At 43.0% G+C, this 136,097-nt stretch overlaps 1 protein-coding gene across 1 annotated transcript; it reads left to right on the top strand.

The window, feature by feature from the left end:
- The first annotated feature begins 40,452 nt into the window (after positions 1 to 40,452).
- On the top strand, positions 40,453 to 135,746 carry LOC126235018 (galactoside alpha-(1,2)-fucosyltransferase 2-like). The gene is made up of 6 exons (XM_049943753.1): positions 40,453 to 40,674; positions 61,139 to 61,408; positions 71,437 to 71,528; positions 86,264 to 86,417; positions 105,126 to 105,371; positions 135,489 to 135,746. The coding sequence occupies exons 1-6, from the start codon at positions 40,453 to 40,455 to the stop codon at positions 135,744 to 135,746; spliced, it is 1,242 nt and encodes a 413-aa protein (XP_049799710.1).
- Positions 135,747 to 136,097: the final 351 nt, after the last annotated feature.

Here is a 136,097-nt window from a genome sequence, read left to right as displayed (position 1 = left end):
GTATTACCACTCTTACAGCCTAAATTGCTGGATGTATTAACTCTCCTTTGGTCAGACCTCTTCTTACTTGAAGAAAAGGATGCACCATCCAGCTCCGTGATAAAGAATGCAGTATTTTACAAGCAATGTCACCTTGTTTTCCGAGGTTTGCAAGCTACGGTGTATCCAGATATAATTCTGGATAAAGCAATTTAGAAATGAAAGAAACTGCCTCCCTTTTCAGAGGATATATTGGAAAAACTTTTACACAAACTATATATATATATATATATATATATATATATATATATATATATATATATATATATATATATATATTCTTGTCTGACATACACACAATACATCCACCCAGAATCACGGACGGAAAGATACCAACAGTTGAAGAGTGAAAAATTTGATATCGGCTTAAGGTAACATCAGGATATCCGTATATATATCTCATTTTGGGGGCAGATTCATATTGCGTCTTTGCCCCTTGCAGTGATCCGATACTCATTAAATGACATATACTTTATCGCTAAATGAAAATGAGATCTATCACGACTGTCCCCCCCCCCCCCCCCCCCAACTGTACATCGGTGCTTTCCATCCTTACTGGACGAGAGTATACAGCAGTGGTGCATTTTACAAAGATACATACCGTAAATAATCAAATTTCATATGGAAGTATTACTTAAACTACTTTTTGCAGTTCGGCCAAGTTTGTTTCTTATTTATCCCCTGCATGTATCAGCTTTATTTAACTTGCATGAAATTTACGAAACTTTAAAAGTTCAGTTTCTGAGAGATCATCACTCGACAAAGGATATGTCTGGATTACAGCCTTTTACTCCATTATTGAGCTGTAACTGACAACCATAGTTTGCGCGGCCACATCTCCACAACGTTCAGCGGTGTTAGCTGCATACCATCGCTGCAACTACGGAGAGCAGTTCAGCCTCGCGTCTATATCTTTATAGACGACTACGAATTGCAGGTCGTTATAGCGTCCATAGGGTAGCTCCGTAAGATAAGTGCATGCTGATGTGTGTTTGGTTAAAAAGTTCGATACCGCGACGGAGAAGCCATAAAGTTCCGACCAAGTTTATCGACATTATGTCGAGAACTCATCATATTCCGGGTAAGCCCTTAAGTTACTTGCTTTAACTCCTCCTTCATTGTAAGGTTCGACGTCCAACGCCGCTACAAAGGATACTTGGAACGTTTTCGTCGTTGTAGACAGACGCAAGTTTGATCACTACTTCACACGAGTGTGTATTCCTCGTTCAACAAACACTAAACATATCGTATGTCAACAGTTTTTCTTGCAGACTCTTTTCATTTCACATATGGTAAAACCCTTTTCATATATAGTTTACTTACATGTCTTAGTAAAAGTGCGTAAAATTTTCAGTGACTGACATACAGAAATAAAAACGTGTAAATTTGCTCCTTATAACTACGCATAAATGTCATTTCAATATTGGCTGACACGCGAGGTCTAATACATTTTACTTATCTTAATTATACACAAGTCTATACATGTATCTGCCACAACAGTTTCGATGTTTGCATAGCAATATTTAAATGCATGTGAATACCATTTAAGATGTCGTTTTCACCTTCAACACTGGTAAGGCAACATTTACGTTTACAACTTTTTACGATGTGCTAGTACTACCTTTCACTTCTAAACTCGCGACGTAATCTTTGTTTACATGAATAATTTTTGCAAAACATGTTACATGTCGGGACTGGAAAATCAATATACATATACGCAATCTGTTTGCATGAATACCTGGCATTGTCTCATTTCATTCAAGCGCCCGTAATTCCAGATTACTAACGAGAGGAATAGAGAACTTCACGCTCGCGTTTTCAACACAAGCAAGCATAACTACACTTAACTACGCGTTTCTAAAATATACCAGGTTATTGTCTACTCTAATCTACAGGGAGGTATGATGAGTAATGGAAAGAATCATTTATCATCTGCTGAAATCCATCGCTTACGCATCACACAATAATTGAGCAAATTCTCTGTGAATGCTTCCTAGTGTTTTGGGACAAACTATTTACTCAGCGAATGCAGCACTACAGACAAAATTCTAACATCATTGTGTCACATAAGTTTATTAATGTCATTTGCTTAAAAGTTCCTGTAATGATTGTACTTCAGTGGCCTTAATCAATACTTTTCATTGCGGTATACAGCTCCTGTGTACTATAATATGTATGTATGTAAATAGTATGCTACGAAGTATGTATCAAAAGAAATGTTTATAGGACACACAGGTAAGTCATCACAATGTATAATTGTGTCTTGAACATTTGTATTCGACTTTCACATCTGTTATTTGCATTCTTCAACGTACGATCCGACCCCCTCTTTTTTTCCTTTAGTAGTACAGGATCTCGACTGCATTTCGCATCATTATACATACTACAAGTTATTTATATTCACACATAGCATTCACACTATCTATCTATCGTTTGCGCCTTTGTCCCACACTGTGCGCAGTGTTGGCGTTGTTAATTCGGAATTGGCATGTTAAAGTGAAGGGGTGGCCGGATGCCCTTCCTGCCGCAACCCCATACCCCCGGGACGGAATCAGTGTACCCCATCTGTCTGCGTCTATTGTAAATCAAGGAAAAGTGCGGATGTGTTGCAAATGTCTGTGAGTCGTGTAACTGAGGGGGGACGTGGGGACCAGCCCGGTATTCACGTAGAGGGATGTGGAAAAGCGCCTAAAAACCACATCCAGGATGGCCGGCCACCGGCACTCGTCGTTACTCCGGCGGGCGGATTCGACCCGGGCCCGGCGCGCCTATCTGAGTCCAGGAAGCAGCGCATTATCACATTCATACACATGTTGTTGTTGCGGTCTGCAATCCAGAGACTGGTCTGAAGCAGCTCTCCATGCTACTCTATCCTGTGCAAGCTTCTTCATCTCCCAGTACCTACTGCAACCTACATCGTTCTGAATCTCTTTAGTGTATTCATCTCTTGGTCTCCCTCTACGATTTTTACCCACCACACTGCCCTCCAATACTAAACTGGTGATTCCTTGATGCCTCAGAATACGTCCTACCAACCGATCCGTTCTTCTAGTCAAGTTGTGCCACAAATTTCTCTTATCCCCAATTCTATTCAATACCACCTCTTCTGGAAACCTCCTCATTAGTTATGTGATCTACCAATTTAACCATCAGCATTGTTCTGTAGCGCCAAATTTCGAAAGCTTCTATTCTCTTCTTGTCTAAACTATTTATCGTCCACGTTTCACTTCCACACATGGCTACACTCCATACAAATACTTTCAGCAACGACTTTCTGACAAATCTATAGTCGATGTTAACAAATTTCTCGTCTTCAGAAACACTTTCCTTGCCATTGACAGTCTACATTTTATATCCTCTCCACTTCGACCAGCATCAGTTATTTTGCTCCCCAAATAACAAAACTCTTTTACTACTTTAAGTGTCTCATTTCCTAATCTAATTCCCTCAGCATCACCCGACTTAATTCGACTACATTCCATTATCCTCGTTTTTTTTCTGTTGATGTTCATCTTATATCCTCCTTTCAAGACACTATCCATTCCGTTCAACTGCTCTTCCAAGTCTTCTGCTGTTTCACACAAAATTACAATGTCATCGGCAAACCTCAAAGTTTTTATTCTTCTCCATGGATTTTAATACCTACTCCGAATTTTTCTTTTGTTTCCTTCACTGCTTGCTCAATATAAAGATTGAATAACATCTGGGAGAGGCTACAACCCTGTCTCACTACCTTCCCAACCACTGCTTCCCTTTCATGCCCCCCGACTCTTATAACTGCCATCTGGTTTCTGTACAAATTGTAAATAGCCTTTCGTTCCCTGTGTTTTACCCCTGCCACCTTCAGAATTTGAAAGAGAGTATTCCAGTCAACATTTTCAACGGCTTTCTCTACGTCTACAAATTTTAAAAACGCAGGTTTGCCTTTCCTTAATTTATTTTCTAAGATAAATCGTAGGGTCAGTATTGCCTCACCTGTTCCAACATTTCTACGGAATCCAAACCGATCTTCCCCGAGGTCGGCTTCTACCAGTTTTTCCATTCGTCTGTGAAGAATTCGTGTTAGCATTTTGCAGCCGTGGCTAATTAAACTGATAGTTCGGTAATTTTCATATCTTTCAACACCTGCTTTCTTTGGGATTGGAATTATTATATTCTTCTTTAAGTCTGAGGGTATTTCGCCTGTCTCATACATCTTGCTCACCAGATGGTAGAGTTTTGTCAGGGCTGGTTCTCCCAAGGCTATCAGTAGTTCTAATGGAATGTTGTCTACTCCTGGGGCCTTGTTTCGACTTAGGTCTTCCAGTGCTCTGTCAAACTCTTCACGCAGTATCGTATCTCCCATTTCATCTTCATCTACATGCTCTTCCATTTCCATAACATTGTCCTCAAGAACCTCAGCCTTGTATAAACCCTTTATATACTCCTTCCACCTTACTGCTTTCCCTTATTTGTTTAGAACTGGGTTTCCATCTGAGCTCTTGATATTAAAGCAAGTGGTTCTCCTTTCTCCAAAGGTCTCTTTAATTTTCCTGTAGGCAGTATCTATCTTACCTCTAGTGATACACGCCTCTACATCCTTACATTTGTCCTCTAACAATCCCTGCTTAACCATTTTGCTCTTCCTGTCGATCTCATTTTTGAGACGTCTGTATTCCTTTCTGCCTGCTTCATTTACTGCATTTTTATATTTTTTCTTTTCATCAGTTAAATTGAATATATCTGCTGTTGCCCAAGGATTTCTATCCGCCCACGTCTTTTTACCTACTTGATCCTCTGCTGCCTTCAGTACTTCATCGGTCAAAGCTATCCATTCTTCTTCTACTGTGTTACTTTCCTCCATTCCCGTCAATTGTTCCCTAATGTTCTCTCTGAAACTCTCTACAACCTCTAATTCTGTCAGTTTATTCAGGTCCCATCTCCTTAAACTCCCACCTTTTTGCAGTTTCTTCAGTTTTAATCTACAGTTCATAACCAATAGATTGTGGTCAGAGTCCACAACTGCCCCTGGAAATGTCTTACAATTTAAAACCTGGTCCCTAAATCTCTGTCTTACCATTCTATAATCTAACTAAACTCTTCCACTATCTCCAGGCTTCTTCCATGTATACAACCTTCTTTCATGATTCCGTAACCAAGTGTTAGCTATGACTAAGTTATGCTCTGTGCAAAATTCTAACAGGGGCTTCCTCTTTCATTCCTTACTCCCATTCCATATTCACCTACTACGTTTCCTTCTCTTCCTTTTCCTGCTATCGAATTCCAGTCACCCATGACTATTAAATTTTCGTCTCCCTTCACTATCTGAATAATTTCTTTTATCTCATCATACATTTTATCAATCTCTTCGTCATCTGCGGAACTAGTAGGCATATAAACTTGTACTACTTTGGTAGGCGTGGACTTCGTATCTATCTTGGACACAATAATGCGTTCACTATGTTGTTTATAGTAGCTTACCCTCATTACTATTTTTTTATTATGAACCTACTCCTGCATTACTCCTATTTCATTTTGTATTTATAACCCTGGATACCCCTGACCATAAGTCCACTATATTTAACTTTAACCTATCAATTTCCCTTTTTTAATTTTCTAACCTACCTACCCGATTAAGGGATCTGACATTCCATGCTCCGACCCGTAGAACGCCAGTTTTCTTTTTCCTGATAACAACGTCCTCCTGAGTAGTCCCCGCCCATAGATACAAATGGGGGACTAATTTACCTCCGGAATATATTACCCGAGAGGACGACATCATCATTTAACCATACAGTAAAGCTGCGTGCCCTCGGGAATCATTACAGCTGTAGTTTCCCCTTGCTTTCAGCCGTTCGCAGTACCAGCACAGCAAGGCCTTCTTGGTTATGTTACAACGACAGGTCAGTCAATCATCCAGACTGTTGCCCCTGCGACTACTGAACTCTTCAGGAACCACACGTTTATCTGGCCTCTCAACGGATACCCCTCCGTTGTGGTTGCACCTACGGTACGGCTATCTGTGTCGCTGAGGCACGCTAGCCTCCCCACCAGTGGCAAGGTCCATGGTTCATGGGAGGTTCATACACATATTTATATATAAATAATTACACATATTGCAATGTGGCTCGTTTCTTTTGGTACCAGGTACCCAAATTCCCTTTCTTTTCATTACTGGGACGTGTCCTTGCATTGCTCCCCGTAAAAAATTTAACATTACTTGTAGACTAAGTACGTACTTGCTCCAAGGCCAACCAACGTATAAGCGACAAACGAAAAAACTACAAAAAACGAAACTCGTCTAGCTTGAAGGGGGAAACTAGATGGTGCTATGGTTGGCCCGCTAGATGGTGCTGCCATAGGTCAAACGGATATAACAGGTAGGTTTTTTAAATTAAAATACAGAACGTAGGTACGTTTGAACATTTTATTTCGGTTGTTCCAATGTGATACACGTACCTTTGTGAACTTAACATTTCTGAGAACGCATGCTGTTACAGCGTGATTACCTGTAAATACCACATTAATGCAATAAATGCTCAAAATGATGTCCGGCAACCTCAATGCATTTGGCAATACGTGTAACGACATTCCTCTCAACAGCGAGTAGTTCGCCTTTCGGAATGTTCGCACATGCATTGACAATGCGCTGACGCATGTTGTCAGGCGTTGTCGGTGGATCACGATAGCAAATATCCTCCACCTTTCTCCACAGAAAGAAATCCGGGGACATCAGATGCGGTGAACGTGCGGGCCATGGTATAGTGCTTCGATGACCAATCCACCTGTCATGAAATATGCTATTCAATACCGCTTCAATCGCACGCGAGCTATGTGCCGGACATCCATCATGTTGGAAGTACATCGCCATTCTGTCATGCAGTGAAACATCTGCTAGTAACATCGGTAGAACATTATGTAGTAAATCAGCATACATTGCACCATTTAGACTGCCATCGATAAAATGGGGGCCAATTATCCTTCCTCCCATAATGCCGCACCATACATTAACCCGCCAATGTCGCTAATGTTCCACTTGTCGCAGCCATCGTGGATTTTCCGTTGCCCAATAGTGCATATTATGCCGGTTTACGTTACTGCTCTTGGTGAATGACGCTTCGTCGCTAAATAGAACGGGTGCAAAAAAATCTGTCTTCGTCCCATAATTTCTCTTGTGCCCAGTGGCGGAACTGTACACGACGTTCAAAGTCGTCGCCATGCAATTCCTGGTGCATATAAATATGGTACGGGTGCAAACGATGTTGATGTAGCATTGTCAACACCGACGTTTTTGAGATTCCCGATTCTCTCGCTATTTGTCTGCTACTGGTGTGCGGATTAGCCGCGACAGCAGCTAAAACACCGACTTGAGCATCATCATTTGTTGCAGATCGTGGCTGACGTTTCATATGTGGCTGAACGCTTCCTGTTTCCTTAAATAACGTAACTATCCGGCGAACGGTCCAGACACTTGGATGATGTCGTCCAGGATACCGAGCAGCATACATAGCACACGCCCGTTGGGCATTTTGATCACAATAGCCATACATCAACATGATATCTACCTTTTCTGCAATTGGTAAACGGTCCATTTTAGCACGGGTAACGTATCACGAAGCAAATACTGTCCGCACTGGCGGAATGTTACGTGATACCACGTACTCATACGTTTGTGACTATTACAGCACCGTCTGTCACAAAGCGAAAAATGTGGTCCAACTAAAACACTCATATTTCTTTACGTACTACACGAATATGTTATAAAAAATGGGGGTTTCTATTTTAAAAATCGCAGTTGATATCCGTTTGGCCTATGACAGCGCCATCTAGCGGGCCAACCATAGCGCCATCAGGTTAGCCCCTGCAAGCTAGACGAGTTCCGTTCTTTGTAGTTTTTTCGTTTCATGCTTATTTCGTGAGATATTTGGCCCGGTCACTATCAATGGACCACCCTGTATATACAGGGTGATCAAAATGTCAGTATATATTTGAAAACTGAATAAATGACGGAATAATGTAGATAGAGAGGTACAAATTGACACACATGCTTGGAATGACATGGGGTTTTATTAGAACCCAAAAAAAATACAAAAGTTCAAAAAATGTCCGACAAACGGCGCTTCATCTGATCAGAATAGCAATAATTAGCATAACAAAGTAAGACAAAGCAAAGATGATGTCCTTTACAGGAAATGCTCAATATTTCCACCATCGTTCCTCAACGATAGCTGTAGTCGAGGAATAATGTTGTGAACAGGACTGTAAAGCATGTCCGGAGTTATGGTGACGCATTGGCGTCGGATGTTGTCTTTCAGCATCCCTAGAGATGTCGGTCGATCACGATACACTTGCGACTTCAGGTAACCCCAAAGCCAATAATCGCACGGACTGAGGTCTGGGGACCTGGGAGGCCAAGCATGACGAAAGTGGAGGCTGAGCACACGATCATCACCAAACGACGCGCGCAATAGATCTTTCACGCGTCTAGCAACATGGGGTGGTTCTAATAAAACCCCATGTCATTTCAAGCATGTGTGTCAATTTTTACCTCTCTGTCTACATTATTCCGTGGTTTACTAAGTTTTCAAATTTATAATGACTTTTTGATCACCCGGTACAATGAAGCCATAATGTAGATTCTTGTATATATGTTGTAAATAGTAACTTAGCGTGTAGATATCTTCTCATAATCAGTTCATTTTCTTTCCTTCCATGTAAATATGTCCTCATCTTTTCTTATATTAGTTTTATTCTTATAGTGTAAAGCACGGTATTTATTTTAGTAATCAATTTATATTCTTAATCTTCCGCGTATAGTTTACTTGCATTATACGTACTAATGTTAATTGAGCGTCTGGCTTGTTAATGAGAGTGTTGGACTCGTTTTGCTTTCACCCATACGCCGAGGTCAGTGCCCTGCGATGAAAATGTCTACTGCGCTTGTTATTTGCCTCTCGTTGGAATGCTACATCACTTATTTCTTCCCACCACATTTATCATTTCGCGGTTCGAAGTTGTTCGTATTTTTGTGGTGAATTTGCATCATGGAGATTAAATTCAGTTTACTTATTTCACAACATCCTTCTGTCAGTGAACAAAATCTTATATAACAAGTTACTCACATTATTTCTATTTACACATTTTTGCTAGGCGTAGAGCAATAACTCAATGTGGCATTGACTCAACAAGTTGTTCGAAGCTCCTTGCAGAAATACTGAGTCATGCTGCCTCTATTGCCGTTCATAAATCGGAAAGTGTTGCCAGAGTAGGATTTTGTGCATGAACTGACCTCTCGATGATGTCCCATAAATGTTCGATGAGATTCTTGTTGGGCCATCTGCGTGGCAAAATCATTCACTCGAACTGTCCTGAACGTTCTTCAAACCAATCGCGAAAAATTGTGGTCCAGTGACATGGCTCATTATCATCCACAAAAAGTCCACCGTTGTTTGGGAATATGAAGTCCATGAAAGGATGAAAATTGTCTCCAGGTAGCCGAATATAACTATTTCCAGTCAATGATCCATGCACACATAGCCCACTCCAATATGGAGCCACCACCAGCTTGCAAAGCGCCCTGTTGACGACTTGGGTCCATGCCTTCGTGGGGTCTGCGCCACACTCGAACCCCACATCAGCTCTCACCAACTGAAATTGGGTTCAATTGACCAAGTCACGGTTTTTCAACCGACTAGGGTCCCATCGATATGGTCACGAGCGCAGCAGAGGCGCTGCAGAGATGTCGTGCTGTAAGTAAAGGCATTCGCGTCGGTCATCTGCTGCCATAGCCCATTAACGCAAATTTAGCCGCACTGTCCTAACGGATACGTTCGTCGTTCGTCCCACATTGATTTCTGATGTTATTTCACGAAGTGTTTCTTGTCTGTTAGCACTGACAACCCTGTGCAAACGGCGCTGCTCTGGGTTATAAGTGAAGGCCGTCTACCAATGCGTTGTCCGCACTCTTGACACTGTGGATCTCGAAATATTGAATTCCCTAACGATTTCCGAAATGGAATGTCCCATGCCTCTAGCTCCAACTACCATTCCGCGTCCAAAGTCTGTTAATTCCCGTCCTGACCCTTAATCATGTCGGATATCTTTTCACATGGGTCACCTGAGTGCAAATGGCGGCTCCGCCAATCCACTGCCCCATTATACCTTGTGTACGCGACACTACCGCGACATGTATATATCCACATCACTATCTCATGACTTTTGTCAACTCAGTTTGCGTCTTGCGAAATTACCACAAAGAGAAAATTATAAATTTAAGTTAATATGGAAATTTTCTCACCATTCTCGAACTGAACAGAAGTACACTCCGTCACACAGTTTCGCATGGCTCGCAGAGTATAGATGTAGATGTAAATCCAGTGCCTTAGCACTAAGCCAACTCGCTCAGCTGCTGTCAGAAACAGCTAGCATCAAAGGATCGTACACAAACTACACTGGTGTGCAAAGATTAAGAACCAAAGTTATTTTCCCATATGTGTCAATGTCAAGTAACATGGCTCGTTGAAACTTGGAGCGTACATACAAAAAACTGCTACAGTGCAGTAGAGAAGGTAACTGAAAGAAATACACAATGAGACAAAGAGAAATGACACTTTTATTCATAAAAAATAATTGGACTGAAGTCACTGCAATTCATGAAGGTTCCCTGGACATCACAAATGGCGGGACATCGTTCTTAACAGCGTGTGCGCTTACGGACGGGTCTGACGGAGTGCAACTGCTCCCATGCTAGCGACGAGGCTAGCAAGGAGTTTCTGTGGTGGGGCGTACCATTTCTCGGCCAGCGAGGTTCACAATACTCGTATTGTTGTTGCTGCATGTCGGTGTGCTACAGTACATCTCTCCGACGCAACCTAGACGCGCTGGATGGGAAAGAGCAGGTCGGTGCAACTGCCGAATATCTTCTCTTTGTAAGGCCTACTTCACCTGCGCTGTTCGACGCGATCGCGCCTTGTCATCCATAAACTGAAACAGAGCCGAATTCACGCCTGAAAAGACGCACATATGGAAGGAGTACAGTGTCACAATATCGTTGACCAGTGACTGTACTGTGTTCGAAGATCTGGAGGTTGCAGAGTATCAATGTAGATGTAAATTTTATCATTTGCAATGATGTAACGTTCTGAGAATGTCTTAAATGTTCTGTACAATAGTTTTAATTACATATGATATTTTACATGTGACGTTTGGCAAGTTTTGTATACAAAGAGGAGGTTATACTGAAAGTATAGGTTTCGTATAATGTTCAGCTGATCATGTTTGATGTACGAGGGCTATTCGGAAAGTAGGTTCGAATCGGGCACGAAATGGAAACCACTGTGAAAATCCGGTGAAGCTTTGCACATATGTGTCGCCCGTCTTTCGCGTCACGTCGCTCTTTTCTGTTCTGAGCGCACAGTGAGAACGTAAAGATGCCTAGATAAAAAGTGTCCCCCACCAAGTACGAGAACCTGATGAGAGATTTCGCCCGGTGTCAGGCAGTCCATATAACATAACTACCATGCGTTTCATTCTTCATGACAATTTTCGGCCACATTCTGTAGGGGCAATGAAGGCTATACAGCAGCTTTTTCGATGGGAAGTGTTTGATCACCCACAATACAACTCCCCCTGAGTTTCATCTCTGTTCACATGAACCGCTGGCTATAAAGACAACATTTTGGCGCAGACAACGAGCTGTAGGCGTTCGACACAGTTCCGCAAGGTCGCCTGATAAACAAAGTAAGAGCCTACGGAATATCAGACCAGCTGTGTGGCTGGATTGAAGAATTTTTAGGAAACAGAACACAGCATGTTGTTATCAATGGAGAGACGTCTACAGACGTTAAAGTAACCTCCCCCACAGGGGAGTGTTATGGGACCATCGCTTTTCACAATATATATAAATGACCTAGTAGATAGTGTCGGAAGTTCCATGAGGCTTTTCGCGGATGATGCTGTAGTATACAGAGAAGTTGCAGCATTAGAAAATTGTAGCGAAATGCAGGAAGATCTGCAGCGGATAGGCACTTGGTGCAGGGAGTGGCAACTGACCCTTAACATAGACAAATGTAATGTATTGCGAATACATAGAAAGAAGGATCCTTTATTGTATGATTACATGATAGCGGAACAAACACTGGTAGCAGTTACTTCTGTAAAATATGTGGGAGTGTGCGTGCGGAACGATTTGAAGTGGAATGATCATATAAAATTAATTGCTGGTAAGGCGGGCACCAGGTTGAGATTCATTGGGAGAGTCCTTAGAAAATGTAGTCCATCAACAAAGGAGGTGGCTTACAAAACACTCGTTCGACCTATGCTTGAGTATTGCTCATCAGTGTGGGATCCGTACCAGATCGGGTTGACGGAAGAGATAGAAAGATCCAAAGAAGAGCGGCGCGTTTCGTCACAGGGCTATTTGGTAACCGTGATAGCGTTACGGAGATGTTTAGCAAACTCAAGTGGCAGACTCTACAAGAGAGGTGCTCTGCATCGCGGTGTAGCTTGCTCGCCAGGTTTCGAGAGGGTGTGTTTCTCGGTGAGGTATCGAATATATTGCTTCCCCCTACTTATACCTCCCGAGGAGATCACGAATGTAAAATTAGAGAGATTCGAGAGCGCACGGAGGCTTTCAGACAGTCGTTCTTCTCGCGAACCATACGCGACTGGAACAGGAAAGGGAGGTAATGACAGTGGCACGTAAAGTGCCCTCCGCCACACACCGTTGGGTGGCTTGCGGAGTATAAATGTAGATGTAGATGTAGACCAGCATAGGGAATTGGCGGAAGCCTTCTATGACGAGGATACTGGAACGTTGACACAGCGCTACGACAAATGTTTTAAGTCGGAGCGGCGACTTATGTAGAGAAGCAACTGGAAAGTTTAACTAACTGTTGTAAATAAAACATTTATGATTTTCACAGCGGTTTCCATTTCGCAACCGATCGGACCTTACTTGCTGAATAGCCCTCATAAGTATTGCTAGAATTTTTAGTAATGTAATTTTCTTTCTAATACAGATAGCCTGGAAATGGACCAATGTAGACAAAAGTAGTTTACGAAGTAATAATTAAAAAACAAGCTCGACCGTCGTACATACAATGAAATGACTCCTCAAACACATAAGAGTTGTCAACGACTGCTTACACTAATACCACTAATTTCATTCTGAAACAAACGAACTAGTTTTTAAAATATTTTATCAATAAATAAAAAATATAATCTAAGAAAGAGTCAGAAAATTCTTAGAGTAAAACTGAATCTGAATATACAAAAGAACAACGTCATCCATACATTTGAAGAGAACAGTAGAACGAGCAAAAAGCAGCTCACCTGTAAGGCTGAAGAATAACATTGTCATTAAGTGTAACGGTGCACATAGCACACGAAAACTGTTGGCTCCAAACAAACATCCCAGAGATTACTGCGTGTCAGAGGAGGTCCAGAGATTAGGACAGGCAACACAGCGTGCACGTGATAATCCTACACGATGAGCATGCTTAGACTGCGACGGTGATGATAACTTCTTATGCAAAGATACGTACGTATTCTGAGTGTAAACTGTGTGGCATTCACCAACTAATGTCTCCAACGCTGAAATTGAGAGAAAAAATGTACAATTAAAAGTTTCACGCATAAACTGAAACAGTTCATAACAATTATACAAACTTCCCACATGAAGACAATGGAGGGTAGAGTACATTACATAATCAAAAGCATCCAGACCCCTGTTTACAGGGTGACAGTTACTTGGTTCAAATGGCTCTGCGCACTATGCGACTTAACTTCTGAGGTCATCAGTCGCGTAGAACTTAGAACTAATTAAACCTAACCAACCGAAGGCCATCACACACATCCATGCCCGAGGCAGGATTCGAACCTGCGACCGCAGCGGTCGCTCGGCTCCAGACTGTAGCGCCCAGAACCGCACGGCCACTCCGGCCTGACAGTTACTGTAGTACAGGAAGTAAACGTAAATTGGCTACAAAATAAGGCGTGCACACACTTTAATCAACATGTAAACGTCACTACAGATATTCTGATTTAGGTTATGGCACGTTCGATATGCCTGCCATTCTTGGCGACGATGAGGCGCAGACGAATAGCGAAATTCTGCATGGCCTGCTGAAGTGTCGGAACATAGATTCTGTTGATGACGTCTTGAATGTCTGTTTCCAGTTCAGCAATGGTTTTGGGCTTATTGCTGTACGCTTTGTCTTTAATGTAGATCCACAAAAAGGAGTCGCATTTATTTAGATCCGGAGAATATGGTGGCCAATGGAAGCCCATGGCAGTGGCATATGGGTACCCAGAGCCAGAATGACGTCCAAAAAGTGCTCCTCCTGCTTCGATGGGGTCGAGCTCCGTCTTGCATGAACCACATCTTGTCAAAATCAGGGTCACTTTGGATAATGGAGATGAAATCATCTTCCAAGATGTTCATGCAGCCTTCGGTAGTCACCGTGCCATGGAGGAATATCGCACCGACCATTATGTGACTGTATATTGCACACCACACAGTCGGCTGTTGAGGGCGAAGAGGCATCTCAATCGCAAAATGCGGATTCTCAGTCCCCCAGATGTGCCAATTTTGCTTATTGACAGACCCATCCAAATGAAAGTGGGTTTCGTCGCTAACTCAAACCATATTCACATCAAAGTCCTGTTCGTCAATTCCCTGGACAGTAGTGTTGTCAAAACACAACCGCTGTTTCATGGCCCTGGGAATTAATGGTTTATGGGTTTGAATTTTGATGGGAAGAGATGCAGGTCTTCAACAAAAATTTGTTGCAGTGTCTCCGGGTCGATTACCACCTGTTTTGCAGCTCGTCTGATGGATTTCCTCGGACTGCTTTGAAACAGATCACGTGTCGTTTCGATGTTTTCAGGTGTTTTCAACCTTCTTGGACGATCGATATTGCCAACGCTGTCGTCACGAACACTGCCTGTTCTCTCAAATTGTTAGCACAGTTGGACCGATTGTCTTCAGCTTGAGCTCGGTCGGAAACTTCCTTTGAGCCGCAGTTCGGCAGTTCTTGCTCATACACGTAGTAGGCCTTCACAAGCGCTATACGCTCAGATACACTGCATCGTGACATTTTCATGTGCAAATGGCCGACAACAACATGGACGCGTCTGCATGCGCGTACTAATTCCCGGCCGTGCAGTTTGAACGTCCTAATTCAAACCGTTCAGAAGTTAAGACGACTTTACTTCATTGTCACCCTGTAACTGACAACTAAGTATCATGAGACCCTGACCCGCCAGTATAAAGGAAAATGTGAAGTATTGTCTTGTCAATAGAGATGCAGTATAGCAAATAAAAATTCATAGTTGTTTGACAAGTCTTCTCTATCGAAGTACCTTATTAATGGCCATATTGTGAATCTTTGGAACCACGTATATGAAGGTGTATTAATATCAACATTTACATCAATATTCCGCACGAGACCTGACGTTGTATAGCGTAGTGTGCTTCTTGTACCACTAAATGATCCTCCCTTCCATGTTCCAATTGCAAAAGGCGCATGGGAAAAATAGTTCCCAGTAAGCCTCTGTATTACCTCGAATTTCTCGGATTTTTTCATCGTGGTCATTTCGCGTGATGTAAGAAGTAAGAAGTAATATGTTGTTCGACTCTTCCCAGAAAGTGCTGTCTTGAAATCTGAATAGTAAACCTCTTTGTGTTGCGCAAGGGCTTTCTCGTAGCGCTTGCCACTGAAGTCTGTTCAGCATCTCTGTAACGCCGTCGCGCCGACTAAACGATCCCGTGAAGAAACGCGCAACTTTTCGTTGGATCTTCTCTATAGCCAGCGCAGGATACGGCAGCTGATGCGCAGTGACCAGTTTTCGTCCAAAACGCTGGGCGAGTTCATTCGTTTGTTCAGAAGGGGAGGCCGACAAGTGTTTTCTACCTTTCGGCCGGTTAAGATGACAGAATCGATGCCCACACCCTGCATTCTTTCTCAAACGATTTCACAGAAAACTGTTCGGTAAAAAATTTCACTTTTGCTTTACTTATAGCTTTATATTTCAGGTTCATGATGATGTGTCCATCATTTCGTTAATGGTCGTAGTTATTGTGATATTTACTTAGAATTAAGACTCTGCGCGAAATTCGGAAAAGTTTGCAATGAAACTCAGAGGTCGCTATGATTTTGCGTTTGGTGCATATTACATGATATATTGTTGCGTATGAAATCCAGCCAACATATTGAATTTTTCTTCAGTGTTGGGTAGAGGTATCTATCTGTCACCAAACTCGAGAAAACTGATCTGACGTAGCACACTCATTTGCGATCGCGTCGCGCCAGCGATAAAGCCAGAGTGAAATATCGACAAAATTCCTCATATTTCATAAACGGATTGAGATATCGAAATGAGATTTTGGCAAATGATAGCACGCAGAAAAGAGAGTATTTTTCCAGATCATTACTATGCAAAACTTTATTATCTACCGTTTTATTCCTCTGACTTCAAACTTTTTTGATAAAAGAACGTAATTTTTAAGGGCCATAGGTAGCTGGTGAAACAAGAAATGCTATGGGTTTTGGAACAACATAAGTGAAGACATTACACATTTTTTTGTACTGAGGATATGGTTTTTCATAAGCTACTGACCTGACATTTCATTAGTTCCCCACTTAATAAAGTTAGTAAACCACTGTTTCAGAATTATCTTACAATTATATCTGCGCCAGATGTTAGTGAGGCGAGACTGTGTTAACTCCGCTGTGTTTTGGACAAAAGAAGCAAATTTTAACACGGCAACCAGAGAAATATGTAGGTTTTACTCAAAATTCGCTAGTTATGATGCTCCTCGAAAAGTTACAGATGGTTAACAAGTCAGGCGAAAATAAATCGCGACATTTTAGGCGGAATTCTCTTCACATACTAACCAAAGCACAGGTGACAGTAGATCTTTTAGAATGGTCGACATGCAGATGTGGATGTGGAAGGGCCCCAATTAATATTTATGAAAAATGTGAGCGTTAGCTTCAGTTTAGTATGGCTCTTCGCCTCCAGCGCTCGGCATTCCCCCCACAATGCCTGCCCTTAACCCCCACCACTACCGCTCTCCCGCCACTACCGCTCTGCCATCTGTGCATGTACCGGCCACAGCATTCTGCGTGGACTGTATCTCTTCTGTCAGTCCCAGATTGATGAACAAGACTCAAGAATCGCTCAAATAAGAGCCTTGTAAGACACTTCTTTAGTGGATGAGTTAAATTTCCTTAAGGTCTTTCCTGTGAATCTCAGTCTGGCGTCTGAGGTCCCTACAATTTGTTTTATATGGTCATTCCACTTAAGGTCACTCTGAATAGTTACTCCTATGTATCTTATGGTAAATACTATTTCCAGTAATTTTTCATCAATAGTGTAGTTGTATGGTAGTGGAATTCTTTATCTGTGTATGTGCAGTGTGTTACATTTATTTACATTCAGCATCAACTGCAAGAGACTGCACCTTTCATCAGTCTTCTGCAGGTCATGTCTTCTGCTGTCTCAACCACGTCATCTGCAAACAGTATTAAAGAGCTTCCAACGCTTGTTGTTGTTGTTGTCTTCAGTCCTGAGACTGGTTTGATGCAGCTCTCCGTGCTACTCTATCCTGTGCAAGCTTCCTCATCTCCCAGTACTTACTGCAACCTACATCCTTCTGAATCTGCTTAGTGTATTCATCTCTTGGTCTCCCTCTACGATTTTTACCCTCCACGCTGCCCTCCAATGCTAAATTTGTGATCCCTTGATGCCTCAGAACATGTCCTACCAACCGGTCCCCTCTTCTTGCTTACACTAGATTATGTATATACATTCTAAACAGTAACGGTCCTATCACACTTCCTTGGGATACTCCGGAAACTACCTTTCCATTTGTAGATATTTTTCCGTTGAGAGCGACATGGTGAGTTCTGTCTCGAAGGAAGTCCTGAATTCAGTCGTAAATCTGGTCCAATACTCAGTGAGCTCGTATTTTATTTACTAGACGGCAGTGCGAAATGATGTCAGAAGTCATGGAAAACAGAATCAATCTGAGCGCCGTTGTCTACGGCGCTGTTTATGCATGTTCGAAGGAACATTGAATCGTACTTCCGGCCAACACAGGCACTGCAATTTCGTATTTATCCGCCGATAATGGGCAAGCAACTTTTGAGTAAAATGTCTCCCCTGTACAGGAATATACTTAATGGATGTACGAGTATGGGTTGTAGAGTCCTGGTTGACGACAAAAGGAAGTTTGGGTCTGACCGTGAGTTCTCCTGGGATAACCTAATTGGTAAGGCGACAGTGGGCGATGACCGGGAAATCCGGGTTCGACTCCCTGGCCGGCGCAAATTTTCACTGTCATCATTCAGTTATACAGCTGGTGATGTCCATAACAGCAATTGCGAATACATTTCATGTAAGAGGACTATTCAGAAAGTAAGTTCCGATCGGTCGCGAAATGGAAACCATTGTAAGAATCAAAACTGTTTTATTTGCAATGGTCAGCTACACATAACCGATATTTCTCTACATAGTCGCCGCTCCGACTTAGACATTTGTCGTAGCGTTGTACCAACTTTCCAATACCCTCGTCATAGAACGAACCGCCAGTGCTTTCCGCCAAGTCTCTATACTCGTCTATTGCTCGTTGTCTGTGCCAAAATTTTATGTTCATAGCCAGAGGTTCATGTGAGCAGAGATGAAACTCAGGACGACACAATTGTGGGCTTTGTTTTGGGTGATCAGATCATCAGGCGAAATCTCTCACCAGGCTGTCATACTTGGCGGTAGGCACAATTTTCTAGGCGTCTTTACGTTCTTGCTGGCCGCTGTGGCCGAGCGGTTCTAGGCCCTTCAGTCTGGAACCGCGCGACCGCTACGGTCGCAGGTTCGAGTCCTGCCTCGGGCATGGATGTGTGTGATGTCCGTAGGTTAGTTATGTTTAAGTAGTTCTAAGTTCTAGGGGACTGATGACGTCAGATGTTACCTCCCATAGTGCTCAGAACCTTTTGAACCATTTTTTTTCTTTTTTCTTACGTTCTCAGTGTGAGCTCAGAATTGAAGAGAGTGATGTGCCGCGATCGACGGGCATATCAGAGAATCTACCAAACACGTCTGTGCATCTTCATCGGATTTTCATAGTCGTTTCCATTTCACGACCAATCGGAACTTACTTTCCGAATAGCCCACGTATTTCATGACGGCTGTAGTCGCTGCAGTGTCTGTTCCTTTCGACATGTACACGTGTCGAAAGGAACATTACATCGCAATTCGGAGAAATGCAGGCACTCCAATATCATATTTATCCATCGACGCTCTGCAAGCGACTTTCAAGTAAAAGTTCTCCCCTGTATGGGAGTAAACATAATGGATGTATGAGTACTATTTGTAGACACATGGTTGACGACATATCAAGTTTGGATCTCACCCTGGGTAGTGCTCGGATAGCCTAATGGTAAGGCAAATACTCGCGATAAGTAGGAAATTCGGGTTCGAGGTCCGGTCTGGTACAGATTTTCATTGTCGTCATTCCATTTTACAGATGATAGTTGTCCATATTCGCGACTGATGACATACACTTAAGCACCAAAGAAATTGGTATAGGCATGTGAATTGAAATACAGAGATATGTAAACACGCAGAACACGGTGCTGCGGTTGGGAACGCCTATATAAGACAATTGTCTGGCGTAGTTTTTAGATCGGTTACCGTTGATACAATCGCAGGATATCAAGTTTTAAGTGAGTTTGAACGTGGTGTTATAGTCGGCGCACGAGCAATACGAGACGGCATCTCGGAGATAGCGATGAAATGGGGATTCTTCCGTACGACCATTTCACGAGTGTACCGTGAATATCAGGAATCCGGCAAAATATCAAATTGCCGACATCGCTGCGGCCGGAAATAGATCCTGCAAGAACGGGACCAACTACGACTGAAGAAATCGTTCAGTATGACAGAACTGCCACCCATCCGCAAATTGTGGGCCATAAACAAGTATCAGCGTGCGAACCATTCAACAAAACATAATCAATACGGGCTTTCGAAGCCGAAGGCCCACTCGTGTACCCTTGCTGACTACATGACACAAAGCCTTACGCCTCACCTGCGCCCATCAACACCGACATTGGACTGTTGATGTCACCTGGTCGGACGAGTTTGTTTCAAATTGTATCGAGCGGATGGACTTGTACGGGTATGGAGACGACCTCATGAATCCATGGACCTTACATTTCAGCAGTTGATGGTTCAAGCTGGTGGAGGCTATGCAGTGGTGTGGGGTGTGTGCAGTTGGAGTGATTTTGGACCTCTGACACGTCTAGATACGGATCTGACAGGTGACACGTAAGCATCCAGTCTGATCACCTGCATCCATTCATGTCCATTGTGCATTCCAACGGACTTAGGCAATTCCAGAAGGACAATGCGACACCCCATACGTCCAGAATTGCTACAGTGTGTCTCCAGGAAATCTCTTCTGAGTTTAAACACTTCCACTGGCCATCAAACTCTCCAGACATGAACGTTATTGAGCATATCTTGAATGCCTTGCAACGTGCTGTTCAGAAGAGACCTCCACCCCCTCGTACTGTTACGGAGTTATGGATATCCCTGCAGGATTCCTCCAGCACTACTTCAGACATTGGTCGAGTCCATGTCACATTGTGTTGCGGCACTTCTTCGTGCTCGCAGGGGTCCTACGCGATATTGGACAGGTGTACCAGTTTCTTTGGCTCTTCAGTGTATTGCATGTATACAAATTTTCACTGACGTCATTCCATTATACAGATGACGGCTATCCATATTCGCAACTGCAAGTATGTTTTATGTACTTCATTACAGTTTTAGTTGCCGCAGTGTCTGTTTCTTCAGACATGCATGCACTACCGAAGGAACATTCCGCCGTAATTATGAACATCAATCATATTTATCCGACCTTGTTCGGAACGTGGTTGTCTCAGACATCCTGAACAATGCTTTTGAATTTTTTCCATTTTTACACAGCATCTGCGTCCTCAGCACTGAATATTTGTTTTAGACTACTTAGATACTCTTCAGTCTGTATCCTGTCACTCTTGCTAAGCAAAAATATTTCCTACCTTTCTTAACATCCTTTGTAATGCCAGAAGTCGTTGCTACCACAATCTTATGCCCACCGAAACTTTCCTCTATGTTAACTGATTCGATATGTTCAAGTCTGTTTGTTGCTAGGAGGTCTAAGATGTTTCCTTCCCGAGTTGGTTCTGTAATTGTTTGCTTGAAGTAATAACGTAATATGAATACCTATACTAAATAATTATTTTAATAGCATAACAAAGAATATATATACATTATTTGAAATGACTGCAATATTCCTATGAAAGCCAATTTTCAAGCACTTTATTGTGCAAGTTGGAGATCCACAACGGGTTTTTCTTTTAGCGCTTGTTTCGATGACTTTGTAGTGCCGTTTGGCGGACAGAAAGAAAAGAGTTGCAGACAGGGTAGGTTTGAGTGTGGATGTGATCGCAATGATCATGTCTGGAGACGTGACTTTGTAAAGTGCCAAAAAAGTGCATTGAATGATACACTTTGTGGTGTGGCTACTGAGGAAGTACACAGAAGTCGTCTCTGAAATTACGAGTCTCAGATTACAAAATTTTCTGGTCATTGTAATGGTTGGAGTATTTGAGCCGTTGCTGCAGTATGAACAATGGCTCCTACAGTCTTTGTTAAACCGAATGGCGAGGGACGTGAAGAACTGGTATAAATTTATTTGCCACCACAGCAACACAGCAACTTTCGGGACAAGAACATTATCGTAATTAATTTTCTTAGAAGTTTGTTGTTGTTGCAGTTTAAGAACACAATGCTTACTATTTTAGAAGATTTATACTCTCATTAACGTAAAGACATTTCTTTATCCTACCTTCCTGGTCGTTATCTATTTAATGCTTTGTCTCAAATATACACGATTTCATATATCTTACCTGATTATTATGGCAATGTGTCACAATTGTAATAAATGTATAAAGTATTTGTTAACTCAAGAAGCTATTGGTATCTAAATACCAAAGGTTGTGGTTGTCTTTTTTTATTAATGGTAAATTCGATTTAATTTCATGTATACTTTTCTTAATAAATATTATTTATTCTTCATGTTTTCAAATATGATGCCCAAAGAGCTATATAAGAACTGAATAGCTTGTATCTCCTGTTTTCGAGTAAACACAACAGAAAAAATATTTGGTTTCAGACTTTCAAAGTAAATTTCAGAAGAATTAAATAAACTGTGGGCGAGTGGTTCTAGACGGTACAGTCTGGAACCGTGCGACCGCTCCGGTCGCAGGTTCGAATCCTGCCTCGGGCATGGATGTGTGTGATGTCCCTAGGTTAGTTAGGTTTAAGTAGTTTAAGTTCTAGGGGATTGATGAACTTAGAAGTTAAGTCCCATAGTGCTCAGAGCAGTTTGAACCATTTTTTTAAAAAGCTAACTCAAGTTGTCATTAATAAAGTATTTGTGTAAAATAAATTACTATAATAAAATGTGTGAAATAGAACAGATACAGTTTCGTAACCGACTTGTTGTGAGGCCAGTAATTTACGATAAGGTACATAGCCAAGGTTACGTACCGAAGCCGCACTTGGCAGCCCGATAGACTTTTTTTGGGGTGTAATGGACGGCAAGTTAGAACTGTTCACTGTCAAGAAACATATCGTCGTCATTGCAGCGGCTTCAAAGCAAGTTCCTGATTGATGTAACGTGACTTGATTTGGCTCCTGGCCCAGAAAGCCCATTCAGAGTGAACTGCTCGACGTGACGAGAGTGTCTGCATAAATAGTCACGTGACCCACAGGAAATAATAGGTCCATGGGGCCAGTATCCCTTTCGGCACCTGGCGCACCATCCGGTGGTCGCGCTGATGGTGGTCTAGTTGCTTCCTTCAGTGGGAAGACTGACCGCTATGAGTTCTGTAACCGCTTCCCTGGTTAGTCGAGCGGTCTAACGCACGGCTTTCCGGAGTGGGAAGGAGCGCCTGGTCCCAGGCACGAATCCGCCCGGCGGACTTTTGTCGATGTCCTGTGAGCCGGCCAGTCTGTGGATGGTTTTTAGGCGGTTTTCCACCTGCCTCGACAAATGCGGGCTGGTTTCCCTTATTCCGCCTCAGCTACACTATGTTGGCGATTGCTGCGCAAACAAGTTCTCCACGTACGCATACACCACCATTACCCTACCACGCAAACATAGGGGTTGTCTGGTGTGAGACGTTCTGGGGGAAGGAGAAGGAAATTCCTGCATGGATTGTACAAGCTTTAGTCTGTTCACACACCATCCTGGCCGAAAATACGCCATAAATACTGAACTTGCTTTAAAACAAAATGGAATTTCTCTAAACTCAGTGTTAACTGTGCCACTTGTAATCCACTAAATATGTTCTGTAATACATGCCTTTAGATGTCTTTAGAAAACACTATAATATTATTCAAGTATATCACACACTGCCTTTGTTTTAGCCCCCATACACTATGTGATGAAAAGTATCCGGACACCTGGCTGAAAATGATTTACAACTTCGTGGCGCCCTCCATTGGTAATGCCGGAATTCAGTACTGTGTTGGCCCACCCTTAACCTTGATGACACGTTCCTCTCTCTCACGCATACTTTCAATCAGGTGCTGGAAAGTTTCTTGGGAAATGGCAGCCAATTCTTCCAGAGTGCTGCCACACCCTGCAATCGGATCGCCACATTGTGTACCGTGATTCGTCACTCCACACAACGTTTTTCCACTGTTCAATCGTCCAGTGTTTGCGCTCCTTACACAAAGCGAGGCGGCGATTGGCATTTACCGGCGCGATGTTTGGCTTATGAGCAGCCGTTCGACCATGAAATCCAAGTTTTCTCACCTCCCGCCTAACTGTCATAGTACTTGCAGTGGATCGTGATTCAGTTTGGAATTGCTGTGTGATGGTCTGGATAGACGTCTGCCTATTACACATTATGACCCTCTCCAACTTCGGCGGTCTCTGTCAGTCAACAGACGAGGTCGACCTGTACGCTTTTGTGCTGTACGTGTCCTTTCACGTTTCGACTTCACTATCACATTGGAAACAAGGACCTAGGGATGTTTAGGAGTGTGGAAATCTTGCGTACAGATGTATGACACAAATGACACCCAATCACCTGACCACGTTCGAAGTCCGTTAGTTCCGCGGAGCGCCCCATTCTGCTCTCTCACGATGTCTAATGACTACTGAGGCAGCTGATATGGAGTACCTGACAGTAGGTGGCAGCACGATGCATGTTATACGAAAAATATATGTTTTTGAGGGTGTCCGGATACTTTTGATCACAGAGTGTATCCACCCTGCATCTGTGGAAACCAACGCTGACGTACCCGCTCCAAATACCCAGCTCGCTTACACTCCCCACATTTAGGTTTCTTGCATCTGTGCCCTTGTTGACCACTCTGATAACATGTGACTTCCATATTAAAAAACACTCTCCTTTCTCTAGGTCTGATCACTATATCTATTTCTATAAGATCCATTGCAGTTGCCACAGCCTCGTTTAATGACTTCTGAAACTCTGCTCATACCTTATTGGAAACTGCAGCTGGCATCCCCTGCAGGAATGCGTCCAGCGCCTTTTGCTCTGCCTGCTACAGAATGTTTTGTTGGCACTGTCGTTGTGTATAATTTCATAGATATTATTATTTATTTTTCTAACCCTGTCCACAAAATTTTTCTATGGATTCCGTTTGACTCTGCACTACATAGTTCAGCTGTTTGCGATAGTACCTATGAGTATTCTTCCTTCAATACAGTTACAATAATTTTCCTGCTAATCCTAGAAGGAACGAGAATCCCACACCTTTTCGCGGCACATAACATACGTCCTTGGGTTCTCTTTTAATCTCAATCGAGCAATACTCAATAACTGCTCATCATTCCATCCCCCAGTTTTGTGGCCATGTGTGGGCTATCAATGAAGATCATAACACCATCCCTTGACTTATCAAAAAAGGCGTAACTAATGGCGCAGTGCCAACATCAAGGACAGGTAGGAACATACTGGGTAGGGGGGAGCGGGGGGCTCTTCCTTTCCCTCCTACCATAAATTCCCTAGTCTCCTATGTCACTCTAAACTGTTTTTTCATACCAAATCTAGTTTTGTATTTAAGTCTTATTTGCCTACTCATATTTCAGCAACTTGATCAAATAAGTGCTGTATTGCCTCGTCAGCTGATACCTTCTTGCTCTCAGTACCTAATGCCATCTTGCACACAACCTGTCACTACCAGAAGAAAAAGAAAATATATATAAAGTATTATTCAGTTCAGAAAGGGAAAAGCCCATGCAGTGTTAGTAATTGGAACTTATTTGCATTTCTATGCTGAACAGTGAACTGCTGCTGCAGCTGGATTTGTCATTGTTGCTCTGAGCCGATATCCAACATTCAATATTGTCCCGCCAAATGTAGGAGCTTTGAATCCTCTAGTGGGTGAGCGACAGCAATCCAGTCGCATACAGCTCAGTTGTAATTGATTTATTTATTTATTCCAATCTCCAACAGAGGTCTTGTGGTGGTGGCAAAACACCGTTATGTAGACACCTGTGGCTGCCCTTCTCAACATGTCTCGGGAGTGTAACGATCTTCGGTGGTCGACATTTGAAATAGGTAGCAGTGCAGTTTCGGGTGTTGGAATGACAAGACGAATCACGAAAGTGGTGGCGTCTGAGGAGAGAATTCTGGTCTAGATGATAGATACAGCAGACGCCCAGTGGATCGGTGGATGAGGGTCTCAGTTCGACCCCCAGCCCATCATGCTGAGGCTGTACACCAAGGCACATAGTCCCATAGGATGGCGATCATTGATGGCTGCTCCAGTGGATGGTGGGTGAGCGGCGATGCCTCCATGGCCTCAAGACCGTGGCCTGCTCTGCAGTGGTCATCAATTCAGTGCTTCGTTGTGTCCAATATTTACATGAGCAGTCACATCAGTACACTGAGACACATGTGGTAGCGAAATGCTGTGCAGGGCTGATTAATGTAAGCAATGTGATACGACATCGGGTGCTTGCACTATCTAGCGGCACTACAGTATCTACAACTTCGAACCATGTCTGTTGTCATCGTTTCATAGTGGTCACAAAATTCCAAGAGCCTTTCGCCTCCACTATTTTCATTAGTGCCGGTCATGTTTAGTGTTGTTACCAGACCTGATGGAGTATATAAGCGGCGAGAAAAGCGTCAGACGTTCAGTGATCACGTGAAACACACGGTATTGCCGCATTCTCGTGTGATACAGCGTTATCAGCACCTGACAGAGTTTGAAGGGGCTGTGTAACCTCCCCACAAAATTTTGAAAGAGGACAATAATTATTAGAAATGGGCCCAGAGCCAAGTGTAAGCTCCCCACAGGAATATTAATGGCAAAGACAATTAAATGACAGCTCGCTATCTGACTCAAGTGCACGTTCCCATAAAATAATGAAAGAGAATCCCATGACAATGAAACTACAGTGATAATCAAAAAATCAATTTAACCGAAATGTCGGTCTTTGCCCTGTGCGAATTCAGAATAAATTTCTTACCTTATTAAAACTGCATGTCAAACTTCTGCTCTTATTGTTGGCTGCGGCTTGGAGGAAAAACATTGCAATTGCCTTTTTTTTTGAAAAATTTTGTGAAAGGGAAATGGAGGGAATTTGAATGATTGTTTGTAAAATTGTTTTTAAATCCAAATTATTATTGGGGGCGATTTTTGAAAGTTAAATTACAATGAGTGGACCTTACATTATCTGATAAGCGCAAAGCTGCATAAACATTTATTTAATAAAATTATACCTTGTCCTGAATCTTGACCATCGCTGTGCCGACGCCCGCTGACGCAACTGCTACAGACATACTACTCTCCGCGGCAGCTACCAACAGACTACTTTACGCGACTGCTCGCGACACACAACATTACGCGACTGCTCGCGAGATACAACTGTACTGCACTGCGCTTCGAGCGCAACTGCTCTGGTCAGAGATTCTACAATGCCTCAGCATCGCTGCCGCACAACATACGTGTTTCATAACCCTCCACTGGGGGGGCAAAAATTTGGCAGCGATGGTGAGTCATTTGGACTTGCCATCGTAACAAATTTTTCCTTTAATTAATTAACATTTACAAAATATTTGGATGTAATACATCAATTAAATGTTGTGCGCATGCACTGATTACAAAACATTACAGACAAGAGAAAATATAAGTACTGAGCATATCAGCAAATCCGAAAAATGTATATACAAATTATTTGACAGATAACAAAGTGCAAAGACGAAATATATATACAATGAGTAACAAATGACATAAATCATAAAATTGTACAGAAAAATACAAATCATGTTGAAAATGAGAAGAGTGCACAGGCACTGGAGTTCAGTTGAAAACATATTCACATAAGTGCACATGCACTGAAAACTTTTGAACATTTTTATAACAAATAAATGCAAGGGTAGAAAAATCATCAAATCACGAAAGTATATACAATATAGATGACAAGAGTGCACACATACTGCATTTCAGAACAAATCAAAAAATGTCTTTAGTATTTTCACAATAAATAAACATAATAGCAAAAAATCATGTCGACATGTGACATAAGTGTACTCGCACTGGAGTTCAACAATTCGAAAGAAAAATGTATAGTCCATGAACATAAATGATGTTAGTTAAAAATGATTTTCACTATTAGGATAGGAAAGGAAAGGATTGCATCATGGTTGTAGCACTTTAGTTTGCACACAGCTGCACTGAAAGTCCATATCTTTCCACAGAATCACAATACTAAGTGATACAATCTGCATGTCCGTTCCCAGAAGTATTTATCAGCGTATCAAGACACTGAAACGTCGTAGTAATATTCCATGCTATCATTTGGCATTATACCAGGTACACCAAACAGTGGGACCATAATAACGTCTTCATCGCTTACGGTGGTGGACAGCATGTCGTGTCAACACCACGCTCTCTTGATTAGTGATTATATAAGTAGTTTCATCGCTTACAGTGGTGGACAGCATGTCGTGTCAACACCACGCTTTTAAGAAGCGGCACACCAACGTAGAATTAGTGCAAAAACCAAATATAGTGCTCCATGATTAGGAGGATGTATAGGACAAATGGATATTACAGTAATTCAGGGTAGTTAGCTCAGAAGTTAAAGGACATTAACTAACAGACAAGCCTTAATAGGTGATTACATAAGTAGTATGCAGCATACATAGCTCAGTTATTGAACATTTCTGTACCATGAATGTAGTATTACAGAAAAATGTTCATTAATTAATTTACAGACAAGAGTGGCAATCAATGGCCATCAAGTATTGAGTATTACAAAACATTTTTCCTTATTCAAATGACATATTTACAAGTAACTATTAACACTCAGTGGCCTAGCAACTTTCGATTAGTACAAAATATTTATCATCATTCAGTATTAATATGGGAAGTCATCATTGAAAACACTAACAAAACGTTAAGTTACATTAATTATTGGCACTCAGTCGCCAGCAAGTATTGAATAGTATAAAACATTATTCATCATTCAGTATTCTTCATATCATTAAGAAATCATTATTAAAAATCAGTTAATTACAGTCATAGCCTTAATAATCATGGGCATAATAAGTAATTACATTAATTATGGGCACTCAGTGGCCAGCAAGTATTGAATAGTATAAAACATCATATAATTAAGAAATCATTATTAAAAATCTGTTAATTACAATCATAGCATTAATAAGCATGGGCATTATAAGTTACATTAATTATGGGCACTCAGTGGCCAGCAAGTATTGAATAGTACAAAACATTAGTAGCATTAATAAGCATGGGCATTATAAGTTACATTAATTATGGGCACTCAGTGGCCAGCAAGTATTGAATAGTACAAAACATTAGTAGCATTAATAAGCATGGGCATTATAAGTTACATTAATTATGGGCACTCAGTGGCCAGCAAGTATTGAATAGTACAAAACATTAGTAGCATTAATAAGCATGGGCATTATAAGTTACATTAATTATGGGCACTCAGTGGCCAGCAAGTATTGAATAGTACAAAACATTAGTAGCATTAATAAGCATGGGCATTATAAGTTACATTAATTATGGGCACTCAGTGGCCAGCAAGTATTGAATAGTACAAAACATTAGTAGCATTAATAAGCATGGGCATAATAAGTACTCTCATTACAATAGATAGTGGCAATTATGTTTTGGTATCATTAAGAAGTCATTATTCAAGTGACATACTATTCAGAGCTGATCAGTGTTATTCAGAATTATCATAAACTAGTGACATTATCTGGGACTGTTAATACATTTTGTTTTTTCTGCTAGCAATGCATTGCTTTGGGTAATTATAAGGGAAAGCAAGAAGAAATAAGAGAAAAAATTGCTTCTAGGTTGTTCCTATAAATGAAAAGATTGTGTAACGTCATTCGTCATGAGTCAGCTGTAGCAAGGTTATCACATTTATAAATGATAGACACAAGTGGGTAAGAAAAATGCAAGTACTAGAACAGGTATAATAAGTAACAAGTTTAGTAACTATCATAAAAAGCTTCTCCTGAAAGAAAAATACAAAATGGATTATTGAACTGAAAGAAGAAGCGCAGACTATGCTGAAAAGTAGTGAACTTCGAATTAACAGGTAGTGAAATGTGTATAAAAAATGTGTTCCATAGCTGTCCTTTCCAAAACCTTCAGTCATCCTACTACGCAATATAACACCTGCTGTCAAAGTAAACTGCAACAAATACTTAAATAACTACATAGCATAAATACATAACTTCAACATTATCCTCATCTGTAAAGAAAAACTTCATTATTCATATCATCATAACTCCATCATTATCATCACCTGTAAACAAAAACTTCATTATTCGTAGTACCATATTCTTCATCATTATTCATTATCAGCATTCATTATCATCTGCAAAAATCATTTCATTATTCATCACACAACTATTCCTAATCCCTAGCATATTTCATCACTTAAAACTAAAATGTGTAGTTCTGTCTGACAGCTTGCATCAATCGCTTTGTATTCTGAAAGAAAAAATTAGTTAAGACTGCTATTCTGCGATGTGTATAGTATATTCTTGTTAATGCTTGTTAATCCTAATCCATTTACTCTTCCTCATAAGGTTATTGCATCTTCTTTCGTTTATTCCGTAGGTGAAATTCCCATTTCTGTTCAATTTATTTCCTTTATGCATCATTTCTTTCTGAAATTGATGAACAAGGATTAATGTCTTGCATTTAAATCATATACCCATTAAATAATAACTGGTTAATGGTGACAAAATTAAGCATACAGCATAACATGACAGAAAACGTAATATGTCAAAAGCATAGACAGTGTTTAAAGGCAAAAAGTGTACAGAGAATATCATAATGCAGCAGCAAAAAAAGAAAAATGTAAAACAGTCACGATGTTGAGATATCATAGGGCAAAATGTCAAAGTCAACTGGTGTGTGTTATACCTTAACTCGTTCACAGTGCATACAAACAAAACTTGAAAACAATCGTACACACAAAAAAATGAAAAATGTCCACAGTCTGATGTGTAACGACAAGAAAAGCGACCTGTTAACCTTACCTTGCCGGGCACTTGCCAAAAAAAAATACGATAATCATCAGTAATTAGTCATGTGAATATAATTGCATAAGTGGTCATAATATGTGTAAATGGCCTCATAACATGTTACATCGTAAAGTGGTGTCATTCGATAAAGGGTTTAATGTTTGACACATGATGGTTGCCTTTCGATTTTCTGGTTCTCAGAGTTTCGACGTGTACAACATTGGGGTGAGGAATGCTGCGAATCCGATATGGGCCTGCGTACAGAAGTTCAAATTTACTGCACTTACCTTTTAATTTACTGGATAAATAGTGTGTACGTACTAGTATCTTCTGTCCAACGTGAAAGTCTCGGCGTCTACAAACCTGTTTTTGCTGTCTTCTCCGGCGCTCTGCGGCACGTTTGATGTTGTTCAGCGCAATGTCAATTATTTCGTGGTGTCGTAATCGACGAGATGTAGGAAATGTTACTAATTCTTTGATTTTGTTTGGTGGTTCAACGTTTTTCAGTATAACAGACGGAGGTAGCATAGTGGATTCATTTGGAATGGAATTAATTACATCTTGAAATGAGTGTATGTGTGTGTCCCAATTAACATGTCTTTTGTGGCAGTATATTCTACACAGTTTACCAATTTCTTTCATTAATCGTTCACAAGGGTTCGAAGAAGCGTGGTACTTGGATATATAAATCGGAGAAATGTTTCTAGCTCGTAACATGCGTGTCCATATGACAGAACGAAATTGTGATCCATTGTCAGAAATTACTTTCATCACATGCCCTACATGAGATAGAAAATGCTTTACAAATGCTTTCGAAACAGTTTTGGCAGTAGCTTTGCGTAACGGAGTGAAGGTAACAAATTTTGAAGCGAGTTCAACAGCGACAAAGATGTAGCAAAAACCTCTATTAGTTCTCGGAATTGGACCAAAAATGTCTACTGCGGCCATATGTCTTAATTTAACAGGTACAATGGGATATAATGGAGGAATGTGTGAAGTGGTGTCAGACTTAGCTTTCTGGCAAATTTTACATGACGCTAAAACTCGACGTATACGTTTTTCCATGTTTGCAAAATAACAGTTCTGTCTCAGTATCAGAAAACATTTTCTTGCTCCATAATGTGCGTAGCTTAAATGAGTGTACCAGATTAATTTGTTAACCAGTTCGTCAGGAATGCATAATAACCAATTGTTACTGTCTGGATGAGAGCGGCGAAACAGAATGTCATTGCGTACAGTGTAGTGGTTTCTAATCGTAACATTATTCTTATCTTGCCAAAGGTGTTTAATTTCTTTCCACACATTGTCTTTGCTTTGCTCTCGTGCTATGTCCTGTAATGACGATGAAATAAAATTTTCAAATGCAACTTGTTGAATGTACATGACGCTGAAATTTGCTTTGCAGAAGTTGGTTGCTACTTCTTGCTGATTGTTGCTGAGAGAACGAGAAAGTGCGTCTGCTATAACATTTTGTGTGCCGGGAATGTGAACAATCGTAAAATTAAATTCCTGTAAATACAGTTTCCATCTGCTTAATCTGTCGTGAGTAAATTTAGCTGAAAGTAAAAATTGTATAGCTCTGTGATCTGTGTAAACGGTGGTATGTCTGCCATAAAGAAAGTGCCGAAATCTCGTAAAAGCCCATACAACACATAACGTTTCCAATTCTGTGACGGAATAATTTCGTTCAGCAGGTGACAAAATACGGCTTGCAAATGCGATATTTTTAATTACTGTAGAGCTATCTTCTTCAATTTCCTGAAAAATGTGTACGCCTAAAGCTGTGTTGGAACTGTCGGTGGCAATGGAAAAATTTCGAGTAAGATCTGGGTGCGATAAAAGTGGAGCATTCAACAAAGCATGTTTTAAATAACATTCTCGTGAACAAAATTCTGCGTGTCAATAAGTATTGCTTACGTTACTGGAATAGGCTACCTGTACTGTGTCTGGTCAAATTCTGTCGTACGTGCTGTTATTTTCGGGAGGATGCTGTGGCATTTCGACTATTTGAACTGTACTATTATTTCTTCCTGACATCTTACGCTATGGATGACACCTATTGTCTGTTTCATTCGTTATAATATGTTGTTGCTGATGTTCTTGCTGCTGAAAGGATCGACTGTTATTAAATGTACGCTGAAAATTGAGCTCATTATTTTTACGTCTGTCATAATAGTCACTTCTATACGGCGCATTGCGATACGAGTCGAAATAGTGTGTTGTCTGTACGTAGTTATTTCTTTGCTGCTGTGTGTTACTATTTATTGTAGCTGGGACTATACGTGCACGCGGCGAAACATTAAAGCCTGGTTGACCTTGTAGACTGCATTGTTGGTTAGGTATGCTAAGCGACTGACTTTCATGCTGTTACGGTGAAAAACGTCTATTGTTACCAAAAATGTGGTTGCTGTTACTGCTAATTTTACACATACTGATGATTACTATTTTATCTGTTATTAAAATTACGTTGTTAGTTGTCATTACGGGAGTGCCTACTGAAAATTGTCACATTCGGTAAAATTGTCATATCCGGTGTTCAGTACATATTCTTAATTCTAGGTAGAGCAAAAGTTAAAGAGCTGTTTTGATAGATATAAAGGATAGTAGAAGAGAAGGCAGCAGTGCAGAAAACTAAAGATGAAACAGCACTACTACAGCTCGGGGCCCTATGCTCGCTACGGCACATATTCATTAAAGCGTAATGAATCCCCTGAGGTCAATTACGCACTGCAAATAAATTTTAGCTTTTGCGTTCCAGGCAATGTCGGTAAAATTCCAAAAACAAATTGTTGTATTCTTGCTAATTCTAGTTTTTGTAAAATAGGCAATGTTGATGAAAATACAAAAATAAATTGTCGTATCCAGTTCAAAGCCAGCTTCTGCATTACAGGCAATAGCGGTGAAAATACAAACATAAATTGTCTCATACAGTGCAAATCGTGTATCTGTGCTCTGTCATTATTAAATTCCTTAGATTTTCTTACAAATAAAAATTGCTCGTAATGTACGTTCTCGTCACTGAATTTGAGAACACGTTCAGGTTTGTGTGAGAATCTGTTTGTCTGTGTCATTTCGTACTTCAAGTTGCGTAGCTTTTCAGATTTTAAATCGCGTGGCTTTCCGGATTTTAATTCGCGTAGTCTCTGTAAACTCTTCAAATTATACGCACTGCGTGAGTCTGACAATTGTTCGAAAAGTGGCATCTGCTGTGATGTGTTATTAACCGAAATATTTTTTATCCCTGCTACCTCTTGCTGTAAACTTGACAGTTTTCGACGCAATGTGTTATTAGACGAATCGATCTCATTAATTGTCTGCTGTAAATTTTGAAATTCAGGTGTTTGATTAAATGCAACCGGTGAAGTATCGTCTGATTTACCGTCATTACTTTCAATCACGTCAATACGACTGGCCAGTTCATCATATTTTTCAGTCAGTATTTTTACCTGATCATCGGTTTTAGTGTCAGTGGCATTAATCTGGTTTTGCAATTTACGTGTAGTTTCGTTCAGTTTTCTAACGTCAGCTTTGACGACATCGGAATCCTGTGTTAGTTCTAATTGTTCGAGTCTATCGGTCACTGTTTGAAAATCTGTTATGTATGTGTCTGTTTTCGATTTCAGATCAGAAATTTCGTCACGTAATTCTGTGTTTGACTGTTCGATGGTATTAATTTTGTCCGAAACTGTGGCAATATTATTGTCTACATACGTTTTTGTCTTCGCAAACATTTTACGTTTGTCTTCTTGTCTCTGTGCAGTGATTGTTTCCATAACTTGACGTTTGACTTTATTTTGATCCTCAATAAATTTGCGGAAACGCGTATCACTGTTTTCTATGTGAAGACTAAGACGGTCGTTAATTTGTGTGTTCTGTTGTTCAAATTTCGCGTCAATCTTTTCATCCATTGTGCGCGAAAGTTCTGTTGTCATTGCTTTAAATTCGTCGCGTAATTGTGTAGCCTTTTCCGAGCATTGTTTAGCGACTGTACTGATTTCCGCTCTAAGTGTTTCTGTTGTGGCTGTTTGCATTTCTCTTAATTCATGAGCAACAGACCTAATTTCTTCGCTACTTTTTTTTGAACAAGCCTCAATTTCCACGCGTAACTGTACCTTAGTGTCATGGCACTGCGCGGCAACGGCTCTAATTTGTTCACTAAGCTGCCTGGAATTGTTGTCTAATTTCTCATTTAGCTGTCTGGAATTGTTGTCTAATTTCTCACTAAAGTGTTGTTTGAGATTTTCACTCTGTTGTTTGGACTCTTCCTTATTTTGTAGCAATATTGCCATAATTTGACCCAATGTAACATTATATACTCCATTCACTGTGCTGTTTAATGGTGGAACTGGAATTGTCGCATTTTGTGTGACCATTTGGTCATTCTGAGTTTCACAAAAAGGTTTGTCAGTCGGATGTACCCTGTCAGACATTATTTCGGAATTAAATAAATCCGGCGTACTTTGGGTACACTGCCCATTTACATTAGACAAATTTGTCTGTTCGTTACTTGAATTTTCCAAACCGGGTGTGTTAAGCTGCGCAGCGCTTATTCCAACAGAACGCCCCGCGTCATCAATTGTCGTCAAATTAACACAGGAGACAATTGAGTTCGTTTGTTCAACAGTAAGACAAAAATCATCATTAGAGGTGGCTGGAACGCACTGACTGTTAGTGAACGCGGCATTGTCATCACTCCTCTGCGCGTCACAATTGCTATCGGTCATGTTTAAGTCGGAAATTTCATTCAAAATACCTCGCGATACACTATTCACTGTCTTTCGCGGCATTTTCGCAATAGACACAAATATTCACAAAACAAATAAGCACAATGCAAAACCAACAAACAAAATACAACAGAGCAACGAATTGCCGATGATCTGAGGAGAGAAAGTCACAAATTAATAAAAGCGTTGCGCAAATTATAATTATATTTAAGAAATAAGAGCAGATATCTGACTGTTTTTCAAAAGATTCTCAACGAAATACGATCCTGGACTGGGTGTCGCCAAGTGTAACCTCCCCACAAAATTTTGAAAGAGGACAATAATTATTAGAAATGGGCCCAGAGCCAAGTGTAAGCTCCCCACAGGAATATTAATGGCAAAGACAATTAAATGACAGCTCGCTATCTGACTCAAGTGCACGTTCCCATAAAATAATGAAAGAGAATCCCATGACAATGAAACTACAGTGATAATCAAAAAATCAATTTAACCGAAATGTCGGTCTTTGCCCTGTGCGAATTCAGAATAAATTTCTTACCTTATTAAAACTGCATGTCAAACTTCTGCTCTTATTGTTGGCTGCGGCTTGGAGGAAAAACATTGCAATTGCCTTTTTTTTTGAAAAATTTTGTGAAAGGGAAATGGAGGGAATTTGAATGATTGTTTGTAAAATTGTTTTTAAATCCAAATTATTATTGGGGGCGATTTTTGAAAGTTAAATTACAATGAGTGGACCTTACATTATCTGATAAGCGCAAAGCTGCATAAACATTTATTTAATAAAATTATACCTTGTCCTGAATCTTGACCATCGCTGTGCCGACGCCCGCTGACGCAACTGCTACAGACATACTACTCTCCGCGGCAGCTACCAACAGACTACTTTACGCGACTGCTCGCGACACACAACATTACGCGACTGCTCGCGAGATACAACTGTACTGCACTGCGCTTCGAGCGCAACTGCTCTGGTCAGAGATTCTACAATGCCTCAGCATCGCTGCCGCACAACATACGTGTTTCAGCTGGTCAAATATATTTGCGTGGCATTCGGTTGTGACAGTGGTCCGATGTTGGACTGTGTGGGAACCTGAGGGAAGACGTGCTTGTCGTCAATATTCTGGTCGACCACGTCTCAACCCTCACAAGAGAGGATCACTGTATTCTGTACTCTTTCACTCCCACGTCTGCCATTTGAGAACTAGTAATGCACTCCCTGCAACGTTCTAAGTCATCCTGCACCATTGGTCAGAGACTAGCAGCAACTGAATTTACTACCCCAAATGTGGGCAGAGATGAAGAGAAAGAGGGGAGCACAGAGGGGGCATGAGGAGAGACAGAGAGAGGTTGGAGAAAAAGTTGGACAAAAATGGTGAAGCAAGCCTGCAGCCATGCCAAAGAGACGCATTCGTGCTTTCTACAGACAGCTGACCAAGTTTTAAGGGTCAAACTGTGGCCTTACAAGTGGTGGGGTGATCCTTTCAAAGAATTGCCACACAAATTGGTTCTACTGCGCCAGTCGGGCAACAGTGATGGAATCAGTGCTTACGCGAACATTCTTACACCCATAAACTAGATTATGAACGTCCACGCAGCACAGGCGCCCGCCAGGGTAACGGTGGCAGATCGTACAGCTACCACAGTACAGATAAGAGGGATTGTGATCCCACACGTGTCAACACGAACTGTTACGAACAGGTTATTGGCAGTGGGACTATAGGCATACACACCTCTAGGCCGTCTTCCACTCACGCCACAGCATCGACGAGAACGACTCGAGTGGTGCCGTCAGAGGATCACTTGAAACATAGAATAGCGCGCCATGGTCTTCAGTGATGAAAGCAGAATCTGGCTGCACGCAAGCGATGCTCGTTTGCGTGTGTGATGTAGACCTGGTGAGCGCTGTCAAGTACAGTGCATTCGTCCAAGACGCACTGGCCCCATCCGAGGCCTTATGTTCTGGAATGCGATAAACAACTCTCGTTCACCTTTGATGTTTCTAGAGGGACTCTAAACAGAGATCGGTACGTGCAGAATATTGTTAGACCTTTCTTTTGCCGTTCTTGCAACAGGAAGTTGATACGTTGTGTCATGTCCTGACATAGGTGGGAGAGGGAAAAAGGAGTTGCTGGTCAGTCTGCACTCTCGAGCGGTACAGAGCAGAAGGCAGAAAGACAATTCACAGTGAAGGCATTTGATTGTTTTCTTCTATCTGAGCCAACAGTGGTACAGGCGTTTTCTAGAAATGCAGGTGGTGAGACTCGGTAGAGAATTAGTTGTGGAGACTCTTAGACAAACAGGGTTTTGAAATAGTTTTTTATTCCAGGCAGGACCAACTAATACACTGGAGACTAGTTCTAGGGTTAGAAAAAGCATGAATAACACTGTTACAACAGAAGACAGTGCAGAAGTTCCAGGAGTGGATGCTAACCACAGCAGCAAACACTAGCAGCATCTTAATGCAACAAATTAGTTGCAAAAACGCGGATTCGGGGGCAAGATCGTCTGACAGAACTCTGCCAAAATGCGGAATCTAGGGGTTTTAAAGAGTCGCGTGGGGGCACTTTTTCCCACTTAAAACCACCCGGCCAATCCCGTAGTTCTCTTGCAGGTCCCTGCCAATGATGGTTTAATTAGGTCCCCTCTACTGCTCCTAAGGCGGGGATGTTAATGCAGTTGCACTAAGTAAGTCCGTATTTGGTATAAACATTGTTCAGCTGAAAGCTAAACGTAACTGCTCTGCCAAATAAGGCTTACAACATTATTGTTATACGTCATTTAGACCCGCCCCTAGGGCTCCCCGGAGTAGGGACTGCTACGTCAACAGTTTTTGGCGTTTTCGCTCTCTTTCTAACCCATGTGAGTCTACTGACGTTGCCGTTCTCAGGGCTGGTATCAAGCTGGCTCTATAAACTAGTACGTGCCTGTTGGTTATAACGTCCTACGATGACAACCTACTACAGCGTCTAGACGACATATGAAGTTACATGTTAATTCCTTGAAGAGTAACTAACACCCTGGGACCGCGTCTGGGGGCGTCTGCATTTTCGCAAGGCTCTCCCCTTACTGTTTACTTCATGTAACAATATCTCTCCTAGTTTCATCTGCCCTCGGCATCGTCTCTGCTTCCGCGCCTTGGAACGCCTGTACTCCTTTCTCACAGCTTCAAGGTAACACTATGGTAGCAACGAATAACGAATATATTACAGTTGTTCCAAAAGGATAATACTCGCCTATAACTACCAGTGAAAATGTGCTCTGTAAGACGTGGAGCAACTTACCTGGCCAGCACGATCTCCAGAAATATCTACAATCGAGCACCTGTGGGATATCATGGAATGGGAAGTGATTCACGCTACTCGCTCTTACAGAACTACGTGAACAGGTCGAACGGGCGTGGCATAACGTACTCTAGGACGTATTCGTCACCTGTACGATCGACAGGATGCCAGAGTCATTGCCTGCATTGCCGCCCAAGCAGGCTACACCCCACGTACTACACTGGAGCGTGAAAGAAACCGGTATAAGAATGCGTATTCAAATACAGAGATATGTAAACAGACAGAATACGGCGCTGCGGTCGGCAACGCCTATACAAGACAACAAGTGTCTGGCGCAGTTGTTAGATCGGTTACTGCTGCTACAATGGCAGGTTATCAAGTGAGTTTGAATGTGGTGTTATAGTCGCCGCACGAGCGATGGGACACAGTATCTTCGAGGTAGGGATGCAGTGAGGATTCTCCCGTACGACCATTTTACGAGTGTACCGTGAATATGAGGAATCCGGTAAAACACCAACTCTCCGACATCGCTGCGGTCGGAAAAAGATCCTTCAAGAACGGGACCAACGACGACTGAAGAGAGTCGTTCAACGTTACAGAAGTGCAACACTTCCGCAAATTGCTGCAGATTTCAATGCTGGGCCATCAACAAGTGTCAACGTGCGAGCCGTTCAACGGAACATCATCGATATGGGCTTTAGGAGCCGAAGGCCCACTTGGGTGCCCTTGATGACTGCACGACACAAAGCTTTACGTCTCGCCTAGCCCCGTCAACACCGACATGTGACTGTTGATGGCTGGAAACATGTTGCCTTGGTGGACGAGTCTCGTTTCAAATTGTATCGAATGGATGGACGGTTGGAGAAAACCTCATGAATCCATGGACGCTGCATGTCAGCAGGAGACTGTTCAAGCTGGTGGAGGCTCTGTAATGGTGTGGGGCGTGTGCAGTTGGAGTGAGATGGAACCCCTAATACATCTAGATACGATTCTGACAGGTGAAACGTACGTAAGCATCCTGTCTGATCACCTGCATCCATTCATTCTGCATTCCGACGGAAATGGGCAATTCCAGCAGGACAATGCGACACCGCACACGTCCACAATTGCTGCAGAGTGGCTCCAGGAACAATCTTCTGAGTTTAAACAATTCCGCTGGCCGCCAAACTCCCCAGACATGAAGATTATTCAGCATATCTGGGATGCCTTGCAACGTTTTGTTCAGAATAGATCTCCAGTCCCGGATTTATAGACGGCCCTGCAGGATTCACGGTGTCAGTTGCCTCCAGCACTACTTCAGACATTAGTCGAGTGCATGCCACGTCGCGGTGCGCCACTTCTGTGTGCTGGAGGGGGTTCTACACGATATTAGGCAGGTGAACCAGTTTCTGTGGCTCTTCAGTGTCAAATGTGTGTTTCAGCATACCTGGTATCTCAGAACCGCTTGTGCTATTGAACTGCAAATGTAATCATTTCATGTATTCCATAAGCACTGTTGCAACAATAAATATTGAGTGAAATGGAAACTGCTAAGAGTGTGTACTAATTTTTTTTTCGCCGTGTGTTAGAAACGTCCCGTTTCTGTTTTATTTCTTTTCCATTTAGCGCCCAGAGCCAGGGCGACGCGTCGTGGGGATCAGCTAGTTCTTAACGAACCTTGGTCTCATTTTAAAAACTAAACAGTTGTTCGTCTAGATCCGCGCGTGTGCGGCTGGGCTCAGCGCGGTATTTACCCGGCGTCAGACTGGCTCTCAGTGCCGCAGCCGCCTCGCCGGCCGCTGCGGCGGGAGGGAGGGAGGAGCGCCATCAGACGGCGGCATGCGGCGCCAGCGGCTGGTCGCGGCGCTGCTGTGGCTGAGCGCCGCGGCGGCGGCCGTCGCTCTGCTCGCGGTCCTCCGGGCCCGCTCCTGCGCCACCCGCGCCGCCGCGCCCGCCGCCCTCCTGCGTGGCGGATCCGCGGCGCCAGCGATGCTCGACGGTGCCTCTGCCAACTGCTCTAACAACACGTGCCCCACGCCGGCTCTACTCACTGGCCTTCAGGTACTGTTGAGAGCCACACGCCGATTAAAATTACTTGATACTTGACGTCCGTCACTCGCCGCTACAGCGTTGCCACAGCGGCAGCTGGCTACCGCTCGGTTATAGACGACAGACAAAGGCGGCGGGTCGTATGACAAATGCTGTTAGTGGGTAACGCGGAGCGATGTTGGAAGCGGCTGCCGCGAGGTGTCGGAAATGCGAGATGCTCTGTCGACAGCTGATGTTAAGTGACTAAACTACGGCAGATGACGCGCTTTGTTGTCCTGAATTTAAAGCAACGTCCTAAGCCAACCACAACCTTCTGATGTGCAATGTATCCGAGAAAACGGCAGTCAGTGATCTGAGTGGGTGAGTGGAACTGAGACCTAGAGATGCGCATGCCTATAGTCCCACTGCTAACAACCGGTTCGCACGGGTTCGTGTTGACGCGTCTCGGCTCACAAACCCTCTTATCTGTGGTAGCTCTACGATCTGCCACCGTTGCCCTTATAATACATCTTTTGCGTGGACGTTCAGAATCTCGTTTACCGATGTGCCAATGTTCACGCAACCACTGATACCAGCACTGTTGCACAACAGGCACAGGAGGTCCAACTTGTGTGGCAGTTCTTTGAAAGGATCACCCCGCCACTCGGAAGGACACAATTCGACCCCTTCAAACTGCGGCCGGATAAATGTGCTGCAAGAACGAGACCAATGACGACTGAAGAGAATCGTTCAAGATGACAGAAGTGCAACCCTTCCGAAAATTGCTGCAAATTTCACTGCTGGGCCATCAACAAGTGTCAGTGTGGAAACCATTCAACGAAACATCATGGACATGGGCCTTTGGAGCCGAAGGCCCACTTGTGTGCCCTTGACGACTGCACGCCTCGCCTGGGCCCATCAACACCGACATTGGACTGTTGATGACTGCAAACATGTTGCCTGGTCAGACGAGTCTCGTTTCAAATTGTATCGAGCGGATGGGCGTTTACGGATATGCAGAAAACCTCATGAATCCATGGACCCTGCTTGTCAGCAGGGGACTGTTCAAGCTGGTGGAAGCTCTGTAATGGTGTGGGGCGTGTGCAGTTGGAGTGACATGGAACCCCTAATACATATAGATACGATTCTGACAGGTGACACGTCACTTGCCGCTGCAGTGTTGCCACACAGGCTGCAGGCTACCGCTCGGTTATAGATGACGCACGAAGGCGGTAGGTCGCTTCACAAATGCTGTTAGTGTGTAACGCGGAGCGATGTTGGAATCGGCTGCCGCAAGATGTGTCATAAATGCGAGATGCTCTGTCGACAGCTGATGTTAAGTGATCAGTGACTAAACTACGGCAGATGAAGCGCTTTGTTGTCCTAAATTTAAACCAAACGTCCTAAGCTAACCACAACCTTATGATGTGCAATGTATCCGAGAAAATGACAGTCAGTGATCTGAGGCACAACTAAAGCATTCCGACCGACATGGGCAATTCCAGCAGGACAATGCGACATCCTTTACTGTATGATTATGTGATAGGGGAACAAACACTGGTAGCATTTACTTCTGTAAAATATCTGGGTGTATGCGTACGGAACGACTTGAAGTGGAATGATCATATAAAATTAATTGTTGGTAAGGCGGGTGCGAGGTTGAGATTCATTGGGAGAGTCCTTAGAAAATGTAGTCCATCAACAAAGGAGGTGGCTTACAAAACACTTGTTCGACTTGAATATTGCTCATCAGTGTGGGATCTGTACCAGGTCGGGTTGACAGAGGAGGTAGAGAAGATCCAAAGAAGAGCGGCGCGTTTCGTCACAGGGTTATTTGCTAAGCGTGATAGCGTTAGGGAGAAGTTTAGGAAAATAAAGTAGCAGACTCTGCAAGAGAGGCGCTCTGCATCGCGGTGTAGCTTGCTCGCCAGGTTTCGACAGGGTGCGTTTCTCGATGAGGTATCGAATATATTGCTTCCCTCTACTTATACCTCCCGAGGAGATCACGAATGTAGAATTAGAGAGACTCGAGCGCACACGGAGGCATTCCGGCAGTCGTTCTTCCCGCGAACCATACGCGACTGGAACAGGGATGGGAGGTAATGACAGTGGCACGTAAAGTGCCCTCCGCCACACACCGTTGGGTGACTTGCGGAGTATAAATATAGATATAGATGTAGAATCGCGATCGCTTTGTCCACAGCGATCAAAGTTAACCTCTACGACCAAACTCGAGAGAGGTTCATCGCTAAAGGCAAATTGTAATTTCTCGCTGTCATTAGTAACCTGGAACTATTCTCACACTGGCTACACAAGCTGTCGCGTTACCAAACGATGAACAGTCGTCGTTGGTACTTGGTTGGAGTTTATAGTCAGATTCTAAACGAAAAACAAATCGTAGGAAGAAAAATAAGAGCAAATGTGAAAGTCAGTACCATGATGAAAATGACACGCCAAAGAATTAGAAATAAAAGAATTACATATAATCGTACTGTTTTGATTAGATTAAGAAACTAAAAAAAGTTTCCTACATTCGACGACATTCGAACCTATGACCTTCTACAAGTCACATTTTGTTGTGTCCGTACACTGATCATTCCACTATGTCTCAACCCTGGGTTATGTAGCTATATTTATGACTGTGGTGACAACTATCTATGTGACACTGAATAGCTGTGCAGACGTATCCTACAGCGTTTGGTTACTACAGTGTACGAAACGTGTACAATTTCATAAGCATCATTGTGCGTGTGCGTGTGAGTCTGTTGTTTTTCGTGTGGTTATCATGTGTGATGAAACCCGAAACAAAGGTCCCAGACTCGTGATTCGGGATCCACACACATCAAGAAGGAATTGCTAGTGAAGTGACCAGTTGTGGCAGTTTGACAACCGCGAACGGTTCCGGCGTGACGTTGACCGCTCTGATTACAGGAAACCAGCTCCAACGCGTGAAGTGTCAACTACCAAATCATTTTAATAAGACTATAGTGGCTGAGTTTTCTAGCGTTAGATGCCCACTCACTCCCTTGTGTTAATACAGCCTACTTACGGGTCCATTCTCCTCAGTTAGCCAATCAAATAAGCGATCTTACGATTTTTTGGGGGAAAACTAATGAAGCAATCAACGTAAATATTTTTGCACGCTATTTATTGATTCTTGGACAATATTTTCTTATTGTTTTAAGAAACTCAATCATCATTTAGCGCCCTGTCGGAGGAGTTAAAGTTGCTCTGTCCAGAACTTGGTGTACCCATGACGGAAGTCTTGCAGTCTGCGAACCTTATCTGAAATCAAAAAACAAACAATTTTCTTAATCTATAGGGTACTGTGCACATAGTAATAGCACAGGTTTCTTTTTAAATTTGACAAAATAATAAAGTGGAGACGTTGGAAACAAAGATGTAGTTTTGTCGTGTGTTGTTGATCACGTTTTTTGCAGTACGTAACGAATAAACTGAAATAAAACAAAATCAGTCCAATACTCCTTGAAAACATGCGTGAGGAATCTCTCTGTCTCACGGCGCAAAGTATCTCAAGTTGACGGAATAGATTGCAGGCTGAATTTCTGATTTCGTTAAATTATCCCTCGGGCATATTTGCAAGGAGTAATGGAATGATTTTGTTTTATTTCAATTTATTCATTACCTATTGCAAAAAACGTGACCAACAACACACGGCGAAAGTACATCTTTGTTTCAAACGTCTGCCATTTTACTATTTTGAGGACTTTCAAAAAAACTGTGCTATTAGTCCATGCACGATATAATGTAGGTAAGGAAATTATTATTATTATTATTTTATTTCAGATAAGATCTGTAGACTGCAGGACTTCTACAATGGGCACATCTCATTTTGGACGGAGCAACTTCTGTTATTAAATTGGTAGGCTAAATGATAACGAATTTCTTTTAAAAAATCAGAAAAAACTTGTCCGAGAACCAATAAATAATGTGGATTAAGATTTACGTTGATTACTTCATTAGCTGTTGAAAAACAAATTGTAAAATCTACACGATTTTAAATAGGACTTAATACCTTTAAAAATTCATATAAATGTATTGAAAGAAGATATACAGCTGTGTTTAGTGTTATTTTGTAGGGAAACACATCGACTTTTTTTATCTTGAACTAAAGATGTTGTATGTGGCTTCCGTTGGTTTTCCTGCACACATCCCATCGGAAGTCAATTTCTACCCAAACTCGCTGTAGCATTGCAAGTGAAACTTGCTCAGTGGCGGCGTAAATTCTTGCTCTAAGTTCAGGTAGAGAAGCCGGCGCAGAGGCACAAACAGGGAGCGATGCAATTGGCGCATCACGGCCAATACTTCGACCTGGAAAGTGGTCACTGAGAAAATCCCAGACGTCAGCCGGGTAGTGGGGTGGGGCACCTTCTTGCATGAAGTAAACATTTCGTTCTTGGTCACCCTCTCAATCTGTGGTATCAAAAATGGTTGCAACATATCCAACTACACTACACCAAAACACACAGCTAGCACGCTCGGGGTCCATTGATAGCAGCCATCTTTAACGGAACTGCCGCTAGCGCTCCTTACGATACGATTCGGCACTAGCGAACTACGCGAGATAAAACTTGATGTATTTCCCTACAAATTGACATTGCAATCACCTCTGTAGCTACTACGAATTAATTTATATGAATTTTCAAAGTTGTAAAGTCGTTTCTGAAGCACCCTGTAGTTTGGCTGACTGGGTTCTGATACTGAGAAGCCTATCTACACTTACAATGAAAATGCACTTAATTCATTAGACAAAAAATTGCAGGCAATTGGTATATTATGTGATCTGTCAAAGGCATTTGGCTGTGTAAATCACAACATCCTTTTAAGTAAATTAGAATATTATGGAACAACAGGAAATCCTGCAAAATGGTTCAAATCTTATATCTCTGGCAGGAAACAAAGAGTGTTATTAGGAAAGAGACATGTATTAAGCTATCAGGCATCATCCAACTGGGAATTAATTACTTGTGGGGTCCCACAAGGTTCCATCTTAGGGCCCTTACTTTTTCTTGTGTATATCAATGACCTTTCATCAGTAACATTATCATAAGCCAAGTTTGTTTTGTTTGCCGATGATACAAACATTGCAATAAATAGCAAATCAAATGTAGTCTTAGAAAGATCGTCTGATAAAATATTTGTGAACATTAATCACTGGTTCCTAGCCAAATATCTGTCTATAAACTTTGAAAAACACACTACATACAGTTTAGAACTTATAAGGGGTGTCGGGGTGTCCCACGACTATATGCTTAACATATGATGACAAGCAGATAGAACAAGTGGACAGTGTTAAATTCCTGGGATTACAGGTAGATAATAAATTCAACTAGGAGGAGCACACGACAGAACTGCTGAAGCGTCTAAACGGATCTCTAAATGCAATGCGGATTCTGCCAGAAATAGGAGGTATAAAAATGAAAAAGCTGGGATACTATGCTTACTTTCACTTCATAACGTCATATGGGATTATTTTTTTGGGTAATTCATCAAGCCAAGCTAAAGTTTTCCGGGCACAAAACGTGCAATAAGAGAGTTATGTGTGGTGTGAAATCAAGAACATCCTGCAGAGGCCTGTTTAGGGAACTAGGGGTACTAACTACTGCTTCCCAATATATTTTATCCTTAATGAAATTTGTCATTAAAAAAATTTCACTTTTTCAAACCAACAGCTCAGTTCATGGAATCAATACTGGGAATAAGAATAATCTTCACAAGGATTTAAAGTCACTTCCTCTTGTACAAATAGGTGTGCATTATTCAGGAACTCACATTTTCAATAACTTGCCACCAGTCATAGAAAGCTTAACAACCAATGAAATTCACTTTAAGAGAACCCTAAAAGATTTATTGGTGGCCAACTCCTTCTACTCCATTGATGAATTTCTCAGTAGAATCAGTTGATCATATACATATAAAGTACAATCTAAGTTCTGCACCATTTCAGTGCATTAATGTGTTTATTTACATATAAAGTACAATATAACTTCTGCACCATTTCAGTGCAGTGGTGTGTTCATTGTAAATAAGTATTGTAGTAGTTCTATTGTATGTTTATTACCTTACGAAGTAAAAACAACATTTTTTTAAAATTTTAAATTCAGTGCATTAATACGATCTTAGAAAATGAGTGTTGTAAAATGACAATTTTATGTAGTGTCCATAAAAAAATGATGATCATTCCACTTGGGACCTGTGGAAGGTACATTAGCTTATTTGTGTTAGTTGTAAATACACTCCTGGAAATTGAAATAAGAACACCGTGAATTCATTGTCCCAGGAAGGGGAAACTTTATTGACACATTCCTGGGGTCAGATACATCACATGATCACACTGACAGAACCACAGGCACATAGACACAGGCAACAGAGCATGCACAATGTCGGCACTAGTACAGTGTATATCCACCTTTCGCAGCAATGCAGGCTGCTATTCTCCCATGGAGACGATCGTAGAGATGCTGGATGTAGTCCTGTGGAACGGCTTGCCATGCCATTTCCACCTGGCGCCTCAGTTGGACCAGCGTTCGTGCTGGACGTGCAGACCGCGTGAGACGACGCTTCATCCAGTCCCAAACATGCTCAATGGGGGACAGATCCGGAGATCTTGCTGGCCAGGGTAGTTGACTTACACCTTCTAGAGCACGTTGGGTGGCACGGGATACATGCGGACGTGCATTGTCCTGTTGGAACAGCAAGTTCCCTTGCCGGTCTAGGAATGGTAGAACGATGGGTTCGATGACGGTTTGCATGTACCGTGCACTATTCAGTGTCCCCTCGACGATCACCAGTGGTGTACGGCCAGTGTAGGAGATCGCTCCCCACACCATGATGCCGGGTGTTGGCCCTGTGTGCCTCGGTCGTATGCAGTCCTGATTGTGGCGCTCACCTGCACGGCGCCAAACACGCATTCGACCATCATTGGCACCAAGGCAGAAGCGACTCTCATCGCTGAAGACGACACGTCTCCATTCGTCCCTCCATTCACGCCTGTCGCGACACCACTGGAGGCGGGCTGCACGATGTTGGGGCGTGAGTGGAAGACGGCCTAACGGTGTGTGGGACCGTAGCCCAGCTTCATGGAGACGGTTGCGAATGGTCCTCGCCGATACCCCAGGAGCAACAGTGTCCCTAATTTGCTGGGAAGTGGCGGTGCGGTCCCCTACGGCACTGCGTAGGATCCTACGGTCTTGGCGTGCATCCGTGCGTCGCTGCGGTCCGGTCCCAGGTCGACGGGCACGTGCACCTTCCGCCGACCACTGGCGACAACATCGATGTACTGTGGAGACCTCACGCCCCACGTGTTGAGCAATTCGGCGGTACGTCCACCCGGCCTCCCGCATGCCCACTATACGCCCTCGCTCAAAGTCCGTCAACTGCACATACGGTTCACGTCCACGCTGTCGCGGCATGCTACCAGTGTTAAAGACTGCGATGGAGCTCCGTATGCCACGGCAAACTGGCTGACACTGACGGCGGCGGTGCACAAATGCTGCGCAGCTAGCGCCATTCGACGGCCAACACCGCGGTTCCTGGTGTGTCCGCTGTGCCGTGCGTGTGATCATTGCTTGTACAGCCCTCTCGCAGTGTCCGGAGCAAGTATGGTGGGTCTGACACACCGGTGTCAATGTGTTCTTCTTTCCATTTCCAGGAGTGTATTTGTCACGTATTATTGTTTTTCTGACATGGTCCACATCCTGGAGGACCTTCTCACTACGGATCAGTTGGAATGAAAGTAAACCTAATATAATCTAATCTGAGGTGAATGGATCCTTAACTGCTCCGAACTTGCTTGTGTCTTTGTGTATGTATGTGTCTTTATAGGGGAGACATGGGGAATACCGACATACCAGGCAATATCTTCTCAGCTGACTAGCGCCGCACACAGTGCGAGACAGTGCTGAGCCACAGCGAATGGTGCCAGAACTACAGCGCCAAGCCGTCGAGTTCTTATTGACGACACCCTATCGACGGCTAAAACACGGCATTAGATAACTCCCTGTCTACCTAAAAGGGGCAATCAAACGAAAACCGACCTTTCACAACAGGAACGTGGAATGCTTCCATTCAAAAGCGGTCACAATAAACGTTAACATATCTCCAGAATGAGATTTTCACTCTGCAGCGGAGTGTGCGCTGATATGAAACTTCCTGGCAGATTAAAACTGTGTGCCGGATCGAGACTAGAACTCGGGACCTTTGCCTTTTACATATTTATCCAACTGTGAGACGAGACGGTGAATTCTTGTATCGTAGAACGCGGTCGGCCGCTGACGGATCTACAACCGCACCCACTCTTGCACTTTCACTTCGAACTGAAACCGACATCAGCACATGTCTTTCTTCAGGTCGACAAAGATGTGAAAATCACACAGTGAAAGATCCGGGCTGTACGGATGATGTAGTTTTTCCCAGCCAAATCGCGGAAGCGTAACTTCCGTTCGACTGGCAGTGTGCGGCCGGGCATTACCGTGACCTCCTTCTGCAGGGGCCCTCTGTTCCCCGCATTCCTCGAGTGTGGAACCGCAATCAGTGTGCAATGCTATGAAGGCACTATGCAGAAACTGCGGCTCGCCAACAAGTCGAAACGCCCAGGAATGCTCCCGCACGGAATTATACTGTTGCAGTATAACGCCCGACCAAGCATTGCCAATAGGACGAAGGCTACGCTTCACTGATTTGATTAACACTGCGACATTTTCCGTATAGTCTGAAACTTTCAGCGTGTGATTTTCACGTCTTTGACGACCTGAAGAAAGATATCTGAGGACGTCTGTTTCAGTTGGACGAGGAAGTGCAAGAGTGGATGCGGTTGTGGATCCGTCAGTGGCCGACAGCGTTCTAAGAAACAGGAATTGATCGTCACGTCTCCCAGTGGAACAAATGGCTTAACGCATGTAGTGACCGCTTTTGAGCGGAACCATTCATTGGTCCCGTTGTGGCGGGTATTCGGTTTTCATTTCACTGCTCCTTCTGAGTAGATAGTATGTTCCCTAGGCGTCTTTTAGCATGAATTTTGTTACTTTTCGAGCATTAGCAAATCCATTCTCCGCCATTATGACTGAGTGGGGTAATATCGATAGGCAAAGACGATGCAGTATTGATAGGGTGTTGATATCTTACGGTGCTCTAAATGTTTAGAAAAAGTTGTTTGAACTTAAGTACTAATTTAGTTAGTTACAGTAAGTAACATGACTATTAAAAAACGTTTCTCTCGGTAACGGCTGGACGTATGAAGTTGAAATTTATCTCACAGCTTCTGTATCAAAGCAATCAAAACATATTGTCATACATCACATGTTCAAACAGTCGCAAACTCACTCATTAAAATCTAAATCGTACTTTCCGTTGATGTTGAATCATGAAATTTGGCCAGAAGCAAGGTTTCACAGCACAAGCAAAGTAAACAATTGGAAAATAGTTAGTTTGTAATTATAGCACACGAAAAAATATTTCTGTTGTCGTTTTGTCATCTGACTTCAAACTTAAATTTAAAATATTCTCGACAGTCTTGAAATTCCCAGAAGTGAAACTTTGCGAGTATCAATGTCGATAACACGCAAAGACAAGATTCTCGGTTCCCGAGATGGATGAACTGTCTCTATGCATAATTTGGTTTGTACGGAACGCTCAGAGCGCATTTCTAGTCGCACAAGGCAAATGTTTGTTTCTAAATAAAGTTTATTTTTAACTTGCGTTCTTATATAGTTAACTGAACATCGCAAATGCGGCTCGATGGTACTGGGACCCCGACTCCGTGTAGAGAGATCCCTAGTTTGTCCGGCTGTTGCTACGGTCATAGTTGACAGGAGCCCACCGGTTTGTTATTGGCAAACAGTTTCTTGACCGGCCAGGTAGCCGACGTTCAAAACCATTTCTTTGAAGGCTGTGTCTAACGCTTTGATTTAAAAATCCATAAAAATTAATTCATATTTGGTATTTTCCTTGTCTTCTCGTGTCGGTCCCATAGATAAGCCGGAAATTGTAATTCCTCGATGCGTCGCAGGTGATCGATAGAGTGCGCTGTGTGAACGCCTATCCATGTGGCGACAGGTCTCTTGCGGGCAGGTAGCGCTTTTAATGTCTGTCGTAGTGATTGTTGTTGCGGCGAAATGGTTTGGCGTGGTTCTATCAGGTTGAGTATTCACTAGTTCCCCAAAGGGTCTGCGACCGTTTGGCACGACATCCTGTGCTCCAGAGTGTTTGGTTCATTGCACGTGTGGCAGGCGTCTGTCCCGACCAGGTGTACGCCTGGTTGTTTCTCACTAGTCAGTATCGTGCTGTTAACAACCTTGTCCCACGTGCTGCGGACTTACAGAGATAAAAAACGCGCTGAAGCATTTGGCTATACGGTGTTCCACTGACATTGTGGAAACTTTGATTCAACGACATTCTTGAGTGGAGTGCGTCTGATTGCGTCATATATTTTCTTTGCAGTCTTCTGTCTGGGATTGTGGGCTTCCTGTTACGTAACACTTCTGCATGTAGTATTGTCGCATATAGCCGAGTCTACATGGAATCTTTGTGTTGTCCACGTGAGCTGTTTCGGACTCTGGTCTCTATTTGTCGAACAAAACCGCTGTTGGACTGGCCGAGTTGTTTTCCATGATTTTGGATGTCCTGTGTATCAGCTGAACAGCGCACTTCGACATTAAATCGATTAGGCCAAGGCCTCCTTGTTATGGTTTTTGAGTGTTCCCGGTATATGCAACCTTAAAAGTTTCTTCATGCCACAGTAGTCAGGAAACTGCCTGCCGCGCGGAGTGGCCGCGCGGTTTGTGGCGTCATGTCACGGTTTAGCGGCCCCTCCCGTCGGAGGTTCGAGTCTTACCTCGGGCATGGGAGACTGTGTTATTCTTAGCATAAGTTAGTTTAAGTTAGCTTAAGTAACGTGTAAGTCTAGGGACCAATGACGTCAGCAGTTTGGTCCCTCAAGAATTCACCCACATTTGAACATTTAGACCGCCTAAATTATAAGTGGAACCAGTTCTTTAAGCAGGTTTAGAAAAATGGCTCTCAGCACTATGGGACTGAACTTCTGAGGTCATCAGTCCCCTTAGAACCTAACTAACCTAAGGACATCATACACATCCATGCCCGTGGCAGGATTCGAACCTGCGACCGTAGCGGTCGCGCGGTTCCAGACCGTAGCGCCCAGAACTGTTCGGCTACTCCGGCGCAGGCGCGGGCGCAGGTTTAGAATTTTCGCCATAAACCTATATTCTGAGAATAAATGTATATTTTTTAACTTCACCTTCTCTGACAATGTCACATTTCCCGTCGAGTTTGCTTCATCTAGTGCTCTGGTAGAAGATAGTATTGTTCGTCAGCTTTAAGCTACGATTTTTTGAATACTGGTTTGGACATGTATCCGAAGTTTTTATGTTTCTCTCTTATTACGAACCATGGCCGCTTGTACTGTCTTGTGTTTGTCCCTATGGGTATCGTTGCACCCGATGCTCTTTCGTATGGATTTCAAATCTTCCTTTAGTTTGTCCAAGTCTTGACATCTGTAATAAATATTCTTAGGTCATCTGCGTAAGCCTTACAAACTGTGTGTGAGTTTCCCACACTCAGACCCGAGCAGGATGAGGAAATTTTGAGGAATAATTGGTCCAGTAGTACGACGAATAGTGACGTAGATAATGGACATCCTTGTTTTACTGAACATTTGATAGCCAATGCATCTGTTGCTTCACCGTTGAGAATCACCCTAGAATTGGAATCTGTCAGCTAATTAAAGATTGTAACTCTAAATTTATGCTTAAATTGTCGAGCGTTCATGACTGCCGTGACATTCATGGCAGGCCCTGTCTATTGATATTATTGCTGTGGGAGAGTGGTTAGCTGTTGCATGTCAATTGCAATCGCAGTACGTCAGAACTACGTAGAATATTGATCTGCCTGGTATTATACAAGTTTGGTTTGCATTAATAATTTTGTTCAGGACCGTCTTGAGGCGTCTGGCAAAACATCGGGCTACATATTTATGGTCACAGTTTCGAGGAGTTTTGGGCAAAATGTTTTCGATTTTCCTCTTCTTTTGACTTATTGGAATTAGGAAAATTCGACCTTCGAGGAATTGTGCTGGGACATATGTGCCATTTGCAACTTCGTTAACGATTTGTAGAAACGTATCTTTAAAGATGTGCCAGAATCCCAATAGCAGACCGTCAGTTCCGAGCGACTTTCGTCCAGGACTCGCCTGCATTCCGTCGTGAAAGTCGTCGTCAGTGGAACGTTCGTTGATTGGAATCTGTCCGTGTTTGTAAAGATACGTGGCACGTCGCTCAGGAGACAGAGTGTCGCGTCCTTTCAGAGATTTTCCTCTGGAAGAGCACTGTAAAATATTTCCGTATTTTGTATTTAATACCGACAGTGTTTCGATGAGTTCTCCGTTAGGTTAGCGTAGCTCTGTTATTTTCTTTTGTCCTTGCCTGTTTCTCTCACGATCTAAGCGGTACATCAACACGTCTTCTTCGTCAAAACAGCCTATCGGTTCACTTCTAAGTGTCATCTTTTATGTTCTGATTTTTCGGGATGTAACCGTTTCGCCTCCATCTTCTTTATTTGTGGCAATTTTTTGTGCTTGTTCCTCGTGGGATCTTTAGGGCGCCTCGCAGCCATTGTATGTTGAATTCCGAAGTGCATATTCTCTAAAAAGCTTCTTCTCTAGTGTAATTGATAACAGTTTGTCGCATGACCGATATCGCGCAATAAATACACCACGTCAGAGTACTGCCGTACTTCACTTTTTTCTGTAAACTTCGATCCAACGAACAGATAATCACATTGCAGAGTAGCATTGTGGAGATGTTGGATGTTTAGTTTCCAGACTCTCTGATGGTGCTATTTAACTATGCTAGTAAAGTGTAAGCGGTAGAAGCCTGCACAGTGGTCTGAACAAATGGCTGGTAACGCTTGGCAGTCGACTGTGTGGTGAGAACAGCACCGCGATATGCAGCGATGGTCACTTCTCCTTCTTCCTTGTGGGTAGCGGAAGGTCAGCTCTGTATCACGTGGGTGGATCTGCTGCCACATGTCTACTAGGTGCAGTTTATCCGCCAGGGTCTGGTCTTCATCGGACAGCACACAGTTAAACTCGCCTCCTGTTATGATTCGCTCAGAGTACCTCTGAAGCAGTTTGCTAATTTATCTACTGAACAAAGAATCCCGCTCTTTTCTGTTCTCTGTGTCTCTATCTCTCGAACAAGCGAGCGTCGTTGCTCTTCTCCACCGCAAGAACTTCCGTGATGATGATGATGTTTGATTAGTGGGGCGCTCAACTACGCCGTCATCAGCGCCCAGACAAAGTCACAGTTTTTACACAGTCCAATTTCTTTCACAATCCAATCTAGCAAATGTCATGAATGATGATGATGATGATGATAAAATGATGAGAACAATACAAACACCGTCCCCAGGCAGAGAAAATCCCCATCCCGGCCGGGAATCGAAGCCGGGACCTCGTGATCCAGAGGCAGAAACGCTAGCTACTAAACCACGAGCTTCGGACAAGAACTTCCGTGCTGGCGAATTTTCATACTCAGCTCCTGCTTCTCCATGGCTGATTTCTCCATCCGTTCCAACCTGCATTACCGTTTATTTTCCGTGATCCTGATGTCGATTGATCGCCCAGCCACTCCACCATAGACTTTTCTACGTGTGCATGGTATTCCGTATATTCCCGACATTACAAGTGGTTCCCTTTTCTCCTTTGCCTATCTGATACACTCTTCGATCTTCATTGTCGGTTTATAAATAGTTTTTATGCCATGTTTGCGCAATAGACGGGCGATTCTATTCGTCACTTTGGGTATCTACGGCAGAAAGCGCGTATCCGACATTTCTTTTTCCAATGTACCATTTCGCTGATGTGACTTTCTTATATGACTGGTGGATTATCCATCGCGCCTTAGACCGCTTTCCAGCTATACTATCTCATGTCTGAGGCGGTGAGGCTCACATATTCGCCTTGCACGCGTTACAGCGTATTAATCATCTCTGTTTTCTGGCTCGCGCGGGGGGTCTGACAGTTTGTGCCGGTATCAGTCTGCGAGTGTCGGTTTTCGATACACACTGTGTCTTAGTGTGTCCCAAATTCTCAACATCCCTCGCAACCCACACATCTAAAAGGGCACCTGTTGGTCCTTTTCTAAAAAAAATGGCTCTGAGCACTATGGGACTTAACATCGGAGGTCATCAGTCCCTTAGAACGTTGAACTACTTAAACCTAACTAACCTAAAGACATCACACACATCCATGCCCGAGGCAGGATTCGAACCGTAGCGGTCCTTTTCTACCTCCAAAGTAAATTTTCTCTTGGTATGGAGACTGTTCAGATGTCCTAGAAGACGCCGAACTGTTCCTCATCATGGCTCCACACAACGAAATTGTTGTCGACGTACCTGTACCACACATTAGGTTTACAAGGTGCCAAGTCCAGCTTTCGAAATGTTCCATGAAGCAGTTGACCACCGCTGGACTAAGTGGACAACCCTATGGCCACGTCTTCCAGTTATTCGTAGAAGTTGCCATTCCACATGGAACCCTTTTAGGAGCAGTTTATTTTTCTTTTTAACTGTATCCATGATCAATTATACAAAACAATTTTCAAGTTCAGTTTCTGATTGCATTAACGTCCAGTACATACAAATGCAATTAAGAATACCACGACAAGTTTCGTATAAAAAATTCTCATCTTTAGGTGCATAGTTTCCTGTGACTATTCAGCTACCCCCAAGTTAGCCTGTGCCGTGTAAGCAAAGGTATGTCCCGCTTCGTCAAGGAATTGTGAAATGAGTCTTTTGTGATCAGGAACCAATGGTGAAAAGTGGATATTTCAAGTTGTATGCAATCTTGAATGAGCCATGTGTGTGGGGCACGTGTTATTAAACTGCTTATGTTTCACAACGAACAAGTGCCTGACGCACCGACGCTTATGGAGCTACTTTGAAAAGAGTGCACAGTCATCTGTAATATGACCGCAGTCTTTATCACTGTTTGCAAATTATAATTGGTTATAAAAGATGTATCATTACGTACGTCAGAGACTTGCAGAAATGCGTTTAATGTATGGTGCAGCAGGACGTAAGTCCCGAAAAACTGAACGAGTGTTACGAAAAAGAAACGAGTGTTAGGAAAAAGTTTCGTCAAAGTCACCATCCTACTTGGAAGATTGATTGATGACCACACTGTTTAGTCAGTTAACCTTCGACCGACCAATACGTTTCTACTTGAAAGAAATTTAGCGCTGTTGACAGAAACTTACGAGTAAATGGATCGTTGAAGCCAACAGAGATCTGGCCAAGGTTTCCGACAAATTATAGTTTGTACGGTAGTAGAATTTGAGTAGCTGTTGTCGAATCGACCGCGGCAAGATTCGCCAATAACGTACAAGTGAATGACAAGCGTCATTTTTACAGTTAAGAGTTTTCGCTAAAAATTGCAAGTTAGATATACAATAAAAATTTTACATTAAACATCCAATACAATGCTACTTCAGATATGTTCAGTCTTATTGAGAATTGTCTGATAAGGAAAGTCTGTAAGTACCTCTGAAGACACACGTATGTGTTCAATGATTCTGTTACCGTCAGCAGTAATGTTTTAAAGCCTACCGTTAGAAGATCATTCTACGTCTCTGTTACTTCTATTGCTTGTTTCTTCATTGCTTTTGCTCAATAACGTCTCTTGCTGACTGTTCGTTCAAAGGAAACAGACTTCAGTACAAACCAAAAATATACTTAGTGCCTTCATCCCTCTGAACTCGGTGTTCCGCGTAACTGTCCTCACTAGATTCTTTTGCTGGCTAGCTAGGCACTTCGAGAAAGAGGAAGTTCTAATTGAGGAGGACACTTAGTTGTTTGCGGTAAGGAGTATGTACAAAAACAGCAGTGTCTGTGTTTCAGGAGAGTTGTCCTGTAAGGTAAGAAAATACAGAAGTGAGGCATAAACTGATCCTTACAGACTCAGGGTTTTCATTTGCGTAACAGGAAAATCGCTCCTGACAACACACAACTGCTCTATGTGTGCATTCCATGTCAGTTTTGTTTTCAAATGTATTTCAAACAGTCTAACTGGAATACACTCAGAGAAAATGCATACATTGGCTGCGAACGGACATTGATTGAAATCAGTGGGGAAAGTTGAAAAATTGTACCGAACCGAAATTCGAACCCACGTCTCCTGCTTACTAAGCAGATGCTCTGATCACTTTTTTTAATCTCCTGTTGTTCGTCATTGTTCGTTCCATATGCTTGGGGCGGACGTCTCATGACACCCGTTCACGTTCATCGTCGATCCATTCACTCAGCTTTTTATTACAGAGGGCAGCTGACCCTCTGACCGAACACGCTGAGCTACCGCGCCGGCGATCACTGAGGCATCCGGACACAGTGGGCACTGCAATTGCACAGACTACCCTAGCGCACCTCCCGTCAGATCCAAATTCTCAACTTATCCACACACTACTAAAGTAATGCCGTTTGTCCGTTAACCTCATTACTCGCGGCATTTCACCGATTCCTGTACGTGTTAGAGACTGGTATACAAGTGCACTGACGAGATCATTGGCCATCTCGCCTGAAAGTGTGGGTTGGGTTGGGTTGTTTGGGGGAGGAGAACTGATAGGGAAGTCATCGGTCTCATCGGATTAGGGAAGGAAGTCGGCCGTGCCCTGTCAAAGGAACAATCATCCCTGCATTTCCCTTTAGCGATTTAGGAAAATCACGGAAAACCTAAATCAGGATGGTCGGACGCGGGATTGAATCGTCGTCCTCCCGAATGCGAGTGCAGTGTGCTAACCACTGCGCGACCTCGCTCGGTGCCTGAAAGTGTGCGTAATATATATATATATATATATATATATATATATATATATATATATTGTATGTGTGAGAGTTTATGTTTGTATTCTTTCGGACATATCCCTTGATGTCTCAGAACGTGTCCTACCAACCGATCCCTTCTTCTAGTCAACTTGTGCCACAAATTTTTCTTCTTCCCAATTCTATTTAGTACCTCATCATTAGTTATGTCATCTACCCATGAAATCTTCAGGATTCTTTTGTAGCACCACATTTCAAAAGCTTCTATTCTCTTCTTGTCTAAACTGTTTATCGTCCATGTTTCACCTCCATAGATGGCTACAATCCATACAAGTACTTTCAGAAAAGACTTCCTGACACTTAAATCTATACTCGTTGTTAACAAATTTTTCTTCTTCAGAAACGCTTTCCTTGCCATCGCCAGTCTAGATTTTATATCCTCTCGACTTCGAACATCAGTCACTTTGCTGCATAAATAGCAAAACTTATTTACTACTTAAGTGTCTCATTTCGTAATCTAACTATCTCAGCATCACCTGAGTTAATTCAACTACATTCCATTATCCTCGTTTTGCTATTGTTGATGTTCATCTTATATACTCCTCTCAAGGCACTGTCCATTCTCTTCAACCATTCTTCCAAGTCCTTTGCGCTCTGTGATAGAAATACAATGTCATCGGCAAACCTAAGGTTTTTACTTCTCCGCCATGGATTTTAATTCATACTCCAAATTTTCTTTTGTTTCATTTACTGCTTGCTCAATATACAGATTAAATAACATTGGGGATAGGCTACAGCCCTGTCTGATGCCCTTCCCAACCACTGCTTCCCTTTCATGCCCCTCGACTCTCATAATTGTCATCCGGTTACTGTACAAATTGTAAATAGTCTTTCGCTCCCTGTATTTTATCAATGCGACCTTCAGAATTTGATAGAAAGTGTTCCAGTTAACCTCGTCAAAAGCTTTCTGGAAGACTACAAATGCTAGAAATGTAGGTTTGCCTTTCTTCAACATATTTTCTAAGATATGTCGGAGGCTCAGTATTGCCTCACTTGTTCCTACATTCCTATGGAATTCAAACTGATCTCCCCCGAGGTCGTCTTCTACCAGTTTTTCCATTCGTCAATAAAGAATCCGTGTTAGTATTTTGCAACCGTGACTTTTTAAACTGAGGGTTCGGTAATTTTCACCGCTGTCATCACCTATTTTCTTTGGGATTGGAATTATTATATTCATCTTGAAGTCTGAGAGTATTTCACCTGTCTCATACATCTTGCTCACCAGATGGAAGAGTTTAGTCATGGCTGTTTCTCCCAAGGCTATCAGTAGTTCTAACAGAATGTTGTCCACTCCCGGAGCCTTGTTTCGACTTCGTCTTCCATAGCTCTGTCGAATTCTTCACGCAGAATCGTGTGTCCCTTCTCACCTTCGTCTACATCCTCTTCCATTTCCATATATTGCCCTCAAGTACATCGCCCTTGTACAGACCCTCTATGTACTCCTTCCACCTTTCTGCTTTCCCTTCTCTACTCAGCACTGGTTTTCTATCTCTCTCTCTCTCTCTCTCTCTCTCTCTCTCTCTCTCTCTGTGTGTGTGTGTGTGTGTGTGTGTGTGTGTGTGTGTGAGAGAGAGAGAGAGAGAGAGAGAGAGAGAGAGAGAGACTTGATGCCCCCCCCCCCCCCCCCTGCTGGGTACGACCATGATGTGAGCGCTCCCACAGAACAACAAGAAAAGAGAAGTGCAACTCCTGTGTTAAAAGAGGGAAACACTGACCGACAGCGGCGCCTCTAGTGGTATGGAAATGAACTAAAAAAGGATAAACATTGCGGTTTGCATCCCTCCTAGCTTATGTACGCTGTTTTTTTTTCTTTTAATTTTCTTATCTCAGTTTTCTGGGCGTGCTATGTAATTATTTTGACTAGCATCATAATAAAATAACTGAAACACTGCTATAGCACATTGCAATACAACCGTGACAAACCTATTATTCAGGAATATTTGTAGTCTGATTTAGTTGCAACAATTTTATTTAGCTTCAGCTATTTAAGCTACAAGCTTGTTTCGACTTACTGTCAGTTTCAAGTGTTGCGTCTAGTTTTTATGATGCACAAAACATCCTCCATCTTCTGTAGGTTGATAGAAATCAGTATAAGTGCGTCAGTTTATAAGTTTATTTTTGACGTTTGCGTCTGACAGTCGCTACTCCTATGATGTTTTGTTGAGCAGAAAGTGTCAGGCACTAACGTCAAGAATATACTTGCAAAGTGACACACTTATATTGATTTCTATTAACATATAAAAGCTCCAGGATGTTTTGTGCGTCACAAAACTAGACGCAACAGTTGAAACTAACAGTAAGTCGAAAGAAGCTTCTAGTCTAAATAACTGTGACAAGCTAAATAAAAATTGTTGCAGCTAAATCCCGAATAATTTCATACTTTGACGTCTTATAAACTATGGGGTCAATGCAGAAAAAAACTATAATCAAGGGAATAATCGGCAGTTAAAGAGGTTAAATTAAGAAATCTTTATCACAGTATTAATTAATGAAGAATTCTAAAACTGTTACAACTATATTTCAGGACTATAATTTCTGAGTAATTGCCCAGGAAGCTTGCACTACTGACCATTAATTTCTTTAAAAAATGTTCTTACATGTTACGATTGTAATTGCCTCAACACAAAAAGAAGACATAAATACTAAGTACCCAAAATAGGAAAGGTGGATAAAAACAGTGAAATGAAAACAAAACTTACTTTTTATTTCTCAAGCAGACAGTAAAAATTTCACTATGAACAACAGTTTCACTTGATTCACTAGTGATATTAGAAATTTCACATGGAACATCTGCCACATGTTTCGGAAACACATCCCTGATTAGCCTATGCCTAGTTTTATTCATAGAATCTTCCTCGAAAAAATGATCTTCACAAACAAAATAAGTAGCACAATTCACATTAGGTGACAGTTCACAAACACTTTTCCATTTCAGAAACAATTCTTGAAGTTGTTTTGGAAACCTGTAGAAATGCTTGTTGCTAACTTTCTCCGTTGAACCGACGTAATATCCAGAGCAACATCCGGGGAATTTATAGGAGTATTTCAACATCAGTTTTTTGTATTGAATAATCTAAAAAAAAACATAGAATTCCTCGTTAAATAAAAGTAGCACTGATATATCAAAGTTATTTAAGTAAGGAAATGGAAATCACATACCTTTATCCACATAGAAGAGAATACTTTTCATTTATAGGCTACGAGATTATTTACTGAAAATTAAATGTTTTACCTTAGGATTAATTGCGGAAATTTTTTCAGCAGGAAATCTCTTCAATTCCACGGTGAATTTTATGAAATTTAAAGTAAAAAATCTGTTTATAATGAAGATGAGTAGTATGTAAATATGAAACATATACAAAGAAGACTGTAACCGCAGACTTCAGTACAGAGCAAGACGATATAATATCAACAACCGCCATTGGACAGCTGTCATTGGTCAATTCCAGCTTCGTTTGACCCCTAGCGCCTCTAGTGGTCTGGAAGGAACTACCTTGCTTGTTGCCTCTTCTCCCATATAGCTTTCACCCCCGTGAGCGCTCCGTCCGCCGCCACTGTGCTACTGCTGCGCTGTGTGTGTGTGCAGCAGGGGGCGGGCTCGTGGCCGCCGCTGGCGGAGGCGCGGCTGCGCTGCCTGTCGGGCGTGGTGACGGCGGTGCCGGGCGGCCGGCTGGCGAACCGCGTGCTGGAGTATGCGTCCGCGTGGTCGCTGGGCCGGCGCCACGGCCTGCGCCTCGCGCTGCCCGCCGGCGTGCTGCAGCCGCTGCGAGGGCTCTTCCGCAACCTCAGCGCCGCGCCGCTCAAGGCGCTGCTGGGCCGGCCTCCCTGCAGGGGCAGCGGGCTCTCCGAGCTGATGGTGCGTAATATTCACGGACACTGGCTCGTGTGCCAGGACACCACAGTTCATTGCGAAATCCACAGGCGATCCAACCGGGGAGTGCAGCAGGTCCACCGTATCCCAGCGACGGCCCCACAGAGGCCCTGAGGCTGAGTGTACCATCCATCACTAAGTGAATTGTATCAATGCCTGACAAAAAAAGTAAAACACCCAAAGGGGAGGAGGAAATGAAATGAAACTTCACAAGTTCAGAGAGTATTTAATGTTACTTTGGTGATTACAAAATAGAGTCCAATATATAAAGTGTACAGCAGCAAGATTTTGACACAACACATTTAACATACCACCCACATGAACCATGGACCTTGACATTGGTGGGGAGTGTTGCGTGCCTCAGTGATACAGATAGCCGTACCGTAGGTGCAACCACAATGGAGGGGTATCTGTTGAGAGGCCAGACAAACGTGTGGTTTCTGAAGAGCGGCAGCAGCCTTTTCAGTAGTTGCAGGGGCAACAGTCTGGATGATTGACTGATCTGGCCTTGTAACACTAACCAAAACGGCCTTGCTGTGCTGGTACTGCGAACGGCTGAAAGCAAGGGGAAACTACAGCCGTAATTTTTCCCGAGGGCATGAAGCTTTACTGTATGGTTTAATGATGATGGCCTCTTCTTAGGTAAAATATTACGGAGGTAAAATAGTCCCCCATTCGGATCTCCCGGCGGGGACTACTCAGGAGGACGTCGTTGTCAGGAGAAAGAAAACTGGCGTTCTACGGATCGGAGAGTGGAATGTCAGATCCCTTAATCGGGCAGGTAGATTAGAAAATTAAAAAGGGAAATGGATAGGTTAAAGTTAGATATAGTGGGAATTAGTGAAGTTCAGTGGCAGGAGGAACAAGACTTTTGGTCAGGTGAATACAGGGCTATAAATACAAAATCAAATAGGGGTAATGCAGGAGTAGGTTTAATAATGAATAAAAAATAGGAGTGCGGGTAAGCTACTACAAACAGCATAGTGAACGCATTATTGTGGCCAAGATAGATATGAAGCCCACGTCTACTACAGTAGTACAAGTTTATATGCCAACTAGCTCTGCAGATGATGAATAAATTGAGATAAGCCTCCACATCCTTACATTTGTCCTCTAGCCATCCCTGCTTAGCCATTTTGCACTTCCTGTAGATCTCATTTTGGAGACGTCTGTATTCCTTTTTGGTTGCTTCATTTACTGCATTTTTATATTTTCTCCTTTCATCAGTTAAATTCAATATTTCTTCTGTTACCCAAGGATTTCTACTAGCCCTCGTCTTTTGCCTACTTGATCCTCTGCTGCCTTCACTACTTCATCCCTCAAAGCTACCCACTCTTCTTCTATTGTATTTCTTTCCCCATTCCTAACAATTGTTCCCTTATGCTCTCCCTGAAACTGTATAACCTCTGGTTTAGTCAGTTTATCCAGGTCCCATCTCCTTAAATTCCAACCATTTTGCAGTTTCTTAGTTTTACTCTACAGTTCATAAGCAACAGATTGTGGTCAGAGTCCACATCTGCCCCTGGAAATGTCTTACAATTTAAAACCTGGTTCTTAAATCTCTGTCTTGCCATTATATAGCCTATCTGATACCTTCTAGTATCTCCTGGCTTCTTCCACGTATACAACCTTCTTCCATGATTCTTGAACCAAGTGTTAGCTATGATTAAGTTATGCTCTGTGCAAAATCGTAGCAGGTGGCTTCCTCTTTCATTTCTTACCCCCAATCCATATTCACCTACTACGTTTCTTTCTCTTCCTTTTCCTACTCTCGAATTCCAGTCACTAATGACTATTAAATTTTCGTCTCCCTTCACTATCGGACTAATTTCTTTTATCTCATCATACATATTATCATCATACATTTTATCTAGTTGGCATATAAACTTCTACTACTGTAGTGGGCGTGGGATTCATATCTATCGTGGCCACAATAATGCGTTCACTATGCTGTTTGTAGTAGTTTACCCGCCTACAGGAAAATTAAAGAGACCTTTGGAGAAAAGAGAACGACTTGCATGAATATCAAGAGCTCGGATGAAAACCCAGTTCTAAGCAAGGAAGGGAAGGCAGAAAGGTGGAAGGAGTATATAGAGGGTCTATACAAGGCCGATGTACTTGAGGACAATCTTATGGAAATGGAAGAGGATGTAGATGAAGATGAAATGTGAGATATTATACTGCGCGAAGAGTTTGACAGAGCACTGAAAGACCTAAATTGAAACAAGGCCCCTGGAGTAGACAACATTCCATTAGAACTACTGACGGCCTTGGGAGAGCCAGTCCTGACAAAACTCTACCCTAAGACTTCAAGAAGAATATAATAATTCCAATCCCAAAGAAAGCAGGTGTTGACAGATGTGAAATTTCCGAACTATCAGTTTAATAAGTCACGGCTGCAAAATACTAACGAATTCTTTACAGACGAATGGAAAAACTGGCAGAAGCAGACTTCGGGGAAGATCAGTTTGGATTTCGTAGAAATATTGGACCATCTGAGGCAATACTGACCCTACGACTTATCTTAGAAGATAGATTAAGGAAAGAAAAACCTACGTTTCTAGCATTTGTAGACTTAGAGAAAGATTTTGAAAATGTTGACTGGAATACTCTCTTTCAAATTCTGAAGGTGGCAGGGGTAAAATACAGGGGGCGAAATGCTATTTATAATTTGTACAGAAACCAGATGGCAGTTATAAGAGTCGAGGGACATGAAAGGGAAGCAGTGGCTGGGAAGGGAGCGAGACAGGGTTGTAGCCTCTCCCCAATGTTATTCAATCTGTATATTGAGCAAGCAGTAAAGAAAACAAAAGAAAAATTCGGAGTAGGTATTAAAATCCATGCCACGCGGGATTAGCCGAGAGGTCTGGGGCGCTGCAGTCACGGACTGTGTGGCTGTTCCCAGCAGAGGAGCGAGTCCTCCCTTGGGCATGGGTGTGTGTGTTTGTCCTTAGGATAATTTAGGTTGTGTGTAAGGTTAGGGACTGATGACCTTAGCAGTTAAGACCCTTAAGATTTCACACACATTTGATCATTTTTTAAAATCCATGGAGATGAAATAAAAACTTTGACGTTTGCCGATGACATTGTAATTATCAGAGACAGCAAAGGACTTGGAAGAGCAGTTGAACGGAATGGACAATGTCTTGAAATGAGGATATAAGATGAACATCAACAAAAGCAAAACGAGGATAATGGAATGTAGTCGAATTAAGTCGGGTGATGCTGAGGGAATTAGATTAGGAAATAAGACAGTTAAAGTAGTAAAGGAGGTTTGCTGTTTGGGCAGCAAAATAACTGATGATGGTCGAAGTAGAGAAGATATAAAATGTAGACTGGCAATGGCAAGCAAAGCGTTTCTGAAGAAGAGAAATTTTTTAACATCGAATATAGATTTAAGTGTGACGAAGTCGTTTCTGAAAGTATTTGTGTGGAGTGTAGCCATGTATGGAAGTGAAACATGGACGATAAGTAGTTTGGAAAAGAAGAGAACAGAAGCTTTCGAAATGTGGTGCTACAGAAGAATGCTGAAGATTGGATGGGTAGATCACATAATTAATGAGGAGATATTGAATAGAATTGTGGAGAAGAGAAGTTTGTGGCACAAGTTGACTAGAAGAAGGGATCGTGTGATACGACATATTCTGAGCCATCAAGGAATCACCAATTTAGTATTGGAGGGCAGTGTGGAGGGTAAAAATCTTAGAGGGAGACCAAGAGGTGAATACACTAAGCAGATTCAGAAGGATGTAGGTTGCGTCACCGGACTAAAAAGACCACAACAGCAACAGAAAACAGTGTGCATGCAGCGGCTTTATAGCCATACAGACGGGTCCTGTGGCAGGGCCGATGAATCGAGGCTAGACGCCATGAAGGGATCACCAATTTAATATTGGAGGGCAGTGTGGAGGGTAAAAATCGTAGAGGGAGACGAAGAGGTGAATACACTAAGCAGATTCAGAAGGATGTAGTTTGCGTCACTGGACTAAAAAGACCACAACAGCAACAGAAAACAGTGTGCATGCAGCGGCTTTATAGCCATACAGACGGGTCCTGTGGCAGGGCCGATGAATCGAGGCTAGACGCACTGCTGAGGAATGCGCAATGCGCAGGAGTCACGGGTGGTGGGCGTGAGTTGACCTTTGACAGATCTTTCGAGAAACGGCAAGCGACGTTTCTCACCAAATAGCAAGAAGGTGAATTTTATTGTCAGTGTGCGTGGATGTAGGCGGAGTTCTAGAATGTTACAGAAGAGTGTTCTGTATGGATTATGAACCCCAGGCGATTGGCTTGCAGCTTCGTGACCCGTATGGTGGGAGGCACTGCTTTTGTAACGGGTGCGAGGATTCGTTGCAGGGAGAGCACACGTGGATGCCGTGAACATTGCTGGAAACCAGCATATGGCGTGGAAACAGATTTCTCCTGCGGAGGTCGAAAGGGGAGACATTGTCTGGGGAGGAACTTAGAAACATCGCTGGAAAGAGCGTCGGTGAACAGTTTCCATGTTACAACTTACAAAGTATCGGTTTCACCACTGGGAACGAGTTAAGTCGTTTCTCTGTAAGCTAAATGACGATTATTTGTTTCTCCGTGGAGTCTGAGGAATGTTGAAGTTCGTTTCTGGGATTGAATACTTGAGTCAGTTTCTGTTCCTGCCTTATAAGCAAACAGAAATCTCGACTCGTGCTCAACTGGTAACGAAATAGTTTCAGCTGTAGGAGTTTGCGGATGATGTATTACGTCCACTGTGTAGACAGAATTTGTAGGTACGTAACGTTCATCCTCTACACGGCGACCTATGGCACCGAGCAGATCGACACTGAAGTATCACGCCTCCCAGCACCGTAAACGGTGATATACGCAACACGGGTCGGCAGTTAGGGAAAAATCACAGTGAATGTGTTGCGGTCCATTTGCTTCTGTATTGATTTTACACATTTATTTCGCTTACCTGTTGTTTGAAAATAAATACTATAGAGGGTAAAAACTGTAGAGGAAGATAGAGATTGAAATACATCCAGCAAATAATTGAGGAAGTAGGTTGTAAGTGCTACTCTGAGATGAAGTGGATGGCACAGGAGAGGAATTCGTGGCGGGCCACATCATACCAGTCAGAAGACTGATGAAAATAGAAAAAAAAAAAAATACACGTCTGGGACCAGCTAGGAACATCATCTCCGCCCCAGTGTCCATATTCAGGATATCAAGGACCAGTTACTATTCTTGCGACACTCTTGACACTTTGGATCTCGGAATATTGACTTCCCTAACGATTTCAGAAATCCTCACCACCTTACCTCAGGAGACGATACAACGGCCTTATGTCACCCTTCTCGCCGTATCAGTGCATGAATCCAGGCAACGTCATACTGCTAACTTTACTTTGTAATCACCGAGAAAACATCACATACCCTATCAATCTGTGAAGTTTCATTTAGTTTTCTCCTTCCCTCTTGGGTGCTTCACTTTTTTTGTCAGGCAGTGTATTTTCAGAATACAGAAGAATATCAAAAGAATTATATCTGGTGGCACTTACAGAACATTCTCCAGGGGCCTCGCCCAAAACCTTGGTATTGCAACATCAGAACTGCAAACAGCGAAATTTTGCTCGTTGTGCGTATTCAATGGAGTCAGAAGAATATGAATTAAATGTACATTTAGATGACAAAAGTCATGGCATAGCGATATGCACATGTACACATGGCGGCAGTATTGCGTACACAAGGTATAAAAGGGCAGCGCATTGGAGGAGCTGTCGTTTTTACTCAGGTGAGTGATGTGAAAAGGTTTCCTATGTGATTATGGCCACACGACGCGAGTAAACAAAACTCTGAACAAGGAATGGTAGTAGGAGTCAGATGCATGAGACATCCCATTTCTGAAATCGTTAGTGAAGTCAATATTCCGAGACCCAAAGTGTCAAGAGTGTGCCGAGAATACCAAATTTCAGGCATTACTCTTGCCACTGACAACGCAGTGACTGACGGCCTTCACTTAACTGCTGAGAGGAACGGCGTTTCCATAGAGCTGTCAGTGCTAACAGACAACCAGCCGAGCGTGAAATGATCACAAGACAAGTGTGGAACGTAAGACGATCGTATCCATTTAGGACAGTGAGGCGATATTTGGCATTAATGGGCTATGGCAACAGACGAATGACGCTAGTGCCTTTGCTAACAGCATGCCATGTGACCATATCGATTCGACCCTAGACGACTGGAAAACCATGGCCTGATCAGGTGAGTCCCGATTTCAGTTGTTAAGAGCTGATGGTAGGGTTCAAGTGTAGCACAGACCTCACGAAGCCATGGATACAAGTTGTCAACAAGACATTGTACAAGCTGGTGGTGGCTCTCTAGTGGTGTGGGCTGTGTTTTCATGGAATGGACTGGGTCTTCTGGATTTTCGGCAAGATGAAGACCATTTGCAGCCATTCATGGACTTCATGTTCCCAAACAAGGATGGAATTTTTGTGGAAGACAACGCGCCATGTCAGTGGGTCACAATTATTCGCAATTGGTTTGAAGAAAATTCTGGACAACTTGAGCGAATGATTTGGCCACCCAAGGTGCACGACGTGAAGCCCATGGATCATTTATGCAACATAATCTAAAGGTCAGTTTGTGTACAAAATCCTGCACCAACACCTTCGCAATTATGGACGGCTATAGAGACAGCATGGCTCATTATTTTTGCAGGGAACTTCCATCGACTTGTTGAGTCCATGCCCTGTCAAGTTGCTGCACTACGCTGGGCAAAAGGAGGTCCGACACGATATTAGAAGGTATCCTATCACTTTTGTCACATCAGTGTATATATGATTTGGGGGTATGGAGAGTGGAAAAATTTAGCACGCAGAGCCCTCAACTGCGACAGAAAAAGAATGGCTGTAACATGGACGGAAATCGAGTTGGCCTGAGTTGGATTAGAAATGGGGGTAAGTCATTCGACGCTACTTCAACTGTATACCTCTGGATGACCAGATTTTTCGATGGGTGAGATATCTGGAGAACGTGGTCGCCAAGGCTACACTTGAACACTGTCTGTATCGAGTTATGTCAAGACATCAAGGACAACGTGCAGCGTAGCCTTAGTTTTGGAAGATAACAAAGAACTCAAAGATAGGGCACAGTCATCAGAACTTAAAACTCCAATTGTGTAAGGTCTGTTGTACATGTTTCCGGCAGTATGAGAGAGAGAGAGACAATCGTGTTATGTATCATATGGCGTCCCATACCATCACTCCAGGTGCTGCGCCCATTAGGCCACATCCATTCTCGTAGACTATTCCATAAGCAGATATGTCCACTGTGGCACCGCAGGCATATCCACGGTTTGTCTGAAAATATGATGTGGTGCCACTCCAGTGTCTAGTGTTACCATTGGGCGCACCACTCTCGGCGTCGCCCTCTGCTAGTGTGCCCAAGAAGCTGCAACAGTGGTCGCCATGATGACAGTCTGCGTCGTTCCAGACCTCATCTCATTGTCCATGAGAATATTGTTTTGCTGCATACATGGCCAAGTAAATGTTGTGACTGCTAGATCCTGTACGACCAACCGAACAACATGTCTGTCCTCTCGAGCGCTAGTCATGTGGAGCCGCTAAGCTCCTGAGTGCCGTTGAGTATGACCATCTCGAACCCATCGTTTCCACCTCAGCGCGACGGTCTTCGAATCCCGACCAAAGCGAGCAACAGTATCGCCGAGCGATTAACTATAGTCTTGACAGGCCACAGGTAAACGTTTCTCGACAGGTGCTGGTAAATCTTTCTCCTTACACTAGGCACAAAACTATCTCACATGCAACTATAATTAAAATGCAATTTCTGAATCAGAAGTCCACTATGTAATCTTCCCCGATATACAAAATGTAGATGTTGTTGCTCCTATCTACTTTGCGCAGTTGCTGAATTGCTGATCATTTCAAAATCCAAGTGTTTTCTGCCGTCCATGCTAATTTGTCGTTAGTGGTATGTCGCCCTCATGGTGCTGCAGTTTTAAATAGTGTACTTCACACTTCTTGGCAGATTAAAACTGTGTTCTGGACATGGAAAGTAACAGAAAGGTACTGCCAGAATAGCTGCCTTGTTAGCTCAGATAGTGGGAGTTCAGCGGGTATTGGGGTTTTAGCGCCAGTGTGGTTCACAGTTTTAATCCAGCAGCAGGTCAGAATCTTCATTCGGTTCACGGTCTTAATCTGCTATGAATTTTGGCTCAAATGTGCCTAGAAACTGCCTCTGTAACGGTGCAAAGGCATGGCGCCCTACTTCGTCACACTCGGGCTCACTGACAGTTCAAACAGCAAGATGTTGACACGTGTAAAAAAGAGACGGCAGCTCAGAAGTACAAGTGAGGTGTAAGGTGCCTTAATGACGTGGGCCGGCCGCGGTGGTCTCGCGTTTCTAGGCGCGCAGTCCGGAACCGTGCGACTGCTACGGTCGCAGGTTCGAATCCTGTCTCGGGCATGGCTGTGTGTGATGTCCTTAGGTTGGTTAGGTTTAAGTAGTTCTAAGTTCTAGGGGACTGATGACCACAGCAGTTGAGTCCCATAGTGCTCAGAGCCATTTGAACCATTTTTGAACCTTAATGACGTCACATTGGCTCCAGATTTCATCACAATTATGCCCAATGCCATCGTAAACGTCTCACACGATGGTAAGGTCATGACACCCCTGTTACCCACATCTCACCGTTTCTTTTGACCCCTCTGCGATGGAGGTCTGAATGGCGACATCAAGCATTGAAATCAAGCTGTTTTCTTATGACTACGTTTTTAAAATAGTACGTTAAGAGGCAGAATTATAACGCCACCTTATAGCGTAACTGAAGGTGAAGAAGAACGGAAAGAGACTAGCCAAACAGCTTGGTTCGTTTCAGGCTGTAGGCCCCTTTGAATCTAATTTCAAACTTGTGCATAGCAATGGAACATAACTACAGGGTTCCAAACAAGTGATATTTTTATGCACACTGTACATGTGCTTACATAGTTTGTGTCATCGTTCTCTGGGCTGTTAGGGACGAAAGACGCAGCATCTGATACTTGGTGGAAGGCGTCTTTGACTAATGTGGAGCTAACAAGCAGATCGCTCTAGAACCATCTAAAGTTGGTTGCATTTGGAGGCTACTATGCTCACTTAATAGCTGGTGACTTTCTCAAGACTGACTGCTTTCCACCAACTGTTCGAAATAAAATTGTGAAAAATGGTAATAGGAAGCCATAATGTCCAGAGGAAGGAAGATTAGAATTTAATGTCCCTTTGACAATGGGATGATTATAGGCAGAGTAGAGGTTCGGATTACGAAACCGTATCAGCTGTGCCCTTTTTGAAGGAACAATTTGCCTAAAACGACATTCGTAAATCATGGAAAATCTAAATCTGGAGGTTTGGACACAGATTTCAACAGTCGTCCTCCTGAATATGAATTCAATACGCTGAGCACTGCTCCACCTTGTTCGGTCATCCTAGAGCAGTGACATTAGTGAAAGAAAGAATGACCAATGAGAGTTCTTGCATTCCACTAATGAGGCTGTGAGGCTGACAGGTCAGAATCTTTAAACAGTTGAGGGGATTGTTGGTAGTCCATGGGATCCAAGAGCAAAGCGGCACCTCTTATTGATATAGCCCTTGGAGTTGAGGCTGTTTCTGATGTCGATTACTAGCGATTTTTCTGATTTATAGAATTTTTTTTTTTAAATTGAGAGCGAAGAAGTACGTTTCTTGGAACAAGCGTGGAACTCTGCTCACTCACTTTCCAGTTTTCTAAGCGAGTTTCGCGTGCACGCTCTAAGTAGGGAGAGTGCTCAAGCAGGGCATGAAGCCAATGGCTAGTTAGAGGTGCTGTTTAATGGGACGGACTTTGCGAGGTTTATTATTTGGACATTGAGCCCAGGAAGTTTTTAGTTTTACGCCATAAATTTTAGAGTAACATTTTAAAGTGTTTCAGTTGCTCATTTTAAACAACATACTGTAAATCGAATATCGTGTTTACTCTGAGCTGTGTGCTTGTTGTAGGTGCTTCGCCACTCAGCCTCTGATGCTCAACTGTACCCTGTGAAGCGATACGTCTCATGGGCGGCCAGACACAGCCAACCAGTCGTTCTCAGGTGAGCATATGCGTATGTACAGTTCGCGTATCACAAGTGACACACAGAGTAACTCACTCAAAGTGATTCTGTCAGAAAAATGGATTAGCCATCTTCATCCCCGCCCCAGACCATGCCCACCTTCGCCCCCAGATGACGTCACGTGTTTTACGCAGCCTGTACTTGGGCCCCAGCCCCCTCCCCCCTCTTCACCCTCCCCCTCCCCCAATCTACCCTACTGGTGGAAATTTCGAATTTTTGCGGAAATTTCGATTTTTTGCTGGCATTCCGAATTGTGGTGCGAAATTCTTTGTCCCAGGGCTGTGCCGTCATCCTACCCCACCCTCACCCAGGAATTAGCGGGAAATAAGCAGTGGCAGTGCCCCTTCCGGGACTCGAACCCTGATTCTACCAGATGGAAAGCCCAAGTGCACCCCTCAACACAAGAAAATTGTCCAGATGCCGGAGAGGAAGGTTAGGTTAGTTATTTATTTTGGTCGGGAACTGACGCAAAGATTGGTCCTAATTACGTAATTATCATAAAGATTCGGCCTAATTACACAACCATATGTACAGCGCTACACAAGGACGGTATATAATCGCAATACAACTCAAAAACTGATGACGCCATACAACTGGTGTTATCCTGCTGGGAAAAAACTTCGCAATACCACTCGAAAGTAGTGACAGACACACTCAAACTTTACCATACACCTACAAGTTGGTAGGAAAAAGGCAGGAGTGTAAGTTACTATCTATATTCTTTTTGGTGGGAAATAAGTTCCACTGACGAGATACTGGTGTTGGTCAGAGAGGAGTTTAAACCACCCTACAGCCCAGCTAATCTAAGCCAATACACGCTATCACAACTGATGGAAAAAATGTGTCACTGTTCTAATTACACTTCGAAAATGTCGTGAAAAAAAAAAAAACCAACACTCATAATGAACGGGTTGTAATGCAGCACATGGGCTGGGGAAAATCGTCGTCCTAATATACTGCATTGGGGTGGGGGTAGTTGAACCTGCGTTCTCCTCGATGTACAATTACAAACTGCCGAAAATCGAGGCCCTCTCACCTCCCCTCATGCCTCCCTCTCCCCCCCTCCCCACTTCCTACATTCATCCACCTACGGGGAGGACACATGCTTCTTCAAACGACCAGATGCTCTGCAGAGCGTCTCCCTCCACTGCTGCCTGCCCTTTGCTATTTTTCTGCAGCTCATCTGCCGACCCCTCTACAGCCGCAGGGCTCACCAGGCCCTCTGTGGTCACTCGTGATGCGCGGCATGCCTTGAGGCGACGGTACTAAACAACACAAAACGGAAATTTACAGCACAATCCCGCCCATCCAGAGAACGCTCTAGATGGCTTTTTGAAAAGTCGGCTGCTTGTGAAACAGGAACTTCCACCTAAAGCAAGCACAGCCTCACACTGCAGTGCCTTCAGTACAAAGCATGATGCTGGCATCCCTCAGAACGAAACTGTGATAAATTAGTAATAGCCTGACCGAGGGTTGTTTGTCTAAAGGGAGAGCTGTGATCTCTTACGGAACTCGTCCGCAGTAGCCCGCGATCCTGCACAGGACTTTTTAATGTCAATGTGACTCCTATAATGAAGCAACTGTTAAAAAAAGGAAACACAATCGCAACGATAATAAATGTCCTCCTTCCACGAAAATAGGGGAAGTCCATTTTCTTTTAGTTTTATGAGCAAAATCGGTATAGTTTTTACGTTCGACTGTAGCATACAATTATTTTTTGACGTCCAACGAAGTGCACTGCTACCAATCACAAATGATCAGCAGAGACATGTCCACCATGTGTAAAATCAGGAAAAAACTTCGACTGTTTCTCTGCGAAAATTACCGATCACCGATGTTCTCGTTATCTCGAAACCGTCATCGGACTAAAAAAAAGCTAGAATTTAAACTCCAAAGAAAAAAATAATCTATATTAAGCTATTTATTTCAGCTTGTTGTACAAATTACACGACCTGAGAGCATCTCTCGCGTTCAATGTCTGTAAATAAACTGTCATGCACGTGTGTATTACAAACATTTCAATGTTTCATGCCATTGGCTCAGATGTCAGAAGAAAACACATTCACTTTACGTTTGACAACAACAAGCTATAATTCAAGAGAACATAGCTGTTTTGTACGCTATGACAGGTCCCATTTTACCAATGCAATGCTATATCTCACTAGACTTTACGGAACAAATCGTGAGACCCTGTCTCACTCTGTGTAGGTGGGAGACTGAAACTTCGTTAAAAGATATTGCTGCAACGAAAAAAAGGAACACCTGTCAAGAATCATACCGTGGCGCCCTCGCCATCTCCTTCACTCACCACGTGGCATGTCATCGACGTCAATTTGATAGGCTAAGTAATTAAATTGATCATGGTGGGAATTTTTTTTTTTTTTTTTTTTTTCGGTAGTCGGATTGCACTCACCAGGTAGGTCAAATCGGGAAACACGGAGGGAATACCGTGGTTATTTTCGAGGAATACTATTGAGAACCGACATTTGAAGCTGACTGCAAAGAGATTCTACAGCCCACACCATACATTTTCCGTGAGAACTGCGCTCTTAGAAATACGATCGTAGCAACTATGTTACCGCCACCCTGCATAAATACGGTCTTGAGTCTACAGGCACACACACGAGTCTCTCTGATAGTGTGACGCTTTCAGGTAGAAATGCTGTCGGCGATTTGGAATCAAGTCTATCCATTCTACTACATACTTGCGTCTGATCCTGTAGAGACGTATTTTAATGATTACAGCCACTGGTGAATCATATTCGTGCCACTCTCATATCTCGCCTCTGGATCTTGGTCATGATCGAAGTCGCTTCAACAGACCGGTGTAATGTTTCATTACCTTTACTGTAGAATGACCATATCCATCACACGAGAGGGTTCCTGTATTGTTCCTTCATAAACAGTTTAATACATTGTTTTATCGGTTGTCATACACCCAATAAGTGTACACAGCCATACACACTGTTTTTTCTACCATGACTTAGAGATCCCTATCAGCTGCTGCCAAACCAACAATAACACGTATCGATCGTCTGGCTCTGACAGAAACCTGAACATCGCATGGCATAAACTGTACAGTTACCCCAACATAGCCTGGTAGAAATAAAACACAGAGGCGATGTTTCTCATTGACAAAAAATGTGGAACACATCGCAACATATGGAAACTGGAAGAGTTTGCCGTATTGTAGAGCGCTTCCAACAGCTATTCGAAGGTGATGACATATACAGTTAATCTCATCTTTCCCATGGACAGGGTAGCGGATGTCTCGATGCTCCATTTCGAAAAGCATTGTTCCTTCATTTTGCATTAATGTACATGATTACTGTTCTAGTGTTGACACCTGTGGCATGGTACAAATAAAAAGAGGTGTTGTCATCTTATTGGTGTAAAAGAAAATAAAAATATGTGGTGGACATCGCAGCATATTGAAATAGGACCAGTCTGTAGCATTGAGGAACGCTACCAAACAACTGTATGGAGGTGATGACCTCTACATTTAATCCCATGCTCCACAGTGGCAAGTAGCAGATATCTGGTGTTCCGACAAAGCTCCCTCCACTCCCTCCATCTCAACCGAGTGGTGTCAGTCAATCATTGTGCGGTAATCATCAGCATACCCAGTGGACGGTCGGGATGGGAAAGACACCATTGATATGGAACAGTAAACTGTAATACACACTGCAGTTGACAGAGAGATCAGTTTTACCCAGAAGTTGGAGAGAGCTATATCTACCACAGTCTGCAACCCGTGTAGAAACGGAGTGAGCTGAGTTAATGCTGTAAGACCGTGTTTTTACCACTCGGTGGAAATGGGAACATGTTGTCGTAGCTCCATCATCTGTGTACGATGTGTAATGTCAGTGCCAAATGAAGCCTGCTCCTGGAACACAACGTAGTATAAAAGATGGTAAGAACAGATACGGTGCTGTTTCTTATTGGGAAAATTAGGAAGCCTCAACATCATACAGGTACTGCAGTCTGAAGCAGAACCGCATCCCTCAGGGTCCATTCACATCTATCATCCACACATTCTATCATCGTTATTCTGTACCATCCAACAGAGAACATTTACGAACTATAAAAGCTGCAATAACTTCATCTGATAGATTTTTACCACATCTCTCTCTTTTGATATATGGAGAACGAATACCGTCTACATGCTGGCATTGAGCATATGTGGCGATCCTATTAAATATACAGGTATTGATCCATTAGAGCAGGCAGCCAGTGATCGACATCTCTTGCACAGACCGGTGTGAAGTTCCTTTGCCTGTACTGTAAGAGAAACTTCTTCCACAGATTGTCAGTCGCAGGGAAGGGTCCCTGTTTCATTGTTTGATACACCACTTTTTCTGCTGCAACACACTTCGTACATTTATTTATTTTTTCCGCCACGACTTCGATGTCTGTGTGTGATTCTAAACTGACATTAACACGTTTTGGTCCATTGGCATCCCCAGAAAACTAGATATCGCACGGTGTAAATCATGTTGGTGCTGCTGATCCCGCAACACACCCACACACTGGGTGACTGAAATAAAAGACATTCAGAACATAAGGGAACTGGAAGAGTTTTGAGGCATTGTGGAGCGTTTCCAAATTGGTGTGTGAAGGCGATTGACGACCTCTACATTTAAACTCATCATTCACAGTGACGGGATAGTTGTAGCCGCTGTGCTCCGCTTGATGCATTCCTCATATTGCTGCCTTGCACACTATCACTGTTTCAGTGTTAGCCATCCCTGGAAGGTGTTGCTTCCTCCACCAAGACTCTTTCTCCATATCAAACAAGCGATGTCAGTCAATCACTATGTGGTAATCAACAACGTACCAGTGGACTTTTAAGATTGAAAACGACACCGTCGATATACTGTATTAATAAGAATCATAGTTTGTAGTGCGATCAGTTTTAGCAATTTTATCGTAATTTCAATACCGACCAATGACACGGCAGCATGCTCTCCAGTTTCTGTATCTTCGCTAAACAGCGCCTCCACTGCTTTGCGAGTACCATCGCGAATGTAAATAGACGACTGTGCAGTACGTTCATTCATTGTTAATTCTAGAAAATATACACCAAAGAATACGGGACAGCAACCTATATATCTCCAGCACTTCGATCATAGTGAATAATTTACGATCTTTCGCTACATGGGTGAGAGTCACAGTGAAACTTCCCCTTAGAAAAATTAATGAATTACTGTGCTAATAAACCTCTTACATTATTTGATTTTCAGACAGCTGAGCAGAACTGAACGTACTCAGACATTTCTCTCTTTACTTGAAAAAAGAGACAGCATTGGTCGTATATTTTTACTATTGCAAAATCGATTTTCTGTCACTGAGTGACCATCTTCAGTGCTATATTGTACAACTTAAATTGGGATGCACTGTTGACACTATGCTTACGGCGATCACATCGCCGTAAGCATAGTGTCAACAGTGCATCCCAATTTAAGTTGTACAATATAGCACTGAAGATGGTCACTCAGTGACAGAAAATCGATTTTGCAATAGTAAAAATATACGACCAATGCTGTCTCTTTTTTCAAGTATACCTGTTATCTGGTCGTTGTGCACAAGACAACATGGAGTCGCCAATCAATAATTTCTCTCTTTACTTATTCTGATCAACACTAAACTGACACACAATATTTTTAGCGCAACGCAATCTGACTTTCAGTAATCCCTACAAAAGAATGGCCCTGACTAACAATAACCTATACCTTTTGTGAATCACTTACCTCACAAAAATCTTCGTTACCCGAACTACTGCAATACAGCGAGCGCCAATACTACCAGCTAAATAAAAGATTCTAACTACTGAAGGCACTAACTACTGATAGGCATAGTTAGCAAATGAAAGATTTTGATAGAGAACAAACAATGTATTTACCTTAATAGTGTTCAAAAGTTATAATATATATAGCAGTTCATGACATCCAGTCTTACAAATTTACTGCCTCTGATGGACACACGTCCAGATCATCCGCTCTCAAAACTCCACCATCTCTCTCCCACATCCACCACTGCTGGCGGCTCACCTCCAACTGCGCAACGCTACGCGCTGTTAAACAGCCAACTGCCCAGCGCCACGATGGCGAATATTCCAACAATGCAAACCAGCCACAGACTGCACACAGCACAGTCAGTGATTTTCATCTAGAGCGCTACGTGGCGTTACCAACATAAAAACCTAAAGAGCCTACTTACAACAGGACATTCTCGCATTCTTGGGATAAAGTTAGATACTGAAGATCTCGCATTGTCTTTGACCAATGCTCCCTGCAGCTCTGGCACCGATTTAATCTGCAGCTGATCAGATGTGGACCGCTACATTCCACGTTTTGTGTAGGAACAGTGCAGACCGAGGCAGTAACTGCTGTCCTGAACTCATCCAAGAGGACAAGATGTCTCCAGATGTGCGAATGTTGAGGAGGTTAGCACCCCTTATCGGTGTATAGTAGATATGAATCTGTTGTGATGATATAACAGACGGTTAAGAACAGGAAACGGGTGCTTTTTATGCATAATGGAGCGTCAGACGGACGGAGTTTGTGCAAACACATGCACTCCTAAGGCTACAGGGTTCTGCACTTAAAATACGCTGTAATGTTATATCTTTGCGCTTTCCGATTTATTAGTCGTATGGAATGCAACGCGGCTACAATAACAATGTAAGAAATATATTTCCAGAGCATGACATACATTCTCCTTGCAGGTTTCTCTAACATATTCTATGGTGATAAACTGTAAAATGAAAAAGTACTTCCTTAAAACATCGATTGCTTGTGATATACATACAGTATAGCTTTCCAGAGGTGTATAGCTCCCACTGTTCACATCCGATCACGGTTCAGAAATTATACTATGCTCGAATCAGTCCTATATAAAATGATAGTTAGTTACAAAGAAAGAGACAAACGCATAGCAGCGGTGTTTGACAAGTGAAATTACACGTCATGCAGTCACTAACTCCGTAAACAGGATATCTGTCAACCAGATGTATACACGGGGATTGTAGTACCTCGGATACACCTGTCGCCAACTTAGAATCACCGCAGTTATGTAACTGAAGACTCGATTTTATGCCCAAATGCGGCAGGGGAATGGAGTACGTCACATAAATGTTCGTTCGTCTAAGGAATATGTCGAGACAAGATGGAAGTCTTCTGATGAGCGAGAGGTTTGCTGTTAGCGATCGCGAGTAGGCAGTGCTCGAAGTCACACACATGCGAGTAAAACGCAGGTTATATCACACAACTGATGCATCCCGACAGAGTAAAAGAAAAAATGGTCAAATGACCTGCAACAACATGTCCCTCTACCTCTAGAATGCATCATCAGTCTACCATTAAATCATACCTCATTACATCTCAACCGATCATTCCATCCACTCTCTGTCATCCTTTAATGCATATTCACGTAAGTTTAGAGGCAGATGGTTCTTTTTCTTTCCAGGAAAGCATCAAAGACAGCTGTCAGCTTGTGCGTGTCACTATTACATACAGCAGAATGTTGCCTCGACGAAAAATAAAAGACTCTTTCCCCAGTTCCCAGTGCTTCCATCTCAACGTTTTCCCGTATTCCTCTTGCTGTCGTATACTCTTTCCCAAGTACAAGAATTGTTCTGCAACATTCAGAAGCTATGCCAGTACTCCCTCAATTTCCCCGTATTTCGGCATATTTTCCCTCAATTTATACGTATTTTCAGTCATTTTATAGATTTTATCTAGTTTCTATCCATGCGATCACGACATCAGTTCTAGTTCCGTGTTCTAAAATTTCTTGTAAATGTAGTACAGCTGCCAACACCTAGCGCAAATGCACTATTTTTCTGGCCGGGCGGTATAAGTATAGCACTGTACTCGAATGCATCCAGTCACCTCCAACCGCATATTCTACAGCTGCAGCACGGTTGCTCTGTTTCCTGTATGTATGTGTCTGTGTGTGTATGTCTGTGTGCCGCAGATGGCTGACTCTCATTATTAATTTAATTACTTAGCCTATCAAATTGATATCAGTGCCACCTGGTGGGTGGAGGAGATGACTAGGGCACCACTAGTATCATTCTTGACAGGCGTTTCTTTTTTTGTCGTTGCAGCGATATCTTTTAACGAAATTTCAGTCTCCCACATACACAGGGTGAGACAGGCTCTCACGATTTGTTTCGTAACCGCTAGTATGATATAGCATCCCATTGGTAAAAGGGGACTTACCATAGTGTACAAAACAGCTACGTTCTCTTGAATTATAGCTTGTTGTCGTCAAACGTAAAATGAATGTGGTTTTTCTCCGACATGTGAGCCGATGGCGCGAAAGATTGTCTGAAATGTTTGTAACACACACGTGCATGACAGTTTATTTACAGACACTGTACGCAAGAGACGCTCTCAGGTCGAGTGGAGACTGTCTCTCAGAAAGGTGTAAAGTGAATTTTTATTTGCTTTTTTGAATAGGTATCTTTTTCGTTTATTTCTGGAGGATTTGGGGGTTACAATAGTTAATCTCGCTACGTCAACCCTGTGTTCACTAATCCCTGTATCCGTTTTGGTGCTCGTTATTAACTCAGGATTATTTGTTGCAAAGAGGTCAAGTGTGTTTTCACAACCGTTTACTATTTGCGTGGGCTCATGAAATAACTGCTTGAAATAATTTTCAGCGAATGCGTTTAGCACAATTTCGGATGATGTTTTATGTGTACCTCCGGAATAAAATATGTATTTTCGCCAACATGTCGAGGGTAAATTAAAGTCACCACCAATCATAGTCGTTTGAGTCTGGTACGTGTTTGAAATCAAACTCAAGTTTTCTTTGAGCCTTTCAGCAGTTGTATCATCTGAACTGGGAGATCGGTAAAAGGATCCAATTATTATTTTATTCCGGTTGCCAACAATGACCTCTGCCCATACTAACTGACAGGAAGTATCTACTTCAATTTCGCGACAAATTAAACTACTTCTGACAGCAACAAACACGCCACCGCCGACCGTGTTTAGCCTATCCTTCCGGAACACCGTTAGGTTCTTCGCAAAAATTTCGGCTGAGTTTAACTCCGGCTATAACGATTTGAGCATCAGTGCTTTCTATTAGCGCTTGGAGCTCTGGTAATTTCTCGACACAGCTACAACAATTTACAACTGTTATACCGATGGTTCCTGTATCTACGTTCTTCCTCTGTTCGGCCTGCACCCTTTGTGATTGAAGCCCTTTTTGTGATATCCCGAGACCCTGTAACCTAAAAAACCGCACAATCCACGCCCATGTTACCCGCGTAGCCGCCTCCTGCGTATTAGTGGACTCCTGACCTATTCAACGGAACCCGAAATCCAACCATCTTTTTAAACCTGCAGCCTACACGGTCGCAGAACCGCCTGAGCCTCTGATTCAGACCCTCCACTCGGCTCTGCACCAGAGGTCCGCAATCGGTCCTGTCGACTATGCTCCAATTGTCAGCTCTGCTTTCGTCTCGCAAGCAAGACTGACAGCCTTTACCACTTCTGTTAGCCGCTCGAAACCAGAGAATCTCTTCTGATCCAGAGTGACACACATCATTGGTACCGACGTGAGCCACCACCTGCCGTTATTCTATCTTCTACTGTTGCTTCATTATTATTCAGTTTCTTAATTGCTATCCTGCTGAGTTACTTCAATTTCTACTTCCTTTACACCTTCTGCTATTGTTGCTCGTGGGAACGTATTTTCAGGATCTTCAGTATTCAGCAAGTGTTCGAAATACTCCCTCCATCTGTCCAGAATGCTTTGATTGTCCGTTAACATATTTCCATCCTTGTCATTAACGACTAACGCCTCATTTCTTTGACCGTTCCTCACATGGTTCAACACCTGGAACATTTTTGTGGTGTCAAATATGATATTTGCCCTCTCTATTTCATTCATTCATCATGTTGGCCATGAATTTTTTTTCTCTGTCTCTGTCCAGCATGAGTGTTTCCCTAGCCTAGCTCTCTTCCTGACCTTCATAGCTGGTTCACATTTATCACATCGTTGTACCGTCAGGGTGAATCACCTACAATTTGCGCCGCAAATATTGCAGCAGTGGAAAGTGCCGTTGATGTGCAGTTTTCACAGAATGGACTGGTAGTCAGGAGTTCGTATAGTTAGCCAATACACACACTGTAATAATATTTAAAAAGTGTATTTTTAGTACAAACATACATTTTTTGTGGGAAGTGGTTGGGAAGGGAGTGAGATAGGGTTGTAGCCTCTCCCCGATGTTATTCAATCTGTATATTGAGCAAGCAGTGAAGGAAACAAAAGAAAAGTTCGGAGTAGGTATTAAAATCCATGGAGAAGAAATAAAAACTTTGAGGTTCGCCGATGACATTGTAATTCTGTCAGAGAGAGCAAAGGACATGGAAGATGGTTCAAATGGCTCTGAGCACTATGGGACTCAACTGCTGTGGTCATTAGTCCCCTAGAACTCAGAACTACTTAAACCTAACTAACCTAAGGACATCACAAACATCCATGGCCGAGGCAGGATTCGAACCTGCGACCGTAGCAGTCGCACGGTTCCGGACTGCGCGCCTAGAACCGCGAGACCACCGCGGCCGGCGACATGGAAGAGCAGCTGAACGGAATGGACAGTGTCTTGAAAGGAGGGTATAAGATGAACATCAACAAAAGCAAAACGAGGATATGGAATGTAGTCGAATTAAGTCGGATGATGCTGAGGGAATTAGATTAGGAAATGAGACACTTAAAGTAGTAAAGGAGTTTTGCTATTTGGGGAGCAAAATAACTGATGATGTTCGAAGTAGAGGGGATTTAAAATGTAGAATGGCAATGGCAAGAAAAGCGTTTCTGAAGAAGAAAAATTTGTTAACATCGAGTATAGATTTAAATGTCGGGAAGTCGTTTCTGAAAGTATTTGTATGGAATTTAGCCATGTATGGAAGTCAAACGTGGAAGATAAATAGTTTGGACAAAAAGAGAATAGAAGCTTTCGAAATGTGGTGCTACAGAAGAACGCTGAAGATTAGATGGGTAGATCACATAACTAATAAGGAGGTATTGAACAGAATTGGGGAGAAGAGGAGCTTGTGGCTCAACTTGACTAGAAGAAGGGATCGGTTAGTAGGACATGTTCTGAGACATCGAGGGATCACCAATTTAGTATTGGCGGGCAGCGTGGAGGGTAAAAATCGTAGAGGGAGACCAAGAGATGAATACACTAAGGAGATTCAGAAGGATGTAGACTGCAGTAGGTACTGGGAGATGAAGAAGCTTGCACAGGATAGAGTAGCATGGAGCGCTGCATCAAACCAGTCTCAGGACTGAAGACCACAACAACAACAACACTTTTTAAATCGAACAATGCCTATTGACATTAATAAAGTAAAAATAGGGTAAATTAGAATGTCAGTGTTGCTTGTTGCAAGATTCCAGTTCGAATCGTTTACGAGATACCGTACTGCGTAAAGTTTCCACACCGACACTCGTTTTTGCGCAGTTGCTTGGTAGGATGATGTTATGTTTGCTTACAATGTACTTGTGTGTTCCTTGTGTGCATTAGTCAGTTAATGTGTGATAGTCCTAGCAATAGGTCGTGAGTTGACGATGGGATTTACCAATGCAGAAAAAGCCGACATACTCATGGTGTATGGACTGTAGAAAGAATGCAGTTCGTTCTTGTACGGTTTATACGCCAAGATATTCCAGTAGACCTCAATCATCTAAGCAATTGTTTATCAACCTCTTCAACCAGTTACGTGAAAGTGGTAGTATAACGTCTAGACAATGTAACAGAAGGAAACAAGTGACGACAGACGAGGCGAAAATTAGTGTTCTTGCCACTGTTGCAGTTTATCCGCACGTCAGCTCCCGCGCAATTGCACGAGGTAGTGGAACGAGTCAGGCAAGTGTCCTTTGCATTCTCCATCGATATAGTATGTTGCATCCCTATCACATCTCCCTTCGTCAAGAGCTGTATAGAAACGATTATGAGTTTCGTATTAACTTCTTTCTGCACATGGGCATTACGACACTATACCCCAAATGTATGATGTATCTTGGTTGTAGTGGTCGAGCCACATTTACTAATCATGGCCAGGTAAACTGCCGTAAGATAACTATTGGTCTGTTGATAATCTCCGTTACCTTCGTCAGGTACAACGTCAGCGTCGACAGGGTGTAAAATGGTGGCGTGGGATAGTGACCCATCAGCTCGTAGGCCCGTTTTTCATAGACTGAACACTGAACGCGCACAAGTATCGCACCTTCCTAACAGACCATCTTCCAAGGATGCTGGAAGACGTTCCTCTGCAGACTAAGAGGAAAGTGTGGTACTAACATGATGGTTGTCCGCCCTATAGTGCACGAAATACAACAGCACTTCTTTACGAATTGTTTCCAAATTGTTTGACTGGACACAGAGGACCTTGCCCAGTCCGTTCCCCGGATATGACGCCTGTAGACTTTTTTTCTGTAGTGAAAGCTGAAAGACGCTGTCTACAAGACTTACCAACTACACCCGATGATATGCAACGACGTACTGCTGCAGCCTACTCGGACGTCTCCGCTGAAATGCTAGCACGTGTGCAGCAGTCGTTCCATGCCAGACTGGAAGCGTTTATTGTCGCTGTCGGTGGTCACATTAAACATAACATGTGATGGTTATTTGTCTCGTTACTAGTCAGAATCCACACAAATTATGTAAGCACTTGAGTTGTTCTTTAGAGTGTGCTACCACAGGTATTGTACAAGTGGCAATATGGGAACTTTTCAAAATATATCTCGTAAACGACTCGCACTCTACACCTGCAACAAATACCACTGACTTTCTAATTTACTCTACCTTTAGTTTGTTAATGCCAGTAGACGTCGTTCCATTTAAATAATTGTATGCTTGCACAAAAAATACGCTTTATAGATATTATTACAGTCTGTTGATTGGCTAACAGCACGAGCCCCTGACTACCAATCCATTCTGTGAAAACAGCAAATCGATAGCGCTTTCCACTTTCGCAATATTTGCGGTGCAAGTTTTAGTGGTTCACCCTAAAATATGTATCTTAAATCCGTGTGAACGTATCGTTGCGTGTCACGTAAAACTTTCAAGTAAATCGGGCAAGAACTTCTCGAGATTTTTGCTAAGAACTTTTCCCCCTTTATACATCGCATATTTACTAAAACTATGTATTGGATACAGCGCTCTGAATATTTCTTGGAATATCGTGAAAAATTGAAGTAATCGGTCAAAAATTTTTCGTGGCACTTCGTAACAAAGTTGAACATCCACTTGTCTTTACACTGTAGTATTGATAAGATGAAGCAAAGAAACGTTCAGACGGACATAAGCTGCAGATATTTTTTTTTAACATAAACTGGAAACAATGTTAGCAAAAAATCTCGAAAAGTTCTTGAGATCTACTTCAAATTTTTGCACGATACTCTAATAAACATTTGGAAAGACACAGGTAATATATTTTTAACATATACAATTTATAAATATATATACAGGTTGAATCGCCTAAAACATGTACCGTAGATATTGCGGAAATGGAAAGTCCCAACCGAGCGAGGTGACACAGTGGTTAGCACACTGGACTCGCATTCGGTAGGACGACGGTTCAAACGCTCGTCCGGCCATCCTGATTCAGGTTTTTCGTGATTTCCGTAAATCTCTCTAGGCAACTGCCGGGATGGTTCACTTGAAAGGGCACTGCCGACTTCCTTTCCCATGCTTCTCTAATCCGATGGGATCGATGACCTCGCTGTTTGGTCCCGTTCCCCAAATCAACCAACCGACCAATGGGAAGTCCTATTGATTTGGTTGCTTTTTGTTTTACCCACAATGACCACTCACACAACGGTACCACGACATTGAGCAAGGGCGTGCTGATTACCAAGCTGTTTAGCGCCCAACGATTTTAAATCCATCCATCCATCCATTCTTGCAGCCACGTCAGCTGTTTCGTAAAGCTTCAGTTGCCGATCGTCTAATACCTTATTGACGAGTATGCAGTTTCTCTTGTGTTTTCACGGCTGATTACAATTTTGGTGCAATCTTCACTTGCATCACCTGAAAGGGAAGTGAGGCCAAGTTTGGATACGGTTCCGTTTTCTAACTGTTGATAGCTAAGAAGCAGACTCGTTACACAAATTCACCAACTTCAGATGAATTTCTACTAGCGAAAAATTGTCGGAAACAAATCTTATGGAGACACGCTATTCCACATAATCGACTGGAACAAATCATCTGGAGGTAAAAATAGTTTTACCTTGATGTAAAACACGCTCAACGTGTTACTTTCGAAATACTATATTGATAACAGTATTTTACAGATCATTTTTACACCACACTAACGTTACTGTGCAAAGCGTACAAAACCCTTAAAATAAAATTACGTTGATATCAGCGCCACCTTTAGGCCGGTCAAGAAACTTTTCCTTGCAGTTTCTGTTCCTGCAACAATGTAGTTGGACGAGGTAAGCTGTATTGTCAGGATCAGGCGTCACTGCCAAGTGACTACGTGTGCTGCATGAGGAGCCAGGGATAGACACGTCAACTTGTAGCTACAGAGGTAATTTTCGTCAGCAGTTTCAATCTTCTTCTACTTTCTAGCACAGGCCGTTATAGTTGACCCATCCTTTGGAATCAGGGCATATTACGGCACTTACAAATGGTGAATGCCCTTTTTATCTATTTTTTTTTCTGCCTCCAATTTTTTGTCGCTGTGCAGGAAATGGATCGTGTTGACGGAGACCATAGTGGAGATGTCCGGGAGGTTGCGGGAGGAATTCCAGTATAAGGAAGAGCTTGCTCGAGCCGCAGCAGAGACGCTGTCCAACGTGAAGCGCGAAATGGCTCTCAAGGCGGGTCCCAAGTATTCCAAGGTAAGTCCAAATGTTTGCAAAGCCAAAAATACGTGTGATGGAAATGAACTTTGTAGCGCAACCTAGATACATTGCGCGGAAATGAATAGAAACACGGCCTGAGGCTTTGGCAGTTTAACACGGTGTGATGGTCCCATGCGCTGCAATCTGAACCTAATGGTCAAAGAAAGCTTGAATACAATATACACTGACGGGGCTTTCCTTCAAGGTGGTTTGCATACGAGTCCACAAAGGATCAACGGTGGTCGCTGTACTGGTATGACATACCAGTTGGGGGATGTCCGTTAATTACGTGAGCTCAAAAAGGGGGTGGGGGCAGGAAGAGTCCGGTAAAATCTCACCAAATCTCGTTTAAAAGGGAGGGAGGGCGGCAATTAAATCTCACTTCAACTTTTTAATTCATAGAATATACGTTATTATAACGGATAACACTTTCTTTTATAAAATTAATCCCTAACATAGATAATGCCAAAGTGCCCAACAATCTTTATGGCCTCTCTGAACTGAATTAAAGTCTTGACAAGTGCGTGGTTGGGATTTCCCAGTATGAACCAGGTGCTCCCAAGTGTCAGATTTCATTCGGCGAGGTCCTGCTGCGCAGGTCGAAATCACTGTGTGTCAGTCAGTGAGTCAGTAGTGATTTTCCACAACACATATAAAGCCGATGTTACCGGATTCAACATGAAGTTGCATGAAAATTTTTACATTGCTTATGTTAAGCAGCATCCTGACAAGCCGAAACAAACATGCCAGCAAGAAGTTAATCGTTTTAGTAAGAAACTAAGCTGAGGTCCACCAACAAGAATTCTCTTAGTTGTCATATAAATCAAGAGACTGAAAAGCTACGTAATCACACGGTTCAAAGGAAGGTTGTCTTTCATCTGCAAAGCACTTAAAGGTTTACTGACAGTCAATATATATAATAGATCAATAAGAGGTCAGTTTTTCAGGGATCCGTCAAAATGGTTAATACTATTTTGATGGAGTCTTTCTGTCCATCTATCTCTGCGGGATATTTCCAAATGCCATCTCTTTGCTTCGTTTGTGGAACTGCAAAAATACAGGTCAACACTGCGTGCAGTCCTGCGAGCACCTGTTGGTCAGGGTTCGATCATCGTGTGATGATCGCCTGTCAGGCTGAGGAGCTGCTGTGCATTACGGACGATAGGCTGGAAAGCCAGCACGAGAAGGGTGTAGATCGTCTTCCTTTATAACCAGAACACATGGATGTCTTGTGCCCAATCATTACAATACAGGAAGCGCACGAAAGCCCATTGAATGAGTGAAGAATAAGAAAGGTGGTGTCACGGATTATTTTGTATTTGCTTATATGTGAAAAGTATTTATAAAAGCCAAGATATGTAGTGAGCCATTTGGCATTTTTCGAGAGACTTTATTTAACATTTTTCGAGACCTTAAACGTAGTTGTCATTTTCACCTCTAAATTCACAGAGAAAAGGTACGCTTTGTATATTTTTACTGGTATGAATCAAAAACATGAAATATCCAATAAATTTAATTGTTTAAAAATTGTAGCGTAAATCTCACATGCGGGGAAGCGGTGTTCCCACACCTTACCAAATCTCACCGAGAGGAGGTGGAGGCACCAAATTTAAAAAAATATCCTCACGTAATTAATGGTTGTTCACTGGCCGGTCATCCGCATACCACATATTTTCAATGAGCGATGTGACAAATTAATGTGCGGGCATGGGAAACAGAGGTGTCCACAGGTGGCTTACAATTCCCTCCTGCTGTCACTGACGTGCAGAAATATAACTTGATTATCAAGCTCGCCGTTTGCCCTCAATACCGTTGAACAGTGGAGGCTGGTAGATCGTAGTCACTATGGCAGCATCTAAAAGCATATGGTCATCAATGCAAGACAGGACGAAGCCGAACTTGTCGACAGATTGCTCAGCAGTATGTTGGCACAGAGAGGTCCACACCCCTTGTTGTGCTCCAGCACTAGGTCAACCTTGTGGACGAAGCTGCACCGCCCACTATGCTCACGTGAACATTCTGTGCTCAGATCATATGGCGAGGTCCAACACATTCTGCTCTATGCGCACGAGCTACTTTTAACTACTGGTTACACAAAGTCACACAACTCACTATACGAACCGAAATGATACTGTACGACAAACCTACGTTCCGAAACTGATCACTCTCGCTTCTTCAAGTTCACTCACGCACTAATATTGCACTCCTTGCCCACGTCCGTAGTCAATGGCCCTAATTCATGCCTATTTGGCGGCGCTCGCCTCAGAGGTAGCCGGTTTGAATCCTGGTGATGAAAATAATTTTCAGCACTAGTATTTGACAGGCAAGAGGAGGAGAGATGGCGGCATAAACTTCCTGACCACCAGGCTTTGCACCGATGCCGGGGATTAACATCAGAACCTCTTCACAGTGTCTCATGAACTAAGGGCATGTGTAACTGTTGATGGTGATTCGTCCATCAGATGGGGACGTTAACACCGGAGCCCCATGCTCCTATTCGAGATGATTAAGCTATGTGATGGGGCTGCGTTTTTACTTCTTCCTTCTCTCATCATCAGCAAAATTTCGATACAGGCTACCGTAGACATAAATATACAAAAAATATGTCAATTTCCAGCATTGACAGTATTATCATTACTCATTTAATTGACACACTCAGATTAAAGAGGTGTGCTTGACTTTTAACCTGTCGATTATCAAATATGAACAGACTATAAAATTAGAAATGTGTAAAATGCACATTTAAACCAACAGCTGCTTTTATTTTAAAGCCATAGGTACATCTACCGGTTTCGATCTTGGACCATATTAACGGATGAAGGGTTAAAATGGTTTAAGCCATCATATTGCATTAGTCATTACTTAAAATCTGTAGCGTATGTCATGAATGAAAATACAGGGTGGTCCATTGATCGTGACCGGGCCAAATATCTCACGAAATAAGCCACAAACGGAAAAACTACAAAGAACGAAACTTTTCTAGCTTGAAGGGGGAAACCAGACGGCGCTATGGTTGACCCGCTAGATGGCGCCGCCATAGGTCAAACGGATATCAACTGCGTTTTTTTAAAAAATAGGAACCCCCATTTTTTATTACATACTCGTGTAGTACGTAAAGAAAGAGGGGCAGCAGCCTTTTCAGTAGTTGCAGGGGCAACAGTCTCGATGATTGACTGATCTGGCCTTGTAAGACTAACCAAAACGCCCTTGCTGTGCTGGTACTGCGAACGGCTGAAAGCAAGGGGAAACTACAGCCGTAATTTTTCCCGAGGGCATGCAGCGTTACTGTATGGTTTAATGATGATGGCCTCTTCTTGGGTAAAATATTCCGGAAGTAAAGTAGTCCCCCATTCGGATCTCCGGGCGGGGACTACTCAAGAGGAAGTCGTTATCAGCAGAAAAAAAACTGGCGTTCTACGGATAGGAGCGTGGAATGTCAGATCCCGTAATCGGGCAGGTAGGTTAGAAAATTTAAAAATGGAAATGGAATAGGTTAAAGTTAGACATAGTGGGAATTAGTGAAGTTCGGTGGCAGGAGGAACAAGTCCTTTGGTCAGGTGAATACAGGGTTATAAATACAAAATCAAATAGGGGTAGTGCAGGAGTAGGTTTAATAATGAATAAAAAAATAGGAGTGCGGTTAATCTACTATAAACAGTATAGTGAACGCATTATTGTGGCCAAGATAGACACGAAGTCCACGCCTACTACAGTAGTACAAGTTTATATGCCAACTAGCTCTGCAGATGATGAAGAAATTAATGAAATCTATGATGAGGTATAAGAAATTATTCAGGTAGTGAAGGGAGACGAAAATTTAAGTCATGGGTGACTGGATTTCGAGAGTAGGAAAAGGGAGAGAAGGAAACGTAGTAGGTGAATATGGATTGGAGCTAAGAAATGAAAGAGGAAGCCCTCTGGTAGACTTTTTCACAGAGCATAACTTAATCATAGCTAAAACTTGGTTCAAGAATCATAAAAGAAGGTTGTATACATGGAAGAATCCTGGAGATACTAGTAGGTATCAGATAGATTATATAATTGTAAGACAGAGATTTAGGAACCAGGTTCTATATTGTAAGACATTTCCAGGGGCAGATGTGGACTCTGACCACAATTTATTGGATATGAACTGTAGATTAAACTGAAGAAACTGCAAAAAGGTGGGAATTTAAGGAGATGGGACCTGGATAAACTGACTAAACCAGAGGTTATAGAGAGTTTCAGCGAGAGCATAAGGGAACAATTGACAGGAATGGGGGAAAGAAATACAATAGAAGAAGAGTGGGTAGCTCTGAGGGATAAAGTAGTGAAGCCAGCAGAGGATATAGTAGGTAAAAAGACGAGGGCTAGTAGAAATCCTTGGGTAACAGAAGAAATATTGAATTTAATCGATGAAAGGAGAAAATATAAAAATGCAGTAAATGAAGCAAGCAAAAAGGAATACAGACGTCTCAAAAATGAGATCGACAGGAAGTGCAAAATGGCTAAGCAGGGATGGCTGGAGGACAAATGTAAGGATGTAGAGGCTTATCTCACTAGGGGTAAGATAGATATCGCCTACAGGAAAATTAAAGAGACCTTTGGAGAAAAGAGAACCACTTGTATGAATATCAAGAGCTCAGATGGCAACCCAGTTCTAAGCAAAGAAGGGTAGGCAGAAAGGTGGAAGGAGTATATTGAGGGTCTATACAAGGGCGATGTACTTGAGGACAATATTATGGAAATGGAAGAGAATGTAGATGAAGATGAAATGGGAGATACGATATTGCGTGACATAGCACTGAAAGACCTGAGTCGAAACAAAGCCCCGGGAGTAGACAACATTCCGTTAGAACTACTGACGGCCTTGGGTGAGCCAGTCCTGACAAAACTCGATCATCTGGTGAGCAAGATGTATGACACAGGCGAAATACCCTCAGACTTCAAGAAGAATGTAATAATTCCAATCCCAAAGAAATCAGGTGTTGACAGATGTGAAAATTACCGAACTAATAATTTAATAAGTCACAGCCGCAAAATACTAACGCGAATTCTTTACAGACGAATGGAAAAACTGGTAGAAGCCGACCTCGGGGAAGTTCAGTTTGGATTCCGTAGAAATATTGGAACACGTGAGGCAGTACTGACCTTACGACTTATCTTAGAAGAAAGATTAAGGAAAGGCAAACCTACCTTTCTAGCACTTGTAGACTTAGAGAAAGCTTTTGACAATGTTAACTGGAATACTCTCTTTCAATTTCTAAAGGTGGCAGGGGTGAAATACAGGGAGCGAAAGGCTATTTACAATTAGTACAGGAACCAGATGGCAGCTATAAGAAGTGAGGGCATAAAAGGGAAGCAGTGGTTGGGAAGGGAGTGAGACAGAGTTGTAGCCTCTCCCTGATGTTATTCAATCTGTATATTGAGCAAGCAGTAAAGGAAACAAAAGAAAAATTCGGAGTAGGTATTAAAATCCATGGAGAAGAAATAAAAACTTTGAGGTTCGCCGATGACATTGTAATTCTGTCAGAGACAGCAAAGGACTTGGAAGAGCAGTTGAACGGAATGGACAGGATATAAGATGAACATCAACAAAAGCAAAACGAGGATAATGGAATGTAGTCTAACTAAGTAGGGTGATGCTGAGGGAATTAGATTAGGAAATGAGACACTTAAAGTAGTAACGGAGTTTTGCTGTTTGGGGAGCAAAATAACTGATTATGGTCGAAGTAGAGAGGATATAAAATGTAGATTGGCATTGGCAAGGAAAGCGTTTCTGAAGAAGAGAAATTTGTTAGCATCGAGTATAGATTTAAGTGTCAGGAAGTCGTTTCTGAAAGTATTTGTATGGAGTGTAGCCATGTATGGAAGTGAAACGTGGACGATAAATAGTTTGGACAATAAGAGAATAGAAACTTTCGAAATGTGGTGCTACAGAAGAATGCTGAATATTAGATAGGTAGATCGCATGACTAATGAGGAGATGAATATATTAAGCAGATTCAGAAGGATGTAGGTTGCAGTAAGTACTGGGAGATGAAGAAGCTTGCACAGGGTAGAGTAGCATGGAGAGCTGCATCAAACCAGTCTCAGGACTGAAGACCTCAACTACAACAACGTAAAGAAATATGAATGTTTTAGTTGGACCACTTTTTTCGCTTTGTGATAGATGGCGCTGTAATAGTCACAAACATATGGCCCAATAGTCACAAACATATGGCTCACAATTTTAGACGAACAGTTGGTGACAGGTAGGTTTTTTAAATTAAAATACAGAACGTAGGTACGTTTGAACATTTTATTTCGGTTGTTCCAGTGTGATACATATACCTTTGTGAACTTATCATTTCTGAGAACGCATGCTGTTACAGCGTGATTACCTGTAAATACCACATTAATGCAATAAATGCTCAAAATGATGTCCTCAACCTCAGTGCATTTGGCAATAAGTGTAACGACATTCCTCTCAACAGCGAGTAGTTCGCCTTCCGTAATGTTCGCACATGCATTGACAATTCGTTGAGGCATGCTGTTAGGCGTTGTCGGTGGATCACGATAGCAAATATCCTTCAACTTTCCCCACAGAAAGATATCCGGGGACGTCAGATCCGGTGAACGTGTGCTTCGACGACCAATCCACCTGTCATGAAATATACAAGACATCCATCATGTTCGAAGTACATCGCCATTCTGTCATGCAGTGACACATCTTGTAGCAACATCGGTAGAACATTACGTAGGAATTCAGCATACATTGCACCATTTAGATTGCCATCGATTAAATGGGGGCCAATTATCGGGGCCAATTATCCCTCCTCCCATAATGCCGCACCATACATTAACCCGCCAACGTCGCTGATGTTCCACTTGTCGCAGCCATCGTGGATTTTCCGTTGCCCAGTAGTGCACATTATGCCGGTTTACGTTACCGCTGTTGGTGAATGACGCCTCGTCGCTAAATAGAACGCGTGCAAAAAGTCTGTCATCGTCCCGTAATTTCTCTTGTGCCCAGTGGCAGAACTTTACACGACGTTCAAAGTCGTCGCCATGCAATTCCTGGTGCATAGAAATATGGTAGGGGTGCAGTCGATGTTGATTTAGCATTCTCCACACCGACTTTTTGAGATTCCCGTTTCTCGCACAATTTGTCTGCTACTGATGCGCGGATTAGCCGCGACAGGAGCTTAAACACCTACTTGGGCATCATCATTTGTTGCAGGTCGTGGTTGACGTTTGACCTGTGGCTGAACACTTCCTGTTTCCTTAAATAACGTAACTATCCGGCGAACGGTCCGGACACTTGGATGATGTCCAGGATACCGAGCAGCATATATAGCACACACCCGTTGGGCATTTTGATCACAATAGCCATACATCAACACGATATCGACCTTTTCCGCATTTTAACACGGGTAATGTATCACGAAGCAAATACCGTCCGCACTGGCGGAATGTTACGTGATACCACGTACTTATAAGTTTGTGATATTACAGCGCCATCTATCACAAAGCGAAAAAACTGGTCCAACTAAAACATTCATATTTCTTAACGTACTACACGAATATGTAATAAAAAACGGGGGTTCCTATTTTAAAAAACGCAGTTGATATCCGCCAAGTCCGCCAAGTCCGCGGCTGGCGCGCTGCCAAGCTGACGTAGCACCGCCTTATCGGCGGGGTCAAAGGTCAAGCGCTCACAAACATGACGTGACATGCTGTTACAAACTCCATGCCGACAGATCCTAGATGTACGCGCCATCTGGTTTCCCCCTTCAAACTAGACGAGTTTCGTTCTTGGTAGTTTTTTCATTTGGTGCTTATTTCGTGAGATATTTTGCCCGATCTTCACGCACTACTTAGAGTTGGCAACATAGAGCCTGGGGATGCCGTGCCGAGAACGCTAGTGGCAGGAGTCTGTGGGGGTTCATCGAGGGGTGCGCCACCCTCAGCATCATCGGCCCAGATGAGACCACGCATATTCCCGGCAATGTGGAGACAAATTCTGATATAGAAGATATTTTTGTCGCGAAAAAGTTGGATCTCTATGCGGCGGCCACAGTGCACTACGAGCTGGACTCCGACCACAGTCCTGTCGTACTGGATCTTGCCAGTGTCGAAGACGATGCCGGGAGGATGGCAAACACGCAAGTAATCACAAACTGGGACAGATAAACCTGCCTGGTTGGAGAGCACATGGAGGAAATTCTCCCGCTTCAGACGGAAGGTGACGTGGGCGTAGCAACTGAGAAATTCACTGGCATCCTCCACGCCTGTGTTCGTGCAGCTAGCGCCAGGATGACCAATGATCCTGTCGCCAGAAACCTGCCCCCTGACATCTGGAACCTCACAGTCGCCAAACGCAGGAGGCGCAGGCTGTGGCAACGCTACCGCGACCCAGCCGATTGCCGCCTGCTGCGGAGTCTAGATGACCAGGTGAGACAACGATTACAAGAGTACAGGAGCCGCTGCTGGGAGGAGAAACTAAGATCCGCCGAAGCAGACTCGTCCAGACGCAAAATCTGGAAAATAACCCGGCAATGGAAAGATCCCACCAGAGAAAAGAAGCCACTCCACCGCGAGAACGGTCTTGCATACGACGAACAAGAAAAGGCGGAAATAATGGAAAAATCACTGGAGTCACGATTCCGAACTCACGTCATCCACGATGATGTGAGCGATAGGCAGGAGAGAATAGCTTTTGGGTGAGTGACTCAGATAAGAAATACGCGCCCACTGACAGAATTCGTACCCGTTAACGATCTGACAATATGTGCACTCATCAAGCGGCAGGGTAACCACAAAGCTCCTGGTCCCGACCATGTCCACACCCCAATCCTAAAACACCTTCACCCTCCCGCAATATCCTATCTAGCAAGCGTCTATAGCACCTGCTTGAAACTCACATACTTCCCCTCAGCGTGGAAAACTGCAAAGGTCATCACCCTACCCAAACCAACTAAAAACCTGCTCCTTCTCGAAAGCTACAACCCCATACCTCTCCTAACTGGCCTGAGTAAAATCGTGGAATTAATAATACTTTCACCCCTCCGTCAGTTCCTGACAGAAAACAATATCCTTATGCCCGAACAGTTTGGATTCCATGCTGATCATTCCACTGTCCATCAATCGCTTCGCTTGGTGGAACACATTTGTCTGGCCAGGGCAAGGAGAGAAGCAACAGGAGCAGTGTTCCTAGACATAGGAAAAGCATTTGACCGCTTCTGGCAAGATGACCTAATCTACAAACTAGATCAGATAGGGTGCCCAGTTCATATAACATGGATCATTGACTCCTTCCTTACAGGACGTCAGTTCTTCGCAGTTCTTCGTAAGGAACAGAGACAAGTCCAGCCAGACACAACGGATTGCGACAGGAGTCCCGCAAGGTTCGGTTTTAGGTCCTGTCCTCTACACCATACATACGAATGACATCCCTAGGCAGATTGGCGGAGAGATTGCTCTCTGTGCGGATGACACCGCCATATACAGAAGCAGTCGCAGCCTCCTCCTTATACACCGCCACCTCCAGCGACATCTCGATAAAATAACGCAGTGGTGCAACCGCTGGAAAATAAATATCAGCCCTACAAAGTGCCAGGCGATCTGTTTCACTCCTAAAATCAAACTCCCCGATCGTCAACTCACCACTGACGGCCGACAGTTAACTTGGAGAAATTCAGTCATTTACCTGGCGGTCGAAATAGATCGGCGCCTAACATGGAACAGGCACCTCACTACCGCAGCAAACAAGGGTTGCGCCCTCTTCTGTAGGCTATATCCACTGTTAAAAGGCGATGGTATAACCATCCAGAGCAGACTCCTCCTCTGGTGCCAGCTCATACTTCCAGTCATCCTGTATGGCTCGGAGGTATGGTCTATGGTGTCAGACACAGCACTATCCCGACTGCAACGTCTACAGAACAAAGTTTTCCGTGTTATCTCAGGCGCTGGCAGATACGTCTCCAACACACACATAAGAGACTTCCTTGACCAACCCACCATTTACACACTTATTAAAGAAAAATACACAAAATTTTACGAAGCAACACAAACTTCGCCCCACTTTCTCATACAAAATTTACGAAACGAACCACCAGAAGCTTCCCACAAACGCCCAAAATTAACCCTTACACGCCTCTTTAAAGACCAATAACACATACATAAAACACCAAACACAAGCTTACACACAGAAAACACGCACACAACCCCAATCCCTCAGCTTCACGTAAACCCCTAGCGCATTACGAAGTCAGACGGGCACAGCCCAGTGGTACTTCGTACACAACCAGAACACTCATAACCTCGTCGTTCCTGGGGTATAATGGAGCCATATCTGAGTTTATTTCACTTCCGGCGTGATTGTGCGCCTGCAATCTCACCTGAAGGGTCTTTTGTTTCACAGCCGTTTTATTCTCCATTCATGTAGCTTATGGCCTGTATACTACAATGCACAGATGCTTTAGACCGAGCAAGATGGCGCAGTGATTAGCACACTGGACTCCCATTCGGGCGAACGATGGTTCAGACCCGCTTCCGGCCTTCCTGATTTAAGTTTCCGTAATTTTCCTAAACAGATTCACATCTACATCAACATCTACATGGATGCTCTGCAAATCACATTTAAGTGCCTGGCAGAGGGTTCATCGAACCACCTTCACAATAATTCTATATCATTCCAAACTCGTACTGCGTATGGGAAAAAACGAACGCCTATATCTTTCTGTGCGAGCTCTCATTTCCCCTGTTTTATTATGCTGATCATTTCTCCCAATGTAGGCGGCGTCAACAAAATATTTTCACATTCAGAGGGGAAAGTTGCTGATTGAAATTTCGTGAGAAGATCCCCTGCAACGAATTTTGCCTTTGTTTTAATGGTGTCCACCCCAAATACTGTATCATTTCAGTGACACTCGCTCCCCTAGTTCGCTATAATACAAAACGTTCTGTCCTTCGTTGAACTTTCTCTATGTACTCCGTCAATCCTATCTGATAAGGATCCCACACCGCGCAGCAGTATTCTAAAAGAGGACGGACAAGCGTAGGATAGGCAGTCTCCTCAGTAGATCAGTTATATTTTTCTACGCGTCTTGCCAATAAAAAGCAGTGTTTGGTTAGCCTAGGCCACTACATTTTCTATGTGTTCCTTCCAATTTAAGTTGTTCGTAATTGTAATTCCTAGGTATTTAGTTGAATTTGCGGCCTTGAGATTCGACTGATTTTTAATGTAATCGAAGTTTAACGGATTCCTTTTAGCAATCATGTGGATCACCTCACACTTTTCGTTATTTAGGGTCAATTGCCAATTTTCGCACCATAGAGATATCTTTTCCAAATCGTTTTGCAATTTCTTTTGATCTCCTGATGACTTTATTAGTCGATAAACGACAGCGTCAGCTGCAAACAACCCAAGACAGCTACTCAGATTGTCTCCTAAATCGTTTCTATAGGTAAGGAGCAGTAAAGGGCCTGTATCATTATCTTGAGGAAGGCCAGATATCACTTCTGTTTTACTCGATGACTTTCCATCAATTACTGCGAACTGTGATCTCTCTGACAGGAAATCAGAATCCAGTCACTTAACTGAGACGATATTTCATAAGCACGCAATTTCACTATAAGCCCCTTGTGTGGTGCAGTGTCAAAAGCCTGGAAATCGAGAAATACGGAATTAATTTGAAATCCATTGTCAACAGCACTGAACACTTCGTGTGAGTAAAGAGCTAGTGTTTTACAAGAACGATCCTTTCTAAATTCGTTTTGACTGTGCGTCATTTAGACCGTTTTCTTCGAGGCAATTCATAATCTTCGACATAATCTATGTTCTAAAATCCTGATGAATATCGACGTTAACGGTATGGGCCTGTAATTTAGTGGATTACTATTACAATCTTTCTTGAATTTTGGTGTGACCTGTGCAACTTTCCAGTCTTTGGGTATGTATATTTCGTCGAGCAAGCGGTTGTATATGATTGTTAAGTATGGAGCTACTGTAACAGGATACTGTGAAAGGAACCTAAGTGATACACGGTCTGGACCGGAAGACTTGCTTTCATTAAGTGATTTAAGTTGCTTCACAACTCCGAGGATATATACTTCTCCGTTACTCATGTTGACTGTTGTTCTTGATTCGATTTCTGGAATACTTACTTCGTCTTCTTTGGTGAAGCAATTTCGGTAGGCTGTGTTTAGTAACTCTGCTTTGGCCGTACTGTCGTCGATAGTATCTCCATTGCTATCGCTCAGAGAAGGCATTGATTGTGTGTTGCCTCTAGCATACTTCATATACGACCATAATCTCTTTGGATATTCTGCCAGGTTTCGAGAAAAAGTTTCTTTGTTGAAACTATTATAAGTATCTCACAGTGAAGTCCCCGCTAAATTTCGAGCTTCTGTAAAAGACCGCTACGGTCGCAGGTTCGAATCCTGCCTTGGGCATGGATATGTGTGATGTCCTTAGGTTAGTTAGGTTTAAGTAGTTCTAAGTTCTAGGGGACTGATGACCGCAGATGTTAAGTCCCATAGTGCTCAGAGCCATTTGAACCATTTTTTGAAAAGATCGCCAATCTTGGAGATTTTGCGTCTGTTTAAATTTGGCAGGTTTGTTTCGTTGTTTCTGCAGCAGTGTTCTGACCCGTTATGTGTACCAAGGAGGATCAGCTCCGACGTTTCTCAATTTATTTCGCCGAGATGGCTCCCTTGAAATGGCACGGCCGACATCCTTCTCCATCCTTCCGTAATCCTATGGGACCTGTGACCTCGTCGTTTGGTCCCCTCCCCCGAATGAACCAACCAACCAACAAATGCTTCAGGGAAGAAAGAGGTTGTAACACTCCGGTTATATTCGCGGTACATTCGCCATTTTATTCCCCAGCAAAGTTTCATCTCAAAATGTGAAAAGCAAGGACGATGTATTAAAAATGTTTGCTGAATGTTCGGATAAGGACTACAAATGTGTGTAAATGTTGTTGTTCGTTGTCTTTGAGAAACCTGTTGCAAGTACCAATGTCCTAGTCGCCACCCAGATGCGGACACCAGTGGTACCTGGACGGATAGTGGCGAAGGCGAGAAAGAATTAGCCAGACATTCTGTAACCGTGCCAAAACAAGATTTGATTAAAACATTGTCTTCGTCTTGTGTTCGTTACTAGCAGACGTTATTTGTCTTATTTGCGCCAGGCCAGAGTATATCAGAAAACCTGAAATTAAAACTGATTACTTTTCCTTTAGAAAACATTAGCAAGCTATTACGAGGCGCAGCTATTGTATTTTTCTCTGGAAAGATATAGTGGCATATTTGTTTTCAGGAATTCATCGTTTTTCTTTTACAAGTTGAAAGTATACAAATGGTTACGTGACATTTATTTTCAATTGAGTCAGTGTAGTTATCTTTTTATCTAGTAGTAGCTGAATACGCGACTTTGCCGCAGTTCGTATTTATTCCGATCTTCTATTAGTTCATCTCCTTCCTCCCCCCCCCCCCCACTTCTGTCCATTCCCTCCACCCCGCCACCCACCACTCACTGTCCAACTCCTCCTGCCCCTCTCTCTGTCCATCTGCTCCTCTCCCCTCTATCTATCTCCTCCTGTCCATATCCTCCCCCACCCTCTCTCTGCCAGTTTCCTTCCTGCCCCCTAAACCTGTTCATTTCCTCCTTCCCTTCTCACTGTTCACTTCCTCCTCTCTCTGTCCATCGCCTTCTCTTCCCTTTCTCTGTCCATTTCCACCTAGCCCTCTCCCTGTCCTCCTCTTATCCCTTAGTTGTGCTCGTCTCCTCCTACCCCGTCTCTGTCTATCTCCTCCTCCCCCTCCCCTTATCTCTCCACGTTATCACTGTCACCACAACAGGCTGCTGGTTCTTACCCCACAGTATTTGTATTCCGACAGTAAGTAATATGTGTACCATATCTGGATGAAATTGATACAGGAGTTTAGGAACAGCTTTTTACGCGTTGCTTTGCCGGCGTACACACACGTTACGTATATTTCACATATATGTAACGTATTTAAAACATATTTGTTTACACATTTCACCTGTGTCGCCAGTGAATTACGCTGTAGAATTTGCTCAATGTTTACGACGTCATATCTCCTGAAATATGTCTCATCCAGTATCCAGTATCGGGACACCTGGCTGGAAATGACAAGTTCGTGGCGCCCTCCATCGGTAATCCTGGAATTCAAAATGGTGTTGGCCCACCCTTAACCTAGATGATAGCTTCCACTCTCGCAGGCATACGTTCAATCAGGTGCTGGAAGGTTTCCTGGGGAATGGCAGCCCACTCTTCACGGAGTGCTGCACTGAGGAGAGGTATCGATGTCGGTCGGTGAAGTATGGCACGAAGTCGACGTACCAAAACATCCCAAAGGTGTTCTAACAAGGGAACCTCCCCATCGCACCCCCTCAGATTTAGTTATAAGTTGGCACAGTGGATAGACCTTGAAAAACTGAACACAGATCAATCGAGAAAACAGGAAGAAGTTGTGCGGAACTATGAAAAAAATTAGTAAAATATACAAACTGAGTAGTCCATGTGGAAGATAAGCAACATCAAGGTGAATGTTTGCTCAGGAGCGCCGTGGTCCCGTGGTTAGCGTGAGTGACTGTGGAATTGGAGGTCCTTGGTTCAAGTCTTCACTCCACTGAAAATTTTACTTTCTTTATTTTCGCAAGGTTATGATCTGTCCGTTCGTTCATTGACGTCTCTATACAATGCAATAAGTTTAGTGTCTGTGTTTTGCGACCGCAGCGCAAAACCGTGCGATTAGTAGACGAAAAGACGTGCCTCTCCAATGGGAACCGAAAACATTCGATCGCAAGGTCATAGGTCAACCGATTCCTCCACAGGAAAACACGTCTGATATGTTCTATACGACACTGGTGACGGCATGTGCGTCACATGACAGGAATATGTTGTCGACCCACCTAACTTGTACATTTCGCGAATGGGTAAAAAGATTCTTCTACCTTGCCCGTTTTAGGTTTTCTTGTGGATGTGATAATCACTCCCAAAAAAGTGATGAAAGCATAAGGGTTTGTCACATAAACTGAAAATAAAAAATTAAACTTTTCACTCGAGGGAAGACTTGAACCTAGGATCTCTCGTTCCGTAGCTGCTCTCGCTAACCACGGGACCACGGCGCTCCTTGACTCGCGTTCGCCTTGATGTTGCATATCTTTGCATGGACTACTCAGTTTGTATATTTTACTAATTTTTTTCATAGTGCCACACAACTTCTTCCTGTTTTCTCGATTGATCTGTGTTCAGTTTTTCAAGGCCTGTCCACTGTGCCAACTTATAACTAAATCTGAGGGGGGTGCGATGGGGAGGTTCCCTTGTAAGGATTCACGTCAGGACTCTGTGCAGGCCAGTCCATTACAGGGATGTTATTGTCATGTAACCACTCCGCCACAGGCCGTGTATTATGAACAGGTGCTCGATCGTGTTGAAAGATGCAGTCGCCATCCCTGAATTGCTCTTCAACAGTGCGAAGCAAGAAGGTGCTTAAAACATCAATGTGGGTCTGTGCTGTGATAGTGCCACGAAAACAATAAGGGGTGCAAGCCCTCTCGATGAAAAACACGACCATACACACCACAGCCTCTGAATTTTACTGTTGGCACTACTACACACGGTGCCAGATGACGTTCACCGGGCATTCGCCATACACAGACTCCGCCATCGGATCGCTGCATTGTCCACCGTGATTCGTCACTCCACACAATGTTTTTCCTTTGTTCAATCGTCCAATGTTTTCTCACCTGCCGCCTAACTGCCATAGTACTTGCAGTGCATCCTGATGCAGTTTGGAATTCCTGTGTGATGGTCTGGATAGATGTCAGCCTGCTACCCATTATGACCCTCTTCAACTGTCGGCGGTCTCTGTCGGTCAACAGACGAGGTCAACTTGTACACTTTTGTGCTGTACGTGTCCACGTTTCCACTTCACTATCACATCGGGAACAGTGGACCTAGGGATGTTTAGGAGTGTGGAAATCTCGCGTACAGACGCATGACACAAGTGACACCCAATCACCTGACCACGTTCGAGGTCCGTGAGTTCCGCAGAGAGCCCCATTCTGCCCTCTCGCAATGTCTAATGACTACTGAGGTCGCTGATATGGAGTACCTGGCAGTAGGTGGCAGCACAGTGCACCTGATATGAAAAACATATGTTTTTGGGCGTGTCCGGATACTTTTGATCACATAGTGTATAGCTTTGCAGACACATTCAGTGGTATATGTGAATATTTTATGCAAAATGTGTGGCGAATAAAATTAGTAATAAAGAAGTAATAAATTTAAACGCCACGTCTGATGCCGTACTTTTACTGCATCGATAGAGAAAGTGTAGTAAGCGAAAAAATTCTTTCCTTTCAGAACTTTGTGCAGTTTGTTAGCGAGAACGAAATTCATAAAGGTTAGAAGTGATGTGTAAAGTTTGTTGCAAATAATTACATGCTCCCAATCTTAAATAATGAATGTGCAAATTGCGGGTATTCGCTCATCGTGGCCTAAACTCCTTTTTCGTCCCGACCCCCGGTCCTCTAGACAGATGGCTCTTTCCCACAGTGAGTGATAGGCGTTCCAAGTGTGGTTAAAAAGGTCCAGTGATTTAGGAGGAGATGTGGAACATACGGACAAACATATACGAGTATATGCGATGTACAGAGAGGGTATGGAGTAATAATTGAGTAAAGAAGTACGTAAGACACACATACTCAACTATTCGAATCATATTCAGAGATATATGCTACACATTTGCCTCTGACCACTTCAGCAGTGGTGACTTTTGTTTTCACCTAGAGAAACAGGTTTGATGAGAGCTTCACTTCTTTCAGTTTTCTTGCAATAGTGTAGCGTATTTTTCACCTTTATCTGTAGCAATATTCATTTTACTCTAGTTTTTAGTTCTTAGCTTGCAAGGCTATTAGACTGAAAGACAAAAAAAAAAAGGAAAAAAAACGCATCACGAAGAAATTTTCCGAACGGAACGGAATTCGGTGTATGTGATGTATATTTAAAGATAAACAAACGATTACAATTTCAGAATAACTGCATGATTTATTCAGGAGAAAGAACTACACAGATTGAGCAAGTCAATAACGCGTTGGTCCACCTCTGGCCCTTATGCAAGTAGTTGTCCGCCTTGGCGTTGACTGACAGAGTTTTTGGATTCCCTCCTGAGAGATACCGTGCCAAATGCTGTCCAACTGGCACGTTAAATCGTCTAAATATGGCGCTCATAGTACGCGCGAGTCCGCAGCTCGTGGTCTAGTGGCTAGCGTTGCTGCCTCTGGATCTCGGGGTCCCGGGTTCGATTCTACATCTACATCTACATGACTACTCTGCAATTCACAGTTAAGTGCTTGGCAGAGGGTTCATCGAACCACAATCATTTCCCTACCATTCCACTCCCGAACAGCGTGCGGGAAAAACGAACACCTAAACCTTTCTGTTCGAGCTCTGATTTCTCTTATTTTATTTTGATGATCATTCCTACCTATGTAGGTTGGGCTCAACAAAATATTTTCGCATTCGGAAGAGAAAGTTGGTGACTGAAATTTCGTAAATAGATCTCGCCGCGACGAAAAACGTCTTTGCTTTAATGACTTCCATCCCAACTCGCGTATCATATCTGACACACTCTTTCCCCTATTACGTGATAATACAAAACGAGCTGCCCTTTTTTGCACCCTTTCGATGTCCTCCGTCAATCCCACCTGGTTAGGATCCCACAGCGCGCAGCAATATTCTAACAGAGGACGAACGAGTGTAGTGTAAGCTGTCTCTTTAGTGGACTTGTTGCATCTTCTAAGTGTCCTGCCAATGAAACGCAACCTTTGGCTCGCCTTCCCCAAAATATTATCTATGTGGTCTTTCCAACTGAAGTTGTTCGTAATTTTTACACCCAGGTACTTAGTTGAATTGACAGCCTTGAGAATTGTACTATTTATCGAGTAATCGAATTCCAACGGATTTCTTTTGGAACTCATGTGGATCGCCTCACACTTTTCGTTATTTAGCGTCAACTGCCACCTGCCACACCATACAGCAATCTTTTCTAAATCGCTTTGCAACTGATACTGTTCTTCGGATGACCTTACTAGACGGTAAATTACAGCATCATCTGCGAACAACCTAAGACAACTGCTCAGATTGTCACCCAGGTCATTTATATAGATCAGGAACAGCAGAGGTCCCAGGACGCTTCCCTGGGGAACACCTGATATCACTTCAGTTTTACTCGGTGATTTGCCGTCTATTACTACGAACTGCGACCTTCCTGACAGGAAATCACGAATCCGGTCGCACAACTGAGACGATACCCCATAGGCCCGCAGCTTGATTAGAAGTCGCTTGTGAGGAACGGTGTCAAAAGCTTTCCGGAAATCTAGAAATACGGAATCAACTTGAGATCCCCTGTCGATAGCGGCCATTACTTCGTGCGAACCCGGCCGGGTTGGGGACATTCCCTGCCCGGGGACTGGGTGTCTGTGTTGTACTCATCATCATCATCAGCATCATCATCATTCGTGACTGTGACTAGATTGGATTGGACAAAAAAATTGGACTGTGTAAAAATTGGGACTTTGTAAGGGCGCTTGATGACCGCGCAGTTGAGCGCCCCACAAATCAAACATCATCATCATCACAGTACGCGCGATCTCTGTGCAGTAGTGTTTCTTTATTTGTGGAAGGAAGATAATGGTGGCCTTTCCAGGGTTCTGTTCCTACTGCGCAGGTGCTGGCTGTGGGGATGCACGTACGACGGACGGACTACGTTGCGTTTTTGCGCTACAAATACAACGCGACGCGCGGCGCGGGACTCGGCTACTACCGGCGGGCGGCAGCGCGCATGCGCAAGTTGCTACAGCCTGAAGGGGCCGCACTTGCCTTCGTTGTGACCAGCGACGACACGCGGTGGTGCGACAGAGTTCTCCTGCCGGCGCTGCGCAACGACTTCAAGGTGCGTCTCTGGCCCTGCAGAACGCCTCCTTCCACCATAAATTGCCTTTGATTAGGAAAATCACACACATTTAAATTCTACTTTAATTTTTGAAGTAAAATCTAAAAACTTGTAGAGTCCGCTTGTACCTGATACTCTTCGTCTATTCTGAATCAAGATACAATACATTCCACGATAATGAATCGCATTTCAGCTTAAATCTGCATATTGGGTTGGTGTATAAGTTCGAGGCGTTTTCCCGTAACACATAACAGAGACTTTAGTCATCAAAAATATTATATTGTTTTGTATTGAACTGGGGACCTAGAAACGACGGAGAGGTTTCGTCCACCCCGTAGCCTCAGTGGTACACAACCCCACAACAGGCTACAGTAGTCCAATCACACCACCGCCGCCCCACACCGAACCCAGGGTTAGTGTGCGGTTCGGCCCCCAGTGGAGCCGCCGCCCCCCCCCCCCCCCCCCTCTCCGGGAACGTCTCACACCAGAATAGTGTAACCCCAATGTTTGCGTGGTAGAGTAATGATGGTGTACGCGTACGTGGAGAACTTGTTTCCGCATCAATCGCCGACAGCGTAACTGAGGAGGAATAAGGGGAACCAGCTCGCATTCGCCGAGGCAGATGGAAAACCGCCTTAAAAGCCATCCACAGACTGACCGGTACACCGGACCACGACACTGATCCCGCCCGGAAAGTAGTGCGTTAGACCGCACGGCTAACCGTATGGACTGTCAATAATATATTCACCTTCATTATTTACAACAGTCGGTCAACGCCGGGTAACTTTACGATTCCGCGACTTCAGAAATCACGTGGTTTTGAGGCGAAAAACTCGTCGAGCCACTTTCGCAGCGCATTTTAATCCAGAAAGAAAGTTCCTTGAAGGTTGTTCGATAGAGAGCGAAAAAGGTGAAAATCTGAGGGCGCAAGATCAGGTGAATAAGGTTGGTGCGAATAGCTTCTCAAAGCAACCTTCTGTATAGTACTAGCAGAAATGCGGGAGGGGGGGGGGGGGGCGTTATCGTGTAGTGGCATCACGTCTGATTTGTTGACAATTAATGTCAGGTGTGGTAGTTACACTCGAGGAAGCGATTCTTAGTACACCAAACCGTCTCTGTCCCACCAGATGTGTAACATTACCGTTTGTGTACTTCGTATTGGGAGTTGCTGCTTTGTTTGGGGTCAATTATCCCTTTCTTTTCCTTATGTTAGCATAAAGACACCATTTATCGACATCAGTAATAATAAATGTGTGTATGAATTCCTAAGGGATCAAGCTGCTGAGGTCATCAGTTCCTAGACTTACACGCTACTTAAACTAACCTGTGCTAACAACAACACACACACCCATGCCCGAGGGAGTAGTCGAACCTCCGGCGGGAGGGGACGCGCAATCCGTGACATGGCGCAACTAACCGCTCGACCATCCCGCGCTGCATCACTAATAATACAGGATAGGAATGGATCGGTGTTGTTCACGAGAGATATGATGACGTACAAGCAGAGATGCACATATGGCCACCTGCTCATCTGTGATTTGGGCTTAGAGCATGTTGTACCCATACTCCAGTTTTTTGAACCTTCCTCATTGCGTGCAAATGTCGCACGACGATCGAATGATCACAGGTCATCACATTCACAAGTTTGCGAGTACACTGACGTAGATCATTGTGGATTAATGCGTTTAAACGATCTTCATCAAACCCCGAAGGCCTTCCTGAACGTGGAGAGTCACTAATGTCAGAACGACCCTCCTTCAAACAAGGATACCATTTTCTTGCCGTGTCCTGTTCAGTGACATTATCCCCATGCACGACGCAAATGTTTCTGGCTGCCTCTGCGCCTGTCGCCACTCGACTGAACCCAAACAGAAGAATACGTCGGAAACGTTCCGATTTCTCCACTTAACAGTTAACTATAAATGAAAAATTACAATCGATAAATAAACTCATGACAATCGGAATACCAACATGCAAACCATAAACGCTATGAACTTATGCATCAACCTAATACATGCGAAATAGAGGCTCTTAAGTGAAAATACTAATAGTACCTTCTATGAAGGAAATAGAAAAGCACTCAATTGGATGGATTACATTAAGCCATTATACCAATACAATCTCCCAAGGTTCTATAAAACTCATATCCTGCCATCATCGCATGCACCGGATGTTGGAAGATTCATCAATAATCTTAGATAATTTAGGGTCATTACTGAGAAGCATCCTAATCTAGGCATGAAAAATTGGGCGAATAAACGGAAGAACACGAAATTGTGGCATCAGAATCGCGTAAATATAGTACGGTAGCAACTTACCAGTGCTGAACTTCTGATAGCACTTAGGAAAACAGCTATCCCGGCTGAGATGGTGAAATGATAACATTGTGTGCAGACGCCGCCGCTACCAAGTCATAGCAAAAACTGAGGCGCGCCATGGACCCTACTTACCGCGCCAGCTCCACACTCATGCTCATAAACTAAGGATAATTGCAGAATTTGGTTCAAACGGCTCTGAGCACTATGGGACTTAACACAACGTGGCACTACACAAACTGGCGCTAATAGCATAGGCACATAGGGAACACACACGACACATACCTGTAAGTCCACGGTATTGGTGATAAGTTGAGAATACCGTCCAGAAACACATGTGCTAAAAAACACCACTGTTTCCTGCGCATGTACCCCGACATAAATATGGGTTATGATCACCACGTACACGTACACAGGCCACACTTCGGGTTGGCATATTCTGGATCAGGTGGTCGAGCAGCTGCTGGGGTATAGCCTCCCATTCTTGCACCAGTCTCTATTGGAGCTCCTGAAGTGTCCTTGCGGTTTGTAGACATGCAGCGATACGTCGACCAAGAGCATCCCAGATGTGCTCGATGAGGTTTAGGTCTGGAGAATAGGCAGGCCACTCCATTCGCCTGATATATACTTCTACTTAAAGCTACTCCTCCACGATGGGAGCTCTGTGGGGGTGTGCGTTATCATCCATCAGGGGGAAAGTGGGACCAACTGCACCCCTGAAAAGGTAGACATACTGGTGTAAAATGTCGTCCCGATACCCCTGACCTGTTACAGTGCCTCTGTCAAAGACATGTAGGGGTGTGTGGGCACCAATCATAATCCTACCCTACGCCATTAAACCACGACCTCCATACAGGTCCCTTTCAAGGACATTAGGGGGTTGGTATCTGGTTCCTGGTTCACGCCAGATGAAAACCCGGCGAGAATCATTGTTCAGACTATACCTGGACTTGTCCGTGAACATAACCTGGGACCACTGTTCTTGACGCCCGGCTTTATGGGCTCTCCTGTGACCAGGGATCAGTGGTGGAATGCACCTTCCAGGTCTCCGGGAGAATAAACCATGTATGTTCAGTCGTCTGTACACTGTGTGTCTGGAGACAACTGTTCCAGTGGCTGTGGTAAGGTGCTGAGCAAGGCTACCTGCAGTACTCCGTGGCCGTCTGCGGGCACTGATGGTGAGATAAGGTCTTCTTGTGGTGTTGTACACTGCGGACGTCCCATACTGTTGCGCCTGGACACCTTTCCTGTCTGCTGGAATCGTTGCCATAATCCTGAGATCACACTTTGTGGCACACGGAGGGCCCGTGCTACAACCTGCTGTGTTTGACCAGCCTCCTGTCGCCCTAGTATTCTACCCCTCATAACGTCATCAATATGTGTTCTTTGAGACATTTTCAACACACAGTCACCATTAGCACGTCTGAAAACTTCTGCACACTTACTCGCTGCACCGTACTCTGACATGCACCAGCACACCTCTGCGAATGTGGACTGCTGCCAGCGTCACCGTGCGACGACCGCAGGTCAGATGCACCGCGCACCGCTTGGTCATACACCGAGGTGATTTAAACCCGCAAACCGCCGACCAGAGCATTGTCTCACCATGTATCAGCATTATCCTTAATTTATGAGCATGAGTGTAGGAGACGCCGGTAAAAGGCATGGGGGTCGTATAAGACCGTAGAACTTTATTTTTCGAGGACTGGGAGTCGTTTTGCAAGTACAATTGACAACTGAAGAAACGAAACCGGGATTTGTGCCTTACAGAATGTTCGGAGATCGTATTGGTTTAATGATGTAATGTTTCAGTCTCTTTCATAGCAGGCACAGTTAGTTTTTTTGCTTAACGGTGCCACATTCGTATGTACGAGGATCGTTGAATAAGTAATGCCCCACTTTTTTTTTTAAAAAAAAGCAGTTAATAAACATAGACAAACGTCCTTGTTGGTGCTTCACATGAGATGTTTTTTCTGTGCGCCGGTGAAGTTTCGAACCGTTCTGGAAGATGACAGAGCCGTAGTACAGCGTCAAAATGGCATCTACATACGACTCACGTTACAAGCAACGTGCTGTTATTGAATTCTTGTGCGCAGAAAAAGAAACCGTGGTGAACATCCACAAACGTTCGAGTGCAGTGTATGGCGATGCTGCAGTTGACAGTACAGTTGGGCGATGGGTAAAGAAAGTTACGGCCTCAGGAAATGCAGAAACATAGCTCCACGATCAGCCACCCTCGGGACGTCCTGCCACAGCCACTGCTCCAGACATGCTGAATCGTGCGGATGCCATTATTCGTTCCGACCGGCGCATCCAACTCGACAATTGGCTCTTTTCTCTATGGGAAACACACTTTGTTTTAAGGTGACGAGAGTGTCAGTCATGCACTGAAAACATGGCTACGCCTACAGGAAAAGAGCTTTTACCACAGGGAATACATGCTCTTTACAACGTTGGCACACGGACGTAGAACGTGATGGAGACTACGTAGAAAAATAGGACATGAACAAGAAATGTTGATGTATATTGCCACCAAATTCTGACTCTTAACAATAAATATCTTCCGAGAAAAAGATGTGGGGCATTACTTACGGAACGACCCTCATATATTGTTGTAGACTCTACTTGAAGACGCGGTTCTAACATGTCGCGCGCCTACAGATCAAGTTGTAATTTACTCGCTAGAACTCTTGATAGTTTTTGTTTTGCAGTTGTAGAGGTGGGGAAATGGAGGCAGCTGACGCAGGACAGCTACAGTTTACTTCTCACACCACTCCTCTGCTGAGTGATAGTAGACAATGAGAGGGTATGTGGTGTTATTTCAGTGAATACAAAATCGAGCCAAATTTACAGTCAGTATTAGGACAGTTATCTCTGTGGTGTTACACCCCCTCTGGCCTGGATGCGTGCACTAATTAGGTTGGGCAGGGTGTCATAAAGCCTTTGTATCCTCTCCTGAGGCAAACTGGCCCACAGCTATCCTAACTGGCAGATGATATCCTGGATACTGACACTGAGATGGAGTCGACATTCGATTTCCTCTCACTCGTGTTCTATCAGGGAAATATCATCACACTGTTCATAGAGCCACATGCCATGCGTGGCCGGGTATTGTCCTGCTGAAAAATGGCACCATGATACTGTGGTATCAGAGGTATCACGTGGGAGTGCAGGATGTCCGTGGCGTGATGCTCGTGCAATCCGAGTTCCCTCATCAGCACCAACTGTGACCTGCAGTCATACCCGACGGCTCCCCATTCAATGACAGGGGGGTAACACTGCTTTGTCTCCCCCAAACATTGGAACATAGGGACTTCCTCCCAAGTCGCCGCCATTCCTGCTGACGATGGTCATCCGGTGTGGTGCGGAATCGCGATTCATCGCTAAATACAGTGCGACGCCAGTTATCAGTTGCCCATGCTTGGCAGTCAAGGCACCACTCCAAACGCAATTGTTTCGATTGTGGTGTTAACGGCAGCCCAACGGCGCCCACACATGGGGCGGTAATTCCTTGGACAGATTGTATAGTCTGATCCACGAACGATGGCGGTTCGCGCATGTCGAGGCACGGAAGGGGATTGCATTGTTGACGATTCCAAGCGACAGTTGCAGTACACGCATGCGCGTGCTTTCCACTTGAAGAAAGCATATATCCTGCAAATTACAAGGTGCGTTAGATAAGTAATGCGACCAAATTCATAAAAAATCATTTATTGAATACATTCGTACAAATAATCAAAAACTTTCAAAATAGGACCCTCTTGCGTCGATACACTTCTGGAGGCGGTGTTTCCATGCCTGGAAAGCATCCTCGAGTGCCTTTTCCGGAATGTCCTTTAGAGCTGATGTGACATGTGCATGGACGCTTTCCACTGTGTCCCAATGTTTTCCTTTCATGACTCCTTTTAACTGAGGAAACAAAAAAAGTCAGCAGGAGCCAGGTCAGGACTGTAGGTAAGTGGGGAGCCAATGGGGTCATGGTCCTGGCCAGGAAGTCATTGACAATGAACGCGCTGTAACTTGGCGCATTGACGTGGTGAACTTTCCACGTGTCTTTGATGTCGCTTCGGCAGCGCGAGGCCCTCCTTTTCAGTCTTTTGAGTACGTCCAAGTAGAAAGCTGAGTTCATTGTAGTCCCAGTAGGTACGAATTTGTGGTGGACAATGCCTCTGACGTCAGAGAAGACAATGAGCATGGTTCTGATCCTGGACTTGCTCATGCCTGCCTTCTTGGGACGGGGCGATGATGGGATGTGCCACTCTGAACTCTGCCTTTTTGTCTCAGGATCATACTCAAAAATCCACGACTCATCACTAGTGATAACTGAGTTTAAAAAAATGAGGATCATTTTCACATGTTTCCAACATTTCTTGGCACCAAAGCACTCGCATGTGCTTGTGTTCGTCGGTCAACACTTTTGGGACGAGTTTGGCACACGCCTTTCTCATGTTCAAATATTCTGTCACAATGCGAAAAACGGCGGTTTTTGACGAGTTTAGAGTTTGTGCTATCAATTGAAGACTCAGCCGTCTGTCAGAGTTCAAACAATCGCGTACATGCGTCACATTTTCGTCGACTCGTGCATTTGATGGCCGTCCAATGTGAGGTTCGTCGGTGATCTCCTCTCGGCCTTCCATTAACGACTTGTGCCATCGGAAAACGTGTGATTTGGACAAGCAGTCATTCCCAAATGCATGCTGGAGTAATGGAAACGTCTCAGTGGCGGACTTCCCAAGTTTAACGCAAAATTTGATAGCGTACCGTTGCTCTACAGAATGATCCATTGTGCCGTGTTACATAAACTCAAAATGGGCTTGACGGAAACGCACGTCCTGACTCTCCGGCAGCTCGCAGCCGAATGAGACAAAGAGCGTTTTGAAGCTAACAACCCCCCCCCCCCCCTCCACTTAGCCCAGCCGGTTACAACACGCTGTGGTGTAACGTTGCGTCAGAAAAAAATTGGTCGCATTACTTATGGAACGCACTCTCTTTGTCTCGCGCTTGCTTATGCAGAATTTATCACTTACCACCACAATCAGCGATGACGGCTCGCATCAAATGGAGTCGATATTCACTAAACAACCCTCTACGCTCACGTTTAATGCTCTCATTAGCTACGTCATTTACATCAGAGCCCTCAGAACACTACTGAACGCTCATTGGCTATTGGAGAATACGTGACGTAGGAACGCAGAACAAGCCTAAACTCGACCGCGATCGCTCGTAATTCCAACTATATTGTTTGTCAATTGGTTCGCTATGACACAGAATGTTGCAGGGCATCCATTAATTATCCCCGGATAGCAGATGCATATGTGAAGGGGTTACAACGCGCTTGTGTATAATACAACAATTCCCCCTTTGTGGTGGCTACACGTCGTCGACTGGAATCTTGGTGATGAGCATGCTTCGCTCCCATGCCAGTCGGAAATCGGCCCACTGTCTCATCGGAATGCTCCACTCATGAAAATTATGCATGATTCGACCAGCCGGCCAACAGAAACCCACAATAAGGCACTTTCCGAACTCTATCAGATGTTGGTAACACTGTCTCAAACGAGTACAGTGTGTTAACTGTAAGACGGCAGAGTTGTGAGGGGAGTGCGGGGAGAGGTGGAAGCAAGCATTGGCTGGCGAAGGGGAGGAGCCGTTGGGAGGGGGGACAAGGTATGCCTACCAGTTGCAGTGCTGGCACTACAAATTGCGCGTCATGCTTACACGAAAGCAGACGAAAGGCTTGGAAGTAAAACTCGCTTTAAATGTTGTTCATAAACGAAACTGAAATAGTCTACTATGCGCTCACAAACCATTCATCCGATTGCAATGAAACTTTGGTGAGTTGTTCTCTGAACTGGAAGCAGTGTTCGCAGGCTCGGCACAATCTTCCGCACTGAATAAAATTCCGCTATCGTGTCACGAATGACACGCTGGTTGAAATCATCGATCATTACTTCGATTTCTCCACTTCTTTTCCTAAGTTAAAAGCGAGAAAGATTTATAAGAAAATGCCTTCTGCACTGCATGTATTTTTTTTCAAATTTGGAAATGTACTGTAATGTGAATGTGTTTCGAAATAATACAGTAACCAGTGGTGTTTCCATACAAAGCAATGTGGTAGCAAGGGAAAATTAAATATAAGGTAATTCGGACGAAATAGGGAGTTCCTTCAAAGAGATCGCGAACACAATATCTGAAATGGAAACTCACCTTTTCTTGCCAGGCGTTTGTGGTGATACGCCAGGATGATTCTTGGAAAACTGTTTGAATCTTCCAATGCTACGCATGCTTTGTCCTGTGTATGTAGCAGCTCTCACTGAAGATTTGTAAATGGGGTGAAGCAATTTTTTCTGCTCCCTTTTCCTTTCGCAGCATTAAATCACATGCAATATAATTTTGCGAACATCGCTACATAATACTGGATTCCTTCTAACCGTAGGCCTACCGGTAGGGGTTGTTGGCGACTCCCGAGATGGGCCAGCAACTGCCTCTTCACTCATTTTGATAATGTTTATCACCACTGCACAATAAAAACACGCAGAACAGTACAGCGCAAAACAATAACGAAGCAGACGACAATGGCTAGCTTGTACAACACAGACAGCTACGTAATGTTGGCAGCAGTCGAAACTGCGTGCGTACCGAAGCCTCCCGACGTTTACCGACTTTTACCGATTCAGGACTACGGAGAGGTCTGCCATTTAAAAGTTTACACACTATACGCGGCACCTCAGCGTCCTTCACAGCGATCGTCAATGTCTGACGCTGTTCACATCGCTTATATACTCACCAGGTCTAATAGCAAAACTAAACAGGAACAGCACTAATGCACTCTAATGGCCGTTCTATCTGTCACAGAGAAATGCGACCCAAATCATTTACATTCCTGCTGATGGTGTGTGTATATGGAGTTACTTTAACATCCGACCATGTCTTCTGGGCGGTTCACCTTTTTTGACAGGCACTGGCGTTGAGAAACAGCTAAAATCGCTAAAACAGAACAATGCTCTGATTAAATCCCTTTCAGGTTCAATACATAATTTGCGGCTGAGTTAACGCCCATTTGAACCATGCTATACCGGAGATCTCTGTAATAAAAAATCGTGTCCAGGAGTTGGAAGAAAGCATAGGCAACACCCGCTTACAAGAATGGTACCAGAAATGATACACAAAACTAATGTCAAATTTCCTTCAAGTCCACCTGCTGTAGCTTCCTAGTACATATTCAGCTCAAACATAATGAGGTGCGTATCCCTAAAAGAATAACTTGCTCCGTGCCTATTCCGAAACCAACGGTGGTTTGAAACCCAAATGGCGCTTTTCTCACGTGGGTTCCTGAAGGTTATGGTTCGAGGCAGACAGGAATGTGCAGTGTTTCTTGGCCTCAGAAAAGCATTTGACTCAGTACTAAACTCGCGATTATTAAATGTGCTGGACTAGAGCTGTTCATGGTGTATAATAATGACCCAGTAGCCCGTATTAATAACAACTTCAGAATTTTCTCGCGGATGACGCAATTATCTGTTATGAAGTACTTCTGAAACTGCACAAATATCCACACAGATTTTGATAACATTTCAAAGCGGTGCAAAATTTGGCAATTTTATTTAAACGTTTAGACATGTCAACTTGTGCTCTTCACAAATTGCAGAAAAGTGATATGCTACCAGCGAAAAAGTACTCCTGTCGGAGCACAAAAAGGGGAAATATGCTCCTCTTTAAAACGGCCTGACAGAAAAGTGGGGAGCCAGCTCCCTCAGTCCTCATTCCGTCTTCCTAAGCAAAAATGTATGTATGCAAATATATTCGCACTCTTTTAACACAGAAAATACTACATTCTCTTGTAGTGTTGCAGTTCTTCTTATTTCTGTGCTTGCTGAAAACATTGAATGAGGAATTCTGCCTTATCCAAGAAATCTTTGGAGTTTGTTTTTCCCAGATATGTTTCAGCACTTTTTCTGTTATCTTCAGTGGGTTACTTTATTTCTTTTCTTGCATGAAGCTATTGAATATTTATGTTGGTAGCTGCGAATCTCTCTTCCACCATCATTATCTACTTTACCTTTCTCTCCCAGTGGCACTGTGTTCGCTCTCTTCCACTGCCACCAACTCTCTGCTACTCTCTTTCAACATACAGACGCACGGATATGTTTGCATACTAAAATTTTTGGTGAGGAAGGTGAAATGAGGATTGAGGCAGCTAGATCCCCAATTTTCTATCAAAGACCTTCTAAAAAGGAGCATATTTGTCTTTTTGTCATCTGTCAGAAGCATTTTTTTGCCTTCTTTTGCCTGTTATAGCAAGGTGTGCCGTTTATATAAAACGAATTCTGTAGGTCATTAAGTTTTAACAGTTTATTTACACAGAGTCCACCAGAAAAATGTATACACTCTTTGTCAGGCTCTATCGAGATATCGGTATTGTCGCTCGATATGAGTTGCGAGTGTGTTGTAGTATGGTCTTTGGCTCAACAGATGTTAGTACTTTCATCTCGGTATTGAGAAAACAAGATGGCTGGAGCGTGGAACAAGCTTGACATTCGAGCAACGAAAATGTATTGTGAAGTGGTTTTTCAAGTTTGATAATGCCTCTGAAATGCAACGTCAGTGGAGGCAGGAGTTTGAAACAGAACTGTCAACCCGCCTAACAATTAAACGCATCTTGTTTATGTTTTTCACGGGTATGCTGCCGGATATGACCGTCTTCACTACACGATATTTCGGCGATCCATCTGGCCGCCATCTTAACGTACGATCGCTGACTACACAATCACACCGGAACTGTATTAACATCAGAAACGGCGGCTCCTTTATACCACGGGTCCAGGCCACTGCTCCAGCTCGAGAAGCGGAAGAGATACCCACTGCAAAGCGAAGAATTGCAGCACCGCCGGAGGTAGAAACTGGCGAAAATGATAAATCGCAAATTAAGATGTAACGGGTCAAAAACCAGACCGTTGTTGTTTTATATCAGATAAAATAGGGTTCCATATCTTGTTTAAAGGAAAACCTTTATCTCCATTAATAATGTCATCAAATAATCGTATTTCGATGAATTCCTTGAGCACACAATCCCAGTAACGAGAAGTCGGAGCAATGCTTTGCGTCTCTTTAAACGACATGTTATGCCCTTCATTGAGAATATGTTCGGCGACGGCAGATTTTTCAGGTTGGAGCAAGCGTATGTGAGCTGATGTTCCACATATCGGTCATGAACTAGTCTGTTCAATATAGGCCTTTCCACAATGACCGAATTTTATAAGCTCCAGTCTTTCTCAATCCCAAATCATCAGCGTCACATACGTTTGTTCCAGCATAAACAATCAGTCATCACCGCGCACGATAGACAGCAGCAAGATGCCACATTACCAATCCAATCCCTCTCCCACCAACACTAAATAGTTCACTGACATCATCACACAAACTAATCACTTCTCAGCCATTGTTTGAGGAACATATTTTACATAAAAGCCCATGTACTAACTGCAAATAAATACTTACTTAATAAACTGAAAGTACAGGGGGTAGGCAAAATAACGTGAACAGTGGTAGTAATGGGGTGGTTGTGTTTGACGGTCAACAACGCAGGTAAGGCACGTGTCGCGCTGGACTGTGCGTGTTCAGTACGGACCAGGTATCAGTGCAGGCTGTTTACAAATAGTGTACACTACGTATCTGCATTCGGAGGTCGAGGTCGACGTGCAATGGAAGACCTAAGTTCCAGAATGGGCAGATGGTGGGGGCCCGATTAGTAGGAGGATAACTAACCAAGATAACCAACTCATTGGATGTTTCGAGAGCAACTGTTTCCACGGTCATGACGCCCAACACAAAACATGGAAAGACATCATACTGTAAACCTAATAGTGGGCGCAAATCAAAAGTAAATGACACGAGATCGTCGTACGCTCACATGAATGGTGTCAAAGCAACCAGAAACTACGGCGGTTAAAATGACTGCAGAACTCAATAGCCATCTTCGAGATCCCGTATCTATCAACACTGTCCGTCGAGAAAACCATAAAGCGAATAATCATGGACGAACTGCTATACCGAAACCATTAGCGACGACAACCGACGCAAAGAAGCGTAAAACATGGTGTCAGGAGCATAAATTCTGGACGGATGATCTGTGGAAACACATCATGTGGTCCGATGAGTCACCGTTTTCGTTATTTACAACATCGGGCCGGTTTTACGTCTGGAGAACGCCAAAAGAAGCCTGTAACCCTGATTGTTTGATTCCAACGGTTAAGCATGGAAGTGGAAGTGTGATGGTGTGGGCAGCCATATCATGGTATTCTGCTGGTCCCATCATTACTCTCAAAGGCCGTGTTACAGCCAACGATTACATGAACATTTTAGGTGATCAGGTGCACCCCATGATTCAAATGTTGTTACCCAACAATGATGCCATATTTCAGGATGATAATGCACCAGTTCACACAGCCAGGACAGTACAATCGTCGTATGAGGAGCATGTAACTGAACTGCAGAGTAATCCCTGGCCATTACAATCCCCGGACTTGAACATTATAACCCTTGAAGCGCAGACTCCGGAGCAGATTTCCGCCTCCCTCGTCACTACAGGAATTAGAAGGGGTTCTGACCGAAGAGGAAACACTCCACTGGAGACTATACAATCATTATATGCCAGTATTTCATAAGAATTACAGCTGTATTTCGGGAAAATAGGGGTCCAACTCTTTATTAATAAACCATTCCCAAGTAAGTACAGATGTTCACATTATTTGGCGTATCTCCTGTAACTCCAATATATGAACACGAGCTCAGTAAAGCTATTTTGTCTATGGGAGACATGGACAAGAAATGCTAGCGGACGAGGGGAAGGCGGGTATAAAGTCTGTCTGTAAGCTGGAAAGCCGGCCGCGGTGGCCATGCGGTTCTAGGCGCTGTGGTCCGGAACCGCGTGACTGCTACGGTCGCAGGTTCGAATCCTGTCTCGGGCATGGATGTGTGTGATGTCTTTGGTTAGTTAGGTTTAAGTAGTTCTAAGTTCTAGGGGACTGATGACCTCAGATGTTAAGTCCCATAGTGCTCAGAGCCATTTGAACCATTTTTTGTAAACTGGAAAACAAGCAGTGGAGCAACTTGCCTTTTCCAGAAGAAAGCTACAACTGCCACACGGGAGGATTAACTATGAATTTCCCCGTAACAGTGTAGCACAATGTGCAGAGATTTGCGTGTAATCTGTTCATAAGCTTTTCTTGCTTTTGTATAATTAGCAACTCATAGCTGTATTCAGTGTGGTGTTGACGCACTTTGTGGAAAGGAAACATCGCCTTACTCACCCCACCCAGTGTCTGCGCACTGCGTCGCCAGTGATTCTTGAGGCGATCTGCGGATGGGTCGTGAAATACCCTGTAGTTGCTTTTTGTGACGCTGTTTTTGCGGTACAGAGAATGGGGAACTGCCTGCTCGCTCTTCATTTTGCAGACTCAATTCGGCAACCTGCCTTCCCTCACGCTACTTCTCTCCATCCCCAGAATACAATTTATTCCTCAATCCGGTTCTACTGCACTTAGATGTGGTACATACCTTTAATATTTGTTTCTAGTCCACTTCATTTAACAACAAACATTAATTTTGCACCATAAAACAACTTTTTTTTAATATACTGAGATTTTTCAATTTCCACCAACTTGGAAACTATTAGTCATATAGAAAAAAACGACCTTTTTTGTGGGACATTTAATGTATTGGGATCGTTTTCGCTAGAAGCCGCGACTTCCGAGATGTTCAAGAAAAACCTAGAAAAAAGTGACCTTTACCACAACCTCAACCCCTTGCCTTCCACGCCTGAGCTTACACTCCTCTGGTCAGGGCTTTCGTATGTTGTTCACAACACTTCCCCTACAAGTGTACAAAAATTTGCTGCTGCTCGAGTTTATCTCCCCAGTCGACATTTTTTGGTCTTCGTTGACTGGGCTAGTATCAACACCAATCCCAACCAGAAACGAGTCCTCCTGAAACGAGAATTATTCCAAATACTTTAGTTTATAGTACATATAACGTACTGCTAGTAGGAATGTGAGTTTAATAGTTAAAAGAAATGAGGGGAGCTTAAAGAATGTTTCACGTTTCTACATTGAAAAAGGTATAGGGGGAATTGCTGGCACCTTAAAATTTATAATGCGACTGAGTAATGGGACACTGTTGGTTGAAACATCTAGTTCCCAACAACCAACTTACCTCCAGCTAGCTAAATGCCTCGCGGCATAGAAGCAAAGCTACACAATGCCTTGAACTATAGCAAAGGTGTTGCTTCTGAAGGGGTATTACAGATATTTAAAATTAAAAAAAAAAAAAAACAGAGAGAGAGAGAGAGAACTGAAAGATGAATGAACTGAACAAAGTGCAGCTGATGTGCAAAGTATGTTGGAAAAGGTAGATGGAAAATTGTTGAAATTGGATTACATCATTGTTACCTTGAGTCGCACAATGCATAGCTTTCAAACTTTGAGAAGTGGCTGTTAATCACATGGGAAATGTGTAAGCTGGTTCGCGAGCTCTTCCTCGGAAAATTTTAAGGGATGGGGAGGGGTGATTGGGGGGGGGGGGGCTTAGAGTTTAACGACGCGACGACATCGAGGTCGTTTAGAGACGGAGACGAAGCTCGGATTGTGTCAAGGCGGGGGAAGGAAATCGGCCGTTTCGTTTCAAAGGAACCAGCCCGGCATTTGCCTGGAGCGATTTAGTCAGAACATTTTAAAAATTAGAATTGTGTTTTAGGCCTTTAAACACTGTGTTTCAGATACTTTCTGGCCCTAAGTAAAGAAGACTTTCCAGCACTTAAAACAATAGTAAATGAAAAATTCAGGTTAAGGGATAAAGGCTAAAAATCAGTTTAGTAAAGATAAAGGTTCTTTAGAAACATTTCTGTAATTTACAAATGCTGCAAAATCAATACACGTATGTCCCTCAACTTATTAATTAAAATTAAAGTAAAACCACGTGAACAAAATCCACTTACATCATGAAAAAATAGGCGTCTTCAGTGCTTTATACAAAAATATTTACAACTCATTCTCATACACTGCCTCTTCCTCCTGGATCTACCACTACATGTATACGAATCTTCCCTGGTGACTGACGATAATTTTCTCTTGAATGATTATCTTGTTGCACACTTCGCAGCCTGAAACTGATCCTTTGAAAAATTATTTTGGTAAAATGCTCTTCCTCAAGATAAATGGTTCATTTCGCTGATGATTAAAGCACTCAAGGTTTCTGTATTCATACAAGATCAAAATTCAGTACTGTTTTTCCTAACAGTACTAAAAACTCTCTCACAGGTGGCATTACTATGAGGAATGAGCAGTAATGCAAGTATAAACTTGCTCAGTGATGGATACTCTTAAATGCCTGATGCATCCCACATAGCAAATTTTTTGTACGAAGCAGTATCAGCTTTCTCTTCTTCCACCATACCAAAGTCATCAAACTGATATCTTAAAAACTCCAATTCTAATGTTTCTTTTCGCAACCACTCAGAAATTCAGGAAATAGCTCATTCAGCTTTACAACTGACGATAAAGATTTACTTTTCCTAGATCCTGTATCTATAACTTCTAAGTTTTTTAAGAAGTCATAATGTAGTGGAAATTTTTCTTTGACGTAACCACACGAGTTGATGATAAATCTTCTGACGTCTCCATAAAATTTTGTAACTACAGATTTTTCAGGCTTAGTATGAGGAATGTATCTTCTAGTGTGTACACCAATTTCAATATCTTCCTCCCCTTTGTGATTCTTCTTGTCTGAAATTTCAATTCCAGTAGACTACCAGAAGTAGGTACCGCAGAAGTATTGATAAATATCACAATCAAATTTTTAAATAAGTTATTTAAGGTGCTATGAACTATGTGAATTACTGGTTCTTCTTTCGGAAGGAACACATCTGCTTTGGTAAATAACGAAAAGGCATTACGCAAGAAAAGGAGATATAGCTTAGTTACTGGATCGTTTAGAACAGGGCGCTCCCTAGGTAAGTAAGAGCTGTTTACATTTTTTGTAGCTCTCACACTGCAAAATTTTACAAGAGGTTCCCACAGTTCAATTATTCTTTCTATTGATTGGAGCAGAGATGTCCATCACATACAAAAATACTTCAGTATTTTATGGGATTTAGTGCCATACATATTTTGACAAAGTTTAAAAGTAGTCTGTCTCTTTGAACTCTTTTGCAGAAAGTAGGAAATGGCCATTACAAATTCTTCAGCATCAAAATACTGTAGGCTTTTCGCACCTTCTTATGCAGCTAAATGAATTAGTTGGCATCAACAAGATTCAATTCTTATATGTGGTTGAAATTCATTTAAAAAAAGCAGCAACTTCTTTTATATGTTTCACCATTGTATTTGCATTATCACATGCAAATGAAATGCAGTTTTCCAGGGAATTCCTTTCCTTACCATTTCGCCACTCAACAGATTAAAAATTCCTTTTCCAGTATTTAAACTTGATTCCAGCAAGGATAGTATTGTGGTGCAAATCTTTCCCGGTTTAACATCAAAGTAAGTAACGACAATTGGATATAGCTTCACATCTTTAACGTCTCTGCTACCATCAGGTGCAAGAGAAAAGGTGTTTTCTTTTAAGTATTCCACTACGTCATTCTGTGTTCCAGATGACAAAGAATTTATAACTGCAGTTGTTTTAGTTGTTCCAAAACTGAATTTTTTTAACAGTCTCAGATTCAAGAAACTTTTTTTGAACAGCTGTGAAGTATGATATGCACAAGAAATTGGCAGGCCCTGTTTAACAATGAATGAACTAAAAATCATTTCAGCACTGGTGACAGAGTCTTCCTCATCAGGTTTTATTCCAAATGTAACAATGATGCATATGAAGACCTAAGGTTTGTTAGGTCTACATGTACTTTAGACTGAACATGACGACATCAATCATCACAACCATCTGATTTAGTTGGTTTTACCTAATATGTTCATTGTTTACTACACTGTTTCCGAAATTTCAATTTTACATTTTTTCGTTCACTGCCATCCACTGTACTGGCACTTTGGTGTTCCACAATAATACTACCTGAATTTGGTACAGCGTTTCTCACTTTCACTCGGGATATCTACTATTTAATTTCGCATTGTCATTTTTGTCAGACTTTTCTCTACGGACACTATGCTGAAGAAATAAAAATACAGATAATTCCTTGCATTTTAACAAACAACTAAAACTTCCCTTAGCAGCTGACACAGAGCTTTCGAATTCTAAGTGGACGAATATTACCACCGAACACAATGTAACGATTACCGAAAATATCAGCGGTCTACATATAATGCACGCGGTATAATCCTGCATGTTTCCTTCATGTTTCGACCGAGCGAGGTGGCGCAGTGGTTAGCACACTGGACTCGCATTCGGGAGGACGACGGTTCAATCCCGCGTCCGGCCATCCTGATTTAGGTTTTCCGTGATTTCCCTAGATCACTCCAGGCAAATGCCGGGATGGTTCCTTTGAATGGGCACGGCCGACTTCCTTCCCCATCCTTCCCTAATCCGAGCTTGGCTCCGTCTCTAATTATCTCGTTGTCGACGGGACGTTCAACACCAAATGTTTCCACGCATGCGCACTAGACGAAAATACCCTGATCATTGGAAATACCAAGTGAAGGGAACTGGGCTTTTTTTTTATTTTTTATTTAGAGTCAGTCATTCGAATTAAAAATTTCAGAGGGGTCGGGGTCCCTATTTATTAAGTAATTGTTTTTGTTCTCTTATGTAAATTTCACAGGACTATATTCTAGACGCATGCGCGCGTTATGGCAGCCTAGTACGCATTCCCAGTTTCACAAGTGTTAACTAACGCGCGGACGGCGTGTCTACCACTTTAATTAGTTCCACCGCTAGATGTCGTCGCGCTAGACCAGTACGCCGAAATCGTTCGGAGACAGGTTTACTACGTACTCTGCAAAGAAATCATTACAATCTGTAAAACATTTTTGTAGCATACGCCTAGAGGAAAGAAAACAGTAAATTTTCCGATTTTTTAAAACATGAAATCGATCGTGTCTATTTCCGTAATTTTTAGTACCTCTCCGTAACTCCGTAATGAAGGTGATAAGTCCTTAATAATTATGGATAATCTGTAGCTATGACAACGCTTCCAAAACTTATCGACGTATGTTACTTTCGCTTAACCCTGAGTCCTCATATACACAAGCGAATGCGTTGCTTTAAGGCCCGTTTCAAACTGGGACACCGGTGATGGTCACCAGCGACGGTCACCTGCAGAGATACGTTCGTTTGAACTGGAGCATTCACACCGGGACACTACACAGGCTCACCGAGTCACTGTGACGGAGCAGTGACTGACCTAGCCACATGTGAGGCACAAGGTCACTGTGTTCACGGCAGTCACCGCCGGACATGCATTAGTTTGAATTGGAGTGTTCGCACTGGGACACAGATCACAGACACAGCGCTTCAGATTTGCCAACAGACGGCAGTCATTTTTGAGACAGTGACGGGAAACATTCATTCTTCATTATACTGTACATATTGTAGCCATGAGTTTAGATTTGATTAACTCGGAAAACTTTATAAGTGAGGTAGAAAGTCGTCCTGCTATTTGGGATGTCAAAAGCGATGACTATAGCAACAAAGTGGTGAAAACGAATACTTGGCAAGAAATTATAATGACGTTTGTGCCTGATTTCAGTGAGGAGAGCATGGATGAAAAACCAAAATTGTTGTCAGATCTTTTTTTCAAATTTATTACCTTATTTTTCGGACCGTAGAAGAGTAGTGAAATTTAGTTGCTACGTCTGTAAAGGCTAGGAGGGCAGTAACCTGCGATCACATTTGCATCCCTCACCCCTTTTCTTTTGCATTTACCAGTATTAAGTGTACCTTGACGCAGTCCTAATGCGATAAGAAGGGAAAACATGGATGGGCGTGGAAACTATGAAATCACCCCTACTGGGAGAATGAAGAAGAAATCTAAATAAAATATTTATTTCAAAATTTTGATAACAAAATTATGTGTGCGTCTTATCGTCGCTTAAGGCGCTCCGCCGGCCACGGTGTCCGAGCGGTTCCAGGCGCTTCAGTCCGGAACCGCGCGACCGCTACGGTCGCAGGTTCGAATCCTGCCTCGGGCATGGATGTGTGTAATGTCCTTAGTTTAGTTAGGTTTAAGTAGTTCTAAGTTCTAGGGGACTGATGACCTCAGATGTTTAGTCCCATAGTGCTCAGAGCCATTTGAACCGTTCTTACTTCTCTTAACAGTTCTTCAAATGAAGTTTTCGACATTCGAAAAATACTGAAAAAACTTCTTCTCGTCTTGTCTCAGATCGACATAAAGAGTATAAAACAATATTTTCTCCAGCCGATCTCGTAGCAGTCGATGTAAATGTAATGAACGTTTTGTCCTCATTTTTCTCCTCCTTCTCCTCCTCCTCCTCCTCCTCTTGCTTAGAATTTCTAACAAATGTTCCTCCTTGCTCGAGTCCATTTCACTAAGTAATCAGTTGGCAATCACTGCGGTGTCGGACACCGGTGATCCAGGAGTGTTCATCAGAATTACCGGTCACCGCCGCTGGTGACCGTCACCAGTGTCCCAGTGTGAAACGGGCCTAAATGCCAGAACTTCGGCAATGCCACTCTAGCATGTGAGGGAGAAGCCACTAGCGGCAAATGTGAAAAGCCGCACATGAAGAAGTCGTCTGTTCATCTCCTCCGAAATGTGTTAACTGCTCTGGGGATCATCTTGTCTGGAGTAGAGACTGCAGTGTCTACCTTGAAGAAAGGAAGGTACAGGAAGTGCAGAAATGCAGTTGCAACAGTGCTGGTATTGCAAAACTTATACAGCTCCCCCACCCTCAGAACATTAGAAAAGGCCACGGTTGCAGACACTGAAGAACTTCCAGTATTTCAACTGTCAGACTCCACTAAACAGGCCAGCACTGCCACTACCATTGCCAAGAGTGTTCCTCTGAAGTCTCCTCTGGCAAGCGAACCAAACGGCAAGTGTCAACCACAGAAGACAGACAGATCGTAAGCCAGTCCATGTAGATCTCATGCTATCCCACAGTACTAATGATTCGGCTTTAGAGACACCTGAACACGAAGTCTGTCTGAGCCAAACTTCCGACTCCTATACTAAGCCTCCATCGTCGAAGGATCTCCACCCAGGCAGAAAGACGGGGTGGAAGAAGAACCTCACAGAACAAATGACTCCCATATTACAGTAGAACACCAGTGGGTACAGGACGCACGTGGAGGAACTGAAATTCCTAGCGCAGAAACGTCCCTTATGCTTGTTTTTACAAGAAATACATTTTAAACTTACTGAAGCCCTAGTGCTACAAGGCTATACGCTCCACCACATGGATGAGCTGGCTGGCGAAAAGGCCAAGGGTGGGGCAGCTGTGTTTGTAAATAACACACTCCATTCCTTTGCCCTTTCCCTTGTTACTGACCTACAAGCAGTTGCAGTTGAAATTCATGTGGGTCAAAGAATCTATATCCTCTGCACTTGCCACCACAAGAAGCCACTGAGACTCTCACACATCTGACAGATCAACTCTCCCAACCATTTCCCCAACTGGGTGACTTCATTGCCTGTAATGTAGCATGGGATTCAAACTCTACTTGCCCCAGGGATCGACTTTTAGAGCCTCATGATGTCTCAGGAGCTGTGTGATCTCAACACGAGCAATCCCACACGTTCTAACACTGCTACTGATCGTCCTTAGCCATAAACCTCTCTTTCTGCTCTCTGCTCCTCACAGATTCTACTCATTGAGAATCTACTGATGACCTTCATGCCTGTAACCACATTCTGTTCTGGATCCACCTGCCACTTGGATCAAACTTTGATAGAAAGCTGCAAAGATGGACGATCAATAGAAAAAACCAGGTGCTGTTCAGCCAACAGGCTGTGCTTGAATATAAAAGCAGCGTTTAGGAATGAGTGGACCACATCACATGCGTGATCCATTATGCCGCTGACTTTTCCATACCGATGTCCTTAGGTCTCGTTGAAGGTGGCCTGTACTTCAGTGGACTGAGAGTGCCACTCAGCAATTCGGTCAGGCATGCGGCTCTGCAACAGTTTAAGTGCCTAAAAACAGTAAACCTCACAGCCTTGCGAGTAGCGAGAGCCAAATCTCGATGCATAACCAAGGAGAGTACGAAGAGGTCATGACAAGCGTTTGTGGACACTGTCAAGCGCTCCACTTGTTCTACGAAAGTATGGGAATCCATCAGAAGGATTTATAGTAAATGCTGTCGGTTACCTATAGCAGCGATGCTGAAGCAGAAGCGTCTCCAAATAATGCTTGGAGACAATGGCCTAACAGCTACGACATTGCCATCCTCTCAGTCATACAACTGTCCTTCCTGCATGTGGGAGCAGGATTCAGCACTGTCTGAGGCTCGTAACGCTGCGCCTGACGCCCAAACAGCTTGCTGCAACACTGGCAAAAGTCCTTAAAAGAAATCCTCCTCGAATATTTTAATTCAATATAACAGACAGTTTCCCAACTCGTGGAAGGAGACAAATTTTATAAAATGGTTCAAATGGCTCTAAGCATTATAGGACTTAACATCTGAGGTCATCAGTCCCCTAGACTTAGAACTACTTAAACCTAACTAACCTAAGGACATTACACGCATCCATGCCTGAGGCAGGATTCGAGCCTGCGACCGTAGCAGCAGCGTGGTTCCGTACTGAAGCGCCTAGAACCGCTCGGCGACAAATTTTATACCTCTCCTCAAACCAGCAAAGGACTGAAAGTTACAGGTGTACCTTCCCGAAAGTTACAGGAGTAGCACGTTAACGTGCAGTGCAGGAATGATCTTGAAACAAATGGTCAAGTGTCACCTGGTCTAGGTATTAGCAACAGACTGCCCTTAGCCGTTCTCAGGTTGGATTCAGGTATATCGATGCACCGTCGATAGTCTGACCCTGCTAGAGGCAGCTGTCCAGAGGGCTTTCCTGCGTAGACAACTTTGGCTAGGGGTATTTTTTGACATCAGTAAAGCGTACGACGCTACTTCGCTACTTGGAGCCACAGTATTCTACAACAGTTCTACCAGTGATGCTTTCGTAGTCACCTACACGTATTCAATCGATCGTTCTTATCAAAGCTCGTATTTACGTACTGAATTGGTGACATGCTGTCAAATAGCTTTGACCAGCAGAATGGTGTTCTCCATGTAAGTGTTTTAAGTGTTACCCTCTTTTCCACAGTCATGAACGATACAACGTCTACAGTAAGAAATCCTGTGCAGTGCTCCTTATTTGTGGACGATTTTACAGCGTTTTGTTCCTCATGCAACACTATGACACCGATCGTCAGTTACAACTTACAGTAAAGAGATTGGAGGACTAGCCTACAAAGAAAGATTTTATGTTTTCTGCGGATAGGTGTGTTTGTGTCCTTGTAATTTTAATTTACTTTACTTGCACGTGAGGGACATCATTTTACATTCTAAAGTCTTCGTGAAGTTTCGGGGCCCTATTTTTGGTTAAAAGCTATCATGGTTACCACACCTAAAGAACCTGAAGGTAAGAACCCTGAAGGCACTGAATATCTTAAGATGCCTTAGCTACAGGTCTCGGGGAGTTGACAGAGCACATGTGCTCCAGTTTTATAGGGCTTTCCTGAGATAGCTGGTAGACTATGGGTGCCTGGTTTACGGATCAGCTAGGTCTTGTTACTTGAAGATCACACACGCTACCCTCCAGTAGCGGATCACGCTGGCCACAAGTGCTTACAACACAGGCTCCTACAATGTGTGGTCCTTGTGGCCTACAATGTGTGGTGCTTGTGGCGCATGCTTTACAGTGAGCCACATTTTAGTAAACTGTGTTTTATAGTCAACGAAATGGCAGCAGCTAATTTACCAACAGATTTGTCCTCTTTTTTTAACTGGCAACGACACGAACGTGGTACGACTATTAAGATTCTGTGAAATGTACGACTTGTTCCCTAAAATTTACGTGGTAATTTTTTAATCTGTTATCAAGATGTCTGACTCATCCATGTTTTTTGCAAGTGATCAGCCAGCCACATATCCCTGTGTAATTATTTAGTTTATATGTGAGGTAATGTGATTGTGCGGGGGCACTGAGTGAGATTATTAGAGAGCGAGTATAATTTTACCTAACATTTTCTCAAACTTGTTTTATAACATTTCAGGCGTTTTAACCAAATTAATTTCTATTAATTTTCGTAAGGGCGCTTATAACCTAGCTGTTGAGCGCCCATAAATCACACACACACACACACACACACACACACACACACACACACACACACACACGCACACACGCACACAACACACACACACACACGCACACACACACAAGCATGTAGTTTTGTTACATGCCGTTTTCATGATTTTTTAATGGTCAATAGTGTATGTATGTACTAGGTTCAAAGAAGTTGTGGCACGTAGAACCCAGTGTGTTCTCCTGTGTGGTGAGAGTTAATCAGAACATAGAGAACGTCTGGTATGTACCAACAACACAGCTATAGCGATATCGCTCTTACACACTGCTCATAAGAATGATTTCTGAAACAGAAGTAATGAGTGCTATCGACAGGGAATGTCAAATTGATTCCATATTTTTAGATTTCCAGAAGGCTTTTGATACCATTTATCACAAGCGACTTCCAATCAAACTGCATGCCTATGGAATATCGTCTAAGTTGTGCGACTGGATACATGAATTCGTCTCAGAAAGTCATAGTTGGTAGTAACTGACGAAAAGTTATCGACAAGGACACACGTGCCATCTGACGTTCCTCATGGAAGTTTTATAGACCCTCTGCTGTTCCTAATCTAAGTTTACGATTTAGAAGACAATCTGAGCACCCGTCTTAGATTGTTTGCAGATGATGATGCTACTTACCGTCTTGTAAAGTCATCAGATTATCAAAACCAATTGAAAAATGGTTTAAACAAGTTATCTGTATGGTGTGGAAAGGGGTAACTCACAGTGAATAAAGAAAAATGTAAAGTCATCCACATGAATACTGAAAGAAAGCCGCCAAATTTCGGTTACACGGTAAGTCACACAAATCTAAAGGCTGTAAATTCACAGTTAAATACTTAGAAATTACAATTACGAGTAACTTAAACTGGAACGATCACATAGATCATGTTATGGGGAAAGCAAACCCAAGATTCGGATTTATTGACAGAAGATTTACAATGTGTAACAGGTAAAGAGACTGCTTGCACCACTCTTGTCAGCCCTCTTATAGAGTTTTGCTGTGCTGTGTGGGATCCGCATCAGATAAGACTGACAGATGACATCGAAAAAGTTCTAAGAAGGCCGTTTTGTATTATCGCAAAATAAGGGAGAGCGTGCCACGAATATGATACACGAATTGGGGTGGTTGTCATTAAAAAAAAATGCGTTTTTCACTTCGGCAGTATCTTGTCATAAAATTTAAATCATCAACTTTCTCCTCAGAGTGTGAAAATATTTTGTAGGCGCCCACCCACATAGGGAGAAATGACTATCATAACAAAATAAGAGAAATCAGTGTTCGCGCGGAAAGATTTAAGTGTTTGTTTTTCCGGCGCGCAGTCTGACAATGGAACGATAGAGAAATGGCTTGCAGGTGGTCCGATGAATCCTCTGCCAGGCACGTAATTGTGAACTGGAGAGTAATCATGTAGATGTAGGGTGGGCAGCACACGCGAGTCGTTTGCTGACGATTCTGTTAGGCGCAAGAACGCCTCACTGTTGAGTGTTTGTTGAGAAATTTAGATAACGTCCACTTCGTGTGCTGAAAAACATCTTATCTTAAGTGTGGGTAAATACGAGATAAACGACTAGAGTAGGCGAAAGAGTTTTATAGCTTCTGAGCGCAGCATTAGCTTTATGCAACAGTGCTCACTCACACCTATTAAATATCAAGGGACAACACTCGGAATCGATATGAACTATGATGAACGTATAAAACCATTTGTAGGGAGAGCGGTTAGGTGTCTTCATTGTTTGGGGGAATTGTGGGAACGTGAAGACCATGTGATACGGCGAATGCGTGCAAGGAACATACGCGATCCATTCTCGAGTACTGCTCGAGTATTAGTGACTACCACAATGTGACTGAAGAATTCGTTGTAGGGCCATTGTTATGTAACCAGGCAGCTTCTTCACCGCTCTCAGTGTATATTCAGGAGATGTCGATCAACTGCCGACAACCTGACCCTGCTAGAAGCAGAAATCCAGTAGACTTTTCTACGTAAACAGTATTGTACAGGGGTATTTTTTGACATCAGTAATGTGTGTGACACTACTTGGAGGCACAATATTCTTAGGCAGCTACATCAGTGGGGCTTTCGTGGGCTCATGGCCATCTCCTCGCCTTCAGTCGGTCCTTCCTCTCAAGACGCCTTTTTAGGTACGAGTTGGTAACGTGCTGTCAGATGGTTTTGTGCAAGGAGAATAGTGTTCCCCAGGGCAGTGTTTCAATGTCACCCTCTTTGCCATAGCCATTAACAGTATAACGTACACTGTAAGGGGTCCGTCCAATGCTCCTTATTTGTGGTCGATTTTGCGGTCTTCTGTTCTTCCTAGAGCACTGTAGCAGCGGGTCCTCAATTGTAACTTCCGATGAGGTTGGAGGAATGGTCTGGGACATTCGATTCACCAGATCAATGACAACAAAATAAATGGAAATCGTGCTTTACTTTAACCTCGTACAGTTTTGCAATGGCTTCATATTAACGAAGTTGCTAAAATTCAGGCAAAATCTTTTATTAGCCGTATCTCCGTCACTAAACAATTGCAGACCTATGTTTATATTAACTCTTTTCTTTGGTTTTACTTGTAGAATAACATATTAAAATATTTGCTTATCTTCATGATCACCTTGTATATGGGTGCTGCTGGCGGCCAAACACATCTGCTGTCAAACCACTCTCTGCCCAGGCCACTTTCTCGGACACGTTATTATTTGATAATTCTGTTGTGTATTAACTTACAGAATTCATAATGTTATATAATTAAAGTTAATTTGGCTCTTAGTTATCGAAATAGTAGAACATGACCTCAGAACTATTTCTTTAAGAGTCCTTGCATTGATTGTTATTTGCACGAAAGTATTTAAACTTGGCATAACTGCATTAGTTAATGGATGTGAACAAATTCTGTAATTAGAACTTTCTACCATTAATACAAATGATACTTAACCAATTATGACTAAGGACGTTTTACTTCCAAATTTAGTTTTTAGTTAAGTACTTGAACTATTAGAGGTAGCTTAATGGAGTCACATAGTCAATGTTTTTCTATCAAACTGAGGCTATATACGAATTTTCATCTTTCTGAGTTTAATATATAGTGCCTTCAGTTTTTCGTAAAAACGCCGATTTTGGTCAAAATATTGTTCCGATTTCGTTAAGAATTGAAACAGTTGATTGTGACATATATTTGCACATTCTGAACAATATTTGCCTTTCTAGCTTTATTATTTAGCGCCACTTACGTTTTCTTAAAACAATGTATCTAATGAAACATATTCATCTGATCATTCTGAGACTGAACACTTTTAACATTAATATACTGTACCATATATTGACAAAGTTTGGAAAAGTTACTTTAATTTATAATTTTATCCTTAGATTATGGCGCAATACGTTGTATGCTACGCACAGGCGCGTTATGATGACGTGGCGCCAGTAACAATGAACTGGCGAAGTCCCGGTACAATCGCTCGTCTCTTTATCTCTCAAATGATACAGCGCTTGTTTCGCCACACAATGTTTAAAATTTATACAGTTTGGCAACTTTTTCTTTTTTAGTTTCTTATTTTGTAAGTTTTCTTTCTTGAACAAAAAAGTCCCTATATTTAACAGAAGGACCGGAAATCTTTCCCTGTGTCCCTACATTTTGGAAAAAAGAGCAGGAAGTCCCTGCGCATAGCGTCATGTCCCCATAGTTGACAACTAAGAACTAGTGTCGTGATGTTTTTGAGAGTACCCAAAAGATGGCAGTATTAATCTCCCATTGTCGGTAGCGCTCTAGCACGAATGGTTCCGAGAAAAGTGATTTTCGAAAGCGTGCCCCGTGCATAAACATTGCCCAGTCTCCCCACTTACTGCCAAAACTGGGTTGACAGAACACGAAATTTCTTTTCTGGATTCTAGTATATAGGAAAAATCAAGTTGACAACAGAAAGATATGTAGATTACATTAGAAAACATTCATCTACATTTACATCTACATGATTACTCTAAAATTCACACCTAGGTGTTTGGCAGAGGGTTCATAGAACCACTTTCAGACTATTTCTACACTGTTTCGTTCTTGAATTGCACTTGAAAAAAAAAAAATCGAACACCTAAATCTTTCCGCGCAGTCTCTGCTTTTTCTTATTTTACAATGATGGTCATTTCTCCCTATGCAGGTGAGAGTGAACAAAACATTTTGTATTTGGAGAAGAAATTTTGTGACTGCAATATTGCAAAAGGATCTTGCCGCAACGAAAAAATCTTTGACTTAATGATTAACGTCCCAACCAGCTTATCATACCGATGATGCTCTCTTCTCTGTTGAATGATAATCATAAAAAAGGGCTTATTCGATGTCCTCCAGCGATACTGTCTGGTAAAGATCTCACACTACACAGATATACTCCAGAAGAGGACGGACTAGCGTAATTTAGACAGTTTCTGTAGAGTATAGAAGATATGTTGCATGTTCTAAGTGTTCTGGCAATAAAACCATTCACCTTCCTGACAACATTTTCTATGTGCTCTTTCCAGTTTAAGTAGTCTGTAACTGTAATTCGTAGGTATTTAGTTAAACTGACAGCCTTTAAATTTGAGTCATTTGTCGTGTAACAAAAATTTAACGGATCCCTCTTATACGTGGAATCACGAACGATGGCGGCCTAGTTTAGGCTTGTTCTGCACATCTACGTCACTCATTCTCCGACAACCAATGAGTTCAGTACTGTTCTCAGCGCTATGCTTTGAATGTCATAGCCAATTGCGAGCATTAAACGAGATCACAGCGAGTTTTTAGTGAATTTTTATTCCATTTGCTGCGAGTTGTCGCGCCTGATGGTTGTGGTAAGCGAAAAATTCTGCAGAAGCAAGCGAGAGACAGTTTGCGGTATTCACGTTTTGTTCAAGCGGAGTACATGCATGCGCTTACCTCAACCCCCGCGTGGAACCGGCAACAACACAACTCCCGTCCATGTCTCGGGGTGCCCAAACCGTCATTATTCGTGGATCGGCCTAAAGTACACAAGCAGATGATCTCACAGCTTTTATTGTTCAGGTTCAACTGTTTCTTTTTCACATCGTGCAGATATCTTGTCTAAATCATTTAGCAAGTTGTTTTGCTCTTATGGTGACTTTATTAGACTATAAATGACAGCGCCATCTGCATACAAACTAAAACGGCTGCTCAGATTGTCCCCTAAATCGTTTATGCTTATTAAGAACAACAGAGGGCCTACGACGCAGATCACAGGCTGTGTTCGAACAATGAACAGTTTAGGGAAAGGAGCGATGACATTTTCTGCCGGAGATTGCTCAGGCGCATATGGCGCAAGTTGTGAATGATTTGTTCTATCACTGGGGCTGGTTAGTGCTGTACCACCCACCACAAGACTTAGACTTGAGCCTTTCTGATTTCTGCTTGATTCCTAAACTGAAGGAAGTACTTCGCGGCATTCGCTTCAGAACTGTTACAGAAATTCGTCGCGCAACAGACCGCTCCACTCGAACTGTCAACACAAATGAAGCTGCTAAGGGTGTCCAATTGCCTACTTCCACATCTTTGGCAATTGGCTGTAGACAATGCTAGTGACTACTTTGAAGGAAAGTAAGACTCTGATACATGAATCTATTCTGTATAAGTTGCAAATAAATACTCGCCACTATTAAAGTACCAACACTCATGGAAATATGGAATTATCTTGGAGATCCTCTGGCGACAGCACTCTTCATTTTGTGAAAATAAAGAACTAGTTGTATTTCTCAATAACGATATTTTCTAAAGTCAAGCTGGTTATGTGCCAATAGTTCATTTTCTTCGAGGTACTTCATAATTTTTGAACACAGTTTATGTTCCAAATCATGTAATTAATTGATATCACTGATATGGGTCTCATTTTCACAACTGTTCTTGATTTGATTTATAGAATATTTATTGCATCTTCTATGCTAAAAGAACTTTGGAAAATCTGGTTTATTAATTCTACTTTAGCATCGCTGTCGGTGGTAACATTACCATTGCCCACTCCTATTACACTGTGAGAGTGCTGACTGTCTTGCACCAGCATACTTCACGTACGAGCTGAATCTTTTTAAAGACAAAGTTTGCAGTGAAAACTGTTAAAAGCATGAATTGAGATTCGCACTAAGTTTAGACCCTCTGTAAACCGTCACTAATCTCGGATATTTTGCAATTTTAAATTTAGAATGCTGTTTTAGTCATTTCTGGAACAGTGTCCTGGTCTGTTTTGTGTACAATGGGTGATCTGTACTGCTTCTACAATGGCTAATGATGCGACAAACACAAGTATTAGTCAAATAAAATAGTAATAAAACAATTTTTCAATGATTTAGAGTTCGTAATAATAATTATAATACGTCTTTATCATCTTAAACATCCAAAAAATTACTTTTAAAGGGTAGGAAACCACTGCATGTCAAGAGCAATGCAGGATTTTTGCATTGTACCAAATCTCACAGACAGCTACAAAAGTGAAACAGGCACGTTAGCTATCTTTAATTAACTTGCTCATAAGGATAGCCTACTTGTATTGGTAACTGATACTTACAGGTTGGTGTCCCTGTGACTGGTGCCTTCCTGGTGTCATGGGGTGGAGTACATGCACCAGACCGTGACCTTGCACTGCTGTCTTCAGTTGACCACTCAGTGATTGCGTACGGCACCTATGGCACCTGGGGAGCACTCATGGCCGGTGGTCGCACTATTGTGTTTGATATGGCTGCTGCCAATCCGGACATGCCGCCTGGCATGAGCACTGGAGCCATGCACTTCGCGCGCCGCCTACCTTCCTGGGAAATGCTCACCTAGTCTGACAGTTCAGTGTCCATTCCACCACACAGCTGCTATGCTGAAAACCACTGCACTTCTGGTTGATGATCGATCGTTCAGCAAACTCACCGCAAAAAAAAAAAAAATCATCATTGGATCACAACTGGAATGTTCTGCATCATACCAAGTACCTGAGCCAAAACTCATCAAACAATTTTTTTTTTATCTTGTGACATTTACAAACCGTTCCTTTTACACAGTGCTGTCACCTATCGTTGAGTATGATAATTCATTTCGAAAGTTCTCATGTTTTGTGTCACCTTTTGCATAGAGAGATGGTCTCAGATTAGCTTCCCAGTGTTCATACATGATTCCTACACCAGCTTCAGT

This window comes from Schistocerca nitens, chromosome 2, assembly GCF_023898315.1.
Source record: "Schistocerca nitens isolate TAMUIC-IGC-003100 chromosome 2, iqSchNite1.1, whole genome shotgun sequence".
In the NCBI taxonomy this organism is placed as follows: domain Eukaryota; kingdom Metazoa; phylum Arthropoda; class Insecta; order Orthoptera; family Acrididae; genus Schistocerca; species Schistocerca nitens.
Note: the sequence above shows the minus strand (reverse complement) of the source record. Positions and strands in the feature narration are given on the sequence as shown.

Excerpts from the sequence above, each read along its gene's own strand:
- LOC126235018 (XM_049943753.1), top strand. The coding sequence starts at position 40,453 with ATGCGGCGCCAGCGGCTGGTCGCGGCGCTGCTGTGGCTGAGCGCCGCG. Across the intron at positions 40,675-61,138 it reads CTCTACTCACTGGCCTTCAG|CAGGGGGCGGGCTCGTGGCC; the intron begins GTACTGTTGAGA and ends GTGTGTGTGCAG. Across the intron at positions 71,529-86,263 it reads AGCCAACCAGTCGTTCTCAG|GAAATGGATCGTGTTGACGG; the intron begins GTGAGCATATGC and ends GTCGCTGTGCAG.